We start from the raw sequence: 107,577 nt of genomic DNA, 5'->3' as shown, positions 1-107,577 counted from the left end.
AATTGGATCCAATTTGTTCCCATAGTGCAAACAACCAAGGGCTAAGAAATGGGCACTGCACGTTTTTGAAGATGTGAATGTTTGTCTAATCAAAATTAAACAAATGCATCAGATTCGTACAAATGTACTGTGATTAGTTTTACTTTATAGTAAATGTTTTTATAGGATGATATGAACCATAAATGCACCAGTCGTCAGAATCTAATAACATTGGATTTCGAAAAAGTGCAACAGTGCATTAGTTCACAATCAGCGTTGAATATCCATTAAAGAGATTTTTATTTCAGTAAAAAAAAAGGCAGTGCTTTCTGTCAAATAACCAGTAGTTTTGTTCATTAGTACTTTTTTGTCTTCAGCAATCATGAATATTCTGAGATATAAAAGTGACACATGTAGTAGAAGTCAGATCATGTGTGGGATGACATTCAGAGGTACATTAAGCAACATTTTTTTAAAAATATAAATCACACAGATTTACAACTTTTAAAAATAAATTAGGAGAATACATGAATTAATACATTACTAACTGAAAACATTATCCTGAACAACAAATGTTGTCGCTAACATAATCTAACTAAAAAACTAGTCACACAAACACAGACAGCAGTAAATTCCCTGAGTAATTGGAACAAAATCATGAGCATAAAAACCCACATTTGGTCATTCATTCACCAGTCTAATTGTCTTTAATCATCCAGGTATCATAAGCTGTTTTCAGACATGACTTTCTCCGGAGTTTGTCTTTCACACATGAACAACGCAGCAGAAGATTCTCACCTCGGACACAGAAATCCCTGGAGTGTTCAGGTGAGGGGTGGCGCAGCATGTAGGAGGCAGGATGTAACATATTTATTCCCCTGCGGAGATCACGTGTTTTTTTAGCGGTACATCGACACCAACGTCACCCCTCATCATCAAAAGCTCTCTTGACATCTTCGTCTGTGCCCTCTAGGTGTATGGCACTGCTTTCCTGATATTTATTGTATTTATTCTTTTCAGTTATGCGTCTGACGTGTGTTGGAAGCGTCATTAACACGCCCACTAACTCATGGTGAATCCTCCAGGGGATCTCCTGCTGTGTTCTCACATGGGCTCCTTCAGACATTATCAAGAGTTTTTACTAGGAGGCTGGCAGGAGAAACTCTGGAGAAAGGCCGGAGCCCCTCCTTCGGACATTTGCGTTCTCACATACAGCCCCTCTGGAGAATGTCAGGAGATTATCCGGAGTTCAGTGCATGGCTGAAAGCAGTGTTTGATTTTCAAGTTGAGAACATTCATCTAGCTCTGGCTACCATCACCGATGTACACCACCCTGCCCTCCAGACGAGAACGCTCAGCTTCAAACACCAGCAGGTGGCTCAGCAGCGTCTCCTCAGGACCCGATCGGATCAGGGATGGATCATTGTTCTGTACACACACACACACACAAACACACGGTAACAGTTACAGTTACAAGAACAACTAAACTGTTCACAAAAGATTCAAATCAAATCTTTTCATATTCTGCAAAAAAACAAATGATTCATTCTGGTTTGGGCTAAGGAGAAAGATAAAAGCTCGACAGAGTTTACTCACTGCCACAGCTGAAATAAAAGCGTCCATCAGGTGGTAGTCTGCTCCACCGTGTCCACTCATGGCAAACACCGAGGGAGTATTATCCTGCACTGTGTGCTTGATAGAACTCTGGGTCAGAAAGTCAAACACGCAGACATCATGGCCATCGTATGACAGCTCCCCCTGTGAAAACACACGTCAATGCGGAGAAACTGTGGCACGTAGCTGATACATTCATCATAGACGTGCAGTGCATGCTCCTTAACATACATCAGAATCAGAATCAGAATCAGAATTCTTTTTATTGCCAAGTATATTTACACATACAGGAAATTGCCTTGGTGTGGTACATCACAATTAGTCAACTCTTAATCCAGCATAGCTTAAATCTGTGTGATTTGTAAATTGTGGTCTAACAGGCTGCATTTTAACGGTTAACTGTGGAACTGGAATTTATTTTTTCACTGTCTTTAATATTTTTGCAGATTTTGTATTTTTTATTATTTGTTAGTCTTGGTGAAAATTCCCAGACATATTTGGGGGTCGGTATCGATGAGTGGGAGCGATTTCGTGCTCTGTCGTTTTTCAGCTGCTGTATGGCAACAAATGGGGCTGTTGGCGGTGGACTGCGCTCTACTGAGTGTAATTCTAGTTTTTTATATATATATTAAATTTTTTTTACAGCATCTCTTGTATTTTAAATATCTGAATTTTTTCCCTTTTCCTTTCTGAATTCCACATTTCTTTCCGTCCTACCTTGCTGCCATAGATGGTTGTTTTCCGCTTGCATATTTCCTTAGTGAAGGCGACCATGGAGAAGACCGCTGTCAGGCCCCCTTCAAACTCCATGTTAACAACCTGGTCAAACACAACAGATGAACAAGACAAGACAAAAGGGGAAAGTGTGTTGTGCCTCTAACTGTAAATAATGACCTCACATATATACAGTATTTTTAAATAAAAGTACATTATACGTTTTCTATCTAAATAACTATCTTTGAAAATGGTTACAAATCTCTTTTTTCAAAAGACAGAGAAATCAGTAAATAAATAGAGGGGGAAGGATGTAAACAATAACAGGCAACTTGAGCAATAGTTCAGAGTGGACAGGTACAAAAGGGCAATACAGCCTGTGGCTTCATCCAAAATAAAAACAACATTGTGACAGTGTGCTGCTAATTCTTGAATGAATGTGAGTTGATGCTGTAAAACAATTCAGACAATATTTATTTCTTCAATCTGAAAATCATCCCAGTTTGATTTGTCAGGTCCCAGTTTGGTTTCTATTATTCGCAGCAGACAAGAAACATTATCATCTGATACTAGAGTTTATTTTAACCGTATGTTTGATAGCAACATGAATACTGGTGCATCTCTACAGGAATTAGAGTTTTATTCAAGCCGAAACAAAGAGGGTTAAAGCTGGATAGTAAGTTGTGCCCAAGGAGATTAAGAATCTGCTGTGAAGCCACTGTTACCTGATTACTACAGACATCGTTGTCACACTCGTAGACACAGCGGCCATATGGTCCAGTTCTAAGTGCCTCGGTTACTGACTCGATGTCTGGCAACGAGCTCGGACATATGACTGATACAGGCCAGCCAGTGTGACCCTAGAACATATACAAATACACACAGCACATAAAAGATGAGGCATAACAGGTAAATGATTATATTCATTGATGGTTGAATGCAGATTATCTGTGAGAAGTGTTCACCTGTTTCACTCTGTCCAGGTAGATTTTGCGTGCAGAGTATGGACAGACTTTTTCTACTGAACAATCCAGGCAGCGCATTCCAGCACCCGCAGGCTGACAAACAACAAACAATGTCATTCTTAATATTCATGCTCAGGACAGAAATTTCTGTCAACAATAGAGCAGAGCAAGGATCTTCAAGCTGTTTCAGAGATCTACACTGAATAAACTAAATACAATCAGAAAACTGTTTGTTTCTATCTGCAGTTGTTATACGAGTGATTATTTGTGTTGGACCTCGCACTGTGAACAGTCCACGTACCTTGTTTTCTTTTCGGAAGTGGCTCACTGATCCAAATGATGACAGTTTCAAACACCTGCAAAGTAGAAACTGTCGGGTTCAAGCTCAATATTAGGACAAACAGGATAAACTCAAAGAAAACAACCTCTTCCTCTTAAAAACCCAGAGACTATGGATCTGATAATCTATCAGGTTAGAGATACGAAAACCTTTATTTACAGAATAAACAATGCAGAAAAGATGTGCATTTATGTTTACATTTTGCTTTAAATGTTGTATTTGTGTTTTCTTATTATTCATAGTTATTTATTATAAAGTCTATTGATAAATTGTAAACTATCAAACCTTAATTCAAACTTAATTCAGCATTATATTTCTAAACCTAATGCCAGCGTGGAGTTCATCATTGACTGCTGTCTGGTGGTTTACCTGCGTGCTCCAGCCCAGTCGTGTATCAGGTCGATGTCATGGCACGACTTGGTCAAAAGAACAAAGGAGCTCTCGGCTTCATTCCTCCAGTTCCCTCGAACAAATGAGTGTGCAAAGTGATAGAACCCAACCTGTACACATGTGACATCATATTAGTTTCATGGGTTCAAAGCTCTGTACAATGTTTAGGTGCATATAAGTTTGAATTGGGAACAATATAAGATTCATGAAGATCTTTTTAAAACATCACAATAATGTGTAGACCTAACAGTTAGGCCACAATTTAAATGATTGTTAAATTAAAACCATTGATGAGGAGCTCTGAAGAATTATATTATATTCATATATTTCATTCTTACTGGCTCAAGGTGTTGAATATGGATCACGTCACCTATGACTCCAGCGACTATCAGCTCCTACGAAAATAATTAAATTTTCAACCAAAACAAAGCAACCCTACCAAACCAATCCCCATTAACCTCATTACAATACAAGTGATTGATCATTTAGCATTTTCACTTAAGAGTACTTACCATCGTAATTCCGGCTTAACTACATTTAAGTGTTAAAGGAAAGAAATTTACATCTTGAAACAATAAACTGTGAGTAAAGCCGGTGGAAGAAAACTATTGGATGTTTTGATAAATGAAGTGTTCACCTTTATCTTGTGGATGGTGGGATCATACCGGAGAACGTGACCCACCGACAGTATCACGCCACTCTTAGTGCAAGCCTCCACAATGGCCACGCAGTCTTCTGCAGTTGTCTTAAGTCATGTGGACACATGTAAGCAGGGCATGAGTGTCACACAAATGCAATCACAGTAACTGTGAGATCAGAAACTGACAAATGAGGATGAATTATATCTTTAAAGGGTCACTTTTAAATCAAAATCAAAAATCTGAATTATAAATTAACTCAAAGAAATTACTGCAAAAATCAGACTCACTAAAACCAATATTGAAAGTTAAACGTGTGCTCTATGTTAAGATGCTTAGAGTTCAAGCTCATTTGAAAAACACTCACTGCCATTGGTTTCTCCAGCAGGATATGGTAGCCCTTCTTTGCAAAGGCCACCGCAGGCCCCTGGAGAACAAACCCGTCGAATAACCACGATGATTAGACAAGAAACAAAGACAAAGTTTACAAATGACTCATTTTCAGTTTCACACCATTAATAAGGTGAGAGTCTTTGAGCAGTAGCTGCACATTGCTGATGAGATATATGATATGGAAAGCGTCATATGAGAATTAGAGAAAAACTGTATAACACACTGACTCAAATTTGGTGTTTCTTCTGCAATAGCAAAATAAAAATTCAAAAAGTGAGTGTTTTTATACCTACGTGTGTGTGTGTGTGTGTGTGTGTGTGTGTGTGTGTGTGTGTGTGTGTGTGTGTGTGTGTGTGTGTGTGTGTGTACATTGTACGTTTACCTTATGGAGGCTGTCTGGAGTACAAATTGCCACAGCATCTGCAAACCTCTCTCTTTCAACTATACAGTGCCAGTCTGATTAAAAAGAGAAAAAAAAGCAATTCAATACTTCAACATGAGAATAATAATAATACTAATACTTTTGATCCTTTGATGCTCACCGTCAAATACATTTTCATCTACAATCTTGTGTTGCTGTTGAAGTTTAGAGCGAGCAAATTTCCTCGGATCAGCAACTCCTACCACCTGAAAGAGTGAAGAGTAAACACAACAAGTATTTATTTGTCCTTTTATGTGAATAATCTACTTTGTAACCGCCTTCATAATGGTTGTAAAAGGAGAAAAATGCAAACTAAATTCGGTCACAAATGGATTTGAGGCTCCTCTATTGTGACATGAGCTTGTCTCTGATATTTTGTCATGGGTTTCGTCTCAGTGATCTCCTCTATGAGATTTTCTGATGTCAGAATACTTTTATGTCACTACTGTAAATTATCAACACTATCTGGGGGCTGCAGATGGAGAATCCCCTCTCTCCTGACCTTCATGCGTTCAGGATGGATGGATGCAAACTTGGAGTAGATCTCCCCTCGACATCCAGCTCCCACCACGATCACACTGACGAGGGACGTCATTCTGGTTCCCTGTGAACTTTCACACAAAGACACAACTCACTCAATGCAGGGGAAGATTAAGCCACCAGTCAGTGACGCCGTTCACCTCGACTGCCCCTATGATATGTTATCATTCACTAGGTACACATTATCATGATTTGAGGGTGGGCTGCAGACTTCACACCCCTCTATCCATCTAAATACACTGGTTAAACCTCTTTACATACAGTCTATGGGTTAAAACACATCAACATAAGTAATAATACATAATCCATGTGTTAAACAGCGTTTCTATTAATAATGTCCGTCAGTTTGTAACATGTCTGCTTGGATCAGTACCTGCTTTGTTCCACACGCCTGTCAAGACCTTCTGTGTGTGTGTGTGAGAGAGAGAGTGTGTGTGTGTGTGTGTGTGTGTGTGTGTGTGTGTGTGTGTGTTTGTGTGTCTTCCGCCTTGGTTCCATAGAGTGTAAAGGTTGGTTCAGTCAGCACCAGAGAGACTCACTTCTTCGTGCGGTGAATACCCCCTCAAAGCAGTCATGACGTGTCCCAGCCTGGTCCCAGCGCCCCCTATAGTGTGCAGCAGGTACAGCTGCTGCATTCACTGCTCCTCGGAAACGGCGGCTTTTACATTACATTACAAAGTTGACGCGTTAACCAAAGGTTCAGCATCTTGCCCAAGGACACTTCGGCCCGGGATTGCTTCTGTTTGCAGGACGACCCACTCTACCGCTCAGACACAGCTTCATAGTCTGAAAATCTCGGTTTATTAACACACCAGGATATAGTTATCTGTGTTGAAGGACACCTGGAAGATGACAACTGTATTAACTTTATAGGCATCATTTCAAGCTAAATAAAAGTTTTTTTTTAAATCAGAGTAAAATCAAACAAAAATATAAATAAAACTGAGGTATATAGGGATTTTCAGACAGACTATCTCAAGTATAATCAAATTCTTTGAAAAACAGGCAGGAGGGGCTATAGACAAAATATTTGTTTAATTTCTACCAATTTCTATTTGCCATTTACAGTAGCCTATATTTATGTTCAGTGTAGGAGTAGTGGCATATTTTTTCCCTTTAATAATCTCCTTATATTTTTACATGCAATACAATAAATACATCACTATAAAATACAATATTTTTTTACTGTAAACCTATATTCCATATAGAGCATATATAGCACCAGTACTGCTGGGTACATCTGAACCTAGTTATTAGCAGGCAGGATGGATTGAATGAGTTGTTCATCGTTGTTGTACTGTTTGCCCCCCCCCCTGAAAAAAATTGCAATTAGTTATATATACATATAGTTATACAGTAGACTCTTCACTTTGGTTTTACACTTGCATCCTCTAATGTATATGTTATTCTAGAAGATTTTTCTTTTACATTTAATTTATTTAAAAAAAATCTTCTCTCTTTTTTTTATTTTTGCTTTATTCTGTATGACATTGCTCTTTTGCATTGCTGAGCTGACTTGTCCTCGTCCAACACTATATTGCACTGTTGACCCTGTGTTCACTTACACATGACAAATAAACACTTGAAACATGTTCTTTGTCTCTTAAGGTGATTAAAAAAGAATAATATATTTCCATGTCAATCCCCTTTTGGTTCTATTCATTTGCCCTCCATACACTGAACAGCTGCTTCTCATAGAAAAATACCTCAACAGTTTATATATTGTGTATTTTGTTTTATGTGTTTTTATTGACGGATTTGTAAACATATATTTGATCACAGTTAAAATTCGGATTTTGTACGTTATCATGTATAATTGCTACACCGTTAAAAGCGAACTTAAATATGTCTACGGAGAAAAATATAATGTGAATATTCAACTGAACAATTTCCAACCGCCTTATTTAGGATCCTCGGAGATCTTCGGCTCACTTCGTCCGAGCCGATCCATTCAGCCAGCGTCACGTGACGCGACTAGCTCTGCAGTGTGAGCTTAGCTTTCTGCTGCTCGGTAGCAAACCTCTCTGACGCTATCTGACCCTCGTGTCTGCTATTTTAATCTCAGATATTTCACAAAAGCAGCTTGAATCTACAACAAACTACGTTGTACAAGCCCAGTCTACGAGCTATACATTAGGGGGCCGCGCTTTTGGGCATATTTGGACTTTTCTTCGTGCTAGCTAGCTACGGTTAGCGCGTTAGCCAACATTAACAACAACATGAACATTGACAACGTTAATCAGTCTGTCACAACCGGAGTGCCATCCACGACCTCTTCAACTTCAAGTAACTGCATCGCAAATGATAATGCAACGACCAGCGTCAGCAGCATCCCTTCGGTCACGAGTAATGGTAACGTTATAGCACTTTGGCTAATGTTGTGCTAAACTCTTAGCTTAGTTCAAGGTGGGAGAGGTGTTTTGTGCACAGGGTGGATCAGTTTGTTAGGTGCACGGCTAGAGATCAAACGACTGCAGTCTATTCCAACAGTCCTGTGTGTAATTCTATTCATAAAGGTTATAATGTTCAGCTTTTATTGAAATAGTTTTAGATAAGTGTTTGAATGACTGTGGTGCCGCGGAGTTCTATTGAATTTATATTGCGCCTTTCAAGAGACGTAAGGACGCTTTACGTGTGTCCCTATTATAGATATAATAGAAACCCTATTCATAGTAACTCAATACAGTCGAGTCAAGGCCTCTCTAACACAGTTTCAGGGCAAACCGACCATTATAACCTAAGTATTCCAAAACTGCTGTGTCAGACTGCATTTGTTTAGATCAATGTTCTTAATAAACTGACATCATGTTGTAAATGGAAGTGCTAAAGCACTTTTGCAAGCAGTGTTGGGATTTAGCGCAAATGCTGCAGATCATAAAACAATTTAGTTTCCTTGGTTCAATATAAACTCATCCCAGTAACTTTCTCACAGCTTCCACATCAGCGGCCATGGTGACACCATCCACAGACACATCGGTCTCCAATGGCGTCTATCTGCCCGGTGGCATCACCAATGGAGATGTAAAACCTGTCATGTCCACCACACCCCTGGCAGATTTCCTCATGCAGCTGGAAGAGTACACTCCCACAGTAAGTCCAGTGTTGTCAGTCACCCTGTGTAATACTGCGTTCACACATAGGGATACTTGGTCAGAAAGACATTGCACTGTTAATGCTGGAAACGCCTGATATGTGTTTCTGTCATGACTGCTGAACTCACTAATATCCAACACTAAGTTCAATGGAATGAAGTCACAAAACTTTCTATATAAAATATACAGATGGTACAGTTGTCTGTTTTTGGCTTATCCACTGAAGTAATTGGAAAATCAAGCTTCTCAATCACATTAACAACTAAGACTTCGATACTGCCATAAAGATGCACTGTTGAATAATTTGCCTCAGTATAATGGGTGTAATATAATGATCAAATAACTATCACTAAATGAACAAAATCAACTCCATATCCCCTTTTTATATATAATGTTCTTCACATACATGTGTCCATTGAAGTGAAAGAAAGTTATGTTAAACTTGACCACAAGATGAAGTCTGCTTATTCTTTCTTTTTCAGATTCCTGATGCAGTTACAGGGTACTACCTCAACCGAGCTGGCTTTGAGGCCTCTGATCCGAGAATGTAAGTCATGCAAAGGTTACCTGCAGGTTTCAGTGAGAGTGGTTCTGCCGATAGCCAATGGAACCAAATGAAACAAAGCACAGTGCTTTTCATAGCTGTCACATTTAGAAATAAGTCCTTACTTTCAACTTACATAGCAAAACCCACACAGAGGTCCTGAGTAGCTGTAGATGGAAACCTTTGAATTGGTAAATGAGAGAGACATTGTGAAGCTCTTTGATTATTCCATGTAGCTTTTTTGTAAAATTCAATGTTTGGAATTTGAATATCTGATAATCTGAAATAAATGTTTAAACTGTGAATTAAAAAACATCCCCCGTCAGCGAACATGCTGTGCCTTTCAGTCTTAAAACAAATGTTGTCCTGTTGTGCTTAAATAATAACAGAATAACAGCTGGGACCAGCAAGGGCCATGCCACAGTTTGTTAACTGACACATTCGAATGGGGAATTGAGAAAATACAGTGAATCTTCCAGTAACTTAATGACATGTCTGAATATTGTTGTATTTTGTCTGTGCCACAATTGTATGCTTTTTAGTATAGTTTCTTATATTTTCAGTGATTTGTAAAAGAAAACCTTCACCTGTGTTGAATTACGTTGGACAAACTGCTGTGATTTGCTGGATGTTATTGATTATTTAGTGATAATCCAAACGTAAACTTTTAAATTAAGAGAAACCTATTTAATGTTCGATTGACTGACACACTTATCCGACCTTTATTAGACAGGTGTTGAATTTATTCTTAGAAAAACAAGGAACTGTTATATATCTATACTGGTACAATTTACTCATATATCCAATGGCAAGAAAAATTAAGTGAACCCTTGGGAATTATCTTCATTTTTGTATACATTATTCTTAAGATGTGGTTAGATCTGGTACAAACACAATCTACTTTAACTAATAACACACAAATCGTTGGTTCCAACGTGTTACAGTGATCACAAAGAATCAGACATATTGAGGCGATTTCTTCCTCATAGTGTGCACCTACCTCAGATTATTCTAAAGGCACAGAGCATAATGGCCAGTGGGGGGGAAATGAAGCCAGAGTACCAGGTAAAAGCTTAAAATAATCTCTGGAGCTGGTTAATATCTCTATTACGGAGTCTACAATACACAAATCTTGGTGCATTGACCATGGTGTCAAGGTGGGGGGAGGTTATGGAGAAAGCTGCTTCTCCAAAACTAGCCATCACATACACTTATTTACTTCCTTGTTTAGTTTTCTATGGGAACTTTGACTGGTTCATGGGTTTGTTCAATAAGGAATGATAGATTATCATTGTTTGTATGTCATTAGCCTCTGCACATTATGTTTGTCTACACTAAGATGATCAGGTCATATTTTATGACCAATTATTGCCCAAAACCAGGTAAACCCAAAAGCTTGACTTACTTTGTCTGCACATAACTGTAGTGACTAATTTCCAATACTCTCAAAAGCATGTATGGGCATAGAGTACAGACTCTTAAAGCCTTGTAGGCCATTGATGGTCATTTAATGAAAGATGCTGTTCTGATTTCTTGGTCTGACTGCCTTGTTTTTTCCCACACTAGATATTAGACACAATGCCTGATGTATGAAAAGGAAAAACCACAGCTAATTTTTTCCCCCATCTCTGCAGAATCCGACTGATCTCCCTTGCCTCTCAGAAGTTTATCTCAGACATTGCCAATGATGCACTGCAATATTGTAAAATGAAGGGAACTGCCTCAGGAAGCTCAAGGAATAAGACAAAGGTCTGTGTTTCTCTCATTTTTAACATGCCCTTTAAGTGTGATCCCTCCACACAATATTGTGTACAGTGCAGTGTTGTCTGTGAGAAAAGGGGAGTGTTGGTTAAAGATGGTGACAGTTGTATCTTTTTTCTATTCATGGTGTTGTCATCTTTTGTCCTCTCCCTGTTCAGGATAAGAAGTACACTCTGACCATGGAAGACCTGAGTCCTGCCCTCTCAGAATATGGCGTCAATGTCAAGAAGCCATATTACTTCACATAGACCTGTGTTTTCTTTGAGGCTTTTTTTTGCTTTTGCTAGGTTTATCGCCCTGCTGACCCATTAGCCCATTAACAGCAAAAAATCATTGTTGTTCGATGTCTTTTTTTTGATCATCGTGCTTTAGTACAGCTTTGACAAATCTTTGTAGTCACATTGCCATTTGTTATTTTTTGTGAAGCCACCTTTACATTATGTTAAATTGTAACATTACATTTTATTGTGGAAATAAAACCCTTAACAAAAACCTTGACGTCTGTCCTAGATGTTATACATGGCACTTGACAGTAATACTGGACGGATGTAGACTGCATTAGTTGAAAGAGGTCCATAGTGTCCAACACAAGTGGAAGTGCAATAGCAGCCTCTTTAAAGTGTACTATTCATTCAATTCAATGTATTTGTATAGCGCCATATCACAACATATATTATCCTCAGACACCTTACATAGTTAGGTTGAGACCTTACAAATGACAGAGAAACCCAACAGTTACAACAACAAGCTACTTGGTGATTGGAGAGGAAAAAAACCACTTAACAGGAGGAAACTTTTAGCAGAACCAGACCAGAGCTATCTGCCTTGGCTGGTTAGGATGAGAGGAGAAAAATGGAGAGAGGAGAGGTGGGTTTGAAGAGTGGGGGAAGTAGGAGGGAGAAAGACACCAGAAGTTGTGTAACCATCGTATTCAAGCTAGTTGTTAAAATGAAAATTGTAATGATACTCTTATAGCGGTCATTAGATAGAATCACTATTAGAGAGGTTAAATCTAAGTTGAAAAAATGTATATAAAGTATAATATTGCTTTGGAAATGGTTTAATCTAAAGCCAGATTACTATTATTTGCTGTGTGTCAACATACATAGAGGTAGAACAGCTGTAAATATTCCAATTCCATCATTCTTTTTAAATATGGGTAGTAGTGACCTTTTAAAAAGTGTGTAGAATTTAAAATGGCAGATTTTGGTCTCTGCTTGTAGTTGGCCACCAGGCGGCTCCCTCGTGTAAGCTTTTAAAATAGCGCCTTTTCGCGATTTGCACATTTTTGTCCCCAATCGCGAACCGTAAAATGTCCCTCCCGAGCCGCCGTAGTGTCTAACTGGCGCATATGCTAGATGTTCAAATAAGTCGCGTGCACTGAGTCAACCTGTGTACTAGTTAAGTGTTCGGAAGCGAGAGAATCCTCAACATGACTGTTCAACCAACGAACCCCAATAACCCCATCGTGTTCTTCGACCTCACCATCGGAGGGCAGGTGAGTGGAGGAACTGTTACTTTAGCATCAAGCTAACGTTGCGTCAACGTCTCTCATTCTCACCGTGATGAGTCGTTCCGGTTCAAAGCTATACACTACCTTAGTGGGATTTAAACCTCTCCATTTAAAAACATGTATCTGCTATATAGCGACGCATCGTTTACTTCTCCATCAGCTGCTCATAGTGTGGTGTTTATATTGTAGCATTGGCCATTACTGAACTGGAGGTTATTCTTTTGAGTAAGTTGAATATTGTCGCACGATTATATGTGTTTAATCAAATAGGATGATAGTTATGTTAAGGCTACAGTACGTTCATGGCGGTCCCTATGCAGCTAAACATAGAACATCACCCAGGCTGCTATCACAATAACATTTAAATAACTTTTACAGCAGAAGGAACTATCTTTTATATCTATATCTATATCTATATATCTATATATCTATATCTATAGATATATAGATATCTATAGATTTCTCTGAAGCTAAATAAACCTGAACTGACCTGATACTTCACTCGCATTAGAGAAATTCACTCTTTAAAGTCATTAATGCACAACTAGGGCAAAACAATATCAATAATTATCTCAACATAATTTCAATCATATAATAGTTTAACCAAAGTCTAACATGCAGTTATAAAATACTTAGTTAGGAGGTAAAACACAACTGAGGTCCCTTTTTATCAAGTTTTTGTCATTTTCTACTAAAACAACAGTTTAAAGCCACAGGCTTCACTCAGGAGTAAATATCTTTAAATGTATACGAAATAATAATTCGACATTTATAGTGATAATTATTAGTATTGACTGATATGAACATCTGTATGATTTTAGGCCTTATTGACCGGCCCTATGCACAAATCTGAACTTATTCGCAATCTTTCACATTTTTTAAATAAGAAAGTAGATAATCATCAAACCTATACTGGCCCTTCTCCCCACCATTTATGTTTATCTATACTTGTATACATATAAAATAAAAGCAGCAGTCATCTCCTCCATTGGATTCTCGTCTTTGACTTCTCTTGTTCGATGAGTCTTTCTCCTGTGTGTTGTAATGTTCACTGTGCAAAAGCAGAAACTTTATAACCAGACCTCAGAAACGTCATTGATTTGATACAAATATCTTGGAATGAAAAAGAGGTGGGATTTATACATCACTTCCTTCTTCATGCTCTACCCAGGTATCGATTGCTCTCGAGATCTTGTCTGACTTGGACAATCTTTTGCTGCGTTCCTCATGTGAGGATTATATCTGGACACATTAATCTGACATTTTCTGGAGTTCATTTTCTGAAAATAGCTATATTTTAATCTTCTGTGCATGACACAGACTTTGTTTAGTTTGTCTTTTCTTGGCGCTGCTACTTCCAGTATGTATTATTTTTTCTTTTAAAGCTTCAGGCTATCTTTTCCGCCCTGACAGTTCTGGTAAAGTCCCTGACTGGTTTCACATCAAAATATTTTTTTTTACCATGAAATATTTTTGAGTAGAATTCAGTAATAGATTGAGGTAAAGTTCTAAAAAAACACATTCAGATTTAAAATGCAACGGCCATATTAACAAAGTTGATTTGGAATTTGACTTGGCGAGCTCACCCAAACAAAGACAAGAGGAAAATGCAATACACTCACTTAAAATACATCAGAGTATAAAGAACATTAATAAAATATGAGACCTTAAAATAATAGAATAATAAATCCTAAACCAATGTTAAAATATATAATACAAAATAAATAAAACCTCAACACATGTAATGTGTATGACACTAGTACCAGCAGCAGCGACCAGCTAGATAAAGTGCATAACTTTAGTGAAAAAAATCTGGAATCTGGTTGTTCTTGTCTGTACACTTTTCAGTCTCTTAGGAGAAGGGTGGGGGGGGAATCAAAGTCTTTACGCCTTTCTTTTTTTGTCTGGCCTATGCCCCACCTTGTTCAATTGTCTCTCCTCTGTTGACATGGTTCAAGGTGGAGCTGTACCAAAACATCCTCAGGTATTCACAGGTTAAAAGTTGAAGGCAAACCAGTTCACAGTTGTCATCACATTTGGTTTGTGCAAGTCAATAGTCTTATGTTGTTAAAGGTTTGTTGACATAACCTTTGAAAACAGAAAAATAGAAGGAGACGATAACCATCTGTGACACTGTGTTATTGTGATAGCTTGCTTTTTGATTGGCTGCTGCTACCTCGCTAATTTGGAAACAGTCACATGTGATTCCCAATGACGTTGTTGGTGTATATGGATTGACAAGGCAATTGTAATTACACTTGTGTTCAATGTGGCCACCATGAGTCCTTGATCCCCCCCCACCCCCCTGGAGGTGGTTTGGCCAATCGGATCCAATCCATTAAAGGGGACATATCATGAAAATTCCACTTTGTTAGTGCTTCTACACGTTAATGTGGGTATCTGGCATGTCTACCATGCACTCGCGCGTTTTGTTATGGTTCCTCTAAGTCAGAAACGTCATGCTTGAGTGACTCGAATGAGCTTCCTGTGTATTGTGTCGTCACAATACACTGGAAGTCTCCCTACATGACCTTGGCCCCCCACCCCTCTCTTTCTCTCTCTGTCTATCTGCTTGTGTGCTTCTAGTGGATGGGCAGAGGGAGACATTTAATTATGTGATTGGGAAAATTAAAACTCCAGGACAACAGAAGGGGAATACAAAGTATGGGATGCATATTTGATCATTTATATCATATAAAATATGTAATTTATATCGTTTAAAATCATGGGGGGAGAGGGGGGAGCTGGCTCACTAGCATTTAAAGGAACAGGCACTCAAAACAGGTCACTCTGTGGAGGGCTGTTTTAGACAGGGTAAAAAGGGTGCTGTTTGAAATGATCCTTGTGGTATTTTGACCAAAGTATGTTTCAGACATTTCATTAAGACCCCAAGGAACCATATCAACTTGTGGTAAAATGGGCATGCTATGTCCCCTTTAAGATATTCTAGAGATTAGAATCATATCATTTGATTTTCCCTAGCAGAGGGAGTTGTCATGGAGTTGTTAGATTATAAGATATCTAAGCATGTCTCGGAAACTTTGCAGCCCATTCGTCTTTAAAGTTCATTCTCGACCTCCTAGACAGCAGCTGAGAAAACAGTTCCATCACAAGGTCCTGCAGCTTTTTGATTATAACTCACTGTCTTCATCGAGGGCCGAAATGAACATTCAACCTTTTTGAATTGGTGAAGATTTGGCTTAGTGTGACAAAGGGTAGCAAAATACACATGATTTAGTGAAAGAACAATTCAGAACTGTGTTTCAGAATGTTTTTATTTAGACACGCCAGTTTAAGGAGGTCATCATAACATATCATTAACATAACATTTCCCTAAAAGTATAAAATCACCTTTAGATAATAAATCAGCTTTAGAGCTGTGCAAACATATAAACATATAAAAAGTTAGAGAATATAAAATTTATAGTGATTTTTGTAAATATTTACAAATGTTTGCTCCTCAAAAGTTTATTTTGTCAACTACACTCATTTCATGCTTAATTCGGGAAACTCGTCCAGGTGCTAAAAAGTTGGATGACCACACTGCTTTCCAAAAGCTTTTAAGGTGGCCGGCTGCAGTGTAGGTCCTAAATCATGGCAGGGTTAATTATCTATCTCTATATATGGTAAATGGAGTTTTCATTATCACCACACTCACATATGCAAACAATTTGTAGTTGTACACAGACAAGTCTTAATTAGCTTCCATATCTCATGGTTTTCACTTCTGCTGTCAGTTCTGTGATGTAAAAAGTTTATTGTGGAACATTTAATGTCAGATGTAGAAAAAAGGGTTTGTCTTCCCTTTTGATGGATTAAACACACCTGTAGGGAGCTGCTGCTGCCATGTTCCTTTACTCAAATGCCAGAAAACATGCCATACGCATACATTGTTAGGTAGATTGCTGTATGGCCCAAGTGACTTGCTCTTTACCCAGAACACCACTCCCAGCAGTAAGCTTTTGGTGCACTCGAGCCAAAATAGGTTAACACTGATGTAGGCAGGCACTACAAAGCCAAAGGCCAGACAAGCTGCAGACACTGTGAGAAAAGGCATCCAAACTAAAGCAAAGCCCAGAGTTAGACTGAGCGACAGAGGCGGCCGTAGCCAGTTGCTCTCCCCCAGATCATTTTCCTTACTGCTTTTTGTCTCTGTGGATGGGGTTGAAGTGAACAAGTCGCTCCTCTGGTTCTCTGGTTCTTCCCTCGATTTAGACAACCTGTCAGCCTCCCTCACCCACATGGGAATGCTTGTTGAAAAGGGCAGCATCATCAAAATTACTGCAGAGAAAAGCCCCAAAATGAAGTAGGTCATAAATGTGGACTCCTTTACTTCACACGCCAAAGCCTTTATCCCTGTCGCATAAACCAGTTGCATCAGCTCAGTTTTTGTAGAAGCAACGGCGTAAACAACAGCAAGCATCCACACCAGCAATGTCAGCACCACGTTCCTGAGGAATTTGCAAAAGGTGCTCTTATTGGCCAGGTGGGTGTCTTCAATCGAGTAGTCAATTATACCCATGGCAATCATGGGCATGGGCAGTGCTTTAAATGCTGCTGAGATGTGAGCCAAAAAGTAGCAAAGTGACACAGGAGAACTCTCAGGCCCGAGTAACCACGCAGCTGTCATGTAGAGCACCATCGTCAGGTCACCGAGGACGATGGACAGGCTGCACATGTTTAAGAAGGAGGTATACAGCTTCCCGGAGCATAGGAGAAAGACCACTGTGTCCATTCCAAACTTGGAAAGCATAAGTAACAGGCTCTTCCCAGTGTTGTCTATATGATGGCCAGACGTCTCGTCCCATCTCTCGAAGATGGCTAGCATTTTGAAGTTGTTGCTAGTTTCAAGAAACACTGGAATGTCCGGCAACATTGAAGTTATCGTGCTCAGTTCAGTGAGAAGATGCTCCAGGAAAAGCTGTGAAAGACAAGATAAGATTGGATATGGTCAATAATTCAAAAACAACAACAAGGGTGTGGCTTTGGAATGTGGAACACACTTTAGCGGGTCATGCAGGGACGGTATGGATGATTAGGTAGTAAGTTTCCACAGAAAAAAAGTTTTCAGCCAAGAAATCAGCATCTATATGCATCTAGTCTCATAATCAATATAGCCATTATCTCCCAGAGGAAAACTTTACTGCACAAATTAAGTTAGCTCTTCTACAGCTCGGGAGACAAACATGTGATTCATTTTAAACTTCATATTTATTTTAATGAATTCTTTCTTCTTTTTTTTGCAACATGGAGCCAATCTGATGCCGAAATGTAGAATGTGACACCCACACCACACACACACACACACACACACACACACACACACACACACACCCATTTGGATTTGAGACTAAGGGTCATAAGCTGTAGAAGAACAAACTCTGAGCAGTAAAAATCTTCCTCAGGTTTGTTGGCCTTAATATGAGTCCCACAAATGAGAATGGTTGTTGCTGTGTGAAGAGGTGCCCCTGCTCTCTTCCGCTCCTGCTTTATGTCATATTTTATAAATACATATATATTTTATGATGCAGTGATATTTTTTTCAGGTGAGGTGGCCTGCCTCTGCTACATATCAGTGGAATTTGATACTCCACAAAATATGCAGAAAATCTTGATACATATTCCAGGCTCTTAAAGTCTTTACACTAAAAGATCTGCTTTTGAATGGTTATGAAACTTTAGCCTATCAGTTATAAAACATCCATATTTTGCAGGTACATGTTAGGAATATTCTGTCATGCAAAGGTTACTTTCATAAAAGTTTGTCTAAATAAAATTGAGATATAAGCCAATGTTGAACAGTCAGAGGAAACATTTGATGGTAAATGCATGCAATACATCAGGATTAATTGTATATATTAACATTCCACTTTACTGCGTAAGGAAAAGCCAGAACGTTGTCAACACTGATCTCATTCTACTTCACAGTTTTCCCAGCAAGGCCTATTTAAAACACATGATTTTCACTAGCAATTATACTTTTTTTCCCCCTGTAAAATAAATAAATTTAGCTTTTAATAATTGCAGTTTGGTTCTGGAATATGTTGTTTTGTCACAAAAAAATGAAAAAATAGCCTATCAGTTCTGACTTCCCTTTCTCTACAATGGATTTCATGTACATTTTACAATGTTAAAACCATAGACTCATTCATCGTGCATGTCCACATTACTTTTAAAATCGATGACGGGTAAAACACGTTCTGCCATTTGAAGTATGCAGCATTTATTCAACAAGGTGAAAGAAATAAAATATTGTGTAGCTCTAAGAAGCCTATACCTCTGTGCTCAGGGTTATCGTCGCCCAGTGAGACTCTGTAGACGTACAGATGCTCAACTCTGGTCCAGTGATGCAGCTTAGAGTCCTGTGTGTGCTCGTCAAGTCTCGTCAGTGCAGGACTCTGAGTTCTGTCAGGGAGACTTGTACTTTATGGCCCCACCTTTCTATTTGTAAAGGCTAACAACTGGTTGGACACACCTTTTGTTGTGTTTGAGAAACCTGCTTGTTTTCCCTCCCATATGCCCCAGGTGACAACCACTTGCTATGTCCTATTTATATTTCAAATGACAGGCAACCCAGTTAGAAATTCACTTCCTCCATACACCGCTTGCTGGTTCAGACCACACCCTGTTACCGGGTTGTTTGGGGCTTGCGCTGCGTCCCGATACAATTACATGACAAATGGCATCAAGTGCTGCTTGTTGGAGGCCTGAGGTTGCTACCTGACTGTGACAAAAACACCGGGTTGGCTGTCCTTTCAATGAAATCCTCAGTCAGAGGTTATAACCAGCTATACTTGGCCTCTGGATATCGTATTAATTATGTAATAGTAATAATAATCCACATGCTAAAGTTGTGAAGCATGTGTAATGGTTGTTCGTTTTGAGTGAATGTTTGCCCTTGGTGTGTATATTAAAGGGGACATATCATGCAAATTCCACTTTGTTAGTGCTTCTACACGTTAATGTGGGTATCTGGCATGTCTACCAACCCAAAAACTCTGGAAAAAAAACACTTGCACGTTTTGTTATGGTTCCTCTAAGGAAAAATTAAAACTCCAGGACAACAGAAGGGGAATACAAAGTATGGGATGCATATTTGATAATTTATATCATATAAAATATGTAATTTATATCGTTTAAAATCATGGGGGGGAGGGGGGAGCTGGCTCATTAGCATTTAAAGGAACAGGCACTCAAAACAGGTCACTCTGTGGAGGGCTGTTTTAGACAGGGTAAAAAGGGTGCTGTTTTAAATGATCCTTGTGGTATTTTGACCAAAGTATGTTACAGACATTTCATTAAGACCCCAAGGAACCATATCAACTTGTGGTAAAATGGGCATACAATGTCCCCTTTAAGTGCCCATAAAAGACAAAGTGCGTGTGGGAGATGCGGCCCTTTGAACTTCTCTACACGACTCTGAATTGAAAACCTTCGTCCTTTTGTCTAAATCAGTTAACTTTACCCATTTTCTCATCTTTCTTAGTATTTATTTCAATTTCAAATTGGTCTCAAAGGTGATCTTTGAAATTCGACACTCTTACTCCAGCATCACAATAAAAGTAGTTCAACAGGATGGATCAGTCAAGCTGAGACAGTAAATCTATTTATCTTTGCCTGACTTGATAAAAGCTGTCTTACCGGTCATTAAGAAGCCTGACCTCGGTGGATGTTGCACTCCAGCCAGAGAAAACCCTCAGCAGATCAAATGTTTGTTCCATGTTACTCTGCCTCTGTGTGTCATTTTGTCCCTGGGATATTTCATATTCCGCATGGCCGTCGTAGCAAAGATGGGAAATGTAATGGCTGCTTGTTTTACAGTGAGTCGTCGGCATTATGTCCAGTAATGTTTTACATATTTTGATTATGCGTGCTTTGACCACAGGGAAATTGTATCACTATCGGGTTGCATTATCATGTATTGTTGAAATGAAACAGCGTCAACTTAATGTTCTCAGCGAAACCAACAGAGAACTGAAATATGTACAATGTTTACACAAAGACAGAAATGAAAAAATGACTGGAATGATTTTCTACTTATCAAGAGAAGAAGGTGCAGTCTGTACGTGTGATGTTTTTGTCTTCATGACAAATCTCATTTTGTGTTCTTTAACTGTTTATCAGGATGTCGGACGGATGAAGATCGAGCTGTTTGCTGATGTGGTTCCAAAGACGGCAGAGAATTTCCGGTGAGGAGAAAGATGGTGTTTTTTATTTTCATGACAATTCACATTGTAATTTGCTGTCATGGAATAGACTCTGAGTTTTCTGAGTTGTTACTTACAGTTTCATCATCTCTTGCAGGCAGTTCTGCACTGGAGAATTCAGGTAAGGCAGTGAAGGGTTTTCTTTTTTGATGGTACAAAAACACTCTGCTCACCAAAACACTGCAGCGGAAACGGCCTACACATTCATCCCAGCATTTAATAAGAAACAATCTGACATTTGAAACTTGAAGCTGTTCCCTTTATCAGGCTAATGCATTAGGAGAAACCTGGTTACCACAATAGGTTTCTGTCGGCCACATCCTCTACATGCTCCACCACATGTGTGCATATGAAAGAAGCAGCAGTTTGCTGCTGTTTGGCTTCACTGAGCCTAACATCACCCTTCCTGAATAACTGGTATCACAGAGGTGGTTATCAAGTGACTCTTTCTTTTTGTGAAGCTGTAGATAATTCTGAAATAGTTTCCAAATATTAAACCTCTGGTGCAGGTTAGTCATGCTGCAAATGTTGGCATCATAGACTTTGTAGAGATGAATGACACGTGTCCACTTCCTCTGTTTGTACAAAAATTTAAATATAATATTAATAATATAATCTAAAATATTCTGGATATGGACATATTGTGCTTTTGACATCATTTGGAGCCAGAGATTGCGCAGTAGTGATTGGGATGTGGAGCCATGTTACCACGACCAGTCAGTCACAGCTGTCAATCATGATGTTTTTATAGCAGCAAAAAATATAACATAAAATCACAGAAACCATTTTTGAGAAAAATTTGTTTGACGCATACTTTTGATTTTTTTAGTTTGGTGAAAGTTCCATCCAAAAATACAGGAGGCTGGGCTTATGACTCCTACTGCAGCCAGCCACCAGGGGGAAATCAGGATGATTTGGCTTCATCTTTAGGAGCTGTCATGTCACCCTTATCTATATATAGTCTTTGGTTGCCACAGTGATTTCTCTCAGTTTAAAGTCCACCAGCTTGCTATCACCACTTAGTCTCCCACCCACTTGTCTCGCTTCATGGTACAGACCCCAGAACCGGGATGGAATTGTTGTGCCATGAGTACAAAACCTCCAGAGAAGGAAGTTTATTGTCCTGCATGCAGGACAATAAGCATGCAGGACAATTATAAAAGGAATATGTCACCATTTAACAGAACCAAGTGCTCCTCATGCCAGCAGTCTTCCCTCGTGGTGTGTAGACTTTGAAACACAAATGTGTTGTCATGAACACCTCAGACAGCTCCAGTATAAAAGGACCCTTAAAATGATGGCTGCCAGCCGTCATGTACCTTGGCCTGCAGCCTGGTGTGTATGGATTGACCAGAGACCCATTTACTGTCAAAACTGATGAGACATAGAAAGGTCTACTTGGTGAAAGGTTATAGTTTGTAATGCTATACACTGTGTTTTATCTTTATGGCTAACTTAAATTTGTTCTGTCTCAAACATCTGCACCCCAGGAAGGATGGAGTCCCTATTGGTTACAAAGGCTGCACATTCCACAGGTACAAGTTTTTTTTGTCAAGCTCACCTTGAGCTCAGATGTTGGAAGGATTGTTAATGGGTTACTTATAAAGTTATTTCAAAATCACTTCAACAAGAAACCTACCGCCTCTTGAGATTTTGGAAGTTGGTATTTAAACAGCCTCTCCTAGAGGCACTCATTTAAAGTTTTTTGAAAGAATGTGATTTTTATTCAGGCTTAGTATTTTATATACACCTAATGTTGTACATTGTGCAAACATAGCAAACTCTCTACTCCAATTATTAAACACATGACATTTCAGAGCCTGTTGGTAGTCCTGAGGGGCCCCTCCACACCTGAACGCGACACACAGCAACTTGAACAAACATGAAGGACGGTTTAACAGCAACATCCTGTTGTAACCGACTGTAATTATGTGGCTTATTTTCTATAGTGGTAGCCAAACATAGCGTGACTTTCAGCTATGTTTACAGCCAGAGATCGTCAAATGCGCCAGAATGAGACCGGTGATAGGCCTGGTCGCGTGTCACTCAAAGTGCAGTCAGCCAATCAGAGGATTGGGGCTCAGGAGGCAGGAGAAAACAGCCTGTTCTGTCTGCAGCTCCAGAGAGAGGCAGAAGAGAGGACATTGAAATACACATTGCTGCAGTTTTTTTTTACTTTAAACCACTGATATATCATCTTAGGGGTACCAATACGTCAAATTAAATCCCAGAAAGGTGTAAATTATGGGGCCTTTAAGCTAAATTTAATCAATGTTTTCAATTGTTTGTTGGCAGGGTGATCAAAGGTTTCATGATACAAGGAGGGGACTTTGTAAATGTAAGTATATGCACACTTCAACCGCTGCCTGGTTAATGTTCATGGCGGAAAATGTCCCAGAATCATTCAAGGGGTAATGTTTGGTATCTGTCTTTGTTTGCATGCATGGTTTGGATAAATGCAACACTGAACTGAAATAACTTGTAACACTCATATCTTACACCAGAGCAACATATCTTCTTATTCTTGTGACACAATTAAAAACAGAGTAGCTTAAAAATGATCTTGTGCAGAGAGTGTTGCTCAGACATTTGAAAAAAAATTAAAGCCCTCAAGCCACATCTACACCAAAATGTAATGGGTTCTATATGTTCCATACTAAGACCAAAACCCTGAGGCATGTATACTAGGTTGCTTCAGTGGATGGTACAGTATGTTCTGTATGCATCATCCACCTTTTTACACACCCCTTCAACTATCGGAATCAGCCCAATTGGCCAGATATCTGCATATACAGAAAATTTGACTCTAGACTGGCTTTGCTCTCACTGTAGTATTTACTGCTGCTGATTTTATGAGTCACCAAACAAATTTCGTTGTATGCCTACAATGACAATAAAGTATCTTTCTGTCTGTCTACTTGCATGGCAAACCAACATACAGCAGACATTAAGTTAGGAATAGTGAAAAAAAAACAAAACAATAGACAATACGTAAAAAGATGAATTTGAAATTAATACACCACAAGTACACTGCACAAGTAGCGCAATAAAACTATCTGCCATTCCTGGTTAAACTATATGAACCCCTGTTGTGATGTTTGAACGGAGCTGGAGGAAAATACTTTGTTCTGTCACCCTCTGGGGGAAGTGTGTTGAATTACAGAACATCAGAACAGTTGCCGTGTTCAGCCCTCTTCATTGTGTCCTGTCTTATGTACTGTTTGTCTTTTGTGAAGGGGGATGGCACTGGTATCTGCAGCATCTATAGGGGTCCCTTTGCAGATGAAAACTTCCGAATGAAGCACTCTACGCCTGGTCTCCTGTCCATGGTATGTATGCAGAGTAATCTAAAAGACAGGGATACTCCTGAATCAGGAACGGGTTTATTTACTTTGACTTCAGCCAAATCAAGACAGGCGTTTCCTACAGTCATGTTGAATATCCTGTATTGTACTGCACAAATACAAAGTTAATTAGGGTGTGATTAATCCATTCAAAGTGGCGTGACTGCCCCAATCTCTATAGACAATAGGATTTGATTGATGCATTCAGAGTGAGTTAGACCTGGAATTAATGTTTAAAACTGCCTTTATTTCTTAGTAGTCTGACTTTAATCTTTCCATATAATGCTCCTCAGGCAAACAGTGGTCCAGGAACAAATGGCTGTCAGTTTTTCATTACCTGTACTAAATGTGACTGGTTAGATGGGAAGCATGTTGTTTTCGGTGAGTAAGTCTACAGTATTCATTTTGTATTCATATTCATTTAAAGCTGCATTATATATTTGTCCATGTGCCAGAGTTTAATTGTCTTGTTCTCAACTGTTTCAGGAAAAGTGGTCGATGGTTTGCTGATGGTGAGAAAAATTGAGGTAAATACTCATTTGAATATTAGTTTATGTAATATGTTTGTTAAAATGATTCCAGGAATAAATCAGACATTTTAAACTGATTTGTACACTGACAAGATCACTTAGCAAACCACAGTGAGGCCGGGGCTCACTCCCTCACCCGCAACCATAATAGTACAAATTTGAAAATGCTAATTTGTTTACAATTCATATAAATATTTTCATCTTCATAAGGAGTGCCACAATTTGTTATGTCCTCTGAATCTTTCCTCATCTCTCACATGAATGTCAGAATGTATCATAAATGCCTGTTTATCGTTTTTGACGGTCTTCACTGTACTGGATATTACCACCTCCATGCTGATGTATAAAACGCAAATATTTCACAGCAGAACATCCAAACTGTGACTGAAATCCAACTGTTGACATTTACTGAAGTTGGGTGTAGTGTTAACATGATTGATCTTTGTTGTTCTGAAATTTTCCTTCTCCCTCCCAACAGAATGTCCCCACGGGGCCAAACAACAAGCCCAAACTCCCCATCCTCATCGCACAGTGTGGAGAGATGTGATCAGCTTGTTCACAACAACCAGTGTAAAAACTACACATCCTCTGTAATCATGAAGTTGTGTCTAAATGTTGTTTGATACACCTCAGCAAATATCAACCTGCATAGTTTTTCCGATGAAGGACATTATAAAGTTAATTCGATCATTTTGGCCATTTTCTACGACCTAATCCCCACTTAAAGCTGCATCTAAACCCAAATAAGATGAGTCACATCTCTGGTGGGTGTTTATTACGTGGGTTTTAAATTAATTCAGTGGAACTTCATGTTCCCCGCGGTGATTGACAGTTTGTGTATCCTGTGACTGAAAATAGAGAATTTGTAAGCATGTTGAAAAAAAAAATCGCATTTCTAATTCAAATACACTATCATTTATTTTCAATAAACTGTTTTACATTTTTTATAAACTTTTGGAGGCTCTCTTGTTTATTTAAAAAAGCAATATATACATTAACATTGTCATTATATTGTTGTTATGTTGCTGTCTCTCGGCCCCAAACAGTAAATGTGTCCATACGATTTAAAGTATGCATGAGAATATTTGATAGGATATTTAAGCTCACTGCAGTAACAAGGAACTATAAATGCTGTCCATCAGTTTAAATGTGTTTGCCACAGGTAGTGATGCAGCGTAAGACCAATTACAAATGGGTAGCAAAGCATAAAATATGTTGTTAACTATCAGGTCCTTTAGATCAATTTTGCCCAACTTTTTATTTGTCATTTGAGATTCACTTAGTGTGTATTTAAGATGCATATCCATGGTTAAAAACTGAGTTCAACATTGCATTTTAAGAACATTGTGTACCCAGCGTAATATGCATTGTCTTCTGTAATTATTTCTTATTTTCTCCTCGTGTCTGTGACCTTGGAGAAAAACTGATCTTTTTCTGAGTCTATGGCTTGGAAAGGGATACAATTTATCAAGGAATTGATTAGACAATTATAGTAACAGATTCTAAGGTGATAGTGGGTCATAATCAATCTCCGCCTCTCTGGTGCAGAGGAGGGAAACACTGCAGCGAAAGACAACGAGAGTCCTCAAAGGCATACACTGCGGTGCCAAGCCATCCTCTGCTGAACTTATGGTTACCTCGTCTTGTCCCAGCCATCCATACAAATCTTAGCCTCCAGAGCCCCTCCCCCATCCACGCTCTCCCTCTCCTGCCTTGGACCTCGTTCCCTATAAGCACAAAAGAATCCTTTCAAATGTAGGCTCTGTTCTTACGGAGGCAGGAAGAAGGTTTGGGTTTTTTTTGGGGGGGGGGCTCTTCGTGGGGAGCCTTTCTGGGGTCAATGCTAAAGCCCATCTTTGTGTGGGAGAATGGGGCTCGGCCATTAACACCAAGTTCTTCACACATTAGCCAATGCTCATAAACAGTGCCAGTGGAGCATTAACATGACAATGGGTGGGGGTGGGGTGTGTAGGGGGGGTGGTTCTGTGGTGGAGTCCTCACACTCAGTCTGGGTCTGTGCTACTGGAAGTGGAGTTTCTGAACTCACTCTGGATAACGACAGCATTTAACTGCTTTATTATTCTGGCCAAAGTGTGTGTATTACATCAGGATTGAGTTTCCTTATTTGAGCTTTTCAAGATTCAAGAGGGATAATCATGTAACAGTTCACAGGAAATAGGACTGATAGTTTGAAATATTCTACCAGTGAATCCTGAATCCTTTCAAGAAACAGTCATGTGATATGGGGTTTCACATTTTGAAGGGATATTGCAGATATTATTCATAGAGGGTGCCGTGTCCCAAGATGACCTATGTCGAAAACCGTCATTTATTGATATAAATAATATTACCACATCTAAACAATTAAGTCATTGAATTATCTGTGTTGTGTAATGACAAACTTGTATGTTCTCTTTGTTGTGACAGCGGACTGTATATAATGACAATAGTAGACTGTCTAGACTGGTGAGAACTTGATGTTCTGTATAGCGCATCCAAACGAGCTCTCTTCTCAAAGCCTCCATGGTATATGTTTGATATGTTTCACTAAAACTGTGACAGTGCATCAGGATCATAAATAAAATGTAACATTTACATAATGTTCAGTAAATTAAATATGTATGCTTTCCTGATGTATCTCTTAATTTACGTAATTTGTCCCTTGATGCATTTCTGGGCTGCACGTGGTGATATATATATATTTATTGTCTACAGCAATATACTTCATATTTTGATATAAGTGACAGCATCCATACAAACAACCCTTCTATTTATCCTTTATTTACCAGTTAGAATAAATAAAATTATATTCCAAGGCCCGAGAGATCATTCTAAAAAATTACACTTTAGTTTTACTTCTCAATGGACAAATGGCAACAAGTCAAATGAGGTGAAGACCTGATTTGCCCTGACATTACAAACATTAAAAGATATTTCTAAGTCTTTTGTTGTGTTTTGAGACGGTTTCGTGACGCCATTTTGAAAAATTGTGACTGTGTTATCATTGTAGTCGTCCTGTTTTCGACATATTAGTACAATTCGTTAAAATCCATGAAAAGAAGAACATAGTGCAGACAAGCAGACACTCTGTTCCCAAAGAGTCGCGGTGATCTGTCTGCCTCGTCTGGCTGTGACATCACTGCGGGGCGGTGACGATGGACAGGTACATTGTCCCGTAGCCAATCACATTTAGCAAACGCGTCACTCGTGGGAGACTAGCAGCTGCCTGAACCAATGGCGCCGCAGTTTGACCGCTGTCAACGAGTCCAGCCAATCCCAAGAGTCGTTGGGCGGGACCCCGAGCGAGAACATTGCCCGGCACAGTTTCTCATTCTGCCCAGTTAGATCGGCAACGGGAGCGGAAAGAGGAAAGCTGAGAGCCCGAAGGCAGTAGCCCCCACCACCGCCGGCCCAGGTTACCATCTAGCACCGGGAAACATTGCAGAGAGCCGCCGCCGGCAGAAGCCATTACCAACCAGTAGTAACCATGAGCAGCGAGGCCGAGACGCAACCACAGGCACCGCCGCAGCCTGCTGCCGATGCCGATGCCGACGCCGATGCGGAGAGCCCATCCAGCCCGGAAGCCGCAGCTTCCACGGCGGATAAGAAGGTCATCGGTAAGACTACGGGAAATTAGCCTGAGAGCTAACTGGGCTAACGTGGTTGGGACACAGTGGATGCGCTAATGCGGCGGTTCACGTTTACGAGCCGACCGCTGGTTTAATTAACAATTGGATACAAATGCTAATCCGCCATCGTCGTCAACTAGCATTGCATGTGAGGAAGTAACGAGTCAAGTTAATGTTGATTTAGCGGAGACCTGTTCGGTTTCTGACGAATATAGATGGTATGTGGGATGTCTCTGGTGTTCAATGTAAAGTGGCGATTAGAGGTTTTTATCTGTAATAAAGTAAAATGAAATTCTCTTCGCTGCCAAATAACGTGTTAAATATGAGGTGGAGGAAGGATCATATTATCGGCGTTGAATTGTGTTTTAATCAGTATTGGTTGTAAATTGCCATCCGTGTGTCGAAAGTGTAAAAAATATATATTTCAGATGAGAGACTGTGATGGCTACAAAAATTACCCATCTAAATTTAGTGTGTGGTTTCTCCTGTTCACCGGCCTCCCGACGATCAGAATCCGCCTCAGAGTCCCATGTTGCCGGTTGGCCGTCGCATGCACGACCGTTGTAAGTGGTGCTCAGCTGTTAGCAGGAGCCGAGTCTGTGCGTCAGGGTTAGTGTCACACTCAGTGAAATCTGCGGCTGTCGGGCAGAGGTGGTTGACGTCGATGTTTGAGTAACCATCATTAACAGTGTCCAAGCTAGTTATTACACACTGCTCGTTTAACCGGCTACTAGTGCCGTCGAATGCAAGCTAACGTTAGCTGCCGCTCGTCCCTTTGTTCACACGAGAACCCGGTTCCACGATGATATTTTTTCCTTAACAATACTCGACATACATAATATACGAAATATTTGTATGGTGCTGGCGGTGAAACGGTCCCATCAAACCGGGTTTATTTAAACATTAGGCTATATCAGTGAGTGGTTGTGGATTTATTTTTTTGAGGGAATTTGAGGGCTACCGTGGCGGCCTAGCTACTTAAGAAGCCAATGTAGCTCGTTGGCTAACGAACCCGTGTTAGCCAAACGGGCTAATGTTAGCTATTTACATGGCTGAAGGGGCCACCCAAAATGTCCGCCGAAATAGTTCCACGAGTTTCTAACGCGGTATAAATATTTTTCCGCAGTAAACAATTGGAACTATTGCACATTTATTAAAATTATTTACAATACCTCGGGTCACCCTAAACGCTATCTGGGGTGTTACGGCCATTTCCACTTGCTGGCTCTAATCCAACCACATGGTTGAGACCCAGTTAGCTTGATGCTAACAAGCCAGCTGAGCTCCGTTTGCTAACGTATCCGGGCGCGACTCGTACCACGTGTGCTCCTCGGGCTATGAGCAGTGCGGCTCAAAATGGGGCACTAGGTCTGTAGTGGTTGAACTTTGAAGCGTCGTCAGTGACCACGGCGCACTTTGCTCCATAGGGCGCAGCCACCGACAATGCGGGTAAAATGTCGTCTATATTACCACACAAGCAGTGGTGTGGTCATTACCGGCCTTTACGTTGCTTTGGTCTGGTCCCACACCGCGGGCAGCTGGCGCGGGGCACCCCCGAGTACCAGGGTCTATAAAAAGGGCGACAGTTGGGAGTTAAATATAACTTCCACATTATCTGAGGCCTTGGTTTGTTTTTCATCATCTGTCGTTATTTGATGCCTCAACTGTTTCTCATCAGCGGAGGCCTCGTGAAACACTGGCCCCGTACAAACCCGCTTTTATTAACATGTGGTCTGTGTGATCCAATCACAAGTGGACAGCTCTAAGTACATGCGTGGCCGCACTCAGATCCGATAGCGAGTCGATCACGCCAGACGACATTCTTTTAGCGGCGTGAAAGTAAATCTCAGCAGACGTCCTCTGTGCCGCCGCAGTTTCACCACGAATCCTACCTATTTTTTCCTCGATGATGTATTTGTAACCGCCGCCACAATTTCAACACTGATCACCACATAATGATCGATCCTCTAATTAAATTAAACTCTTCTGACTCGTCTCGCTTGTGCCGACCCACACACAAACAATGACATCTGACAGATCTGTAAATCAGACCAGCTCGAAACAACATCGTTTGGTCTTAACTAACACAAATGACGTACATGTTAATTTGAACGCACGAATAAGTGAGATCTGATCACAAGTGGTCACGGGAGACGCATCCAGGACGCATTTAAACGTCGTGTGTGAACACGTGTGCTTTATAGGCCTCTTGTGATCGGATCTCTCAGGAAGGATGTTAATATCAGCTTGTTTGAAGCTTTCATTTATAAACTGTGGTATCTTAACAGAAAGGAAGCAACTCTGTCTTCTACCTTCTAAATAATTCAGGTTTATCATATCTCTTTGCAGCAACAAAAGTCTTGGGTACAGTCAAATGGTTCAACGTCAGGAATGGATATGGTTTCATCAATAGGTAAGTGAACCCCTCCCCCACCCCAGCTTCCCTGATATCATGTGTGAGTGTAGGAAGGAACATTCCCAATCCTATTATGGCTTTGATTTGCTTACAAAGCTAAGGAGACGATTTGTCTCCATACCATTGTTACATGCAGTGCTTATAAACCCTGATACTTGCAATCTGCATTATGTGGTGCAGCAGGATATTCGATACTAGATGTAACTGAGTAACTTTTTCTTTCTTTCTAGGAATGATACAAAGGAGGACGTTTTTGTACACCAGGTAAGTTTTATTTATTTTTCGTCTTGCCTTTTTTTTCGTCAAACAATCTGTGTTATAAAATCTCACTTCTGAACTCTCAATGTTTTCAGACTGCCATCAAAAAGAACAACCCAAGGAAATACCTTCGCAGTGTTGGAGATGGAGAAACTGTGGAGTTTGATGTAGTTGAGGGAGAGAAGGTAAAGTGTGCTCTGGTGACTAGGTGCAAAGTTCTGCTTCTCATTTGCACCTTCTAAAAATGCATCTCTTCAATTTTTCTGTAGCTCCATAATTTAACTAGTAACATTTCTTTCAAAAAATCCTGTGTGCACAGGGAGCAGAGGCCGCAAATGTCACTGGCCCAGGAGGCGTTGCAGTCCAGGGGAGTAAGTATGCCGCAGACAGGAACCGCTATAGGCGCTATCCCAGAAGGAGGGGCCCTCCCCGTGCTGGAGACTACCCAGAGAACTACCAGAGTGATGGAGAGGGTGAGCCCAGCAGCGGCGGTCGTGAGAAAGGCGGCAGCAGAGACGGGGGAGACAGCGCCCCGGAAGGAGAAACGCAGCCACAGCAGCGCAGACCCGCTTACCCTGGCAGACGGCGCTACCCGCCATACTTTGTACGTAGACGCTACGGCCACCGGCCCCTTATACCAACGCAATACGCGGAGAGATGACTGAGGTATGCAGGCACAGGCTACCATCCTGAAGCAGGCACCCAGCTATCCAGTAACAAAGTCATGACTCTTGATATATTGATGTCATAGTCGACTCTGAATACTCTCCTTTGTAAGCTCACGTGGTTGTAAACAATTAATCTTGGTGTATCGGGGGTCTGCCAATATTTTTGCAAATTTCCATAAATAGGCCCCTCAGCTCAAATTGCGGCCTGGCCATTTTCATTTCGAACTACACTACTAAAAGTTCCATACATCTGTTGGCCTGTGAACAGACTCCAGATAACGCCGTGCGTCATATGTTTGCTTTCAGGGAGGTGAGGGTGATGAAAACCAGGGAGGACCAGACCAGGGCAACAAACCAGCGAGGCAGAACTACTACAGAGGCTTCCGACCAAGGTTCGGACCAAGGTTTACATGTTGGCTTCATTGATGCAGGGCTGCAATAATGGGAGAGTAAAACACTGGGCGTTCTGGATTCTAATCTCACGTCCACTTAATGGAATTTATCTTCTGAAAAGAAATTTAAGAGTTATATTAATAATAAAAGCCACCGGTTTTGGCCAGAAAAGCTCTCCTTTTATTGCAGCCTAATCTCAAAGTGCAGCTGTGCATCCAAATTTGACTCTCATTCATTTTTTTATCAATTGCCAAACAAACTGCATCTCACCTTAGTGAATGATATAGTTTTTGCATGATATCGGCTCCTTTGTACTTCATGTTTGTTTTTCTTATTCACTCCAGGGGTCCACCCCGTCCCAGACCGGTGCGGGACGGTGAGGAGGACAAGGAGAATCGGGGAAGTGAGAGTGGTCAGGACCAACAGCCCCGCCAGCGTCGCTACCGCCGCAACTTCAACTACCGCCGCAGACGCCCACAGACTGGTGGCAAGCCTGGAGAGGAAACCAAGGAGGCCAAGGCAGGAGGTGACCCACCTGCAGAGAAAACGTCCGCTCCCGAGGCCCAGCAGAGTGGGGCTGAGTAGGAAGCAAACTGCCCACCGGCACCTACCATCTTTTACCATCGTCCGGGTGAGTCCACAGCCTCTTAACGGCTGAACTTTGTCTCCATTAGCTTTCAGAGCGTATTTGATGAGGTAATGCAGTGGATTTGATAAAAGAAAATGTCTGGCACCGTAAAGCCGACTCGCCATTGTCTCACTTCCATATGAGCAATAGCTTTCTATTTCTTTTCTATCTGGTGATGATGCACATTTAAGCAACTTATGTAAACAAGATGATGTAACTGAATTGATTTGACGTTGTCAAGTGAAAATTCCAGACTAATTTACCCATTTTCTTCTTTTACAGTTTTTTTGTCAACAAGAAACATCAAACAAGATCTGAGCAATAAAGATTTGACTTGACGAACGTCACAAGCTTGCACCATGCATTTGACCAGATTACCACCGATTGCCTGCAGAATCTATGCAGACTCGTTTTTTTTCCATTATTTTTATGTGACAGCTACAAAACGTTTCGGGGAAACAGCAAATGTTTTTCTAAATGTGTCCTAAGTTTTTACACCAAATGGTTTTTAAAGAAAAAAAAATGGAATTTGATATCTGGTCAGTTTGACATTTTTAAATAACTTTTTATGTATTCAAACATTTTAACAAAATGCAAGCTCAAATAAAAGTCCAGAAACCAGGAAAACTGTCTCTAGTGGTGACTTTTCTTTTACACAGGCTCCAAACAATGGCACAAACCACAGATGTTATTTGCTCATTTACAGAGTAGACTAGTAAATTGAGTGGTTTTTAAAAAATTCTTATATTTGGACATAACCTTTTACGGTGCAGTAAATGTTATTAATCAACCAAATGCAACAAAGGTCCAGTCAGGTATATTTTTTAATGTTTATCAAAACTTGGGTAATAAAGAAACTCAACAATTTGATAAATTGACACTAACACAATGTGATGCACAGAAATTTAAACAGTTAAAACTTGGAGGATTTTTAGCATGTAACTTCTCATACTGTACTGTATGCAGACACAATTACAATGATCCTAGATTTGAAATAAAACCTAAGGCCACATCTGAGGTGAATTGTTTTCTACTGTTTGTAAATCATGAGTTACTCTGCAACAAGGATGTAAAAAGGTGTTGAATTAAAAACAGCTAAACCAGAAATAGTTTCTCTTTGTTGAGATTCAACATGGTGGTCATGTTTAAATATAATTGCTTTGGAAAGTTTACCAGATAAGGGCAACATGAAACGTTGATGCTGACTGGACTCAAACTTAAAACCTTCATGGCTCAGTTGTTGACGCACGCACACGCACACACACACGAGCACCAGGCAGGGATTAATGGCCACTTAAACTGCTTTATAAATCCCAGAAAATGTATTTCAGTCTGTTGGTAAAGGAATTCTGAACCACTTTAACAGTAGTTCATATGATCCCTGTGTCCAATGTAATTCATCTGCAATGCAGCCAACAAAAACTGAACATGGTGAGAATCTCAAAGCTACTGGAAGTTGTGTTTTCTTCTCCCCTGCTACATCCTGATACGATTATATGGTCAATGACAGTCACTCAAACGTTGGTCTCTTTGCGAAGTCGCTTCATGCGTTGCACATTGTTCTCCATGGCGGTCGGGTCGGTGATCTCAGTGGCACAGCTCGTTGGAAACCAGCCTCTCTCGCCGTCTCGCATTCTCTCCCCGTAGCAAAAGGCTGGGAGGAGCAGACAATTTAAGATTCTTTATTAGAACTGCTGCACGTATTTATTAAAAAAATTAAATATATATATAAATTGTAGAAGAAAGGACATTGACTGAGTGGGAAGATCCGGATTTTAAGTTGAATTGCAGACTGACAACCAAGGCCTCACCTTCTTCTTTCTGCCGGACGATAACAAGCTCAGCCTGCTTCAGCCCCAGCTCATCTGGCTCCCTCGGCATGTAGGCTTTAGTGGCCTCGTACTGTGGCAGACCTGAAACACATTCCCATAATACTATGTGGTGAAAAACAGCTTTAATGGTGCGTATGGTATATTTTTTTATATATATTTCCAGGATTTAGTTTCTGTTTTCAGAACTTTAAATCTGGTTTTTGATAATGAGTTTGATAAAGAGTCATCAACCCTGTTGTAGTGTAAAAACACATCCTTTGCTGAATATCTGCAGCCCACTGCATCACTTCCTGAGATGTGTCATTTTCCCTGGAAAGACACACCCTGGGATATGCACGTCAGAAACAAGGGAGCCACACTAAAACAATTGCTGTTACAAACACTGCCACTGACCATGTTCAGACCTGGTATTAACATCCGTCCTGAGAGATCCTATCACGTGGTCTGTGCTAAGTACGTGTTCACACATATTAAAAAACATCCTGTGACCACTAGGATCTCATTTCCCCACTGTACATGCAAATTAACACGTACGTCATTTGTTTGTGAAGACCAAATTGTTTTTACCCAGTCTGAGTTTACAGATGTGTCCCAAATCTGCGTGTGTGTCTGTGCGAGCGAGAGACGTGTCCGTAGGCATGTGCGTGTACCAGACCACCTTAGAATGTGGTCTGAGTGATCGGATCTCAGGAAGAATCCAGGTGTGATCAGACCTGAAGTTAGCGCTGACCACTTGTGACCTAATCCTCAGTACGGAGGTTAATAACAGGTCTTACCAAGGTCTGACTGCTGCCAGTCTGATGTTTTTTCTTTAAATATGCCTTTAACAGGGAGCATCATGAGTGTGCACTCAGAAGAAAATATTTAGTTTACTACGCAAAACATTTTGTGTTTCCGTCTTCTTTGGCCTGTGGACAAATTGGACACTGAGGGCTGTATTCTGAGTGACTGCTCCATTGGTAGAGTCTTGAAAATAATTTGGCACACCGAAACTGTGTACTTGCTGCATAACTGCATACTTTATCCTGTTGGAGATTTCATTTAAAAGAGCTATTATTTATTATACATCTTAAATAATCCTTGATAACGTGGACAAAATTTACTTAAATACAATGCAAGTCCTGAGAACCAAGTGAAAGACCTTTTTTACCAGGATCTTTTTGTAAAAGTGATTTAACAGTTGAGTTTTTTTTTTCTTTTTTCTGGGCTCATTTTCCTATTTTAGCTTTAACTGCAAAATTGTGTGCCTGAGTGCCCGTGAACCAGAATGCATGTTAAATAGTTACAGACTTATTTGAAGAGAATGAACGAAAACCATCTGTTTTCTGTGCAACACAATGAAGGCTTACATGACTAATTATTTCCACATGAGGCAAGAGAACAAACATCACAGAAGATACATACACACTGAAAAGGGAAATTTTGTCACAACAAGGAAATACGTGAACAAAGCAGGCTGACCTACCATCTCTGGAAGTGACAGCACCTGCCTGCTTGTGCTCTGTGAGAGCAACTATCCAACGTGCACGGTCCACCCTGAGTAACAGAGACAAAAAAAGAAGCGGTGAACACAACCCTGTGCCGTCCACTGTGCACGTGATAGGATTAAAAACGTCTGTTTCTTATGAATGGACTAAATGCATTGGAGAATTTTAGGTTGCTGTTCAGACTTTTGTCAGTAGAGGGAGTCTGACACAAGATATCAGCTTCCAATCATGTACGGGAATGGAGGACAAAGTTTCCTAGAGGATGCCTGAACAGTAACTATCAACATTCAGAGAGATATATATATAGCTATATAAGTGTGAAACAGGTTTCTAACATCTTATAATTCCCTCTTGAACAATACTAACTGAACGACGGGGGATGAGAGCAGCAGTACCTGGACTCGGCCATCAGGGAGATGTGCTCCGATCTCCCCTCGCTGTTCCTGCTCATCAGCAGTTTGAAAGACAGATAGTTGCTGTTCTTCGCTGGTGGAGACATCCGTCCCTCAGCATCCTCCACGACCTCCACCTCCACATTCTCCAGAGTGGCGTAGTCCATCACCACAAAGCTCTCCTCGCTGGAGATACAATCGGTGTTTACTCAGATTTAGAGTTTATTTATTTTTTCCCAGACAAATCTTATCCTCTGGCTGCAACCATAGACAACATGACTGCTGTGAAGCCAAAGTTTCTCTATCGCCAACTGGTGGCTGGCTGCAGTATAGGTCATAAATCCTGCCTCCATGTTAGCAAATGGGATATGGACAAAACTAAAAAGTCAAAGTACACTTTAAATAAATGTTCTGCCATTTAAGGTAGTTCTCATCACACTGATGTGTGTCCAAGTGTTCATTTTCAGCTAAGTTAGGTTTGAATGAGTTATTTGATGATATAAAAATGAGGTGAAACGTCATGATTGACAGCTGAGACTGACACGGGATTGGTCGAGCATGTGTATTGGTGACACCTAAATACTGCAGCTCCCTCCCAAGATCACTACTGTGCAGACTCAATGCACAAGATGGCAGCATTTGAATCCAGGATTATAGCTACATTTCTGGATAGTGGGAGGAAGAGGAGACGTGTGGTCCATCTTTAATGAGCATTCACAGAGCTATCTTCAGGAGTTGTGTACAAAGGCAACACAAGCAAGTCAAGTTGCCTATGTACACAACTCCTGAAGATACCTCTTGATGACTCAATCATAGATATTCATAAATGTCAATTTTTCATTATATGCCACTAAAACCAAACGAAATGTTTAGAACACATAGAGCAAAGAAAGCTCTTTTCCCTGACTATCTGCTAATAACATTTACTGCACATTATCACTTGAGGAATGACTCAGAATGACTCCAGTGTTGTGGCTCAGTCCGTCTTCTGAGCTCACATTGTTTGGTTTCTCCTTAACTCAAAACAGAAAAGCTGTAGCCCAGTTGAGCTGACATGTCGAATGCAAGATTGAAGAATCTCAAGTATGCACACACCACATCCCTACACCGCTCTCTGTCCCCTTCCTCTCCCGCTCCTGTCTGCTCTTTGTTTCTCATGTTCCCTGCCAGCAGCAGGACCTTCTTGCAGTCAGGAGAGAACGGCAATGTTCATGAAATGCTCCGTAAGCTGCTTGGGTGCATCTCCTCTCATAGATTCCCAATTATGTTTTATTTTATTCTAAAAGGGATTTGTTCAGTGAAAGAGGCCTCAAGGTTCGAACTTCACATAACCAACAATAACAACTAACACTAAAAACAAACTTCCTGCCCTGGTTCTAATTTGTCTCCGTAAAATAGGTGTCTGCGTTTGTCTGTTAGCACGACAACAAAAACAATCCAACCGATTTCCAAGAAATCTTGTGGAGCATGACGCAAGAAAGATTTAATGTGGTGCACATCCAGATCAGCAGGCAGAGCCAGGATTTGTTTACTTCTTTCTTTAACATTGTGAGATTGGGCGTTTTACAACATTTTCATAGATCTCTCAGAGGAAAGTACATGGATCATGATAAAAAAAAAAAGAAATGTTGCAAGGATTGATTTGAGTTTGTGTAATTTGGTGAAGATCCAAATAAATATCTGGAACTAGTGAATTCAAATGTGGATCCATATGGGGAGTGTTGGGCCTTGGCTGAGGTAAACACTCTGAGAGACATTCTAGTTTCTAATGTCTGAGTACTAAAGGCAGACAAAACCTTAAGTGATCTGAATACTTTGAGACCCTGGTGACATTTTTGTGATATAGTATGAAAATCTACCAGTTTTACGTATTGTTTCTTTAAAACCACTTTTCCCCCAAAACATTATCTCAGTGTGTGTATTCTAGACCCACTGACCTCTTCTTCTTGGTAATGATCAGCACGTCATTGAAGAGGAACAGGTAGTAGCTCCTGTTGCTGAAAGCCCTCCAGATGCTGAGCTCCTCGGTGCAGACGGCCAGCTCGCCACGCTTCTGCAGCCAGCGCGATGATGACACCAGAGGAAAAGGCTGCGAGGACACAAGATCTATCAGGTCAGCAAACCAGACCAGGCCTCAATATGTTCCTTGCCTTTCATATCTGCAACTTTAACCAACATTTCATCCAACACGTCAAAGCTGTTGGGGTGAGGTTACTTGTGCAGAAGCATGTGGTTCGCTCTGACCTTGATTTTACCAAAGTCCATCTGTTTCTGGATGGTGTACATCTGCTCGGTCCTCTCCATCCGCCTCGCTCCATCATTGCAGCTGCTGACCAACTGTTAAGATAGTCATCACAACACAATTCAACCTCATGTGGTCTCCGAAGAGTTGGAGATTCACAGCCAGGCTGATCTCAGTATCTTTACCTTGCTGATGGCGTGCAACGACCAAACAGCAGCAAAGTACTCTGCCGTCTTGTCTGGAGTTTTCTGGCAGATTGTCTACGAGGAGAAAACCATGTTATTTAAGTAATTAACTTGTGAAGACTTTAGTACTGTATATGGTACACGCATATACTGTACATGAAAAGTTGTAGTTGTGTGTATATAGGCACATGATACATAAGTATAAATGCATTTTGATTTTAGTGGGTGCATCTTTTCATGACTTGCTAAATAACTAAATAACATAAATGCATATTTCAATGACAGTGACACAAAGAATGAAAGTGACCCCCTGCCCCTCTGAGACCCTCAAAGGATAAGCAGTATAGATAATGTATAGATGGGTGTAAAATGACGATTATGGCATGAAAATCTATTAACTAAAGACACTTTAGGAAAAATCTTTTTGGTCATGACATAACTTTGTTGATTTGTCTATCACGTGGCCCGCTTCCGGAAGAAAAGAGCCGGCAGTAGCCTCGGCAATTGCCGTGTCCAGCATGACATGTACCACTTCCTGTTCACACCGGCACATGCATGCCCAGTGTGCATGAGTGGTCACGTGATGCGTTTTCAGGCATGTTAGTACGGACAGGTATAAAAATGGATTCAGAGCCAAAACACTTGTGACGACAGAGATCGAAAAAATGTAGTTCATATGAATGTAACCCAAGTTGAAATGTAATGATTCTCCAGGCATACTCCTGCTGGGAAAATGAATGGCTTCATATTTGTGTGTAACAGTAAAGGTTAAACCCACATCCTGCAGCAGTGGCAGTCTGGTTACTCGCTGCATGGGAAGGATGAGGAACGAGATCATGGGGAGGCCTCCGCACTCACTGCTCCCTTCGATCTGCTTCAGCGCCTCCTTGAACGCAATGTTGCTCGTCCTTAGAGACACAAAGAACAAGGGAAGTTTAGCTCGTCGCGCCGCGTTTCTGCAGAAACACAACGGCACGTTACAGTTCGCTCTGCTACCCACAGCAGCTTCTGCAGCGTCCTCTGCTGGAAGGTCTCGTTGGAGCAGTAGACGATGTAGGGCTCGAAGTGGTGGGCGGCGTGGTACTGAACAATATCGCTAATGTCCCGAATCACTGGGTTGTCATAGTGACGCCGCTCCAGGTCCTCGAAAAACCTGAAAAGGGAGAGAGAGAGACACAGAGGGGGAGGTTGGTAAAGACGTGAGAGGACACGGGTTTTCCTCCCACAGACTAATTACTAGAGCAGGATACACAGAGCTGTGTGAGGAGAGTGGAAGGTATTACAGGACATTATCAACATCAATGTACAGCAGAATTTATCACTGGTATAAACTTAGTCATATATCAAGTCAGTCATGATGATCTAATTTTGCTAGAAGCTTCTATGCGGTTTTGCCTTTGTCAAATCCACGTTGATCCCATAAACATTTAGTGTTTGGTTCTGAGCTGTAGGGACAGGAGCTTGTAATGCAGTTTTTAAAAGAGTTTACAAAAAAACGATTAAAAAAACCAATGTGCTCCTGTGGCTTACGCAGCTCTTTGCTCACTCGACTGCACGTGTTGACATTCACTATATACTAAAGGGAGCATCTGTAAACAGCATTAAACACAGGATTGGGCAATTAAACATTAATTATTGTAATAGCATCAATATCGATACAATAAAAGTTCAATATATATATCAATATATTGCTTATGCATTGCGTAAGCACTGTGAGGAGGTATAACACAAGTTGATCAACCTCAGATTTGTAAAATGTTTTGATGTTTATCAAGTGTTTGTTTCTCTGTCCTTAGAAAAAATGTCAAGCCTCAAGAGCAGAAATCAAGCTTTAAACTTAAAATAAACAAGAATGGGACATTCATTGTGATAGTTATCGATATGGCCTGATATGAAAACATTTATAGTATTAGGGTTACTCACCAAATCTTGAATTTCGAGAATAAAGTTGTAATGTTATGAGAAAAAAAGTTGGATATTTCCAAGGATAAAGTTGTAATACTACGAGAATAAATTTGTAACACTACGAGAATAAAGTTGTAATATAACGAATATTAAGTTGTTATATTGCAAGAGTAAGGTTGTAATATTACAAGAATAAGGTCATAATATTATGAGAATAAATTTGTAATATTATGAGAAGAAAATTGTATAAAAAAGTGTAGGCTTGTAATATTATGACTTTCTTCTCAATTACAACCTTCTTAAAAATATTACATTATTCTTGAAATAAATATTTTTTTTCTTCAATATGGCTCAAAAACTCATACCTATTTAAGATACATACATTTGTTTTGTATATTTTATACATCATCTATACAAATTAATAATTTTGCAAGATGGGTGAACAAATAAAAGATTCTTTTAGCCCAATAAAATGAGCGTGTCCCTGTTGAAAGTGTTGTTTACTGAGATGTTTATAACTGTCCCTTCTGATTTGAGTGGCTTGAAAGACTTTCAGCTCCACCCATGCAAAGTCCCCTTTTAAAAAAGAGAAAATTGATACCTACAAACAGCCCTACCCAGGAAGCAAAGACAGGACGCACATACAAAACACATATACGCTGTGAGACAGACATGTGGACCAGCAGCTCCTGCAGATCCTGTTTTACTGTGAAACAGACGACAAAAGGAACAAAGACGGACGGACGAGTCTTCTCCTGCTGCTGCAACTGAATCTACTTTCATTCAAAATAAAGTCGCCAGCAATGCAGAGCAACAAAGGCTGCTCTCACACAAATTATCACCGTAAAACCCGGAATACCACTCAGAGCAGCAGCAGAACCTGTTTGACTTGCATGTTTTAACACGTCCATGGAACCCACAGGATACTAGAGACATGCTCAAGGCAAATATTCCACCTGAAACTTTACATCGACCCATTTTCTACTTGAAACCACAACTCAGTGGGAATATGATGCATTTCCCTTTCATTCACACTAAAATGCAGCTCCGTTTAAAATCTGTGAGTTAAAGTAGATAATGTCTGCAGATAAAGCACAATTCTCATGCACTGCTTCACACACTGATACCATTATCAGATCCTTTTTTAACAACATCCCCCCACGGCTAGTTTTCCATTAGCCTCACACGCACACACATACACGAGTAACGCTGTAAGAATGTGCAGCCCACCGTTGGCTGATTTTTTGGATGACAGAGATGTTGGAGAAGAGGTGATGGTGCTCCGTGGTCGTCATCGTTTTCCTCAGGGCTTCGCTCTCCTTGAAGTGACGGACCAGAATGCCCAGGCTGTGCAGGTACGAGTACTCCGATGTGATTATCTCGAAAATGGCCTGTAAAGTGACCACACAAATGAGCGTGCATGAGGAACCTTTCACATATGCAACATTTGTACATTTATTTCAACTTTAACCTTTAGTTAACTTTATGTTGGGAGGTCATGTCGTTTTAAATTTTACTTTTTCTTGAATTAGTTTTCCTTCCACTTCCTACATTTACCCAAATTCCTTTAGAAAAAAAGAAAGAAATCAACAATCCGCATCAGACAAGTCCCTGACAAAAACACGTGACTGCAGTGCATTCTGGTCTATTGAGGCTGTTGTTGGTGAAGAAATCTGCATCTCTGCTCTCCTCACATGTTGAATATTGGTACAAAACTGATGAAGTCTGATGTTTTTTTTAAGTCCACAGAAACCTAATCTCTACGCACTGAGATCCACCACTAGACAACAACAGAGGTGCAGCACTGGTTAAGGTGCAGAACTTCTTCCTGTATGACACTATACATATTTTGTAATGAGGGGTTAGTTAACCTTTGCTGTTTGTGGTCAGGATCTGAGGTGAGCAACGAGGTGGTGACAGCCAATCTCCCACACTCTTGTGGGGCAGGAGTGGCTCACAAAAGGACAGAAGGGCAGTGGCTGGACTAAATGGAGAACACTGAAAATCTCAGACCAACATGAACGTTTCAAGCTAAAAAGCTCAGAATTTCAGTAAAAGGTTGTTTGAGGAACTTTTTCACTGTTTTCACTGATACTATAGCATGTTCAGTAGAAGAGCAGTGTCCCCAACCTTCACACACAAGCTTTCATATCCCTGTGAGTGTGACACTAATGGAGCTCTACGACTCTGGACCCAGGTACATAAGAGCGACACAAGCAGCTGCTCAGGAGAGGACCTGAGTTGTGATTACACTGGCAGGGTGTGGCTTTATTCAGGGACTGTAGTGCACACAGGGTGAACCTTTGCTGTTGACACAAGACATGCAGAGAAATGACAAAAGGGAAAATCCACCCTTAGATATCATTACACTGTATAGATGGTATCAGTCTGTGATGTTCAGGAGTTCAGTTTTGTAACGAAACTGGCTCTGCTGTCACACCGACATTCCCCCAATCTACTTCTGTTCCTGCTCAGTGAGTCGCTTCATTCCCTAAAAAGACTTGCTGGAGTAAAAGGTGAAAAGTACCAAAGAATAAATCTTAAGTAAGTAAGTAAGTAAGTAAGTACAGATACATGAAAAAGTAGGGATAGTAATTAGGTAAATGTATTTAGTTACATCCCAACACTGGACTTCATTCTCTAACTTAATAGTAATTTCATGATGACATAATTCCTACCATATAATCCTAATTATTTCTCAATCTATATAAAGCTTGGGTTTTCAGAAGAAAGCACTTTTGAAGTACGCATGACATCATTTTCTGACATTACTTGTCACATCACATGATGGAGAATAAATATCTGATCAATATAAGGTTCAGATTGTCTCTCTAGCTCTAATATTTACTGATGCATCTTAACATTTTGTTTAGTGAAAAGCTTTGTTTTCTTTAAGGGCACATTTCTTGAGTCAAAATGTTGTGACCATGTTAATGCACCTAACTCAAAATGCCACATGTCTTATTGTTGAACCGCACTCTGGTGTTTAGTGTCCATGGAGGTTGGTATCAGTGCCTCTCTGTGTGTCTGCTGGACGTGGATGCAAAAATGGTGGGTGCAGAAAGGAGCCATTGTGGTTTCACTCACATATTTAATTACTGAACCAGAGTTGCCGCAGTGCGGTTGTATGCCTCAAGCAACCGGTGCAGTTTCCCAGATTCATATAAGGTATCACTATGACCTTTGACTTTTGGATACTGAAATCTGATCAGTTCAGCTTTGAGTCCAAATGAAAGTTTTGTACCAATTTTGAAGATATTTCCTCATATCAAATTAAAGGACACTCATTGGCATAATGTATTTCCCTAGCCCCTTACCCTAACCATCACAACTACATGCCTAACCCAAACCCAAACCTAATTCTAACCCTCAAACAAGTCCTAACCCTCAAACAGCCAAAATTGGCCCTCATAACTATAGATAGACATGCGCACACACACACTTACCTCCTGTCTCTTTCTCTCCTGAGCTGAGACCAGTGTCAGGATACCTGTGTCCTTCACCTTTGTAAGAGATTGAAAAAAGAAAACAACCTTAAAGACTGAAAAGGATTTGAAAAATGTCTCCAGCCTGTCAGATTGATTTGTCAGATAGGCTCGGTGGATGTTCTGACATCTAGAGCAAACTTAGGCAACATTTTCACACAGCGTCATGTAGTATGGGAGTAAATGCAGTCATACTATAAGATTGTCCGGCCTGATGTCAGGAGATTTAGCTTTTGGTGATATGGGCCGACACCAGCGCCGATGTGCTTGGAACAAAAACACGTGATTTCCACAGCGGAATCAATACGTCACGTTCTCCCTCCTGCGCGCTCTGCCCAGGCGTCACCCCGCTACTGAATGTTTCTGACAAATTTCCTTTTGTTGTGAACACATCTGAACCGGACAATCCCCTGCTGCGTTCTTCCTTTGTGAAAGGCAAACTCCAGAGAATATTCTAAACAGATTTTGCGGACATGACGGCACAGTTAGCGTTTTACCTGTGGTAGCTGGCTCCAGGTGAGATGTGCCGGCCTGTAGCTCTTCACCACGATGCCCTGGTCCTCCACAGGGGGCTCCACCACCACAAAGTCATCCAACATCTCATCCTGGTTGGTGGAGTGCAGCCCCCGCTCACGGATCTCCTGGTAGAGCTGCGGCGTAGCTGAGGTTTGCATCAACAAACAGCACTTAGTGTGTGTGTGATGGATTCACATGACTTTTACCATCACGCAGCCAATTTTCATAATCATTCTTAAAATGCAACAGTGGGAAGGATGAAAATATCTGGTTTCTAAACTGACGTATGTCTCTCATAATAAAATGGGCCACTTTAAGAATTATAGGTGAGGATGCTTCTCTTTGGAATAAAGTGAGTTAGACCTAAATTCATAGTTTTTGGTATCAAAATGATAAGTTGTTGAAAGCTCAAAAGAAAGATTTAAATAAATGAAATTTTTCTTCTAAGATGACCAGTCTTGCAGCTCACATTTTTGAGAACAGATGGAAACATTCCTCCGAGCAGAAATATCTGTGTTAACTTCATTTTACTAAATAAATGTACACAGTTCTTGGACAGTTGTCAAAACACTCAACTGATCAAACCTTCAATTAAAACTCAGGTCAACATAGATATAACTGAAAATCTGCTTAACAAAGAAGTGGCAGTGTCTGAGAGTACACGACAAATATCTCCCTTTAGCACTGCACAGACTCTCAGCATGCTGGGAGTAGTCAGAGAGAATCATTTCCTGTTCCTTCTTCTACTGTTGCCTTAAGGGATCTTTTCTGGCTTTGACATGGAGATCAAGGCATCCACATATCAAAAAAATACCAAATACCGTTGTAATTTCCCAGCTATTTGTAGTGATGGAGTTAAATTTAGTGCAGTGGACATATTGACACATTAGTGAAACATACCATCTTTGAAGGATCCACGTTGTTTCCCGTTCCTCTTTCTCCCCAGGGCTCTCTAGAGAGGGGGGACAGCAGGGAGTTTATCACTGAGTGGAAGTGTGAATCAGTTTTTCTCCCAACATCTGATTCTTTCTCTCAATCAAATTTTTTACTCATAATCACATGTAAAAAAAACATTAGTACTGGTCTGGAAGACTGGAAACAGTTGCCATCATCCCTATGACTAAAGGAGAATTTGAAAGAGGTGACTGCCAACACTGTTGGCTCTGCTAGCTGGGACCTGAGGAACTATTAGAATAACAAACCTGGATCAGCTGGGCTCTGTTTATCTCAAATATAGACTACTTTAAAAAATGCTTCTGAGCCAGAATACAGAGTATTTACAATATATCCATATCCATATAGATGAATGGACAAAAACGTCTGTGTATCGTTTGTTTATTCAGCCAACTGCATATCAAATTTGATCTAAATTACAATGACTCTGTGGTAAATGGACAGAGTACAATGCTGCGCTTTGAGCTCCAGCCTACTCACCTTGCGTCCAGGACTGCGAGCTGGACCAGGACTGGGTGCTCTGTCCTCTCTGACAGGTTTCAGTGCGGTCGCCGCCCCTTGTCCTGAGGCGATGGCGTCGATGTCCAGGCTGGTCACAGCAGCTCGGTACGACTTGTTCCTGCGGTTCCTCCTCAAAGATAAACCATCTCCATCGCTGTCATAATCCTCCCAGGACACATCTGTCCCCTGGGTGGAGTGTCGGCTGCGGGTCTCTTTAGTGGAGTGCTCCAGTCCCACCGGGAATGTAACCACAGTGGTGTGGTGGCGGATTTTAGATCGGCTGGCCATGGCTAATTTCTTGGGGATGAGCTGTTTGGTGCCGACCTTCAGCGCGGCAGGACTTTGGGTGCTCAGAACCACCGGCTGAGGCTCCACAAGCCTGTCGACTACATCTTCCTCGGGCGGGGATATTTCAAACTGGGGTGGGGGGGGGCTTTGTGGCTGGCAGCACTCATCGCCCGGCTCAGATATATGCAGTTCTGTGGAGAAGTGGCTCTCCAGAATCAGTGGGGCATGGTCGCCCATGCAACCGTCTGACTGGCTCTGGGACATGGCGTCCTCGTGCCGTGACCTCGGCCCAGTGTCTAGTGATCACTTCAGCACCTACAACAGCATCGGAGGAGTCTGAGGACGATGGGGGGGAAAAATGACACAAATAATGAAGAGACATACACTTAGACAACATATATGAACTAGCACCTTAAATGGAGGTAAGGGGAAACAGCAGGGGTAACCCGGACAACCCTAAAAATATCACCAGTGACCTGCAGAGGGGCTCCCAGATCGAAAGAGGGGAGCCTATCCCATGATCCCTGCTCACACATCCAGTCAGGACAGAGCAGTCAGCTGTGACTGTCCTCAAACTCAAACCAAGGAACTCAACCCGTGACTCACCATTCTCTCTACACTGCACTTCCCCGCCCCCACACACACACACACACACACACACACACACACACACACAAAGACCTGCTCCAACAAATCTATGCATCACAAAAACAAGTCACACATTTTTCTGTTCCTATGCAAAGAATGCACATAGATGCGCAGTGACAATGTGTGTGTGACTGTAAAGCGCTTTGAGTGGTCACCTGGACTAGAACAGTTTCCATACTATATAAATACAGACCATTTATAAGGTCAAGTGCAGTAACACTCCAGTACACTCCTGTGTTATTATACAACCCAACCCATAATAAACAGTTGGGCCTTTAAAGTAACATGTATAACTCACAGTAAGAAATGAGTTTGAAATGAAGTTACGCAGCGACAGAAACTTGGTTTTTTTTTTTTCCTCCTTCTGTTCTGTCGCATTCTGAAACTTCCAAAGACGGATTAGGGAGGGAGAGGAAGAAAAAAATGTCTGCCTCGCTCTCACATTCCCACGGTTCATAACAGCGCGAGGGGACCGCGCGACACCGACGCGCAGCAGCTGGGGAACATCTGTCTTACCTGGGCGAGGTGAGCGGCTGGTCCAGTCCCGTGATTCGGTCCAGACTCCGCGGGGCGGTGATTGGAAGTGGAGCAGAGGTATGAGCAGATCCAGTCCTCCTCTCCTCTCCTCTCCCTCTCCTCTGTCACACTCTCCTTCTTCACTCTCCCACTTCCTCCTCCTCGGCCCGCACGCGCCCATTAAGCTGCCTACGTCACTACAGGTGAGCGTCAATCAATCATGGAAGAGAGGGGGGGCGAATTTCTACACATGGAGAAACATATGCAGGGAGGAAGGCCTGTGGCTGCAGGGAAGCAGCTTCATACTTAGATGTATCAGCCACATGTGACTGTGACTGGACTCCCCCCCCCCCAAGTCTGGTTTATGCACTTAGAACTCAACCCCGGTTTTTAATCTAATGCACTGATTTACCTGTGAACATGAACCTTCTCCAAAAAGACGATTATATGTATAAATATATCACCATCTCTTTCTCTCTCTCTCTCTATATATATATATATTCATATATATATCGCACTGAATTTCTACTGTTTTTTATTTTTGATGTTTATTTACTTAAATGGCAGTAGCACTTCAGCGCCCTCTAGTGACCACCAGGAGACATTAACCTTCCCTCAAGATAGTACATGTTACGGCCACCTGCCACATGCAGACATAAAACATATCATCAGTTTTAACGAGCTTTAAAGGGGACATATCATGCAAATTCCACTTTGTTAGTGCTTCTACAGGTTAATGTGGGTATCTGGCATGTCTACCAACCCAAAAACTCTGGGGAAAAAACACTCGCGCGTTTTGTTATAGTTCCTCTAAGTCAGAAAGCCATGCTTGAGCGACTCGATACGCTTCCTGGGTATTGTGTCGTAACAATACACTGGAAGTCTCCTACATGGTCTTGGCCCCCCCCCCCGTCCCGTCCCGTCCCCCACACTCGCCTTCCGGTTTACACGGAGGCAGCGAGCAGCGCAGCGCCGTTCCCAAGCACGCAGCCGGGCTGTTCACACGGGACGAGCATTTCTCCGCTGGTCAGCCCGCGATTCACTCACATGTGGCATTTGTCTGGATCGTTGGGACTGGGAGGCTGCAGCAGCTGCTCGGGAGCGACCGCTCGCTCTCCCGTGCGTGAGCTGGAATTTGTGTCAGCGCCACACAGCAGCAGTGTGGAGGACTTCCGCAGTGTTCAGCGCTACTGTAACCCCCGAACCCCGACATTCAACGGGTACAACAACAAGCGGAGAAAGCAGAATCGCGGGCTGACCTTATATATACAGTCTATGGGGCTGACCAGCGCGGAGAAATGCTCGTCCCGTGTGAACAGCCAGGCGGCTGCGCGCTTGAGAACGGCGCTGCGCTGCCTCGCAGCGGTCTTCCACACTGCCAGCTGTGTGGAAGACTTCCGCAGTGTTCAGCTCTACTGTACGCCGGGTTACAGTAGTTCCGCCGGGTTACAGTAGTTCCGCCGGGTTACAGTAGTTCCGCCGGGTTACAGTAGTTACGCCGGGGTACACCGGACGCGGAAGCGCCGCTGCGAGGCAGCGCAGCGCCGTTCTCCAGCACGCAGCCGCCTGGCTGTTCACACGGGACGAGCATTTCTCCGCTGGTCAGCCCCATAGACTGTATATATAAGGTCAGCCCGCGATTCTGCTTTCTCCGCTTGTTGTTGTACCCGTTGAATGTCGGGGTTCGGGGGTAAATGATGGTCTTCATAGCCCCCCACCTCTCTTTCTCTCTCTGTCTGTCTGCTTGTGTGCTTGTAGTGGAGGGCAGAGGGGACATTTAATTATGTGATTGGGAAAATTAAAACTCCAGGACAACAAGGGAATACAAAGTATGGGATGCATATTTGATAATTTATATCATATAAAATATGTAATTTATATCGTTTAAAATCATGGGGGGAGAGGGGGGAGGGGGGAGCTGGCTCATTAGCATTTAAAGGAACAGGCAGTCAAAACAGGTCGCTCTGTGGAGGGCTGTTTTATACAGGGTAAAAAGGAGCTGTTTTAAATGATCCTTGTGGTATTTTGACCAAAGTATGTTACAGACATTTCATTAAGACCCCAAGGAACCATATCAACTTGTGGTAAAATGGGCATGCTATGTCCCCTTTAAGACATTAAACTTCCGTTCTCTCTCTAATCTCCCTGTGAGATTAGAGAGAGCTGAATTTCTACAGTGTTTCTATATTTCTATATATCTATATGTGATAAATATTATATATAAATAAATATTTGTATTTATCTAAATACCACCAGTAGTCTGGCCCCCTCTAGTGGCCACCGGGTGACATTAACCTACAGTCAACTACCTACAAACATGTCAGCGGTCTTTACAAACTTTTAGATATTTAGGGCCTAGCACCTCCGGTGGGAGGCCCTATTGTATTTCGAAGGATTTGTATTTCCCTTTTGGGGCTTTTTCAGAGCCTAGACATGCTCAAATTGTTACCAAAGTTTGCAGGGAATTCAAAACCCCAAAAAGTAATTGTATTCTGGAGTAATTTGAAATGGCCGTGGAAAAATGGCTCAACAGCGCCATCTAAGGAAAAGCCCCTCAGTTAGCTTTCACCGATCTTCACAAAAATCGTAGCCCAGGTGTATCATGACCAGACAAACAAAAAAGGTCAAGGTGCAATTGGAAAAAAGCAACAGGAAGCCCGCCATTTGGACTTTAGTGGCCATATTGGCCATTTTCCACATTTTTACTTTGAAGTACTTGTCCCAGGGCTTTCATCAGATCAACTTCATATGGAGATGCGTGTCATCACAACAAGATGGAGATGAAAAACTACCTCAAAGATCGATTTTTCGTCACATGGTGTGACCGTGGTGTGGCATCTAAGTTTGATTACACGCCATCAAAACACGAGGTTCTGTATCTTGGACATACATGGTCCAATCGAGTCCAAACTAGACATGTAAGACAAGAGTCCCGGCCTGATGACATCTACATAGAAATCATGACTTAAAATCACAGCGCCCCCTGGTGGCAACAGGAAATGTCTTGTTTTTGGAACGTCTTACACTTGGAGGTATTCCTCCTCACCCACTGCTCGCAGCCATGTCAAACTGTATCAAACGGGTCTCAAGACATTGATAATGAAGGCATAACATTACTGTGACTTTTCGTCAAACGCCATAATAGTGGCGTGGCTTCAAATTTCATCAACTCGCCGTGACACACAAAATTACTGTTGGAGGTTCAACCTCCCTCAAACTACATTTGTGTAGCAACAGCCCCCCCCCCTGCAGACATTCAGATGGTTTTAAGGAATAGGCGTGGCAAAATAACTGACTAGCGCCCCCTAAAGTGCAGCCCCGGCACTACGATTGGCCGACATGTTCAAAAATCGATAGGGACATGTGTCTTTTCATAACAAACAAATAAGTCTCTTGGATAGATATGCTAGACCAAACAGGAAGCCCGCCATTTTGACTTTAGTGGCCATTTTCCACATTTTCCACATTTTTACTTTGAAGTACTTGTCGTAGGGCTTTCATCAGATCAACTTCAAATTGAGATGAGTGTCATCTAAACAAGATGGAGATAAAAACTAACTCAAAGATCGATTTTTCATCACACGGTGTGACCGTGGCATGGCGTCAAACCGTGTAAACATTGAGGTGTGGCGAAGGATCATCCTTCGCCAAAGGAGACGATGTTGTCATAACTACAGTGTGCATTGTCCTATCACTGCCAAACTTCTGTCTCATGATCAGAGATCAAGCCTGAACAGCTCTATGTGTCAATATTTCCTCAGTGTCATAGCGCCACCTACTGATTCACCATGAAACAGGAATTACTTTGTGAATCCACTCTGCATTATCCTACCGGACCCCAAATGCTGACCTATAATCACAATCCAGACCTGCACAGCTCCATATATTAATATTAGTGCAGGGTCATAGCGCCACCTACTGATCAGTGTGATAATTAAGCTGTTGTAACATTGTCCAATTGACACAAAATTGCTCATGCTACATCAGAGCCCCTTCTTCAACAGATATATTAGTATGTATGTAATAATAGTGATGGCGCCACCTACTGGCAACAGGAAGTAAGCTTTGTTTTACAACTATCATTCGATTTACATAAAATTTTCAAAGTGGGGTGTGCTATTTGATAGCGTGGACCGTAATGAGCAATTAGCAGGCAAGGATCAACATCACATGACGGACGCAGGAAGTGAAGCGTTTGTCCTTGCCGCAGTGCGCAAAACGCATGCAACGTGGAGACGTGCACTTGTTCAATGATCGCTCTCTCCACCAACCGCAACAGGCTTCAAATTGCCTGTGCTCGGGCCCGTTAGTGCTACAACGTAGCCCTACTTCTAGTTGTTATCAAATAATGTTTGTGATTCTTTGTGAAGTTCCATCACCACTGACGAGTAGCACACTTCAATAACTTCACACAGCACCGAACTACAGGCAGGTTCATCACTTCATCATAATTGAAGCTGTTTTTACTTTACAGATCTAATGGGATCTTGGGCAGTTGGGTGCAGAAGATGTCACACAAACAATGTGAGTATGAAAATAAAAACTGTAGAACCTCAGTCCCAGATGACAAGTGGAGCTGGACACAAACATGCCCTTTAGCTATCAGCAGGTAGTTGTCAAGACTGAAACTGCTAGTTGGCTTTTTTCACTTTATATCAAATAAAAGGTATGTAGTTAGGCTAGAACTGCAGGATTTAATTGGGATACCTATTCATAATGTAAACTTATGTTGAGTGGAAATAAAAGTAAAATTGGAAAATGCATGAATTGGAGTAAATTCATTTACAACTGACACCAGCTCCATTTGCTGGTTGAACTCCACCTCACCTGGGTCTGAGCAAGCAGCTCTGGTTCATTAGTTGGGAACTTGGTTGGTTTTAGTGAACCTCATGATCCCTGTAGTCTGACCTTGTGATGACTAGAGGACTGACTTGAAACCATGGAGTCTTGTTATATTAGCTCTATCTGATTTGGTCAACGTAGAAAGCTTCACCCCATGTATGTTGTGCATACTCATCTTATGCTGTTCTGTCGTCTGCAGGTTCTGATCGCTCTCTGAGATCCGACTGAACGCCAAGATGATGGTTGACTGAGGTGAGAATTCAGAGAATTGCAAAATGGCTTTTGCTGGTTCAGTGATGTCTTTAACAAATGTCTGACCTGAACTTGTAATGTGGACAACATTGTTGCTGAGTGACCTGCAAACTTGAAGCTTAATAGACCAATCACTGACTTGTAATAAGGGTATTTCTGTCTCTTCTCCAGGAAAAGGCTGCATCTCTTGGGCTGACCTTGGTAAGTATTTCAAAGTCTATGACAAAGTGCCAATGTTGGTTTGATAGAAAATATTGACATGAAAATCTGCTTAAATGGACCACTACCTGTGATGACAAGATTCTGCCAAATGATATCTCTTGATTATACCTTACCGTTCCATATTTCTCTGAGGTTGTGGTCTAAAACAAATGTTTTGTTACTTGATACCTGGTTTTATTTTAAAAGACTTGTTTCTTTCCACAGAAAGCAGATGTAATGTCCTCTGGCCCTCAGACAGCCTGATGTTTTACTCTAAAGGTAAGTACAAGCCTGCTAGAGTACAATATCTGAGTCGTGATGATATCAAATAGATTTTATTGTTCTGGATATTAAAACAAAGCTGCCTCTTTTTCAGATTCTGTGGTATTATGGCGACCGGAGTTTGACCTGCAGACAATTTAATATCTCTTGGCAAATGTGTTTTCAACATTGTTGCAATAAAATACTCAAAACGAAATATTGATGTTGTTTTTTTGGAAAAATATGGAAATTGTGTTTTAAAGTATAATTGACTCAACTACAGAGCTGGTCAGTGATTGGAAGTCTTCATTGTGCCAGAAATCAATGATAAAATGCAATGTGATTGCAAAAATGTAAACAAGACTCATTTTAACTTAAGTAGGTTACTTAAGTCAGTTTGTAGGGATTATGCAAAACCTCAACTGATAGCCATGAAATAGTGTGGGGTCAGGCATGTCTCAAAGAACCCGTTACATTTGTGTGGATCTGGGGTATTTGATGTAACGTTAGGAAGTTTTTTTGCCTCTTACTGATCTCAAAAGAATTTGGCTATGGGGTAATTTGTCTGATGTGTGGGAAATGAGATTATTTTTTTTATATTGAATGTGCTTAGTTTTTAATCAGTTACAACCTAAGCCTTAAGCTCATCTATTGAATGGGCCTTGTTTTTCTGTTTAATTTTCATGTGCACTTTCAGGTTCCAGCTTTCAATTATAAAAATAGACATGGCAAGAAATCAACAGCATGAACAAATGCGTGATTCTTAAACTCTTCAAGCTAACAGCTACTCATAATGAACCCAACAATAAATCAAGGTCAAATAAAGACAGTAGGCAAACTGATCCCTTTTTTTTTATTGCGGAGAACATTTCTTGAGCACGTGCTCGTCTCTAGACTTCTGAGGACACACATTGACATGATTCATTCTCTAACCTTTACCATTGCAACTAAATACCTAACCTGAATCTACTTATAGCCCAAATCTACCTCTAACTCTAAAATCAAGTCTTAACCCTCAAACAACCCATTGACTGTGAGGACCAGGCAAAACCGCCCCACAATGATGAATTGAACCAAGATGGGCCATTATAACTAGATAGACATGCACACACACACACACACACACACAGAGCTATGCTTCAGACTTTACCTTGACTTCCATTCATAATGGACAGCCTAACATAATCCTTCTACCTTAACCTGACAACAATCCACATCTGATCTTTAACCTTAACCAGGAACACAGAAATGAAGTTTGGCCTCATCAGGACTGAGTTTTGGTCCCGTCAGGTCTACTGGTCCTGACAAGGTCAATGTTTATACTGGAAAAGACCTACAAATTTGTACACACACAAAATCACATATTGATTAACAGACATTTTCTGAGATAAGATTGTATGTGTGTGGGTGTATTAGCTTAAAAAATATGTTCCAGTAAAAAACATACAGGAGTGAGAACTACCATTAAGGCAGTTTTAGTATTTCAGCCGGTGTTTATGTGTCATTTCGCTGAGCAGTGTTTCACTTCGCCCACCCTTGTGGTCTATTTGCGGGTGGCAACCGACATCAAGGTGCATTAGCGCCATCTACTGTTTAAATCACGATGGTTGACAAAGATTAAAATAAAAGAATTGTGACGAAAAGAAGAAAGAAAATTCACATAAAAGAAAATAAATCACTACAAAGGCATGAAGTTGATTGTGTGGTTTTATTCTAATTAGACATCAAAGCCGTGTGAGAGGTATATAGGCCGTGTGAAAGGTATATAGGCACACACAGCTTCATCACTTCAGTCACATTAACCTATTGTGAGGAGCACTTGGCTAAAATCTTTGCGTGATTACAGAGATTAACACTTTGTTTCTAAAGATTTTAACATTTTGCCGAAACGGACATCAGCTTCCCTGGATCAAACCTAAGTAAGTTGAATTTTTTCCAGCTGACACTTGTTGAATTAAGCAGATTAAGTATGTTATTACAATGTTGTTACAATTTGAGCTTGATGGGAGTAAAACGTTGAGAAAAGATATTTTCATGTGTCATTAGTAGTTTTATCTTCTATATATTTTACTTAGTGTACAATGTGGGCATGATTTTGAATCGTGAACAATAAATATGTAGATATAGTGTTAGGAGTATAGTAATAGAAGAGAGAAATATTTATCGGCCTGTAATGAATCTTTGATTGAAGCAGTACTTTTAGTATTGGCTGATTTTCAAGATTAAAACGACTGAGGTTGATGAACTGGCTGTAAACATTTCTGCTACATACATGGGAACTGTCTGTTTGTGTGAGAGCATACGTGGCTTTGTGTCTAACTTCCTTCTTTTCTATTCTCCTGACAAGTCTGAAAAATCAACAGGAGAACTATTCTGTCACCATGTCTCAAAACAGTGAGTTAGAAATCAGTGTAGGAGACCTGATCCCCTCTCCCACTACACAGTACCAGGCACAGACAATCCTGGGCAATGGCGTCTATGGAGTGGTCATCCAATGCAGGAATGTGACCACCGATGAAACGGTGGCTTTAAAAATGATCAAAAGCATGGAAAACATTGACTGCGCCAAGGAAGAGGAGGTCACCCTTCAAGCCATGAAGGCGCTCCACTCAGACAGGTTCAACATCGTCAGATTCAACGAGTCATTCACCTACAAGGGACATTACTGTCTTGTGTTTGAGCACCTGGATATGGATCTGCAGAAATTCAAGCAGATCAGCCCGGGTCAACACCTTCAGCTGAAGCAGATCCGCCCCATTCTACAGCAGGTTTGTTTTTTAAACTCAAGCTCTTACACTAACTGCTTTGTAGGGTGAAGGGTAAACTTGGTCACTAAAATGTGTCTGTTATAGTTGTTGTTGAGGAAATAACTCTGTAGCTCATGATTATTATTATGTTTTTCACGATTTCAGCTGGCTACATCCTTGGAATTTCTGAACAGTGCAGGGATCATTCATGCAGATTTGAAGCCAGATAACATCATGTTGGTGGATCATGTCAGGAAGCCACTCAAAGTTAAAGTCATTGACTTTGGTTTAGCCTTCGATGATCCTGAGGAACAGATCGGTGATCTCCTCCAGCCTTTGTGGTACAGGTAGGTAACTGACAGCACATCTGTATACCTGGGACAGCTGTGTTTGCTGTAATTAATTAGACAAGACCTGTACGCTGGCATGTCAGGTTTATGTCTCAGAAAGGGACAGTAACATATTGACAGTAACAAGGAGTTTAGTACATTTTAAAACCTCAGTAATATGTTTGTGTTTCTTATCCTAAGATCTCCTGAGGTTCTGTATAAAGAGCCTTTCAGCGGGGCCATCGATGTATGGTCTCTCGGCTGTATTGCTGCTGAGCTGTCTACGGGCAGACCACTGTTCCCAGCCTCTAATGAGAATGAATTGGTCAGTATCTGCACTTAAATCACAACAAACACGTACAGTTCTGCCGTGATGTTTGTGTATTTTTAAATCCACACACTTGATTATTATAGTGAGAGGGTTTCCAGTAGAAGTTCACTGATTTCTACTATTTTACTAATGAGACAAATCAGAGACACTTCATCCATATGTCTCAGTAATAGAAGTGCACCTGATGTACATGATCAACAATGTAAACTTGAAGTTAACTAACTCTCACAATGTTGTGTTTTCTCCACAGATGAGGCAATTTGCGTTTGCAATTAGAGATCCAGAGCATGAAGGAAACTTCCTACCTCATGCGTTCTGGCCAAGACGCTGGATGGAAGCCAGATTTATGGTAAGAAAGTAGTTTACAACCACTTAGCTGGCTCCACTAGCTCACTAATTATGGTGTCTTTCCTTCAGTCTGTGTTTCTTTCCCCTGTGCCATCCACTGCAAACTATCTCAATGAAACAATTCTTCATTTCAGTCAATAGTTTCAATTCTCGTTTGTGATCAACAGCCTGGATGAATTTATAACAGCACAACGTTTTCATAATCCAAACACGAGGACATGTAACAATGTTGGTTTTCCTCATCTTGTTAAAGGGGACTCATCCGCTCTGGGTAGAAGAGGTCCAAGCTGAACACTGTGACCTGCAGTGCTTTTTGGACCTAATGACTCAGATGCTGATGATGAGTCAGTTAAGAAGAATTACCCCCAGCAGAATTCTGCAGCATCCTTTCATCACGATGAGCCACCTTCAGGGTTCATACAGAAACAGCCTCTAGTAAGTTTGTGCTTAGATGGTCTGTGTAAGTCTGTGCTGATAGACATGGGTACAAAATATCAGAGATATAAGGTGATTAAGGTGTTTGGCTCAGCAGTTTCATTTGTCTTCCAGTGCGAAGTCATGTAAGGATCTGATGGACATCTGTCAGGATCCGAGCTCTGACGATGGAGGACATGGAGACCAGGTGATCCTTCAAATGTCCCTGAATGAGGATGCCTCCAGCAGCACTGCCAGCCCAGCCAAGGAGCGCAGCCCTGCTGGGATGACAGATGAGAAGCATTCAAAAATGAATGCAAAGCGTGGCAACAGGTGAGTGTTTGAAATATCTTCCTGTCTTGATCATTTTATATTGTAGAAGAACAGTTCAACATTTTGGTAAATATTCTTGTTTTTTGCTCAGAGTTTAATGGGAAGAATGATAAAACTCTCATTAACTATGGATCTGCAGCCAAGTGCAGTTTAGAATGTGCATTTTTAGAAATGTCAAATCACTGCTTTAAGATCAAGAATTAAATTATTTTCTTATCCACATCACAGACCAGAAGACTCCCAAGCAATGGTGAGAAGGAGTGAACGACTGGCAGCCATTCGAGGCACAAGTGGGCAAACGGGACCAATCAGGTGCCAGAGGAGGAGAAAAAGACACAATCCCACAGCCAATGGCAACCCCTCGACGAAGAAGACAAACGTGAGCCTCAGAAACGGACGGACCTTGTGAGAGGCCACAAAATGTCAGAAGCTGAGGGACGAAGAGGAGGTGCCAGTGTTGGACAAAACGTGACGGACACAGGAAGTGAAGCGTTTGTCCTTGGCGCAGTGCGCAAAACGCATGCAACGTGGAGACGTGCACTTGTTCAATGATCGCTCTCTCCACTAACCACAACAGGCTTCAAACTGCCTGTGCTCGGGCCCGTTAGTGCTACAACGTAGCCCTAGTTAAATATTTAAATGGAAGCGGTACTGTAGCGCCGTCAAGTGGTAACCACAACATACAAACAACAATATCAACAGTATTTACAAACTTTTAAAATTTGTGGTGTCTTATTTAAATTATTCATTTAAAGCAGTAACCATGGAAACTGTTCTGCCTGATGCAACATTTAGTCTGTGGCACATTTTCTGTTGTATTTAGTTTATTTTAAATCTTATTCTGACATTTTATTCCCCCGGACCTCTGACATGTGATTGGACATTCTTGTACGTCTCTGACTCTGAGTTGAATTCAGTTTGCTTGATCTCAATGTCTCTAATGAAAACTGAACATTACATTAATCCAGGTATGATTTATTCATGAGCTTCATTGTTGTACGACTCATGGATTTGATCGTACACGTGTTTCTGTTGGTGACAACACAAGCACATTCTGAACCGTTGATTACAGATTTATTTTCTTCATTTTTAATGGTCTGAAAATATAATTACACATGAATTAGCCAACATCCTATTCAAGCAAGGCTGAGACATGTAATATAATGGAAACAACGAAATGACAAAGTTCTGAGAGGGTCACTATATACAGAGATTTTATATATATATATATATATATATATATATATATATATGTATATAATAAAATGGCGATGACATTCACATCATTTTCATTTTTAACATCATATATGGCATCCGATGAAAGTGAATTTGAATATTTCCAAATGATTCCCTAGCTAGGATCATGCATATATACACTCCATAACCTACATTTGTAAACATAGAGAATAATTTCCATCATGTGGGAATATCAATGTGTCGTATTCAGAAAGACGCACTCGTGGTCGTGAGTTTACTTTAAATGTCAGTACACAGCGTAATGCTTTGCTAACGTTTCAAATCTGCATGTCTCCTCAGTTCTGTCACAAATATTCATCTCAGATTTTCCACATTTTCATACAATGTTGCACCAATGTCCATAAATGTGAGAATCCTGTTCATCCTGTTGTCCTCAAACACCTGGAACTGTACAGACCATGGAAATAAGGTGTAGGATATTCAACTTGGCATTCGTGTCAGATCAGTCATGTAAAATCATTTGCGAGAGATGTCTACAGTTAATTATGGAGTTTGTATGATCTTCGATTACTATATTTTTGATTAGATGTTTGACCTAAGATGTCATGTTGAGTATTGAAACTGGACTCTTCACACTAGTGGCGGCGGATTATTACTTACACACTGACATGAAACTGACAGGATATAAGGACAAGTTCCATTCTGGTGTTGCTGATGTTTCTGGCTGACAGAGAGCGCTGAGTAAGCAGATCTGCTCATCAAAGATTCATCCTCCAGGTTAGTGGGACAAAGGGCAGAACAGCACACAGGACAAACTGATGCCTTTTCTCTGCCTTTGCAATATTCAGGTTTTGCACAGAGACGTCTACTCTCTTGTCAAATATGCATGTATACTTTTTAAAAATTTTATTTAGAAAAGGCCATGCTTTCCAATAGAAACCAGCAGGATTGTATTCACACATTGATGTGTGTCTTTGTTGAAAATCCAGGGCCCTGGGGTCCAATGTGCCTAATAAAACATCACAACATGCTCGATACACATTCTGCAACACATGCACACAACATTTCACATTCATGATCACAATAGCTTAACATTTAGGTCACATATAGAAAAATTAAATCGAAACATTGCAGCTTTTTTTTCTGAGTGACAATTAATACAATTTGATTTGCACAGCTACATAATCTCTTTTTTCTTTCATTACTTAAAATAGGATATACAGTTTATCAATATTCCAAATCCACAGAGAAGCTGTTCTAAAGAAACCGATTAGTTTGAGCTGTGTTAAGATTACGACTGTGGCAGTAGAACGAAGCAGATTAGAAAAAGCTTCTACAAGTTTGATAAAAAAAATATATCTAATGACTAAGTGTATAACGTGATAAAGATTTGATACTGTCTACATACATAATGCATTAGCTGCTCTGAGGTGATATAAGCCTTTGCTGAGGATGTCCATCCATTCTGTTATGAAGCTACAGTACCTGTCCAAGCTTTACTTAACAGTGAGTGGGGCTAATAGAGGGAAAATATTAATGCAATAACAGGCTTTTTCCCCCCATGGCAAAATGACCTTTTCAATCTATCACACGCCTCTTAAATCTCCTACTGTATGTAAAATAGCTTCTATTGATTTGCAGAAAATAATCCAATGGAAAGATACTACAGTTAATGATTACTTGAGGCAGGAGAATCACAGCCGAGAGTTTGTGTTTAGGTTACATTCAGTGGGAGGTGGAGGGGTACGCTGCTATGTTTCATCAGAGCTGAGCCTCGGAGCCCCTGTGGACAGCAGCAACCACAACACGGCTCCTGTGTGTCTGGAGGTTGCCTGTCCAGTACAGGGTGCAGGGGGGAGGCTTAGAGAAGGGGAGGCATTCAGTGAAGGCCTTGGAGTGAGCGTGTGAGGGTGGGGGGGTGCTGCAGGGCAGAGGAGGGGGCGATGACCCAGTTCACTGTTTGGCTGTATCCCCTTTCTTTAAGATAATCTGCCGCTGCCAGGGGGCCAGCTTGGTCTCGTCGTAGCCGAGGGTCCGCAGCCGCTCCTGCTCCGTCTTCTCCTCTATCGCCTTGGCCTGTTTGACCTTCTCCTCTACTTTTCTAAGCCACCAAAGGAAAGTTAAAAAACAAAACAGTTAGAATCATACGGGAAACGTCCACAATCAATTCATTCATCTTCTACCTTGTATTCACATATATTCATTTGGTATTTGCTTCTGTCCAAAACATTTCTACAAATGTGATGAATCTACTAAGAAGACATTATTGCAAATCTCGCACAAAACCAGTTGATATAATAGAAAATGATATATACACAAACATAAAATGTGAGTGACAATATAAATACAGCTGGTAAGTAGCTACTCGTTGGTGACTATGACCGGGCCTTTGCTGTTAGAGCCCTGAAACTCTTCTTAAACATTTTTATCACAAAGCTTTTCATGAATGTTTGACATATCCTGTGGATTGTGTCTGACTTCATTTTATTCACTCATGATTTATGAACTGATTTTCTTTCTGCTGTTCTATTCACCTCCACTTTGTCTTTCTGTGAAGTACAGAAACACAGTGGTGCGTTAGCATGAGCGCTAGTGTAGCTAATGCTAGTTCGCTCAACGTTAAGAGCAAATAAAGGCTAACAGTGAGATTTTTGCAGTCCAGCTGTTTTATTTGTTAATGTGAGTATTTTAGTTTAAAATAAAACAAGCACCTCATTCTTAAGGAAGCGGAATAGTGTACAGGTTGTAGTTACAAAATCACTGCACTTTTTCTCACTGTGTACAGAGCATTTTCCTCATAGTTTTTTATCCCCAGCTTAGTTAGTATCTAGTTTTAACTACTTTATCTCACAATCAGAGTTTCATCAATTGATGATTTTCTGAGGAGTTGCCATCTTTTCATTAAACACATTTACAAGATGCTATGTAAACATTTCTATGTGTAGTACAATGTGTTTTCTTACCTTTTTTGTTCCCTGTCACATCAGGAGAACGGAAACACAAGAAGAAAAGGAGTAAATATCGTGCACGGCAAAAACAAGTTATTACACAAGTTTTAAAACAATGTTGATGCACAATTATATAGCAATAAAAATGCTATTATTGTTGTAAGTTCTGGCTTGGGGTAGGGTTACATATACATACATATATACATCGGTTCAGTTAAGGATGTTTCATTGTACAACACAAATGAACTAAAGCTGTAAACTGTGATCGAAACCTCTAACTTGGTGCATTATTAAAAATGTGTGTGTGTGTGTGTGTGTGTGTGTGTGTGTGTGTGTGTGTGTGTGTGTGTGTCTGCTCATCTCTGTCGATCTTCACACACAAACTGACGATCCCATATATTTAGTTATTAATTGATGGTGACTGGTTATGAATCTGGATCGTTCCTGTCACTTTAACACTGATGTCCTGGCTGTGTGTGTCTCGTATTTTGTGTAGCAAGTGAACTGAGTGTGCACAAAATGTTGGACTTTTTTCAATGTGTTCAAATGTATGTCTCATAAACTATCAAGTGAATCAATTTCAGTTCTGTTCAGATCCTAATAACTTCTGATTAGTGTTGGTGTTTATTGTTAAAGTGTAACGTGAGTGGGCCGCCACACACAAGGTTGTGTAGAATAGCCTCTTGGAGTCCAAACTCATATAATGTCAGAACAGATCGTCTACAATAGAAGAAAATTAAAAAGCTTGGCACTAACATATACAAACATAATCTTCCCCCACTGACTCAACACATATGGGACAAGAGGAGATGTAAACAGCACAACACAGATTTGTTACTCACTTCTCTTCGTCCATTTTCTTCTTCATCATGTCTCTCCTCCAGGCTGGCATCGAGGCCAGGCGTGCCGTCTCCTCTTCTACCTGTAGACGGACAGAGGGGAGAGACAGATTGGGGCCCACACCAGTTGGTAAAGGATTGTAATAGTAACAGCAGCCCAACAAAACTGAAGAGAAATGTTAAGGGAAATTTAAGCTGTCTGTCAAATAAGAATTGTTTATACATGGTGAGGGTAAGAAATAACCAAAACATTTAATGCACACTGCACATGTTTGAAACTACTCGTTTCAGTTTTTGAATAATGTACATACGCAAACAAATAAACATATGACTTAATAAACCTTCTCAATGACACTGGAGTTAATTGGAATTTTCTGTATTACTTTTAAAAATAGAATGGCACTCAGTAGAGCACATACTGTACCTCCGCTGGGGCTGGGCGATATGACTTCAAGTCAATATCAGGATTATTTCAAACTTTTACCTCGATTACGATAAATGAACAATTATTTTATGCCACCCTCCCCCCACAGGATCGTGATCTGCGTGTCATGAGAAGTCTTGTGTTGTGGGTACCAGTTGAACTGTGTGTGCGCAAAATGTTGGACCTTTTTTCAATGTGGTTGAATACGTGTCTAAAAACTCTAGAGTGAATCAAACAAACACAAAGTAAACTTCAGTAGTGTATGTGTCCTAATAACTCCTGATTAGTGTTGGTGTTTATTGTTAACGGGTGAAGAGAGCGCAGATCAGCGGGGGAGTGAGGAGGGAGGACCTGCAGCAGGGTAATACAGCACTGAACATAGTGGTAACCTGACAAATCATGAACATTGGGGAAAGTACAATTAACTCAATGTTAAAGAAAGTGGAAAAGAAAATCCGGGATCCACCCCCTGATCCTGATCCTCATACCAAAGTTCTTCTCTGACCCATACCACAGTTCAATAAGTTTCCTGGTAAACAGTCTAGAAGTTTTTGCATAATCCTGCTAACTAACTGACAGTCAAACAAACACAGATGAAAACAACCCCCTTGGTTCAGGTAATGAATCAAAGGTGGGATTGAGGTGTTTCCGTGTCACATGAGATCTCTCTAAATGTTGGAGAAAGTGATAAACACCTGCTTACAGAGAAAACTAATCAAATGTTAGTTCACCCATTAGTTCAACCTACACATTCATTCTCAAATGTCACATTTTTTGTCAAACAGCCTTTGTGGAAGACCTATAGGACTAAATGCTGAATATACATGTCTCATACTTGCATGCATGACTTACAACAGCAAACAACTCACAATAGGTAGGTACTCTTCTCCTGTGTCTTTGAGTTAAAATAAAGCCTTTTCAATGGACAGGACTTTGTTCCTTACAGGACATTCCCTTTGGACTGTGCACTCACACAGTAACTGGATCCTTTACTCTCTTTCAGCCTGTAATCGGAGGTGCAGCGACCAGAGGGCAGCCATCTTGGATATCTCATCTTCACCTGAGAAGATACATTATCCTTTCTGCGTTCCTTTAACTGAAGCATTTCACTTGCCCTGGCAGACCCAAATCCAGGTAAGATTATCTACACAGTGCATTTTTAATGATTCCCCTGGGAATTACAGAGCAAGAAAAAAAAAAATCTAAAGGAAAAAATATTTTTTTCCCCGAATTATAATTAACTATTTTTTCTTCATTGACGTGAAAATAGTCAACATTCCCTTGGTTTAACCTTTTAAATTGGTTACATAGGCCAACAATATGGTACCTAGGTTGCACTGATTCAGTGATGACATAGATTCACCATACCTTAGTCTAATTTAGGAAAAAATGTTACTCTGTCATATCCCCTAAATGCAGCTTATCAGTTTGACATGCAGTCAAACCAGTTAAACCAATAGGTACTTAGAGTCACAAGCTACATGCAGCAATGCATATGTTTAACCAGTGACATTTTTTACCTCTGGTCTGGTTAATGTCACTATTGTGCGCTGTTCATTTAACATGCATTGCATCACACACACTTAACACGCATAAATATGTCACTATCAAACCCTCCACACTATCCATCCACAGCAGGGAACAGCATTAGTGAATGCACTTGATAAGAATCAAACCTGTGACCTTCTGTACCTAAATTAAAAGATTGGAGCGCCATGTAACTTTTATTTCTGAACGTAATCACTGCTGTCGGAAATATGAACAGCCTGTTGCTTTAAGATTGAAACTTGTTTCCAATAAATACTACAACAACTAACAGGTAAAGGTAAAACTTCAGTTAATTTTCAGCCACATTCATCTGGTTTAAAGGCAATTTTACATTAATAAGTAAGACAGATGCTTTATTCTTCAAATATGAGTTGTTATGTGCTGCGTTTTTATGAAGTAATACTGCTACTAAATGTCAGAAGAATACCTCAGTGGTAACTATAAGCCAATTGTATTTTGGGTCACTTTTCTAATCTGAAAGATGTGGGTCTGGGACAAAGTTGAATATAAAATGTTCATACCTTAGGATAAATCTAATTTGAATCAATCATAAACAGCAGGGTAATACCTATTTTGTACTGGTTAGATAACTGTATAAAAGACACACTGTATATAGGCCTGTATGGTCTGGAGACCTGTTGAAGTGGACGGAGAATTCAAATAACAGTACAGTTATATCAGGATTAGCAGTATCTCTTTAATTAATGGACAATTTTAATTTGTTTTTATTTGTTCTTTTGCTAATCCTCCTCATGACTTGGACTTAGTACCTTGACTAGACATAACTTACACTGTATAACTCCATTGTCACCTCACACTCTTTGGTGTGCTGGTTACATTCATCAAATCAGACACAAATGCTTTACATAAATACAAATCTATAAATATACCTTTAAGTTTACCAGCTGACTCCCTTCCTTTCTGGGCTGGGAGTTGATCAAGGTTCTCTGTAACCTCCTTATGGCTCCTGTAAGCCACGGATAGCATGACAGCGGGTGGCGCTAAGAGGGTTATTTGAAGGTAATCTCGATGCTGCACAGGCACTTTGAGAAGTCTGTGGTTCTTGACGGCTACGAATGTCGCAGTGGAGGATTACACATAAAAGAGCTTGGTGTTTGAAAGTGGCTCTTTTACTGGTACAAGGGCTGATTGTTTGGATTTTCTCCAAGATAGAAAACAACATGTTAGGACATATATTAATTTGGATTTACATCCAGTCTGGTAAATTCAATGTTTATCACGAGAGTAACCCCCAACAGTTAGTGTAGAATTATGTAGGAAAGAACTACTGACATTTTATAATCACAAAAAATGTCAACAAACTTTATTTCTAACAGCAATGTAGAAATCAAATAATAAAAGACCACAAATTAAATTAAAATCACAACAATTGGAGTAGCAAAATGATGGGATTAATTTGATATCTAAGTCACAGGAATTATTCCATTTGATATTAATTTGTAATTGTCAAGTTCTGAAGTACTAATGTTAAAAGTAACAAAGGGCCTTGCATTTACCGCAGTGCTAATCTTTGCCATGTATACTGAAAGGCACACATTGTATTGTCAAACAAGGGGCGATTTGTGACCCACTAAGTAACTTAAACTCCCACAAAGCAACTGAAGACCTAGATTCATTGAATTTGAGTCAAGCAACAAAGTGAACTTTAAAGTAATGATACCACTTAATCAAACCGTCACCATTTCATCTCTAGCAGCTGTAGAAGCTCTGAGTTGAATTGTGAAGCGATTGCTTGCCTTTCTGAGGTGGTGATCTCAACAGGAAATGCAATGTGAATAATTCAAGCCAAGTTATGTGCTTCATTAAACAGACAATCAAAAATATGAATGATAAACAATGCACTTGGCATTTGCAATGGCAAATCTTCAGCTTTAAAAACTTGCTTTCCCATAAGCAGTGTGCCATGGCAATTGAGCCTGCTAGATTCAAAAAGCTCTCGGTTCGACCCACTTCAAAATGAAATGGTTGTAGCAAATGTGTGTCTTTTGACATCACACTCTATCTTTTCATCCACTTAGGGCAAATGCAAATGAAAAAGTCAGCACAGCTAAGTGGATGCTCTTTGCTTCGCTGTAGTTAAGTCCCTTATGTTGTCTAAACGCGAATACACCAGCTTAGTTTCCTCCCTCAGCATACTCCACCGTGCACATCCGTTTTTCCTGGTCCTGTTCTTCTCTCTTTGGTCGTACAGGTGAACTGGGCTGTTAGTCCAGCCCAAATCCATAGATGTTAAATATCAAAAAGCTCAGCTTCCTTTTCTTTCCAAAAAGCAAAGCTTCGGTCAATGTATCTGATGATCTCTTCATTGCTGAACTCTTTTAGCTCATAAATAAGTTTAATTGAGTCTCCATTAAGTTCATCTCTTGGTGGAGGTTTATCAACATGAGGTCCCTCTATGATTTTAACAGTAACAGGTGGAATATCTTTCACTGGATCTACTCCTGAGCTTTCTGTTGTGTCCTGTGTTGTCTCAGCTTTTGCTGTTGTGTCAGCTTGTTGTACAGTTTCAGTTGTCGAGCTCTGTATATGATCCTGGACTGAACTATTTCCATTAGAAACCACCGTCTCACTTGATGACATCTGCTCACTGGATTTCACATCCCCCTGAGCGTTGTCCTCCGTTGAGGTTTTCAGGGTTCTCTGCTCTACACACTGGCCATTATTAGAAAAAACGTCCTGGGTTGCAGCAGGTGATGATGGTAGCCCATCTGATGGGTTGGGTGGGGCAGGTAGCGCAGGTGGAGTAGACTGTGTATTTGGAAGCGGAGGTGCAGGATGGGTTGGTGGCGGAGGAGGTGGAGGATGCGAAGGTGGGGGAGGAAGTGATTCCTGGGTTGCCATGATGGGCGTTTCAGGAGACATACAATATAGAGAAGCTGTCATTACACCTCCCCCCTCATCACAGTCTCCAAAATACTTCAACTTTATGTCTTCAAAACCGTCGGGCCAGTCTCGCTTCCCTCTCTCAATTTCTTCCATGACCTCCTTGTGAAACTGCCGTATAATCTCCCATTTATGGCTTCCGAGACGGTCAAACATCTCATAGCACAAAAGGTGGCGGAATTTGCGCTCACTGCGAGACATGTTCATCTCCAGCAACTGGAAGTATCCAAGCATGAAAAGGTCGAGTGTTAGGCTTTCATAACTCACAGGTGACCCATTGATGTGTGGCAAGAAGTGCTCTGGCCAGTAGATCATCTGGGCACGACTCAGCCTGCGGATCTGGCGTGTGGGCACTTGACTCATGATTGTCCTCCAGTGGCCGATCAGATTCCCTACTACCTGCTTCGACTTCATGAAAAGGAGGAGTTTGTCATCTTCACTGTGTATCTCCGTACCAATCTGTGCACTGAATTGGTTGTAGTCCTCCCAGCCCACATCTAAATTTCCTCTCCTGCTTGCATATTTAGTCCGATAACACTCCGAGATTGTGTACTTGCGCCAGTGTTCGAGGAACAAGAATACGATCCTCTCTTTCCTCATTTCAATGCATTCCTGGACATAGCTTAGATCTGTCTGCACCTCCAAGGTTCTTGTTAGTTGGCCATTGTTTAAAATAGGGTCTGCAGAAAGAACCTGATTGAACTGTTCAATGTTAGTTGGAGCCATTATCTCATGAGGGGCATACGTCTGAGGAGCATGAGATGCAATGATAACGGGTTCTTCAACCATTTGTAAGACTGATTCCTCCACTGAGGGTAAATGTCCATTGCTATTAGATTCAAGGACTGTAGCAGAGGAACAAGGGACAGCTTCCTGAATTGTCTCTGGAGCATGGTTAGACTCGCTGACCATAGGGAGGGATCTCTTACGTTTGTATACCCTATTTGCTTTGTTGTCTACAGACTGTGACTGATCCTGAATTTCATAATTGGCCTTGAGGTTCTTCACTGAAACTCCACACTGCTTTATCTCGTTCTCCACGTCCTCTCTCGTTGAGAAGGACTGAGACCGTCCAATAAATCCAGCACCAGCTGATCCTGCTGTTTCAGACTGACCTGTGCTCAAACTCCTTGCCTCTTCCTGAGAATGTACCGGACATATAAGATCCAAGATATCTATCTCTTTTCCCCCCAGCGTGGCAAGAAGAATGGCCATACTCTTGAGCAGTGTGGAAATCTTACTGCACCAGGCTGGAAGATCTTCAGCTTGGCCATGCACCTGCTTTGGATTAACTGAGAAGTGCCCTTGGTGGAGGGCAGCAGAAACTGGTAGGAGCTGGTGCAGCTCATGCTCTAATTCTTCCAGCTCCCTCTCGACTTCTGACACCTTGTGCATGACCTGGAGGTTCTCAATTTGCTTCTCAATACGATTTAGGTCAGCCTCTGTCATCAGTTCCCCAAATGGGCCCAAAATGGCATTGTGGATGTGGGAGTAGTGCCATTCCTGAGGCTGGTAGTGTCCACTTGCCGCAAACTAAATCAGAGGTCAAAGGAGACCAGAAGACAAGAAACAGGGGAAGGAGGGAAGGTTTCTTCAGCTCTAACTTCCTGGTGTGAATACATGCTTCAGTGCAAGTCCATCCTCACACACAGGTTTTACATGGATTTAGTGGTGCAATGGCACTGCCTCATTAAAATGGATAAATCTTCCTTCATTTATTTTGAGTGAAAGAACATTAAAAGCTACTATTTATATAGTAGATATGTAGAATTTAGATGTAAGTTACAAGATTATATTATGTATGTTTAGGCATTTGACACTGAGACATTTTAACATCTATATTTGCTCAATCTTCTAGTTTTCCCCTAGTTTTCTTTCTTTTCTTTTCAGTTTTTCATGTTTAAAGAGTGACTTTGTACACGCTGAGAATTTTGTTTATACTGATATCAAGCAGGTGATAATTTCATCTTGCTGCATTTCATCTTGCTGCATCATGTTTGGGTCTGCAACCCAAACATGATGTCACACTGCAGTGTGACATCACTGTCTGGTACTGGCACAAGTGCAGCTGACAGACACACTTCAGTCCACACCCAACAGTGACAGGAAAATACTGTCACTAAAGGTGCATGAGTTGAAACTGTCAACCGAGAGAGGTCAATGCAGCTATGTTTTTCTGAATGATGTAGAATTACTAAGGTCGTGATCTGCTTTCCAAAAAATGTATACAAATAATGTACATTTTCTATGAAGTAGTTTGCAACTTTAACAGTAGTGAACAAATGTAGTTGGTCAAATTATCAATATTCTTTCATTATTGTTATTATTACAGGTTGACCTGTAGTGTGAATGGGTCCGGCATCACACCACTGAATCGGCATGTAACAACTTGAAGCCGCAAAACTCCCATCAAACACCAGCCCACACTGTGTCCGTACGCCAAGTGTGTTAATGATGTGATGGGCACTGTAGCCAAGTATTCATTTCACTGCAATCCAAAAACTATGTTCAATAAATATAAAAAGTAAACATGCAAAAAAAACAAAGAACTAAATTAGTGAGCACATGTCTACAGTCAGAGCGAACTACGTCCAATATAACCTCAAGCGAATGGTAAAAATGTGTTATTTACAGTGGATATTTAAATACTTTGTGTTCAGATTAGTTTCATACTTCTAATGATGCCACTGCATCTACACATACAAAGTTATTGTGAAAGTCCTCTTGGCTTTAAGACTGTTCAGATTGGTACATTGTACTTACTGTTTTATTCCTTGTGTGTATTACCACACATTGCAGTGACTATTGAACTTTAAAATTGGGAGATGCCACATGATCAAAATTCGAAAGACATTTCAGTATTTGACTGAAACCATGGGTAACTTAGGCCCTTGCATTTGTTTTGATGATGAGAATAACCGAGGTTGTGGCAATTAACGTGCAAAAATGTTCAAAAAGCAGTAAGCCCCTAATTGCGGCACCCTCAAATTACTGGCTGACTAACAAGTCTAAAAAACCTAAACATATGTCATGCATGAATATTAAAAACATACTAATACAACCTTGTTGTTCAAAATCACAAAAGACCACACTCAAATCCAAACGCCTGTTATCCCCTTTGTGGTGGCAATTATTTAAAATTCACTGAAGCCATCAAGTTTACAGAGCATTTAAAATTTAAGAACCACAAATGGGGATAGCTAAGACACAACAAAATATCTAGAACCTTAGTGAAGCCTTGCAGCACCATGCCTACCTTGCGCTTGTGCTCGTCCTCCTCTTGGATCTTGACCTGAAGCTTCCGCACCATCACCTGCCTCTTCCATTCAGGTATTGCTTTTCCCTGTTCATCATGAGTAGGCACTAGCGCCTCCACGTCAGCAAGGCTCGTCTTCCGTCCCGACTCTGCTCCTGCGGGGCCACCACCACCACCACTGTTCCCATTGATCACAGAGTTAGAGGGCAGTTGCTCGTAGCTCGCAGAGGTCGATATGGTTCTGCCAGATCCAGAGCCTGTAGGACTAGGACTGGGACTTGGGGTGGTGGGTGGGGAGGTGACAGGCGTATTGGATGGTGGAGGAGATGATGGTTTGGCTGGTGGGCTAGATGTGCGTGTCTCTGGTGGAGAGGAAGCGTTACCCTGGAGGAAAATAAGAACAAAGATACACAGAGAAACATCTTAAGCAACCGCAGGCGTTACCAAGCATTGCTGGGCACATTTAATGTCACATGATGTAGAGGATTCATTTGATTACGATAGATGAACTAGTTTCCTGAGAGGGGTGATCTATCTTTTAATCATCCTTTACTGAGCCAAAGGTTAATGCTACATTTTGTGGAGACCATGCTGACCATGTTGCCTCTTCATGAAGTACCAGTTACTCCTTGGCCTTAAGAGACCAATGACAACCATAATGGTTATGCACCATTTAGAAGGACTTATGCAGTATGTTTTGCAAAAGTATTGCAGGTGGTGTTTTTCTTTGCAGATCATCTGATGGCTCTAGTTGGTCTTGTGTCACATTGTCAACCATGTGCACAGTTTACAAAGTTCTGAAAACTTAGCAATGCAGTATATATTTATCTAAAACGTCTATAGATCTACTTGCCCCTTTGATTGTTTTGCTCCATTTCTGTCTCTTTCGCATTAATTTCAACTCAGTTTGCCTTTTCTTGATATAAATGGGGGCAGAGTGACTTCAAATCCACAAGTAATGGCAAAAACCGAGCCTACATTTCTAAAAGTGGATGTTACATAAATGTATCATCAGTAGTGGACGACGGCTGTGGACCTACATTGTTGCCCGTGGGTCCACTGTTGGAGAAGACAGTGGTGTAGCCTTTAGTGTGAGGTGTGGGCTTCAGGTTCTTTCCTGCTTTGATCTCTGCCAGCAGCTCCGAGTTGTCGCCAGTGGGGGACATCATGTTGAAAGATTTTGTACCTGCAGACAAAAGGAGAGAGCAGAAAAGTGAAACCAGGTAGACAGAAAGAAGGAATGGAGTGAGAGAGAGGGAGAGGGAGACTCACTGAAGAAGAAGGAGTGAGAGAGGGGTTGGGTGGCATTTCAGTGTTAAATATTTCATCCGATCAGGCAGGTAACAATGCTGACCTGGAGCAGATTGGACAGTCATGGGAGGTCACTGCGGTGTGCTGAGCCACTGTCTCATGGATACGTTCAATGTTTTTTTTTAGATTTGTTTAGTTTCATTATGTTATTTACTTCTCTACCTCTTATATTCCTCTGAAATTGAACATCTTTGGATGAATCAAAATGATCGACCAGCTAGCAAACAACAGAATACACTGAAAAAAGAGAATTGTTCACCAACTTAGACAAATACCACAATTGGATTAAGTTCTCAAATTAAAGTTATCAATTGTGTGACTTGATAAATTTAAGTTTAACAAACTGTAATAATTTGTTTGGTACCTGTTGATGTAATTGAAGTGACATTTTTAAGTTGGTCTAATAATTGTCTTATTTCATTGTACTTCTAACCATTTACAATGCAGGAACATCATTTTCTCTCTGCCACCTGTTTTGTTGCTGTTGTCTCACTGAGTATCTGAGCTTCCTCAATTATGCTCAGATGTGTCGGTGGTTTTTATTTTAATGACCACCGCACTGTCTGTTTACTGCCCAATTAACTGGGTTTCACAAATCATGCCATTACTGAACATACACTGCCCTTTAAATGTTTTATTGCTGTCCTGCCATTGGGCAGCAGGTGGAACATGAACGACACAATTAGATATTTGGCCAACAAAGTATAATACATAGATTGTAAAAAAAAAGGCGTCCAAATGAAGGATTTACAGCTAAATTGATGGTACTGACTTTGCAAATAAACCAGTGAGAATTTGGCACAACAGGCAACTGTTGCATCAGTCCACGGTTGCATTGAGCCAGGATTAGATGGGGAGGAGCAATTCAAAATCATTTCACTACAGTGAGTCCAAAGAGAGGCGGCGCACAATCTCGGTCTAGTTTTGCCCTATTTTAATATACACAGTTAAGCTACAGCTGAGCTTTCATCTTCTAAAAAAGGAGGTTAATGGAAAAATCTATACATTCTGCTTCCATGGATCCTAATGTGCTTATAGTGAAGAATGAGCAACTTAAGATTTCAACTCTAACTCTAACCTCTAATGCTACAACAGAAGAACTTTGTTTTCATAGGACAGATCAAATTCAAGAAATTTGAAATGTCAATCAGGCAAAGTAGTGCTGTCATGTGAGGCCACATGAATGTATAAATCAGCAACATTTCAGAATGGTGATAGTATATCATGACGAACCCTATACAAATATATACAAAGAGCAAAACAATTGTAATGTAGAAAAATATGGAACAATGACAACGTAGCTCTTATTTTAGCATTATTCATAAAACTAACTTCTAACTTTTATATGTACTGTAAAATATTCAGATCAAACGTGTATATCAAACATTATAGCAGCTACACATTTATTTTTACATTTACATTTCACACATACATACACCAGGATCTAACAGCTACAGTACCTCACCTGTTTGAATGTGAACCTCCAAAGAATTGAATTTCTTCAATGCCTCATTGATCTCTCATCTTTGGGGAATAAAGTCCACTCGTAAAAATGTTCCCTGTAGAGGCGACCACAATGGGGTCTTGCAGGACATAGAGCTGTGCTAGCCTGCCACCCCTCCTCACTCTCACTCGCTCTCCCTTTCTCTGTCTTTCTCTCTCTCTCTCTCTCTCTCTCTCTCTCTCTCTCTCTCTCTCTCTCTCTCGGGGAGGAGAGACCAGCTTTCTATTAAAGAACCATCATCACTGTTGGGGGAAATCTAAAGGAATCACCAGTAACTGAAAGTGACAGCGAGCCAATGACAAGCCGGGCCAGGAATTAACACACATGCGCACGCGCGCACTTGGACAGATTCAGTCAGCTGCATGCTCGCACGCACGCACACACACACACACACAGACACGCAAAGTTACCCTTCAATCCCCAGCTCGTTAGTCCACCCTACTGGACCAGTCCGCTCCACAATAAACCTCACACACAACTGACTCACAAATGCATTGATGACAAGCATACAGTCTCGCCTCACATTTACTGGATTACAGAGAGGGAGAGAGACTGGTGAACAACTTCCATTACACATTATACAATCCATTATATCTATAAGCACTTGTACACACTCACACCTTTGCAGGTAAAAAGGTTGCAGATAAAAGAACTGTTGAACCCTGACACACTTTTAGAGCATGTGACAGCTCCTTCAATGCTCAGTCAGCAAGTTATATTGTTCAGTTAATCTTCATTGCCAGATGAGCAAAGTGTTGTAAAACTATTATTGCATGAAATATAATTGCATCGAGAAAGTGCAACTGAAACTATAGGCATTATAAAGAGCCTACCTTCTGCCAGGCCCCTGAGTATCCACAGTTAGAAGACTGGAAAGTTAAACTGCACTCAAGTGGGTGAGCTCACACCAGTTTCAATACACCTTCATATGCATGTGTTTCTGAAGTCAAAGGCTATGTATGTGTGTGAGTTAAATTCTGTTTGGGCTAGGGGTGTGTACTGAGCAGCTCTGTCACAGTGAATGTAGAGGTGGGTGGAGCTGTGACAGGTCATGAGATTATTTGACAAATGGCCTCTCATGACATCACAACGTTTTTTGCTCTGGGTTAAAACTTAAAGAGCAGCCAAGCTGCTGCTTCTGTTGACAGTGGTGCTGTCGTAAAGCAGTCAGATATAGCTGTGTTCTGTAAATGTCTCGTAATAAAAGTAGGATCCACTCTATCCTGTTAATCAGTGCAGAACAATAGTTTTAGACCTCTAACCATTACAGTCCTGCAGCATTTAAAATCTGCCACCTGGTGTGTTGCCTCCGTCTCAATAAGCATCTGAGCTTTAAACTCATCTTGAGCTCTCAGATGTGTTGGTGGTTTTTAATTTTACAACCACCTAACTGCCTGTTTATAACCTTGTTAATGCTATAGAACTAATCATATAATTAGAGAGCACTAGCTCCTCTTTAGTGCTTAACGTAAAGATGCGTCCTGTACAATATAAAAACTGCAATCCTCTTCCCTCTGATCAATAGAAAACAATAGAGCTTTGAACCTTTCACGATGTGGAAACAGCATTTTCTCTCTGCCACCTGTGTTGTTGCTGTTGTCTCACTATCTGAGCTTCTTCTTCAGCACTTGGATGTGTTGATTGTTTTTAATTTTATGACCACCCAACTGCCTGTTTATTACCTGATTAACGGAGCAGCACAAATCATGCCATTACTGAACATACACTGCTCTTTAAGTGTTTCATTGCTGTCCTGCCATTAGGCAGCAGGTGGAACATAAATTAATGACACAATGGGATATTTAGCAAACAAAGTGTAAAACATAGATTGTAAAAAGATGCCTTAATTAAGGATTTACAGCTTAATTAATGTAACGATTTAGCTGAAATACTTTGAACACCTTTTTTTAAGGAAACAAATGGACGAAATATTTCTTACTGTAAATTACTTGAATACTGTATCTTGTAATTTGTTGTCCACTAGAAGTAATTATTACTGTGATGGCCATTTTTATATTTATATATATATATAAACACAGAACATTATATGTTGTACTTGGAACATGATTAAATTTAGCCACAGTTTAGATGTATCCGATGGGTTGTTTGTTGAAGGTAATTGTGGTGTTCACTTGTTGACTTAATGGTGATTTAGCTTCTTCCTGTAGGGGTTGTTCTTTTGTCTGCTGAGCCATGCTGTATGTCAGGCTATCTACACGGTTCTATTTATTTAGTACAAAGGGGCTTTTTCTCCTATTGGAAATGAAAACCCACCACTTCCAGTGAAATATTTTTTTTAGAAGAACAACTTGTTGCTTTAACAAGCTGGATACACAAGTTGATTCGATGCTGTTCGATATAGGTCAACGACACACTGTCAAAAGACTTCTATGGTCTTATAATCCTGTAAGGAATGTGTGGAGGCCTGTGGTTAAATGTGATGTATAAGCTGAAACTGAATGAACTGATTTAGTTGAAAGACTGCTTGGCAGTCTGTACTTACTCTTCATCTGTCTTAGTGCCACTCCCTCAGCTTGAGAGGCGGATATAGCCCCACCTTGACGAAGCAGCAGTGAGGAAAAACCATGGCATGCAAAAAGAAATCAAACAAACCAAAAAACATGGAGAGAAACAAGTGGAAATAGATAAGGTGAAAGAGGGAACATGTAGATAGAAGAGATGTATATTAAAGGGTTAATAGGGGGGGAAAAGATTAGACTCAGAAAGACAAACACTTGACAAACAGCTAAACATTTTATAAATATGAAGTAGATCAGTTATGTATCATATCTCCTCACTGCACAATGCATCAGCATTCTATCGATATATACTGGACTTTTTTTTAGAATTCTATTGATTAAGATTTTATTGCAATAATTATTGAGTTATTGTTCAGCCTTTTTTTTTTGGACGTCCGAGCACCAGTTACACAGACCCAATGTTTTTGGATGATTTATTTATTTGAGGTTGGCTAAACAAAGTTATGTAGATTTCTTATGTGTCCTTCACACCAATGAGCTGAATTGGCTTTTATTTATTATATAATTTATTGTTTTTACTATTGACTGATTATCTATTAGTTAGAACAGGGAACAATGTTTTTCTGTAAATTCTTTTGTGGTATGTCGGTAAGAAACGGTGAATCGAAATAAATTTGAGCAGGGATCACTGATTCTATGGCGAATTTTTGAATGAATTTTTGTATTTTGGTCAAACTGCCACATTTCACCCCATTATTCTTCGGCCTTGCACTTTTTCAAGATTCACGGTCTCCTTTACATTTCATTTTAACCACTTAACAAAAACACAATATTTCACAGTTAAAATGTCCCTGTATCTAAAACAAGCTTGTTCACTGTCGGACAGCAGCATCCAGGACAACAGGGCACTTAAGGAAATGGCTGAACACTAAACCAGTTGTCAGGGTAATCTAAACCCAACATCATTAATTTATAATCTGTTATTTAGGATGCGAGGGTCAGACTCAACTCATCTGTACCCAACGATATTAACATGTGCCCATGATCATTTTATGAATTGTTGAACAATGTTCATGAGAAAAAATAAGCATTAATGTGTTGTCTTCTTTTTTTCAGATTGTGAATATATGTTTAGTCTTGGAAAACAAGTAGGAAATAAAGGGAAACCAAAAAAAATGAAAGAATGGAAGGAGAAATCTTTAAGGAACACTCACTTCCTGATGAGGAAGATGGGCGTCGCTGGTTGGTGGAGCTGGAACCGGCGTTATTCTGGCTGGTTGGCATCTCTGGGGGCAGTGGAGGAGGTGGAGGGGGGGTTGGCGTTGGGTTGCTTGGGGGAAGAGGCGGTGGAGGTGGTGGAGGTGGGGGCGGGACCGACTCCTCTGTGGTGCCATTCTCAGAGCTGTGGGCGGGGCTGTCGTTTGGCTCCTCCAATAACACAGAGCCCTGGAAAGAGGGAGCGACGGGGGCAGAATTAGTCCGTCATGTTTTATACCCATTCACTTGTTGTAGTAACCCCTGCTGGCTCTCTACTAGCAACCACATTAATTGTATTTCTCTGTTGTCCCCTGTCTGGTCCCTGCTAACAGGGATGAGACAGGTGCACCATGCAGTTCACTTTAAAAAAACACACTCGAATGTTGATGATTCATTAAAATCCCAAATCTTAATTGTTTTGCTCCTATTAATTATTGTGATTTTTGCATTTCATTGGCCAGCGTTTATATTATTAAAGCATAAACATTATTGATTTTTATTTTTTATTCACACGTTAAAAACAAATAAATGAACAGTGACATTGAGTTGGTTTCCCTGCTTGCATTGGCCTGCCAGCTCACACTCCTGCTGGGCTGAGCAATCATTAAATTCTTGCACAGCGACTGTCGGCTGTGACAGATGTACACGGCACAATAGAAGCCCCTTCCCTCTGCTTCCTGCCGTCTTTAATCAACCCATAAAGACATAATACCCTGTTGCTAATAATGACGCTAATATGACCTAATCTCCTGGGGGAAATTCACAGGGAAAACTGTGAGAAGGCGCCATCTGTCACTGCAAGTGATAGTGCTTTAACCCCCACGCCCTCCACTCCCCCAGCGTGCACGCGTCTGACACACTCTGAAGCGTGCCATAACCCCCCGTTGGATGCAAGTTAATAGGCCGTGACGTTTAACTCGACCCCGCCCCTCCTGTATTCTTCAGACGCGTGCTCATCATTGTTGGCCCCTTTACTTTTCATACCCCCCAGGGACCTGGGGAGGGGGGGGCATGTCCAGATGGGTCTTGGCAGCACGTGCCGTTGCTCCTGTCGATTAGCCTGTCCATCTGCCGCGGTGCCTCTGAGACCAGGAAGGCCCCACTGAGGCTTTAATTGGCTAAATGTGGATTATACTCGGTATCACCCTGAACACCCCCGCCCCTGATACCCAGGAGATTATAATCCCCTGGGACACTGATGACAATCTAACAGACTCTCTTCATTCAGACGCCTGTGCTGGCATGTAGCAGCAAGCAGGTTCAAACCAATAACCTTGGAACACCTGAAGTTATAGACAGGAATTTTCTTTGATGAATCATTGAGGTTACACTCAAAAACAAATGTTTATTTTTACTAGTAATGTTGCATTTTGTTCAAATGTGTTAATAAATTCTAGATCAACAGCAACTAATGGCAGCTCAGAGACCTCAATTCAAGATAAGAGAAATGAATACAACAAATTACGAGCAATATCACAAGCTGGGACTAACGCACACTTATGTATGAAACAGAACCATTAGCCCAAGAAAAAATAAGAGATTCGGTATTTTCTGGTTATTGTCTCCCTGTTGCTCTGTCTGCAATTGTTGGTTTTGTTCTGTCGTAGGTTCTTGCAAAGTTTACACAACAGAGTGGTGACTCAAGAGGCCATGGAAATGAGGGGGTAGTTTGCATCAGGTGGAAAACAAAAGCTCAAGAAGACACAAGATTACGTAACATGCTGAGTAGCATAATGAACAGGCAAATAGTGCAGCAGTCCGAGTGGTAACCTAATGCCAACATGCCATCACCTGGCCAAACCTAATCCTGGAAAGGCACCTTGTTAGGAGCTGAGCTGCCCACACAACCCTTAACTGGACAACAAAGGCAGTTGTTGTTAGTAACCAGTTTGATAGTAAAGTTTAAATTGACTGTGAAATGTATCCATTAAAAAGCAAAACCAAGACACAACATCAATCCTTGTCTGGAATCAGCCGCTGCTCTGAATTAAGCTGCACCACATCAAGGTGATAATACAATTGACTTTGTGACATGATGTAGTTTTGTTTCCCAGTGGATACACATAGTACACAGTGTTTCACCATCATCTTTTAAAATAATGTGAAAAAATTGTATTGTGTGTATATATATATATATGTGTGTGTTTCCATATGCACCACCATGAATAAACTCTTCCTGGTTAGTAATTTTCCTCTCAGTCATCAGGTCAGTGCTGGCTGATGCCCTTCAAACAGTATAAGGATATTAATCATCAGAGTCATCAGAAGAAAATCTTTCCTGTGTTCTCAGCACAAAACTCAGCATCCGACTTTTGCACAGGGATCTAAACCAGCCTGATGTATTTTGGAAATGATGAAATTAAACTAGACATTTTTTGGCCACAACTAGCAAATGTAAGATGGAGAAAGAAGGGGGCAGAGTTTCATGAAAATAACACCTTTCCACTTGTTTAGCATGAGACTGGATCTGACAGGGTTTGGTTACAGCCTGTGTCATAAGAAGCGTTTAAAGAATTGATTCAATTAAATACCAGCCATTTCTGGAAGTTAACATCACAGATCTGCAAAAATCTGAAGATGAAACAAGCAGCTTGGCTTCTACAACAGGGAAATGATCCTAACTACACCTATAAATCCACAATATGACTTCAAGAGGCACAAGCTGAAGGTTTTGTCATTGACCTCAAAGTCCGCAGACCTAAACATTATCCAAAATGTATGGATCGACTTCAAAAGGAGCAGTGCGTGTTGGACCAAGAATCTCAGGCTTTATGAAGAAAGACCAGAAGAAAAATCCTCCAAAGAACTGAAAGACTCTTAGCTTCTTAGCTTCTGTGAAAGTGGGTGAATCTCAGTACTGACCACTTTTGCTTTAGTTGTTATTTTTAAACTGTAATGTAAATATTAAAATAAAGCATCACCCTTAACTTTACACCTCTAGGAATTTGGGTCATCTTTAGCTTCTCACAGTTACATAATCTTTGACCAGACGTACCCATAGTTTTCAATGCCACTGTACTTACTTAACTTAATGAACCTGATGCTGTGCTAGAGATCTTTCGTACCTCTTCATTGGGCGCCATGCTTTTGCTCCCGCGGGGCTCTGTGGTGTCGCTGCCCAGGGTCTTGTAGTAGTCCCCAGTACTGGGCTGCTTGCTGAAGCTCCTTGATTTCCTGTTTGAATCCACACGCCGCAGCTTCTCGTGGTTTTCTCCAGTGGTGAGCTGCTAAAGAGATAAAGATAACAAACGTTAAAAGAGAGTTATACATGACTTTAAAAGGCTTTGGCTCTACCTAGTCTGTATTTTATCCATTTTCCCCCCCAGTTATCTCAAAAATTCTTTGAAAGAGATTTGTGTAAAGACATCAATCCAATGAATTATTATACATTTTGATGTTTGATTATCTCCCTGGTTCCAGCTTCTGAAATGTGAGGATTCACAGGAATTATATGTCTCATGTCAATTTTTGAGGGTTTTGGATCCACAATCAAAACAGCAGATTAATCATTGATATTTCTTATTTACAACCCAAGGTAAAATGACTACGCACAATGTAGTACATTTATTTTTTACAGGAAATAGGGTGTTAAATTTGAACAGTAGTTACATTTTATTCAGTAATATATAGTTCATCCTGTATTTATTTCTAAAAAATATATAATATTTATAAGACATCTTTGACAAGCGAACAGAATCATAAAAAAGTGGGAAATGGATTTCTATGGATTGAATGTTGCTTTTGTGGTGAACCTTTTATTGTGAAACCACACTGTGAAATATTCTTAGTGGGTTTTGTTGGATTAGCTCTCTCGTGTGACCAAAGCAGCTTTATTTGAATAAGCGAACAAGGCTTTGATTCAGTTCAAGTCAAAAAAGTAGCATGTTTCATGTTAAGACTACACACATGCAGCTTTAGGTCCGATGTAAGAGAGACCCCTCTGTCCACAGAGCGGGGTCAGAGGTCGTTAACTCGGCTGTTTTAGTTGAGCACTCTTACTTGGCGCTGACATCTAGAATGAATATAAAATTTCTGTCAAGGTGGAGTCTGTACTGTTCGCTGCTGTTAGATCTGACCTTAAATATTTCCGGGTTCCCTGCAAATAAACTTTGCATGAAACCATTTCCCAAGGAATTACTTTCCCTAACAATATATATCACAAAACTATGTGTAAATGTAAAAAAAGCCCCATTTTACAGTATATTTTGAAAGAGTAACCTTCAAAACTGTCAACTACAAGTGTGCTTACATAGTCAGCGTAAGAAAATGTAAAGTTACTTTGACTTTCAAATCTCACGTAAGTTCATTTACATCTTCAGTCGTGAATGGCTGTCATAACTTGTCACGAAATCGAGAGGCTCAGACATCAAGCAGGTGTCTGGCGTGAACGTCAGTGGGAAATAATTGACAGCTGACCCCTGACCTCTCCTCCTTTTGTGGTGTCGTGTTCTGAGTTCTTATCAACCAGTGTTAGTTTTGTTGACTCATGTCTGCTGTCAAAGAAATGGTCCCTCAGCACTCATCAGGAGGGAGGGCAATGTGAGCAGGGGAGCGCTACAGATGGTTTTATTGTCATCCTCCGGGGAGGAGGGCCGACAATAGCAAATGCACAAAGCATATTAGCGGCACCTTCCCATCCCCCACACAGACGTACACACACAGACAAGCCTTCCCTCCATTATGTGGACCTGTCTGTTATCATAAAGTCAATGTTAAATATTTGTTCTTACACAGTTTTTGTATGGAACATGAGACATCATTTAGCCTGGTTACCGCTTGACATGGTTCAGTTACGTTTGCATGCGGTGTTGCAAAAGCCTCAGATTACAATAGTTATGCTATAACAGGTAGACTGTTAGAGTAATTACAATTCAACAATCAAAACAGAGATAAAGCAGACAATTAAAAAACGACAGATGCAACACAAGTAGCCGTATAGCATCTCAAACAGAACAGAGATAAGCCAAAGGTTTGCTAATAAACTTGTAATGTTTACTGCATCTTCTTCCTCTACATCACTTTCGCCTCTAGTGAAAAACAAAGCTTTTTATTCCTCTTAACATCTTACCTTAGCGTTAGAAATCCTCCCCTGGGGCTCTCTCCGGACAGAGCCTTCCGCTCAGCAGAGCAGCGAGAGCAGTGGTCACCACCTCAGCGCTACACCTGTCACTCTACCTGCCCTCTCACTTTACGCACAGGCCTCATCAATAACCAATCCGGCTGTCCACAGCAGTGACAATGATGTCACCAGGAGCCCTCGGACAAACCACTCCCCAACCCTGCCCAATGCCTCTTATGCAAAACACAAATTTCCTGGTGCTGCCCTCACCATGGCCCGCTGCGCACAAATCTCACACGTTAGGATTATTATGTTATATTATTAAATGGTTGAAAGTATGCTTATTACAGTCCAAGTTTTCTGGAGGGACTACAATAGATTTAAGGAATAAATTATATGTGGTAAAGCCATTTTGTCAGCTGCACCACAGGAAACATTTGACTTTAGTCAAAGCTAATACAGATGGCAAATGAGGAGAGAAACAAACAAAACACTTCTTACTTATTTAACTTAAACCATCATTCAACAGTTTAACTACTCTGTCCTTTTTAATGAATCAATAAGAGATGCACACTACAATATACCTGCAGGCTGTGAGATTGATCTATCTGATCTACGTTGTCCCTGGATGAGGTTACTGTTCCCTGTTACTATGGCGCCCAAGGCAGATTGTTTTTCCCAATGTATATAGCACACACTGATCTTGATTGTGTGTGTCTGCGCGCGCGTGTTCCTCTGAGTTAAAATGTTAATGAGGGCGCGCCCTGTGTCGGTCACCTGGGTACAGAGAGGAGAGGGGGCGGCACTAATTAAAGTCTCTCCCACGTAGCTGATGGAGCATGCGTGCACACACTAGGACACTGTCACTGCTGGTGGACTTTAACAGCTCGAGGCCCACTTTGCATGGCAGATCTATACATACAGCCTCTGTTTTGTCTGAACAAATGACTTTCTCCTGCAAATCAGCTGGATCTGCTGCTACCCAACGTTTTGTTGCAGAGAGTCTCTATTTTTTCTCAGCCAACGACCCCCTACAAGATAGAAAATTGTTTTTTATCCCCAACCACCCCCACATACTTTATGTCCTTTGGTATAATTTCGTATAGCCTATTTCTTCCCTTCTACTTAGTTATGTGAAAGGCTTACACAAAATAAATATCTTAGAAAAATATTAATTGAAAATATGTACACCATGTCAACAGTGAATACCCATAAATCATGGATGACTGTGAAACTTTTCACAAGCCCCTGGCAGTGTGCCAGGAAAATTATACTTTACTGACAAACTTTAACACGGCTGCTTTTAGGGATGTGGCATTTGACATTTACTACATACAAAGACAGACAAATCATTTCAAACTATTATTTTCTTCTGTTTTCAAAGTAATTAAAATAAAACACTTAGGATTTAAAACTTAGCCCAAAAATATCTCTCATCTTTATCTTGTGTTGTGTTCGGCTGAAGCTATACAGCAATTGGGTTGGACAGATGTCACACGGTAACAATCAGAGAATAAATCCTTCATGAGGTGAAAGTGATCCCTCAGATTAGTTGTCCTTCAATTCAATTAGAATTACAACTTCACATCCAGTTTGAAAGTAGTTTACAGCAGCACTGAACGACAAGACGCATCACCCAAAACTATTGTTGAGTTTTAATTGCTCCTCCTGGTCGGCTCTTTATACACAGCGATCTGAGTGATCCGTGGCCAGATTCAGATTAATTACTGGAATTAAGATCGAACCCATCACCACAACCTTTGTGTGTCAACCCAGAGGCCTGTCACGGTAATGAGCATCCTCGTTAGCCTCGTTAACTATGCTAACACAATAACATCATTGTGGGCACCCAGACAAAGCACATTGTTACACATCAGAGCAACAGCCCAGCTTATTAGACACAAGGGAATATGGCATCAAGGGCCAATTTATCCCGAACACCATGCTTCCTCTGCTTGTTTAGGATTGTTCCATTCCACTCATGTTAATTCTTTAGATATCTAGAATTTTAATAAATGAATGTGTGCATATTTAAGTTACTACCTAAGCCTACTAAATATATGCTGTCATGTGACATGCATCATCCCATATGAGAAAGACCAGGAAACACTTCCTCATTATATTACAAATCTTCCTCTGTACAGTGCATCTGTTTGATGGACAAAGAACTACCAGTGATCCCCAAAAAAAAGATGCAACTGAGACAAGAAAATCTTTGCACAGCTCTGATGCTCAACACATAAACAGCTTCACCTCTTGCATCCATGTAGGAGCTCACCACCACCTTACCTCTTTCTTGTTGGCATTACCCTCCACATGCCGCAGGTTGCTCTTCACCTTCAGGAACTCTGCTGACGACGGCTCCTGAGGGGGCTGGGGTGCTGGGTAGCCCGGAGGCGGGGGTGGCGGTGGAGGACACAGTGGGGGAGGTGGGGGTGGATAGGTCGGCGGTGGCGGGGCCTTCGTGGTGGGATTGGCCGGTATTTCACCCTTTTTGAGCACGTCAGAGCCAATGTCTGGGTTTAGCATGTCCATGTATGCCTGCATGTCTGAAATGGCCGACTCGGATGCACCTGTGAAAAGACACGGTCCATGTTGGCATGTTTACTGTAGACCTGACTGAGTTTTATTACAGGAACCCAAACATGTTAAACAACTGAGAGCATTGAGTAAATGGCTCAACGTTTACTCCATTCCATTTTCACACGAGTGAGAAATGTGAGTTACACGGTTTGTCCACCTCTCCATCCTTAACAAACCTTAACAGACCACTAGGGTGCAGCACCAGTATATCATGCACCTGTGACCTGGAACAATTGGAAACAAATCTGCTGCATGTTGTTAGCTCTGCTTCAGTTAATAGCTGAGGCATGCAACAAACAGCCAGTGAGGATTTATGATTGAAAAGCTTTTTTCACATAACATAACATTTTTTTACTTTTACTGTTGAGATTATCAGCATTTCATTTTAACTGATCAATCGAAATGAAAAACATTGTGCAAAGTGTGTTTCCAGTCACCGTGTTGGTTCACCTGTTCTAGTCTTAAGTGTAAAAGGTTTCCGACCTGTGTGTGCGACTGTGTTCAGCTGAGCCGGCGGCCCTCGAGACGCTGTTAGGCTGCTCCTCTTCTCCCCGGTGCTGGACTGGCTGGAGCTGGCTGAGTCGTAGTTGGACAGGGAGCTGGATGGGGAACTGATGTCAAAGTGGGCCACCTGGCTGGCAGGGGGCATGGTTGTGTTCGGGGACGAGAGGCCCGAGTCCGGCTGCTTGTACTCGAGGTCGGCCGAGGGGTCCCGGGACAAAACACGGTGCTCAACACTCTGTCAGAGGATGTGAGTGGATATGATTTACACATTAATACAAACTACAAAAACATCTGTTTATTCTCAATTAATTCCTCATTATAAAAATATGTCTGGTTCTTTTTAATTGAGTTGCTTTTACGGCTATTATAGAAGTAATTATCCTTCCCCTATCTATACTACTTATCCTTTGAGGGTCACAGGAGGAGCTGGAGCGAATCCCAGCTGACATTGGGGCCAGTGTATCACAGGGCCATCATACAGAGACAAACAACCATTCACACTCACATTCACACAGCAGGGCAATTAGAGTCTACTTCACACTAATCAGTATCAGTCTTCGGACTGTGGGAGGAAGACGGAGTGCCCTTAGAAACTCATGAAAACATGGGGAGAACATCCAAACTCGTAAACATGAAAGACCCCGGCCGAACCAGGATTCAAACCGGGAACCTTCTTACTCTGTGGCAACAGAGTGCTGCTCAATAGAAATTAATTATTATCAATATAAATAATCTTTTTCATTCACAAATTCCCAGCCCACCTCCTCTCAGTCCCTGAAGAGTTACACGAGGAGAACAGCTTTATGAGTTTAATTACTGCACACTAATGAAATGTCTCACAGCTGATCAGAAAGACTCAGGGGCCCTTTTGCTTTTCCCACAGTGCAGGACTCAGTTGGCTGAATGTCCCCTCTGGGAGGAACAGAAGTGGGGGCAGGGTTTCCTGCACACCAGAGACAGTGCAGTGTGCAGGAGTTATTATTTCCCTGAGCCTCTTGGGGATTTCACTGGGTTGAAGCTATGGAGGCTCCTGTATCTCATGTGTAACTGTTGCAATTAGCTGAGAAAACCTGATGTCAGTCAAGACACACATTGGCTCAGTGTTTTTCAAGATGATATGTTCCAAGTTAGTTATTAGGATATTTAAATCCAAATGTTAACTTAATATGCAGAATATTTACTACAGTGTGTTCATCAAATGTCACAGTAGCAGCTATGATACTTTTAATTTCATGCAGAGTTGGATGAAGTGGAGACTCTAGGTATTTGTGCTACTTATGGAACAAACAAGGCAGCATTTATACCTCCTGGATTTTCTAGAACAAATAATGTCTTGTTTTGATAGAGTTGAGCTCCCAATGGACCAATTAGTAACAGAAAGTGCATAAAGCACATTGGTAAGACATGTGTCTCTGAGTTTAATGAGAACTTAACCAGTGTCTGATTATTTAACAAACATTGTAATAACTAAAGCACTGGTTTGCAGCCTTCTTGACTTGTGAAATGAATCAGTCTGCTCCTGACTCCCCTGTCATATCTTATAGTTTTAGTGTAATTAGTTCAACCTCCTTTTGTCAGCACCGATTTTAAAGGCCTGAAGAAGGTGAAAATATCTATTTGACAAAAACAGTAAAAATTTAAGAAAAGCTGTGAAAGAAAACTAATTATATAGTTTTCTCTCATGTCGCTTTAGTCATGTCACCCCTCAGATTTCTCTTAGGTCCCCATAAGGGGTCCCGACCCTGAGGCTGGGAAAGATCAGGGAATTTATAAATGAAAAGCAGCACATAAATCTGCTGAAATCCCTGATTTCAGGATATAAGTGTGTATTTAAGCTGCTGGGATCAACTATACAACTGCACTTAATGTACAACTTACTTGTTTATGAAGAAATAATATATAACATTATATATTTGTGCAGTTAAAATGATCCTCACACTGCAGCGTGGCATCGCTGTGTCTCTTACCATGTTCTCCACAGTGCGCAGATACTTGGCACACTGGGAGTGGCCGTTGTACTCGGCCAGGTCTGCTGCTGAGAAGCCGTCCTGGTCCCTGATGCCCAGGTCCACACCGTTCACCACGAGGATCTGACAGCACTGGGCGGTGATGTGACACAGGAACAGACAAAGTGAGAGAAAAATGGGAAGAATATGAATCCTGTTCCACACAACATTTGAATTAGTCACCACAACCTCACTGATCATGTGTGGAGCTGATTACTCATAAACTATAGCAGATCATGGGTGACTAAATATCCTCCCTAAAAGCAGACTCGGAATATGACTGTAACATTTTACTTCCATAGCCTTTAATGATGGGTTAAACTTTCATCTCTTGTAACACAAATCATTGCTTTTTGATGAACACAAACTTGGAAATAGTTTAAAGCGTTCGTTTCAAGCTTGAGCTGAAACGAACAGTTGAGCTGACCAGAATTTGACACAACAAAACATTAGTCAAAGTATTAGGTTGGAGTGGGAGCAAAACCATAAGGTAGAGGCCTTTCATTCAAAACAGATGGTCAAGTGTGAAACTCAGTCCGAATCATAACGCTCTGACACAACCTCTGTGAATATTGTTCAGGAAAGTAGTTGACACCGTCCAATTAAAATCTACCTGGCAAATGAAATCATACATCTATAGAAAGCCTTTATATTCCAATATTATCGTGCCAATTTATTACATTTCTTATGTATTGATTGGGTTTGTAGAAATAATTGATGAAATAATGATACAACTGAAGAGATCCGCTCTACGTGTGAATTATGAATAGTTTGACTAACATACTGTGTTTAATATAAATCAACTAGAACACATGGCAAATCTTCACTTTATTAAAATCACGTAGCCCGTTTCTGTGGTGACTTATTATACACAATGCAACCACACACCTCCAGTTCACCGTTCTCTGCCGCATCGTGAAGCGGGGTCCCTCCCCAGCTGTCGGTGACTATATCTCCTCCGTGCAGCAGCAGCCAGCTGAGCACCTTCGCATGACCACGACTGGCTGCAAAGTGCATGGCCGTGGCCCCGTCGCTGTCCTTGTCCGTCAGGCTGATCTCTGTGAAACTCATCTAATGGAGGGAGAATAATGACCTAAGTTACAGTCATATTCAACAAAAGGAATTCTGTACATATTTAAAGGAATGATGAAGTAAAGGATGTATGTAGAATAGGAAAAAGGCTGAAGGGTTCAAAACTGCAGCATCACTTGTAGTACATATCTGAGGCTTTTCTGAATTGCTTCAGACAATCAATCAATCAAGATATTTTACTGTCCTGACTCTACAGGTGAGGAGCAGTTACTTGAGATTGTTGGAGGTACGTTGTTGCTTGTGTCATTAGAGATATTTTGTTTCCATGACTCAGGAGCCCAAGAACCACTTCAGTTAAATCATGTTGAAACAAAGTACTTCTGATGCTAATGAAGAGTCATTTGGACACAAAATAATAATAAATACAAAGACTGAAGACTAGAACTCAGTATTATTAACACAACATAAATTAAAAAGTCATTTTAATTGATGAGTTTATTTGCCTTGCATCAGATTTAGTATAATAGAATGAAGGACAAAACAAATGCATTCTGCGTTTGTTTACAAGATTTGTAGTGTCGTACCAGCCAGACGATGACCGTGTTGTGGCCCATTTGGGCAGCAGCGTGCAGTGATGTCATCCCATCATTGGCTCTGATGCTTGGATTGGCTCCGCAATCCTTCACCAGGTATTGGACGACCTCTAGATGACCCTCCTGGCAGGCCAGGTAGAGCGGCGTGGCACCATTCTTAGTTTTGGAGTTGACAACACTGCAGGGAAAATAAAATGGAAAGGTAAATAAATAAATAAACAGATTTCTATATTATGGAGGTTGTTTCTCACAGGCTTTCCTCCTTTTGTCACTTATTGGGCATAAACAAATATAAAGTTAACTGTGCATTCAAGTCTTCAACACATAAGCCAGATTACACATTTAAGATCTACTGACATCCAGAAACGGGAAGTTACACTCCCATGTAGCTCACTGGGATTTAAATTGCGTGATGATCAGTGTACAAACAGGACAGACTGGTGATGTCCGGTGGAACTAGTTTCATTCACAGACCCATTCTTGCAAAAAAGGCAAATAGAATCACAGCATGGATTTCTTCCAGCGATATTTTCTTTCAGGCTTTGTAAACTAGGGGACAACCTGAGTTTCAAATGTCAATCCAACATTTAAATTAGATGCAAAACCATTACACAAGGTCCTTTAAAACAAACCAAACATTCTACTGATGGTGTCGTGCCTGGAAACAGTCACCTTCACTAACGTGCCCATTATGTCACTTATTTATAATCATTTTATAATTTAAATTCAGCCATTTTTCTGCTGTCGGCAAATTTCAGTGTGGATGCTGCACTTTAAGAAAATTCAGAGTAGTTGTTTTTAAACAATTTTACATGTTTAATGTATTTGAAGGTTTAGATGTAGTCTGTAGGCAACAGGTGACAGGTAACAGGAAAACAGCTTTTACAATGTCAACAGACAACTATTTTGAGACCAGACAGCAGTAATACTGAGACAAATCCTTCTCCCCTTTTATTTTCAAAGGCCCTTCGCCCCGCCTCTTGTGAAAAAGCACATCTAATGCGTATTTTCCTCCTTGTCCCAGATCTTTTCAGTCACAGCGGGAGGTCAGGGAGTGAATTTGTGCTTCCCCTCTAAATCCCATAAGGTCATGCTTTATTTGGATACTGACAAATGAGCAATGAGTCTCCTAAGAGGATTATCACTCCACTGGCTTTGCCTGACTTGCCATGTGCTTAACGCAGGTTTGCCAGTGGCCAAGACAGACTGAGTCGGTGAAGAGGAGGAGTAGAGAAGGTGAGAGAAATGGGAGGCAGGGTGGGTGGGAGGCAGGGTGGGTGGATCCTGTCGACACAAACATGATCCTGCTAAGCTTTCTCTCACAAGGATGTGGCTCAAGGCCAACCCTGAAGACTAGAGACCCCGAATTAAAACTAAAACATGAGGTTCATTATTTGTTCCTGGTCCAAATCTTACATTTGAGGCTGCTTCTTTTTGTGGACCATCTCTCAGGTTTTATCCTCGACCAGAAAAACTGTGGAAGTTTTAGGTGTAACAGATAAGTTGTCAAATAAATCTATGGCTCAGGTTTGTCTTTGGGATAAATAAAGGTAAAAGTTCTGTTTCAAAATAAGAGAGGGCAGTAAACTGCAGTTCTGTCATCAGGAAGTGGGCAGACATGTAAATTATTTATGGCTGTAACCAAAGTGGGCTGAAGTTCATCTGTGCACTGGGGTCTGTGGAGGAGAGAAGCTTGTATTTGACTATCAACCAAACCACAAATGTTGTGACACTGATAAAGTTGAGTCTATAGATCGATACAAGATAGATGGATGGGCGGTTGACAACACTACCTTTGTCATTACTCTCCAAAGTCTCGAGGCTTGAACACGCCACTAAAGGAGCGCTGTTGGAGAACAGGTGTAGATTTCAAAGAGCCAAGAAAGAGGTTAGCCTTGTGTGACGACACATATGAGGGGGCGCCAAGCGTCCGTCACATTGCCACTCAAAGAAAAAACAACACACTCTGAAGTAGCAGACATTCGATATATATCCAGTTCAGTTCCAATGAGTAATTATCTGTACACTGTCTCCTCCCATCCCCTATGTACATGGTAACAAAGAACAGGGTTATCTTCATTACAGGTGAAGTAATTGATGTCACACTAATGGTCTTCTGGCCTGATAAAGGTGCGTTACCTTTGTGTCTAAATAATGAAAACCTGAAAATGTATACACTGTATTTTAGTATGTGACCTCAGTGGCTTCTGTAGGACGTAAAGGGTTTTATTTATTCCAACATGGACATTTATTGACATAACGCACACAACTTGGGTCTATATTTTCTTTTAGATGCAGTTATTGACAACAGTGTCCCAAAACAAGAAGGCTACACAATAGGGATGTTTTATGTGGCCACTTCAGGGCTTTGTTTTATCTCCCACCGAAACACATAATCAAAACTAGATAGAAAATTCTCGTGTTCGTGTGATCATGTGATCCTTCACTTTAAGAGTGCACATCTAAGGATTTAACTCGACAATTAACTTAATAATACTCCTACAAAGTATGCACTTGTAATACTGTGGGCTCTTTGCCCAAAGGCATGTGAAAATACAACCTTGTGTTTCATTTCCTCAGTTTAAACCTTCCGGTTGTAAAACAGAACAGAGAGGGGTTTGATCCAACTTGTACCAAGAAGTTATTAAGAAGATTAATGCCGAAGAAAATAGGTGCAACTCAGCCAAAAATGAAAACCCCTGCTCTCCTATTTACCCTTTACTCTCCATGTATCAAAAGGTGCTACTTACACGTCACGTTAAGAAATCATTTCAGCAGCTCGAAGTGAGACAGGGCAGTAACTGAGCCTAAGAATCAGTCCATCCACTTCAAATTTTCATTCTAATCATAATATGAACAACCTTCAGAGACGTCATATTAATTGATTTAATTTGTCATGTCAACATTCAGACATTTTGGTACTTTTGCTGTAACTGTGTTTTCTTATCCATGTGAACGCTGGAGCTTGATGATGACCAGGTGGATGATTCTTTTTTTGCAAGGTATGATGTTACATAGAAATACTATGTACTATTATACTAAATACTATTTTTATCAGGTTTTCAAATGTTTTTGTTTAACTTAATTCATTTCAGGACTCCCCCTCTGTGACTTGTGATACCCCAAGGGATCCCTAACCCTAATTTGGGAACCAGTGTTTTAGAATATCCTAATGAAATCCTTCTCTTCTCAACTGCATGTTGGAATTATGGCTTGGCCAAAGATCTTTACCAGCTGATTGCGTAACCTGTCTGTAGTCTCCCCCACCTCCCTCCCTCTCTCTCTCTCTCTCTCTCCCTCTCATCCATACAGTCTTTTGTGTACTAACTCGTTATCAGCAGAGGCACAGCACATGAGCCTGTTGGTTTTTGCTTCACCGGGATGAATGTGCAAACGACGTACCGATTCAGACGTGGGTAATAAATCTGATGAACACTAAAACATGTGGAGACAAAGCCACATCTGTGTTCCTCTAATCTTAAAACAAAGGAACAGGTTGCATAATGGAGAAAATTGCAGGCAGTTAAAGTAGTGCAGCAGTTTTATGATAAGACGTCTCCTCTCTGTGTTTGTCTTCAGTTCACACAGGACTTTTGTCGGCATGACAGTCAAAAGAGAACACATTTGTTGTGTGTCACATTTGTAATACTCACTAATAATCCAAATTGCTTTAAACAGTTTTTTTTAGCTAAACATATTTAGCCTTAACCTTCAAACCAGCCTCCAGACCTCTATTTGTCTTTCCTAGTCAAGGCCTAGATGGAGGCTTGAGATCTTGAGCAAAGGATTCTCAGTGTTTTGAGGTTGTGTTACGATAAATTGTGAAAAAAAATGTCCGAACTTACACCTCCGCCAAGGCCCAACAGTCCCCACATTTTAATTTGTTAGATCTATTTATTTTTTGGGATCTGCACGAAATTGCACACACTCATAAATATCGGTCCCCCGAAGTAGGACTTCTCTGAGAATTCTACAATATTGCCAAATGCCCTATATCACAGCGTTGAAGAAGGTGAAGCAAAACCCTGGATCCGCTCGAAAACTTAAATTTGACCTCGGGTCATGCTCCACCCCTCAACAAAATGTCCTAATACTGGCAGTGGAAATGTAGTGGATGTTGTTTATGTTAACTGTGAAGTGTTGGTGTATGTACTATTACCTCTGTGCAGCAACACTCTCACCATGTTGTCATCATTAGGCAGCCAGTTACTGAAGCGATGATGTAACAAAGGGGTCATATTATCCTCGTGAAGTAGAACAAACTGAGCTCTCCAATTACCCCCTAAAACTCGCTGATACAAATTTGTGTCTTGTAATAAAGACTGAGACAACAATGCTATCTCGCTGCTGCAAAGTTCCATTCCACACAATGTCTGAGAAAAGCCACTATCCATCTATTCAAATGGATTTGTTTCCCTCATTATCTTATCGCCGCTTGGCACTACTGTGTGTCACCATGGAGACAGCGGTAAACAGCATTGGGGGTGGGGGTGGAGAAGAGTGAATGGGACCCAGCTATCAGGGTGCTACCGTGTCCCTGAGACTCATTAAATTTTCAGCAGCTACGCACCTGTCTGGGGTGCAACTAGACAATATTGGAGGTGCAGAATGTGTACTAGTGCCCGGACAAGCCCAATAGAGTCAGAACAATTCAACACAATAGTAATAAAGTAAAATAAAAAAGAATACAAGTTTTTTACTACTACTCTCTCTGCCGAGAAGCCCCTGAGCAACACACTGAACCCTATCTCCTAACTTGCTGTATGTGTCAGTAAAAAGCATTTTGTTCTTTGTAGTGCAATGCAAAAATTAACAAATGTCAAAACACAACTACTTAACACAGCTAACACCTTTTCTCACAAGTGTTTACTCCAGTGTCTGTAACTGCTTAAACATATTACTATTAGACCACAGTAATATGTGCTGCTACAGAATATACATATAGTGTATATGGTGCTGAGATGAAATATTTAACAATTAATTAACATGCTCACCTACTTGGCAATGGCGGCACAGATCCCTTTGAATATTAGTTTTACAAATATATGTATTCACGGTGATCTGATAATAGGCTGTCAATCAAAGCTGCAGCCCATATTGTCAACGCGGCACATATATCTCAGCTGGTGGCTCAGTGATGCTGGCGTGTAACAAATCTGGCCAAGGCGCTTTTCCACTGGCACTTTTCTCATAATACTCCGAACAATACAGTTGAATTATCTTCACACGCATTCGGTTCCAGTTGTGTAACCACCGTTTAATACTGAGACCTTTAAGCTGCCAACTCAGCACATAAATTGCGTCATCATTCATGATCATTACACATCTTAATACGATCCAAACCAATCTCTGGTTGAGAAAGAGAATGAGGGGACTTTACACCTGGCCTCTTTGTAGAGTGCTGCATGGAGAGTTGTGCTGTCAGTTAGTGCTTATCTTGGGATTAGTACTGCTTCCCAAAAAAGGCGATTCAGTCCTCTTTACACCTCACCCATTAGATTATGTGTTCCATATTGGGTGGGGTGTATCTCTGTAAGGCAGTGGTGGGTCTGCTACTGCACTGATTAAGGATGCTCTTCGTCGAGGTGCACAGAAACACGCCATAAAACTAGAATGTCACTCAGTAGAGTGCATACCTCCACCAAGGCCCAACAGTCCTGTTATGAAACCACAGTGAAATTCACTAAATCCGGATTATTATTTGGGTCTGCACTAAAAAGCTCACACTCATAAATATCAGTCCCCCATATATCCCTGTTTTTTTGTTTTTTTTATCAATAAAATGTGGAAGAATCCCGGTCCCTCAAAAATCCCGCCCCCTAACCTGGATCTGCACCAAAATGTAATGGGTTCTTCCTTGGATCATGCTCCAAGCTTCCACTAAATTTCATGGAAATTGGTTTGAGTCGTTTTTGCATAATCCTGCTAACTACCAAATAAACACATACAGATGAAAACATAATACCTTTTGGCATAGGTAAATATCACATATATAATCACATAAACACTCCTAAATACTATTAAAGAGACTGATAGAAAGAAATTATTTTTCAGGAAAACCTGCTACGTGTTGTTTACAGGTTCTCAAATATGAGGGTTTGCTTTTTCAACGTTTCTGATGTTTTACAGTCCACTCATTCGACTGAGAAAATAACAGAGTAATCGATAATGGAAATGATCATGAGTTGCAGTAGTACTCTGGCTGTGCCTGAATCAGTCCTAAATTATTTGGTGAATAATTTGAAAAGACATGGGAGCTGATTTATCAATATCAGACTCCCAAAATGTCAACAGTTTAGAATCTGAAGTGTGGATGCACTCCAAGATAAGTTTTCAAGGATCAAAAGTGCTTCATGGCTGCCGAGAAAGACAGAGAGAGAAAAAATCCTGAATAATAGTCATGGATTAGGAAAGATTAGCTTTAAATCTTTTTGTAGGCTATGTGTAATATATATAATTGTGATATACTGCCATATTGGTTTGGATTTTTTATCCAAATGTTTTCATGTCTGTTAAACAGGTAACATGACAAGTCCTTCAGATTTTCATTTCAATTTAGGAATTCACAACCTCTTTATAGAATGGGAATAACAAGGTGATACAAGAAACTACCTTCAAGATACAGATTTGAATACCGATACGTTAAATGGAAAGTGGCCATCATGAAGTGACCACCACTATGTCTTGTGTGTTAAATCTCACACGTCATTTGAAAAAGATATTTAAATTAAAAAAAGACTCAACACCCTTTATGAGATTGTGTTCTAACCAAGTGTCATATGTTACAGAATCAAATCACTGTTAGTCAACAGCAACAAGAGCACAGTGACAGGAAGCATACAGGCCGCTTTACAGACAAAACCATGTGGCTCTTACTTTGGGCTGTGCCCCAATAACAGTCGCAGAGACGGCAGGTCTCCCTTGGCAGCAGCATAGTGAACAGGTACGGCGCCCGTGTCGGTGGAGGCCCCGGGGTCCACCTCACAACTCTTCAGCAGCCAATCAGTGATCTCGTTGTGACTGAAGCGGGATGCAAGATGGAGAACAGTGGCCCCAGAGCTGTCCTTGTCCTATAAAGCAAACAGAAAGATTTACTCAAACAAGTTAGCATTTTCATTTGAAATTCAGGGGTTGGTAAATAGATGATTAGTATGGATACATTTAAAATGCTACAGAATAAATATATGAACAAATGCAAAATAAAGATAGTGCAACGGATCATGCAGTAACTTAGTCCTGCAGATGAGGTGACGTATAAAAACTGCTAAAACAGTGAATACTGAAAGCATTTCTCATGCAATTAGAAGGTTAATACACAAGCATACAAATATTTACAAGCAAAAGCTGATGAAAGTTGGTAAATGTGTAAGGAACCTGCACAACTTATGAAGGTATATTTTTAAGCAAGTATGTAAGTCTGTACTTAGCTTGTGTACAATAATACCTTGTTTGTGAAAATTACACACACACGCGCGCGCACACACACACACACACAAACCACATTCTTGATAAGAAACTTAAGTGTTCAAGTTGGATGGTATAAACAGTGTCCAAGGTACACTCTGGCTTCTGGTTTGGAAGGCTCTTTGTTGCTCTTCAGTGCTCTGTCAAGCAGTCCTCAAAAGTAATGGAGACAGTAAGTAGATGACGGAGCTCTTATTACTCTGTGTTTTAAATTTAGAATCATAGATGACTACAGGTCAGATCAAGTGCCGCACCAGCTCAGGTGTGGTGCTTCTGTGCCTTGTGTGTTGGTCTAAATCATTTTTTGAAGAAGAGGAGGCATAATAAGCATCAGTGTAGTGGCTTAGCACTGCTGCCTCAGAACCAACACAGTCTGAGGGACGAATCTGAAACTAACTGGCTGGGTGCATGGTGTCTACATGCCTACATGGGTTTCCTCACTACAGATACGCTACAGCATAACTTGTATAGTATAAGCAGACACTGAAAATGGCCGACTGAGATGGATCTGTTATTCTGTTTCTAAAGAAAAACAACATATTGGTCACAACAGACTATAATGGCTGTGTAATAATAATAAACGTTAATCATTAAGCATTAAGAACAATAAAACTGTACTTCAGCTCCTCCTGAGACTCCTTCAAAGTGTGTGCTGCTTTCCTTCCCTGGTGTGAAAACGTCTCATCTCACTACCAGCAGCCCCATGGAAGTGAGGTAATTGTAAAGGTCTCTCAGATTTGCAAATCCAGTTTTGCATATGTTTCATTACCATGGGAACATGAGGCAGTGTAGATTTGCCATTGCCAACATATTGGATGAAAACGTATCTTTTGTTAGAATCAGACCAATAACATCACCAGTTAAAGATAAATTGATTCTGGTTTTACAGAACTATTGTGAAGCGTCATGAACAGGTTAAAAGCACATTTATTGCCAAATGCCTCATTAAACAGACACAAAAAGAGTGTGTGAAACATAATATTTAGCCAGTTCACATTTAAAGGTTTACTGTGCTTTGGCTCCTCTTCTATGAGAAGAAGATATGAGTGAATCTGCCATTTGGATTTTATGGGTTCATTGTGTGATGATGATGTAAATATTGTATCAGGACCTTTTTTACGTCCAAATTGGAATCTCTGTCAGGGAAACACTTGTAATCTATATTTGAAACATGACAGTACACTGACATTAATGAGAATATGCCCCAGATCCACTGAACCCCAGTTGGACCTGTCCAGCCCCACATGGGTTCACCTGGAGAGGAACTGGGTGAGAGAAGGTTTGACACGCAGGCCTCACATTAGAGAAATGGCAGGAGGCTGCTGTCTGCCACACTTCAACGCTCACTCACCTCTGGCCGACATCCACCCTGGGTCAGCAGCCACTGCAAGCAGGCCAGGTTGCCCGTGGCTGCTGCGTCATGCGCCGGGCTCGCCCCGTTGTTGGCCAGGCAGTTGCCCGGCAGTCCTGCCTCCTCCACCAGGTACCGCAGGCAGGCGAGTCTTCCGGCCCGGGCTGCGTGGTGGACCGGCGAAGCCCCCAGAACATCCTTCACGTCGCCGCTCAGCGCTTTGGCCGCTAGCTGCGCTTTGAGAGCCTGCACGTCGCCCTGCCTGGCGGCGAGCAGCGCCCGGTCCCCCTCCAGCACCATGATGCCGTGCACCACTCGTCCCTTCTGCTCAGCGAGGGTCGATCCCGGTCAGCTTCACCGCGTGGATGTGATCAGCATCGTACTCACTAGGTTGTAGTTGATTTCCAGTCTGTTAACTTTGAAGGGGAAGCTCAATTATCGCCCCGCATCCTTCCAGAGCCAAATGCGCAAAGCAAGATCCGATTCCATTCAAGAGCTGCAGCTTTTAAGCAAATGACACGTGTTTTTTTCACATGTTGAAGAAAAGCTCAGTTCACTCTTATTTATCTCAGTGATAAACTAACCTGATGTCAATGTTTGTACCGGACGATGTGGGTCAGTAATCCGCTTCTTGTCTATTTTACGCACGCAGGATGCTGAACACCTGTTGCTCTGTGTTTCACTAAAGCGCCTTTTTTTAAATAAAACTGGTTTGTTTACCCCGTTTGCTTCCGGATAACAGTTTACGATCAGGAGAATATTCCGCAGTGTTTTTCTTCTTCTGGCAGATGGCGACATGGGACTGAGCGCCTGCTAAATAATCCATCAGGGGGAGGATCGCTGAGCCGAGTACAGGTTGTTGCTCCCTGGGAAATCGGCTCAGAAGTTAAAGGCGCAGTGCGACGACTTAAAACCTGAGAATATGCACAAGTTACACAACTGCGGTGGTGGGCGTCAAGTCAATTAGACCAACGGCTGAATACTCATTTGGCAATTAACCTTTCAAACACATGTCTGTGGTTTGTATGCAGGCTTCCTGGCATTAATTCTATATGTCCATGAAAGCAGCATTATGTTTGCAGCCTGTACAGGTCCATCTGGTGGTCTATTGTAAAACTGTAGCCTTAAATCTATTTAGCATGTGTTTTTCCCCCCAGTTTATTATGATCCATCTGTGCTGCCCTGCATTGTAGCTATACAAACAAATCACTATTATATATTTATGCTGAGCCAATGTGTCACAATACATTCAGAGTTTATAATAGAACCTATTTATTTATTTGTTATTTTAAATTCTGATGTTTTGTTATTTGTTATTTTAAATTCTGATGTTCTCCATTACACGCGGCATCTATTGCACTTCTGTGGCTCTCTCTGAGGTTTCTACCTTCTTTTTACCCTGTTAAAAGGGTTTTTTAGCAGTTTTTCCTTACTCCTCTTGAGGGTTAAGGGCAGAGGATGTCACACCTTGTTAAAGCCCTATGAGACAAATTGTGATTTGTGAATATGGGCTATACAAATACAATTTGATTGATTCATGATAAACCATTTCACTTAATTACAGCGTGAAGACTGGATAACAACAAGAGCTAGTTCTGTGTGTCATCAATAATGAAAATGTAAGATTACAAGAGCAATTTTATATGATGATTAGTGCAGTGTTGGGAATAGCACACTCAATTAGTTTTAATACGAGTAATAAGTACTTCCATTTGACTTTATTTAACCTTATATTTCTAATTCTCAGATGGAAATAGAATATGGGTAACAGTCCACTACGTTTTATCTGACAACTATAGTAGGCCTACTGCAGATTAACCATTAATATCCAATAGCAATGTTAGCCTTCAAAAGCTGTTTACGGTGTGTACCAACCATAAAGTACCTCAAATTAACCACAGTAATCACTGCTTGCACGTTAAAGCATATTGACATAACAGATTCATGATACCACTACTCTGAGTGGGGCTGATTTGCATTATAAATATTTTGCTCTGGATTTGTGGGTTATGTTTTGAGGATAATATTGGTGCTTACCATCATTGTGTGTCTGTGTTTGTGGAAGAAAGTCCAAACCTTAACAACGTGTCAGTTACACTGTTCATATCGATTTAAAACACAGGGAGGCATCATATTCCATTATGATGAACCTGACGTTGTGGAGAACTGCAATACTTTGAACCACCAAACGGTGGCAGGAAAGGTTCATATTCTGCAAGGTAGCTCTACCTGCAGAGGTGTGCAGGTGTCAGGTTATCGTCACTTTGTGTTGGCCTCTTTAAATCACTGTAAACCGTCGCACACGCGTCAGCACATTAACCATCTGATCAACGACCATCATGATTTATTTTTATTATTGTTGCCTATTTCCAATGCTCCTATAAGTCTTACATGGGCTAAATATTGAAATAGGAGGGTTGTTTAAATTCAAAACAGTACACTTGTATTGGCCTTTATTATAGGCCAATATCAATTTTTTACATATTTGATATTTTCATGTTATAATGTGAGAACTGATATAATAGTAATAAGGCTTATTAAGAGCCTCACAGCAGTTTCGGCACGTTGTGCCTCTTTCACTGTCAGATTAGGTTGATTGATTTTTCCGCTCAGAGGCCTCGTGTGTGTGTGTGTCAGTGTGTGTGTGTGAGTGTGTGTGCTGCGGAGCCGGGGCTGGGGCTGGAGGGTGGAGGGGGGAGGGGGGTTAAGGGCGAGTCTCGTGCTCGACGCGTGCCACCTCGGCCCATCTGTTGCACAAGTCCAACTGTCATAGACACCGTGGGGGATTCCCACGAGCATTCTTGTCTAATAATGGTACAATTCCCCAAAGGAAATGGACAATAAGTACTCTGTGACACGAATTAGGGGACTCTGTCAATACCTTTATATACCTTCACAGGAGTTCTAGAAGGCCTATACACCGCCTTTATCAGCCCATTATTATTATTATTATTATTTATTATTTATTATTTATTATTTATTATTTATTATTTATTATTTATTATTTATTATTTATTATTTATTATTTATGTTATTATTATAACAATACAATAATAAAGCTATAGCTTATAGATGCTGCATTTAGTTTTCAGTAGGCTACCCACAACTTGAGTTTATAAATTGGTTAGGGTTAGTAAATATATGGATATATACAGTGTATATGTCTCCCAGCTTATATATAGTATATATCCCTTTGTGAATTTGTTTGAATAATCATTGTGATTTTTCGTTTAGGAAAAATATAGGCTACACCCACAGTTTAAAATCCTAATGACACATTGACACGAGGCTACTCTAAATTTGAAATTTGTATAGACTAGCATTTTTTCTATATAATTGCACTGTATTTTTAAATGCATGCTTAATTGTCCATGTTGGCCTGTTTCCTTATTGAGGTCCCGGCATTAAACGCAGCCTGCAGCAGACATGTTGTTAGCAGCTGCAGCCTGCAGCAACAGCTCTGTACAATAAAGGCTCTAACACAGGGTTTAATCATGTGGAGGTGAACCGGACTCTTTCCCAGGCTCCTTCAAAGAAGCTCCCACAACTTGACGCAATGAGAAAAGCTAAATCCCCATTCAAGTGGAAAAGGGGCTGCCAACGGCTCTTCCACGGAGCCTGGGAAAGCTGGGATTCTCCGTGCACGCGTCAGACGTGCGACAGTTATTCAAATTGGGCTCAGCCATTCAGCGCGTGGGCCCCATCTATTGTATGGTCACATCTGCTGCTGCGCGGGAACATTCAAATGAGGACACATCCTCTGCTCAATTCCATGCTGCTTATTTAACCTGCGGCAAACTGCATGGTGTGTTTGAGACCCTGTGTGACCCGCGACCACATTAAATAACACTGGAATACAAACAGGAGAAAAGTCCCCAATAACCCTGCAGGCTTTAGAACGAATCATTTAGCAGTGCGCGTCTGTAAACACTGCAGCCCAATGCTTCCTTTAATAATAACAACAATAATATTAATAACAATTTTAATAATAACAATTCTAATAGTAAATAAAGATATAATAAAAAGATATTTCTGTGTTTATTGTAAGGTTTGTAGTTATAGAGCAGTTCCTCGCGTCCGTGTATCTGCAACGGCTCAGCTGGTTGGCGCGTGCCGTGGAGTAATTGCTTTCGCTTGACTAAACCTGGGCGCGTGCAAGGAAGAGTCTGTCATTCTATGTGGAACCAGAGAGAAACAAGTCTGCACCTTTATGTTTAATATTCAATACGAACAACACACCAGCTTCACATGAAACATTTAATATTCATTTTTAATATTGTAAAAAAAAGACACCAGGCAATGTTAACTTTATTAAAATGCTGAAAGAAGACAAACACACAAAGAGAGGACATTTCTTTATTCATCTATCTGCACCCTGCTATCCTCCAATCCTCTTTCTTTCTTTCTTTCTGTCTTTCTTTCTTTCCTTCTTTCTTTCTTTCTTTCTTTCTTTCCTTCTTTCTCTCTTTCTTTCTTTCTTTCTTTCTTTCTTTCTTTCTTTCTTTCTTTCTTTCTTTCTTTCTTTCTTTCTTTCTTTCTTTCTTTCTTCCCCTCTTTCTTTCTTTTTTCTGTCTGTCTGCCTTAAATAATCAGAAAAAACATCAAAAACCTGAAAGCACGTGGCCTGTGGAGGATTCTGTACAGGATGCATTAAACATTTGAAATTAAACAGACACTGACTCTTATACATTTTGCCAACATTGCTTTAGACATAGGACGATAAAACTGGATTACATTAAGTCAAAGCATTTCAAGAATTGTTGTTATATGCATTAAATAAACACTTGCAGCTGTATTACATCAAAACATCTGGCCCTGGTTGCAAGGACTATACTCTCACAGACGTCTACTAGCCGATGAATAAGGCACAAGGATTACAGGCCTTTTGTAGAAATTTGATACTTAAACTGCAACTGATTTTACTTTTCAAATTTCATAATAAATGGTGGTTTTCTTCACTATAAAGATCAAATTCCTATAACACATTGATTGTAAATTCCATTTGATTTCTGTTCATGAGCATATTCAGCATGTCATGTTTAAATTGCCTATGTCTCTGTCATGCTATTGGAATATATTTAATAAACACATTTTAATAACTGAGCATAGGCTAAATGTTGGAGAGAATTAAAACCAAATCTTAGTTTTCAGGCGGACATAAATCTTTTTTTTAGCCTGATGTATACCTAAAGAGTTCATCATTTTTATTGTTGATTTCATAGTTAGACAGTGTCTTGCATTTGAAAGAAATTCAAACGTCATAATAACAAAAGCATGAAACTGCAGGTGACGAATTCAGTCATTTCTATCATCTCATCCTAAAGTTCACCTTGATTCTTCTGTCTTCTCTTGGAGACATGGGTGAGACGTCTCGTGTCAGCGCGCAGCCGCAGTGTCTCTCCCACCGCGAGCCAGTCATCCGTGAGCTGCAGTGAGAATTTCCCTGGTCAGACTTTCTCACACTCTGGCTCATTAGCTGCAGACAGAGACAGGGCGACAGATTAGACGAGACAGGCGTTTCAACAGAGCAGCGTTTACGGTGAGAAGTCAAAAAAGCTGGAGACCACTGGTGCCAGACACTGGGCCAAACTGGACTTTACATTGCTTCTCTGCGTCTCAGCTGATTGTATTTTACTTTAGTAATGACTGTACAACAATGTACGAAGTATAAGGAATATATAGAAACAGATATATATGTATAGTAAACAGATTATATACACATCTCACTATCATATAATCTCATGCAAACATTCACGTGTGACAATCAAAACAACTGTGGTTTTATAAGTAATTTTCAACCTGGTGGGGAAATCCCATTATTCAACCTCAGAAAACATTACATGAAATACTGGCACACATATTTCATAAGCCATGAGCATTTGTTATAGCAGAATAACAAGTTTAGATTAATGAGATAGAATTAGGCCCAATTATATAATAATATTAATAATAATAACAACAACAATAATAATCATCAGCATCCTAATAATCCTATAACTATTATTATAATAATATAGAGCTCATACCAGGTCATGGCCGCTCCTCTGCTCACCATTTAAAGCCACCGCCTCGCTGCCTGCCTGCAGGTGGCTGCTGCGTGTTGAAGGGCTGCTGCAGTTGTATTCAGCGCCCTTTTGCTACACGAGGTTTGAGGCTCAGTGACAGGGACGCGTGGACTTTGTGGGCGGATACCTTGTACATGTGGCCACGCCCTCTCATGGTCTGGATCTGAGGGACAGTGCAGGAGGAACATGCAACAGCACAGAGAAAAATATTCGTGTATTTGTAGGCTTTATAATTTTTGTTATAATTCTATAAGGCTAGAGCAGATTTTTTGCTTTTCAGTTTATTCTTAATCGGTGGATTCAAAGATAAGAGATTGGATAAAATGAAACTTAATTGATCCCATTAGTTACGCCAGAAGATTGTAAGAATGGATGGAGACAAGAGAATAATAGGCAAAAGAATAACAATTTTAATTGAATACAAATAATGAGAATATGTACATAATAACCACATTTCACTAATTAAACTGTATTTCCATGCTACAGTCCCACAGCATGAGTACAGTAGTTGCATCCGAAGATGAACAATGTAACTGCTTATTTGTTACTTTTTAAAATGAAAAGTTTATTATAAAGGATGCATTTCTCGTTTAAATGTTCCAAAGAAACCCAAAGAGGCAGAGGGGTTCTCAGCAACAGGGAATAATCATCATCATGATTGACTTGTGAAGCCTTTATTCGTATTCGTTTGAAATGAAATATGATATAGTTAAGATAAGATAAACCTTTATTAGTCCCACAATGGGGAGATATGAATGTGAGCACTTACAGTACTAAAAATGGGAGTTTCAGAAGTATAAAAGACACTTACATTGAAGGAGAACACTTGTTGTGGATGATTTCTTCGGGAACATTGCTGCAATACAGCATGTCTTACTATAAATGTGTTTCCCTGATCATCCTCCCCCCTGCTCCTTAATTTCCCCCCGGACAACTCTTAATGGTCCCTGTGTCTGTGTAAGTTCAAAATAATTCATCGGAGCAGCGAAGCCATCTGCTGCCTTTGTTCTCCCGGCTCGTGCTGTTCTCGTGCCCCTGATATGGCAGCACAATGGCTCCAGCTTCCATCAGAAATCCAATATTCAAAAAACCCGCCAACAAGCCGGCGTGTCCCCATCCATCCCCTCCCCTGTGGCCGGGGCCGCTCCTTAATCCCCGGTAATATGCTGCAGCGTTTAGAGGACGATGATGGAATAAACCACACTGTATTTTGTCAAGTTTAAAGCAGTGTGTGTTTGAAATGTGAATGTTTTATATATATATATATATATATAGTGTTTGTGTTAGTGTTAGTGTTTGTGGAGTGCACGGTGAGGAGCCACGGATGAGGAAAGTCTGTCACAGCTGGCTTCTGCACAGCTATTGGTGGAGACGCCTATTTTTTGCGTCGCTGTGAGTTTTACCTTTGTCAACTTCACTTTGAACAAAAACAAACGTGCAGCACCAGATGTGCAGCTCGTACAGCCGCTTGGCTTTTGGCTTGGTTATTTGGATATTCAAATCCTGTCTGAGCCATTCACCCTCCGGTTTATAATGTACAATTACGCAGAAGCACTTCTCCGCCTCGGAAAAGGACGCCTGCAAGCTTGATGCTGGGCACAGCTATAGTCCAGACGTGTTTTTCTTCAAAATGGAACAGTGACAACGCATGTGATAAAAACAAGACTTCGTGATTCTCAATCCTGGATCCAATAAACCCAATTTTACAGTATTTCTATGCGAATTTAAAGAAAATATACAAACTCTACAATTTATAGACACTAAAATCTGAAAAAACTGTCAATTGGATGAATAAATTGTTTCCCCTTTTTTGTTTTCTCTCCTTTATATTAATTTCGATTATATATTTTGGACATTATGTACTGTTTTATCTTTTTCTAGCCTAATTAATACATTATCTCCATGGCTGTTTATTTAACTGTACTGTCACTTTAGCTGGGTGTTTTCTGTGTTATGCACATATCTGCAATATTAATATACACACACGTTTATAAATATAAGGTTCTTAAAAAGCACGAGATATATAAAGCGTCTCTGAAGCCATTACAGTTTGCATTTATTTGGTTTGAAATATCTGAGTTCTCAGAGATCAAAAATATGTCGTCCAACTTATAGACAACATTTATACTATCATTTTTTGTATATTATTTAGTATTTGGGTGTGTTTTAAGGGATATTTATTTAAAGAGTGAGTGATGCTCAGTGTCCATGCGTAATGAAGCGCACAGCTGACAGTTTCATTAGTTGCTACAGGAGCATCCGATAGGATTATATTTTTGTTTTTATATCATTTATAACCTGAAGAAAACGTGACATTGTGTAGACCTGACACGAGGCAGCGGAAACGACCAAGCATCATCATGAATTGTTTTCAGACTTTTAGATTATAACCTATATGTTATACATCCTATATACTTTATATATCCTACTAGGATATATTTTCTACAATCGTTTTGTTTGATAGCTGAGTGGAGTTTTATTCACAAATCACTATAATTTACCAGCGTCCTTTGTTATCGTCTTATGGAGCACGTGACCTGCGAGGATGCTGATGCAGACTCCGGGGTATAGAATCAGTGACGTCAACAGGAGCTCGTGCAGGAGGAAAAAAAGAAGTTTGGGTTTTGGTCTGTGCTGCACGCGGCAGATGCTTCGTGGAAATGGCGTTGTTTTAGGCGTGGGAAGCTTCACGGCAAATTTTGATAGGTCTTCATGTTGCATCCTCACAGGGAGAAGTGATGCAATGTCACATGAGAGCTTCACCAACACGAACAAAGGGAACAAGAACAGCAACGTGGACACGTTTTTACGTTTTTAAACGTAGTTATATTATTCTTGTATCTATATATTCTTTTTATTTTATTTATATATGTATTATCCTTTTATTCATATAAGGCGAAGTTTTAACATGTTACATATCCTCCTTCACATCGTTACTTTCTATATACAGACGTGTTGGTTTTCAAGTGAGGATATTTTGATCAAATATAATCCCAGTTAAACCTGAGCCATCCTTAACATTACACTGTGGACAGATTTACAAATGGAAACAGGATATTACACTCAGTCACCTACACCTGGCTAAAACGAATGCATTCTATTATACAACAGGGCTGTAATGAATCACACCCTCATGAATGTTTTACTGTTTAGTTTGTGTGGAAACGGTTTTTGGAGAAATGTTGATCAGCAGGTCATTTTAAAGGATGTAGATTGGTGATTTGCATTGTACAGAGAGGTGTTATATACATGCATATGGTGGACAG

The 107,577-nt window shown here is 40.8% G+C and overlaps 8 protein-coding genes, 1 long non-coding RNA gene and 2 other non-coding genes across 21 annotated transcripts; 7 read left to right on the top strand and 4 right to left on the bottom strand.

Annotated features, from left to right (window-relative positions):
• Nucleotides 1-262: 262 nt before the first annotated feature.
• Nucleotides 263-6,583, bottom strand: zgc:154075 (uncharacterized protein LOC556929 homolog). 4 transcript variants are annotated; one of them, XM_035160405.2, is made up of 14 exons: nt 6,534-6,583; nt 5,957-6,065; nt 5,576-5,660; nt 5,416-5,489; nt 5,008-5,067; nt 4,640-4,747; nt 4,341-4,397; nt 3,982-4,112; nt 3,574-3,628; nt 3,273-3,365; nt 3,033-3,167; nt 2,311-2,412; nt 1,576-1,737; nt 263-1,407 (listed from the first exon to the last, which is right to left on the bottom strand). In XM_035160405.2, exons 2-14 carry the CDS (start codon nt 6,047-6,049, stop codon nt 1,279-1,281), a joined length of 1,284 nt encoding a protein of 427 aa, XP_035016296.1. In that variant the 5' UTR covers nt 6,050-6,065; nt 6,534-6,583; the 3' UTR covers nt 263-1,278. The 4 variants fall into 4 exon arrangements, with proteins under 4 accessions (XP_035016296.1, XP_035016300.2, XP_035016298.1 ...); XM_035160409.2 differs by lacking the exon at nt 6,534-6,583 and adding an exon at nt 6,368-6,527; XM_035160407.2 differs by lacking the exon at nt 6,534-6,583 and adding an exon at nt 6,368-6,511 and having other exon boundaries at nt 5,957-6,058.
• A 1,357-nt stretch (nt 6,584-7,940) lies between these two features.
• On the top strand, nt 7,941-11,883 carry taf10 (TAF10 RNA polymerase II, TATA box binding protein (TBP)-associated factor). The gene is made up of 5 exons (XM_035160149.1): nt 7,941-8,346; nt 8,927-9,084; nt 9,569-9,633; nt 11,265-11,379; nt 11,550-11,883. Exons 1-5 carry the CDS (start codon nt 8,214-8,216, stop codon nt 11,637-11,639), a joined length of 561 nt encoding a protein of 186 aa, XP_035016040.1. The 5' UTR covers nt 7,941-8,213; the 3' UTR covers nt 11,640-11,883.
• An 800-nt stretch (nt 11,884-12,683) lies between these two features.
• ppih (peptidylprolyl isomerase H (cyclophilin H)) lies at nt 12,684-25,936 on the top strand. Its single transcript, XM_035159994.2, has 9 exons — nt 12,684-12,889; nt 21,029-21,093; nt 21,209-21,232; nt 22,602-22,646; nt 23,407-23,449; nt 24,348-24,440; nt 24,749-24,836; nt 24,942-24,982; nt 25,464-25,936. The coding sequence occupies exons 1-9, from the start codon at nt 12,824-12,826 to the stop codon at nt 25,530-25,532; spliced, it is 534 nt and encodes a 177-aa protein (XP_035015885.1). The 5' UTR covers nt 12,684-12,823; the 3' UTR covers nt 25,533-25,936.
• Nucleotides 16,162-20,866, bottom strand: si:dkeyp-100a1.6 (probable G-protein coupled receptor 160). 2 transcript variants are annotated; one of them, XM_035159992.1, is made up of 3 exons: nt 20,546-20,849; nt 19,182-19,309; nt 16,162-17,825 (listed from the first exon to the last, which is right to left on the bottom strand). In XM_035159992.1, the coding sequence occupies exon 3, from the start codon at nt 17,778-17,780 to the stop codon at nt 16,680-16,682; it is 1,101 nt and encodes a 366-aa protein (XP_035015883.1). In that variant the 5' UTR covers nt 17,781-17,825; nt 19,182-19,309; nt 20,546-20,849; the 3' UTR covers nt 16,162-16,679. The 2 variants fall into 2 exon arrangements, with proteins under 2 accessions (XP_035015883.1, XP_035015884.1); XM_035159993.1 differs by lacking the exon at nt 19,182-19,309 and having other exon boundaries at nt 20,546-20,866.
• A 2,365-nt stretch (nt 25,937-28,301) lies between the features above and the next one.
• Nucleotides 28,302-33,604, top strand: ybx1 (Y box binding protein 1). 2 transcript variants are annotated; one of them, XM_035158759.1, is made up of 8 exons: nt 28,302-28,602; nt 30,964-31,027; nt 31,261-31,294; nt 31,384-31,473; nt 31,608-31,892; nt 32,263-32,348; nt 32,694-32,980; nt 33,260-33,604. In XM_035158759.1, exons 1-7 carry the CDS (start codon nt 28,473-28,475, stop codon nt 32,932-32,934), a joined length of 930 nt encoding a protein of 309 aa, XP_035014650.1. In that variant the 5' UTR covers nt 28,302-28,472; the 3' UTR covers nt 32,935-32,980; nt 33,260-33,604. The 2 variants fall into 2 exon arrangements, with proteins under 2 accessions (XP_035014650.1, XP_035014649.1); XM_035158758.1 differs by having other exon boundaries at nt 31,599-31,892.
• On the bottom strand, nt 33,397-48,232 carry arhgef16 (Rho guanine nucleotide exchange factor (GEF) 16). Of its 2 annotated transcripts, none has more exons than XM_035158755.2 (15): nt 47,929-48,232; nt 46,456-47,100; nt 45,922-45,973; nt 45,003-45,166; nt 44,467-44,523; nt 42,251-42,411; nt 40,116-40,268; nt 39,894-40,023; nt 39,116-39,190; nt 38,933-39,025; nt 38,626-38,777; nt 36,692-36,874; nt 36,275-36,345; nt 34,789-34,890; nt 33,397-34,631 (listed from the first exon to the last, which is right to left on the bottom strand). In XM_035158755.2, the coding sequence occupies exons 2-15, from the start codon at nt 47,026-47,028 to the stop codon at nt 34,492-34,494; spliced, it is 2,106 nt and encodes a 701-aa protein (XP_035014646.1). In that variant the 5' UTR covers nt 47,029-47,100; nt 47,929-48,232; the 3' UTR covers nt 33,397-34,491. The 2 variants fall into 2 exon arrangements, with proteins under 2 accessions (XP_035014646.1, XP_035014647.1); XM_035158756.2 differs by lacking the exon at nt 47,929-48,232 and adding an exon at nt 47,241-47,340.
• A 4,779-nt stretch (nt 48,233-53,011) lies between these two features.
• On the top strand, nt 53,012-53,701 carry LOC118111220. The gene is made up of 4 exons (XR_004697061.2): nt 53,012-53,022; nt 53,194-53,223; nt 53,449-53,502; nt 53,600-53,701. It is a non-coding gene; the product is annotated as an uncharacterized LOC118111220 (long non-coding RNA).
• LOC118111721 lies at nt 53,059-53,125 on the top strand. Its single transcript, XR_004697138.1, has one exon. It is a non-coding gene; the product is annotated as a small nucleolar RNA SNORD78 (small nucleolar RNA).
• Nucleotides 53,307-53,379, top strand: LOC118111708. The gene has a single exon (XR_004697126.1). It is a non-coding gene; the product is annotated as a small nucleolar RNA SNORD47 (small nucleolar RNA).
• Nucleotides 53,702-55,865: 2,164 nt separating the features above from the next.
• On the top strand, nt 55,866-58,395 carry LOC124851949 (homeodomain-interacting protein kinase 3-like). Its single transcript, XM_047340165.1, has 8 exons — nt 55,866-56,006; nt 56,055-56,252; nt 56,397-56,578; nt 56,762-56,885; nt 57,142-57,240; nt 57,493-57,674; nt 57,789-57,986; nt 58,215-58,395. Exons 1-8 carry the CDS (start codon nt 55,866-55,868, stop codon nt 58,393-58,395), a joined length of 1,305 nt encoding a protein of 434 aa, XP_047196121.1.
• Nucleotides 58,396-59,043: 648 nt separating this feature from the next.
• On the bottom strand, nt 59,044-99,071 carry espn (espin). 5 transcript variants are annotated; one of them, XM_035160378.2, is made up of 15 exons: nt 98,247-99,071; nt 96,308-96,501; nt 89,423-89,609; nt 88,695-88,877; nt 87,768-87,899; nt 85,780-86,035; nt 85,003-85,286; nt 80,720-80,881; nt 77,612-77,843; nt 76,421-76,474; nt 72,143-72,288; nt 71,103-71,486; nt 62,974-63,053; nt 62,147-62,158; nt 59,044-61,284 (listed from the first exon to the last, which is right to left on the bottom strand). In XM_035160378.2, the coding sequence occupies exons 1-15, from the start codon at nt 98,544-98,546 to the stop codon at nt 61,137-61,139; spliced, it is 2,754 nt and encodes a 917-aa protein (XP_035016269.1). In that variant the 5' UTR covers nt 98,547-99,071; the 3' UTR covers nt 59,044-61,136. The 5 variants fall into 5 exon arrangements, with proteins under 5 accessions (XP_035016269.1, XP_035016267.1, XP_035016268.1 ...); XM_035160376.2 differs by having other exon boundaries at nt 62,147-62,167; nt 98,247-99,067; XM_035160377.2 differs by having other exon boundaries at nt 62,147-62,167; nt 80,720-80,878; nt 98,247-99,067.
• Between the last annotated feature and the right edge of the window lie 8,506 nt (nt 99,072-107,577).

The sequence above is a fragment of the Hippoglossus stenolepis genome, chromosome 6, assembly GCF_022539355.2.
Source record: "Hippoglossus stenolepis isolate QCI-W04-F060 chromosome 6, HSTE1.2, whole genome shotgun sequence".
Lineage (NCBI taxonomy): Eukaryota > Metazoa > Chordata > Actinopteri > Pleuronectiformes > Pleuronectidae > Hippoglossus > Hippoglossus stenolepis.
This window is presented reverse-complemented; position numbering and strand designations above follow the sequence as displayed.

Excerpts from the sequence above, each read along its gene's own strand:
- ybx1 (XM_035158758.1), top strand. The coding sequence starts at position 28,473 with ATGAGCAGCGAGGCCGAGACGCAACCACAGGCACCGCCGCAGCCTGCT. Across the intron at positions 31,295-31,383 it reads AGGACGTTTTTGTACACCAG|ACTGCCATCAAAAAGAACAA; the intron begins GTAAGTTTTATT and ends CAATGTTTTCAG. Across the intron at positions 32,349-32,693 it reads TACAGAGGCTTCCGACCAAG|GGGTCCACCCCGTCCCAGAC; the intron begins GTTCGGACCAAG and ends TATTCACTCCAG.
- zgc:154075 (XM_035160409.2), bottom strand. The coding sequence starts at position 6,492 with ATGGAACCAAGGCGGAAGACACACAAACACACACACACACACACACAC. Across the intron at positions 3,629-3,981 it reads GACTGGGCTGGAGCACGCAG|GTGTTTGAAACTGTCATCAT; the intron begins GTAAACCACCAG and ends TCTACTTTGCAG. Across the intron at positions 3,366-3,573 it reads ACTTCCGAAAAGAAAACAAG|CCTGCGGGTGCTGGAATGCG; the intron begins GTACGTGGACTG and ends GTTGTTTGTCAG.
- espn (XM_035160376.2), bottom strand. The coding sequence starts at position 98,546 with ATGGTGCTGGAGGGGGACCGGGCGCTGCTCGCCGCCAGGCAGGGCGAC. Across the intron at positions 85,287-85,779 it reads GAACACAGTCGCACACACAG|GTGCATCCGAGTCGGCCATT; the intron begins GTCGGAAACCTT and ends GTCTTTTCACAG. Across the intron at positions 71,487-72,142 it reads GTGGACCCACGGGCAACAAT|GGTAACGCTTCCTCTCCACC; the intron begins GTAGGTCCACAG and ends ATTTTCCTCCAG.
- ppih (XM_035159994.2), top strand. The coding sequence starts at position 12,824 with ATGACTGTTCAACCAACGAACCCCAATAACCCCATCGTGTTCTTCGAC. Across the intron at positions 22,647-23,406 it reads AAAGGCTGCACATTCCACAG|GGTGATCAAAGGTTTCATGA; the intron begins GTACAAGTTTTT and ends GTTTGTTGGCAG. Across the intron at positions 23,450-24,347 it reads AAGGAGGGGACTTTGTAAAT|GGGGATGGCACTGGTATCTG; the intron begins GTAAGTATATGC and ends TCTTTTGTGAAG.
- taf10 (XM_035160149.1), top strand. The coding sequence starts at position 8,214 with ATGAACATTGACAACGTTAATCAGTCTGTCACAACCGGAGTGCCATCC. Across the intron at positions 9,085-9,568 it reads TGGAAGAGTACACTCCCACA|ATTCCTGATGCAGTTACAGG; the intron begins GTAAGTCCAGTG and ends TTTCTTTTTCAG. Across the intron at positions 9,634-11,264 it reads GAGGCCTCTGATCCGAGAAT|AATCCGACTGATCTCCCTTG; the intron begins GTAAGTCATGCA and ends CCATCTCTGCAG.
- si:dkeyp-100a1.6 (XM_035159993.1), bottom strand. The coding sequence starts at position 17,780 with ATGTTGCCGGACATTCCAGTGTTTCTTGAAACTAGCAACAACTTCAAA.
- LOC124851949 (XM_047340165.1), top strand. The coding sequence starts at position 55,866 with ATGTCTCAAAACAGTGAGTTAGAAATCAGTGTAGGAGACCTGATCCCC. Across the intron at positions 56,007-56,054 it reads ATGTGACCACCGATGAAACG|GAAGAGGAGGTCACCCTTCA; the intron begins GTGGCTTTAAAA and ends GACTGCGCCAAG. Across the intron at positions 57,675-57,788 it reads TCATACAGAAACAGCCTCTA|TGCGAAGTCATGTAAGGATC; the intron begins GTAAGTTTGTGC and ends TTTGTCTTCCAG.
- arhgef16 (XM_035158755.2), bottom strand. The coding sequence starts at position 47,028 with ATGTCCCAGAGCCAGTCAGACGGTTGCATGGGCGACCATGCCCCACTG. Across the intron at positions 45,974-46,455 it reads CTCGCAGTCCTGGACGCAAG|AGAGCCCTGGGGAGAAAGAG; the intron begins GTGAGTAGGCTG and ends CCCCCTCTCTAG. Across the intron at positions 36,346-36,691 it reads TCCCTGATGGCCGAGTCCAG|GGTGGACCGTGCACGTTGGA; the intron begins GTACTGCTGCTC and ends TCTGTTACTCAG.